The sequence below is a fragment of the Onychomys torridus genome, chromosome 1 (genome assembly GCF_903995425.1).
Source record: "Onychomys torridus chromosome 1, mOncTor1.1, whole genome shotgun sequence".
Taxonomy (NCBI): Eukaryota; Metazoa; Chordata; class Mammalia; order Rodentia; family Cricetidae; genus Onychomys; species Onychomys torridus.
In genome coordinates, this window is record NC_050443.1 from 65,140,162 (window position 1) to 65,249,789 (window position 109,628).

Genomic DNA, 109,628 nt, shown 5'->3' on the forward strand with positions numbered 1-109,628 from the left:
GTCTCTCTTGGTCAGTGAAGCAGTATAGATTCAGAATAGGACAGAATCAGATGGGATAAACCCTAAACAGTTTATGATGTGTATAAAGATGTATGTAGGCTTGAAAGAGAGAGGAAAATGAATATAGACAGTTATATAAAGAAATGGTTTTCAAAATAAAGTTTTTAAAGAGAAAATAATGATAATATAAAAAATAAGCCATGTAAAGATGGAAACCACACATAGAGTCTGGATTATATTGTCATTGGGATTTTTAACTACAGAAAGACATTTCATTGTAATGGCTGCTCAGGTAAACCAATATGTATTTATATTTTTTGACTTTTTTCTTTTTATTAAGAGATTTTCTATTTGTTTTACTTATCAACCACAGATTTCCCTGACCTCCCTCTTCCTATCCTCCAGCCTTCGTCCCCCAACCAACTCCCCATTCCCACCTCCTCCAAAGGCAAGTTCTCCCCTGGGGAGTCAGCAGAGACTGGTACATTCAGTTGAGGCAGGTCCAATCCCCTCTTCCCTGTACCAAGGCTGAGCAAAGTGTCTCAGCATAGGCACTAGGTTCCAAAAAGCCGGCTCATGCACTAAGGACTGCCTGGGGTCCCCCTAAACAGTTCAAGCTTGAGACTCAGAGTAACTGTAGCCTCATTAAAGGAGTTTGGTAATGTTCTTTCTGTTTTTATTGTGTAGAACAATTTAAAGAGTATTAGTATTAACTCTTCTTTGAAAATCTGGTAGAATTCTGTGTTGAAACCATCTGGTCCTGTCCTTTTTTTTTGGTTGGGAGACTTTTATTGACTCTTTCTATTTCCTTAAGGGTTACTGGACTATTTAAATAGTTTATCTGGTCTTGATTAATTTAGGTATATGGTACCTATCCAGAAAATTGCCCATTTCTTTTAGATTTTCCAGTTCTATGGAGTACAGGTTTTTGAAGTATGACCTTATCATTCTCTGGATTTCCTCATTGTCAGTTGTTATGTCTCCCATTTTATTTCTGATATTGCTAATCCTATCTGCCTTTTGGTTAGTTTGGATAAGGGCTTGTCTATCTTGTTGGTTTTTCTCAAAGAATCAACCCTTTGTTTTACTGATTCTTTGTTTTGTTCTCTTTGTTTCTGTCTTACTTATTTTATCTCTCAATTTGATTATTTCCTGGTGTCTATTCCTCCTGGGTGAGTTTGCTTCTTCTTGTTCTAGAGCTTTTATGTGTGATGTTAAGTCGCTAGTGTGAGATTTCTCCAACTTTTTTATGTGGGTGTTAAGTGCTATGAATTTTCCTCTTAGCACTGCTTTCATAGTGTCCCATAAGTTTGGGCATGTAGTATATTCATTTTCATTGAGCTCTAGGAAGTCTTTAATATTTCTTTCTTTATTTTTTCCTTGACCCATTGGTGATTCAGTTGAACATTATTCAGTTTCCATGAGATTGTAGGCTTTATGTAGTTTTGTTGTTGTTGAAATCTAACTTTAGGCTATGGTGGTCAGATAAGATACAGGAGGTTATTTCAATTTTTTTGTATCTATTGAGATTTTCTATGTGACCAAGCATGTGGTCCATTTTGGAGAAGGTTCCATGGAGTGCTGAGAAGAAGGCATATTCTTTTGTGTTGGGAGGAAATAGTCTGTGGATATTTATTAAGTACATTTGAGTCATAAGATCTGTTAGTTCCCTTATTTCTCTGTTAAGTTTCCATCTGGCAGGCCAGTCCATTGGTGAGTGTGGGGTGTTGAAATCTTTCACTACTGGTGTATGGGCTTTGATGTGTGATTTAAACTTTAGTAATTTTTTTTTTTTTACAAATGTAGGTGCCCTTGTATTTGGGGCATAATCATTCAGAATTGAGAATCCATCTTGTTGGATTTTCCCTGTGATAAATATGTAATGTCCTTCCCCATCTCTTTTGATTGATTTTAGTTTGAAGTGCATTTTATTAGATATTAGGAGAGCTACACAAGCTTGCTTCTTAAATTCATTTCATTGGAAAGTCTTTTCCCAGACTTTTATCCTGAGGTAGTGTCTGTCTTTGAAGCTGAGTTGTGTTTCTTGTATGCAGCAGAAGGATGGATCTTGTTTTTGTGTCAATTCTGTTGGCCTGTGTGTTTTTATTAGTGAATTTGGACCATTGATATTCGTGGATATTAATGATCAATGACTGTTAATTCCTGTTACTTTTTGGTGGTAGTGTTGTATGTGTTCCCTTCATTGGTATTGTTGGTATGGAATTATCTATTGCCTGTGTTTTCATGACTGTATCTAACTTCCTTAGGTTGGATTTTTCCTTCTAGTGCTTTATGTAGGGCTGGATTTGTGGAAAGATATTGTTTAAATATGGTTTTATCATGGAATATTTTGTTTATTCTGTCTATGTTGATTGAGAGTTTTGCTGGGTCTAATATTCTGGGTTGGCATCCATGGTCTCTTAGTGTCTGCATAACATCTGTCCAGGACCTTCTGGCTTTTAGGATCTCCATTGAGAAATCAGGTGTTATTCTTATAGGTCTGCCTTTATATGTTACTTGCTCTTTTTCCTTTGCAGCTCTTAATATTTTTCTTTATTCTGTATGTTTAGTGGTTTTATTATTATGTGGTGAGATGACATTTTTTTTGGATCCAGTCTATTTGGTGTTCTGTAACCTTCCTATATCTTTATTGGCATTTCCTTCTTTAGATTAGGAAAGTTTTCTTCTGTGATTATGTTTAATATATTTTCTGTGCCTTTGAGTTGGTATTCTTATTCTTCTATCCCTATTATTCTTAGATTTGATCTTTTCATGGTGTCCCAAATTTTCTGGACATTTTGGGTCCCAACTTTTTTGGCTTTTGTGTTTTCTTTGACTGATGATTCTATTTCCTCTATCGTATCTTCAATGCCAGAGATCCTCTCTTCCTCTCTTGCATTCTGTTGATTATGCTTGCATCTGTAGTTCCTGTTCATTTACTCAGATTTTCCACTTCCAGCATTTGCTCAGTTTCTGTCTTCTTTATTGTCTCCATTCCAGTTTTCAAATCTTGAGCTTTTTCCCTCACTTGTTTAATTGCTTTCTCTTGGCCTTCAAGGTATTTACTGATTTCCTTTACATTTTTTTGTTTGACTTTTCCTTGATTAACTTAAGGGGATTTTTCATTTCCTCTTTAAATATCTCTATCAACTTCTTTAGGTCATTTTTAAGGTTGTTATCTTCTGTTTCTTCTGTGTTGGGATGTTCAGGTCTTGCCATTGTAGGTTCTGATGGAGCCATATTGGTTTTTATGTTGTTGACTGTATTTTTGCACTGGTGTGTACCCATCTCTTTCTCCACTTTATGCTAGTGGTGTCTGTGTTGGGGGGAGCCTCTCTTGGTCTGATTCATACTCTTGGTCCATTAGGAGCTCTTACTCTAATTTGCACTCATGGGCTCTGTCTCAGAGTAGCTCTTAGTCCAATCTGTTACTGGCAGGCTCTGTCTCAGGGAACACTTGGAGTCTCCAAGGGTGAATGGGATTTGGGGGAGGTGGGGCTTGTGGGTTACAGGGTCTGATGGGTACGATCATAATCTGACCTATTTGCAGGAGGCCTGTCTATTGACTTGAGACTGGGACTACAATGTTTGGTGGTGTGGGGGCACAGGGTTGTGCCCTTGGGCCCCACCTAGACAAAGACTCACCTCTTAGTCCAATCAGGTACTGGCAGGCTCTGATATAGGGAACAGTTGCAGTCTCAGATAGTGGGTGGGATTTGGGGTAGGTGGTTCTTGTGGGTGGCAGAGTCTGATGGGGGATGGTGGTACTCTGTCCTGCGTGCAGGAGGTCTGCCTGCCCATTGGCCAGAAACTGGGACTGCAATGGGTGGTGGTGTGGGTGTGCAGTGTTGTGCCCCTGGGCCCAAAGCCTATGGGCTGGGGTGTTTGGATAAGAGGATAAAGATTCACCTCTTGGTCCAATTGGATGCTGGCTGGCTCCCCATAAAGTTATTTTTAATGTTGTTTTAGTCTGGTTTCACCTTCAATGGAATATTCTGGTCTTGCTGTTATGGAATCACTAGTTTTTGGTGGTGTCATATTGCTCTTTATTATGTTGAATGTATTAATGCACTCCTGTCTACTATGTCTTCCACCAATTAGTGCAGGTGGAATCTGTGCTACTTTGGGGGTCCCTCTTCCTCCAATCTATTCAGTCTGTGGCTGCATGTGTGGCTGCTGCTGTGGGGGATGGTTGGTAGGGGGAGAGTACTGCTGCTTTGGTGTGTGATGGGTAGGGGAGGGACATGGGAGGTGCCTTGGGCATTAGGACCTAGAGAGCAGGGCTGTCTAACCAGGAGCTCAGACATTCATTTATTCCTCCAATTGATTCACTTGGGGTCTGTGTCTCAATGTATCTTTGATGCTATGGGGAATGGTTGGCAGGGAAAGGATGCTGCTGCCTGGTCACACTATTTTTCATCTTTGCAACCACATGTAGCTACCAGCTGACATAAGTGCTGTGAGAACAGGATATGTCTGGCTTGATATTTAGTTAAGTCTGCAAAAATACTGAACTCCATGTGTAGAATAAGGATATGTAGGCATTGGAAAAGTGTATTTGGGGAAGCACAAAGGGGGACAATGGGGGTTTTTATAATGATCATGATGTATTCCTTAAATTGTGATGAATTTTTAAAGTCAAAAATAGAAGCCAAAAATGAAGCTGTTCATATAACCCTGGTAAGAAAAACTCCATTTAAGTATAAATAAAGATGGCTTCTGAGCTATTCAGGGCCACTTGAGTACAGTTCCCTTAGTTGCCAGCATCATCATTCCTTGTGCCTCAGGATCTGAACCCAAGCCAAAGCTGGGACCAGGCACAAATAGCTGGCCAGAATAAGGTCAGGTAGGAAAACCAAACTAAGCACACTGAAGAAGGGTGGAGATAGAGGAGTCATCAGTGAGAGATATAAAGGAAGCAAGAGATGAGAATGCCATGCTGACAGAAGGTACAGCCACCTAGCAGAGGATAGATAAGATATATAGGTTAATTTAAATGTAAGAGTTAGCTAGAAATGAGCCTGAGCTATCATCCAAGCACTTGTAATTAATATTAGGTCTCAGGGACAGTTATCTCGGAAATGGTGGGTGGGAAAGAAAAATCCATCTACATATGACACCGAAATATCAGGTACTTGGGAAGAAAAGAAAACATAGACAGTCTCTCTTCATTATATATATATATATATATATATATATATATATATATATATATATATATATATGTAAAGTCCTTAAAAGCAGAGTAAAGTAATATAAAAGAAAAATCATGCAAAGAATGAAAATACATGGGGAGTCAGGATCATGTTTGTTATTGTGTTGTCTTTAGATTTTCTGATTACTAATGAAGGAACAAGTGATGCTAAAACACACTGGATTATGAAAACTACTACATTAAACCAACCTGCATATGTAAAAATATTTTTACTTCAAAGTGGAAATAACAAAATATGTTGCTTTAGGAGAGATATTAAGCTTTTATTTCCATGGGAAATGAAAGCTGTGGAGTCATTCCTGGTTAAAAAAAATCAGGTTTGTCATTGGGGCAGGATGGAATGCTGGAGTGAGGTAACCCAGACTCAGAAGGACAAACACGGTATGTACTCACTCATAGGAGGATACTAGATGTAAAACAAAGATGACTAGACTGCTACACAACTCCAGGGAGGCTACCTAGAAAACGGGACCCTAGGAAAGACACAGGGATCACCCAATGACAGAGCAATGGATGGGATCTACATGAACAACCTGGAAGATAGTGGGAGTAATGAAGGGCAAGGTTCGAGGAAAAGAAAGCTTAGGGAAGCAGGACATTCTAGCTGGATCAAGAACAGAAAGGGAGAACAAGGAATAACAGACCATGATAAATGATGACCACATGAGAACAGAAATAGACAGAGTGCTGAAGAGGTCCCCAGAAATCCACAATGATACATCCTCTGTAGACTGCTGGCAATGGTCGAGAGAAAGCCTGATCTAACCTAGTCTGGTGATCAGATGGCCAAACACTCTAATGGCCGTGCTGGAACTCTCATCCAATAACTGATGGAAGTGGATGCAGAGATCCTCAGCCAGGCCCCAGGTGGAGCTCCAGAAGTCCAATTGTCGAGAAAGAGGAGGGACTGTAAGAGAGTGAATTGTTGAGACTAAGATTGGAAAGGCACAGGGACAAATAGCCAAACGAATGGAAGCACATGAATTATGAACTAAAGGCTGTGGAGCCCCCAGCTGGATCAAGCCCTCTGGATAAGTGAGACAATTGAGTAGCTTGAACTATTTGGGAGGCACCCAGGCTGTGTGACCAGGACCTGTCCTTAGTGCATGAGCTGGCTGTTTGGAGCATTGAGCTTACGCAGGGACACTTTGCTCAGCCTGGAAGGAGGGGATTGGATCTGCCTGTACTGAATCCACCAGGTTTAAATGAATCCCCAGGGGAGTCTTTGCCCTGGAGGAGATGGGAATGGAGGGAGGGGAAGGGGGAAGGAGGAGGTGGGGGTGGGATGGGGGAGGACAGGGGAACCCATGGCTGATGTGTAACATTAAAACAGAAATATAATATAACTCCCCCCAAAAATCAGGTTTGATTGGGGTAACTCCCCCCAAAATTTCTGGCTACAGACATAAAGAAATAAACTTAGAAGAACTGCAAGACATGTAACACATATTTTATCAGCTCAAACGTAAAACAAAAATGTCATTTTAAATTATCTTTTACACATCATGTATCCTGTATTTGTAATATATGTTACCTTTAAAAGTTTGTGTATTTTTAGAACAAGGGGACCAAACAGCAATGATAGCGGATGGTCTAGGTGATCCAGCACCTCAAAATGCCTTTGCAACAGTTACCCCAAAATTCTGTGTTTCAAACAGCTTCAAGGCTGCTGGCTGAGGGGGTTCAACTTCATGGACTACACCAGCCAGTATCATTGTCATTCCAATTTTCAAGGTTCCCACAAAGATATTTTTGCCTCAGAAAACAGGAAGTATTCTAGAGAATGATGCCCACATTCCCAAAATATTTCTTATGGATATTGGTTATCATTTCAGGGTGGTGGTGGTGGTTACAAGTTGTTATTGGTAATGGTCTGAAGAACACTGAACAAACGATATTTGATTCAGGTATCTTGTCTGACAAAAAGGGAGGATATAGAAATGATAGGATAAAAGGATAGATTAGCAAAGCTACTTTAATCTAAAAGACAACTATTAATCTCAAAATACTACACATTGCTATGGATTTTGGTTTATTGATAAAAATTATTTTTCAGTATACTATACTCCTATACTATATGAATGTTTATACTCTTCTTTGGGGTATTATGTTTATGCAACTAATTTAAAAACATAATGTAACTCTAACTAAGCAAGTGAAGGACCTGTATGATAAGAACTTTAAGTCTCTGAAGAAGGAAATTAAAGAAGATATCTGAAAATTGAGAGATCTCCCATGCTCATGGATAGGTAGGATTAACATAGTAAAAATGGCAATCTTACCTAAAGAAATCTACAGATTCAATGCAATCCCCATCAAAATCCCAACATAGTTCTTCTCAGACCTGGGAAGAAAAATACTCTACTACATAAGGAAAAACAAAAAACCCAGGATAGCTAAAAGAATCTTGCACAATAAACAATCTCTGGAGGCATCACAATCCCTGACTTCAAGCCTTACTATATAGTTACTATAAAATCAGTTTTGTACTGTCATAAAATCTGACATGTGGAACAAGGGAATAGTATTGAAGACCCTGACATTAATCCACACACCTATGAACACTTGATTTTTGGCAAAGAAGCCAAATCTGTACAATGGAAAAAAAGAAAGCATCTTCAACAAATGGTGCTGACATAACTGGATGTCAACATGCAGAAGATTGCAAATAGATCCATATCTGTCATCATGCACAATACTTATGTCCAAGTGGATCAAAGACTTCCATATAAATCTAGTTACTCTGAACCTAATAAAGAAGAGAAAGTAGGACGTAGTCTTGAATGCATTGGCACTGGAGATCACTTCCTAAATATAACACCAGTAGCACACACACTGAAAACACCAATTAATAAATGGGACCTCTTGAAACTGAGAAGCTTTTGCAGGGCAAAGGACACAGTCAATAAGACTAAACAACAGTGCACAGAATGGGAAAAGGTCTTCACCAACCCCACATCTGACAGAGGACTGATATACAGAATATATTAAGAACTCAAAAACTAGACATCAAAATACCTAACAGTCCAGTTAAAAAAATGAGCTACAGAGCTAAACAGAGAATTCTCAACAGAGGAGGCTCAAATGGCTGAAAGACATTTAAGAATTGCTCAACATCCCTAATTATGCAGGAAATGCAAATCAAAAAGACTCTGAGACACCATGTCACACCTGTCAGAATGGCTAATATAAAAAAAAAAAACACTGAAGACAGCTTATGTTGGAGAGGATGTGGATCAGGGGAACACTCCTACACTGTTTTTGGTAATGCAAACTTGTACAACCACTTTGGAAACCAATATGGCAGTTTCTCAGATAATTGGGAATCAATCTACTTCAAGACTCCTCTATACCATTCTTGAGCATATACCCACAGAATACTCAATCATACCACAATGACACATGCAAAACTATGTTTATAGCAGCATTATTTTTCATAGTCAGAACCTGGAAACAACCTAGATGCCCTTCAACTGAGGAACGGATTTAAAAAAAAGTGGTACATATACACAATGGAATACTACTCAGCAGAGAAAATCAATATCATGAGGTTTGCAGGCAAATGGGTTGAACTAGAAAAGTATCATCCTGAGTGAGGTTACTCAGACTCAGAAAGACAAACATGGTATGTACTCATTCATAAGTAGATATTAGTAAAGCAAAGGATAACCAAACTGCAACTCACAGCTCAAGGGAGGCTAGGTAGTAAGGAGGACCCTAGGAAGCATGTATGGATCGCCCAGTGATGGAGAAATGAATGAGATCTACATGAGCAAACTGGGAATGGGGCGGGGTAATGATGGGCAAGGGACAGGGGATGAGAGCTTAGGGGAGCGGGAGCTTTGAGCTGGAACAGGAACAGAGTGGGAGAGTAAGGAAAGACATACCATGATAAATACAGACCCCATGGGATTAGGGAGAAACAGAGTGCTAGGGAGGTTCCCAGGAATAATCAAGGCTGAATCTACCACAGACTTGCATTAGTCGAGAGGGTACTTGAGCTGGCACACTCTGGTGATGGGATGGCTGAATACGCTGTCATCACAGAACCCTCATCCATAGACTCATGGAAGCAGAAGCAAAGATCCAAGGCTGGATTCCAGGAGTCTAATCTATGAGAGGAAGGATTCTATGAGCAAGAGATATTGAGACTATGACTGAAAAACTTGCAGAGACAACTAGCCAAACTAGTGGGAAAGCATTAACTGTGTGCCAACAGCTGAGGAACCCCTTGGTACTGGGCTAGCCCCTCTGGATAAGCGAGACAGCCGTTAGCTTGAACTGTGTATGGGACCTGTAGGCAGTGGCATCGGGACCAGTCCCTAGTGCATGAGTCAGATTTTGGAACCTAGTACCTATCATGAGACACTGTGCAGCCTTGGTGCAGTAAGGAGGGGCTTGGACCTGCCTAAACTAATTATACCAGACTTTGCTGAATCCCGATGGGAGACCTTGACTTGGAGGAGTTGAGAATGGGGGGTCAGTTGGGGGAAAAGCCTCAGGGGCAGGAGGAGGGAGGACAAGGGGATTTGTGGTTGGTATGTAAAATGAATAGAAAATTTCTAATGAAAATTTATAAAAAAATAAAATAAAAAATAGAATGTACAGTTAAGAAATACAGATTAATAGTCTTCTATAATAATCAAACTTATAGTCATTTTAGTTATGTTTTCAAGAACATATATATATATATATATATATATATATATATATATATATATATATATATTTGTGTTTTAAGTATACACATCAGCCATGGCTTCCCCTGTCCTCCCCCCTCCCTCCCCCACCTCCACCTTTTCCCCATGTGCTCCCCTCCATTCCCATCTCCTCCAGGGCCAAGGCTCCCCTGGGGATTCATTTAAACCTGGTGGATTCAGTACAGGCAGGTCCAGTCCCCTCCTTCCAGGCTAAGCAAAGTGTCCCTGTGTAAGCCCAATGTTCCAAACAGCCAGTTCATGCACTAAGGACAGGTCCTGGTCACACAGCCTGGATGCCTCCCAAATAGTTCAAGCTACTCAATTGTCTCACTTATCCAGAGGGCTTGATCCAGCTGGGGGCTCCACAGCCTTTAGTTCATAATTCATGTGCTTCCATTCATTTGGCTATTTGTCCCTGTGCCTCTCCAATCTTGGTCTCAACAATTCACGCTCTTACAGTCCCTTCTCTTTCTTGACAATTGGACTCCTGGAGCTCCACCTGGGGCCTGTCTGAGGATCTCTGCATCCACTTCCATCAGTTATTGGATGAGAGTTCCAGCACGACCATTAGGGTGTTTGGCCATCTGATCACCAGACTAGGTCAGATCAGGCTTTCTCTCGACCATTGCCAGCAGTCTACAGAGGATGTATCATTGTGGATTTCTGGGGTCCTCTCCAGCACTCTGTCTATTTCTGTTCTCATGTGGTCATCATTTATCATGGTCTGTTATTCCTTGTTCTCCCTTTCTGTTCTTGATCCAGCATGGAATCTTCTGCTTCCCCAAGCCTTCTTTTCCTCGAACCTTGCCCTTCATTACTCCCACTATCTTCCAGGTTGTTCATGTAGATCTCATCCATTGCTTTGTCATTGGGCGATCCCTGTGTCTTTCCTAGGGTCCCGTTTTCTAGGTAGCCTCCCTGGAGTTGTGTAGCAGTCTAGTCATCTTTGTTTTACATCTAGTATCCTCCTATGAGTGAGTACATACCATGTTTGTCTTTCTCGGTTTGGGTTACCTCACTCAGGATTATTGTTTCTAGATCCATCCATTTGCCTGCAAACCTCATGATGTCATTGTTTTTCTCTGTTGAGTAGTACTCCATTGTGTATAAGTACCATATTTTCTTTATCCATTCTTCAGTTGAAGGACATGTAGGTTGTTTCTAAGTTCTGTCTATTACAAACAATGCTGAAATGAACATAGCTGAGCAAATGCCCTTGTGGTATGATTGAGCATTCCTTGGGTATATGACCAAGAGTGCTACAGCTGGGTCTTGGGGGAGATGGATTCCCAATTATCTAAGGAAGAGCCATATTGATTTCCAAAGTGTCTGTAAAAGCTTGCATTCCCACCAGCAGTTGAGAAGTGTTCCCCTTGCTCCACATCCTCTCCAGCATAAGCTGTCTTCTGTGTTTTTAATCTTAGCCACTCTGACAAGTGTAAGGTGGTATCTCAAAGGCATTTTGATTTGCATTTCCTGGACAATTAGGGAAGTTGAGCAATTCCTTAAATATCTTTCAGCCATTTGAGTTTCCTCTGTGGACCATTCTCTGTTTAGTTCTATAGCCCATTTCTTAATTGGACTGTTGGGCATTTTGATGTCTAATTTCTTGAGTTCTTTATATATTCTGAATATCAGCCCTCTGTCAGATGTGGGATTGGTGAAGACCTTTTCCCATTCTGTAGGCTGTTGCTTTGTCTTGTTGACCGTGTCCTTTGCTCTACAAAAGCTTCTCAGTTTCAACAGGTCCCTATGATTGATTGTTTCTCTCAGTGTCTGTGCTACTGGTGTTATATTTAGAAAGTGATCTGTGGTGCCAATGCATTCAAGAGTACTTCCTACTGTCTCTTCTATCAGGTTCAGAGTAACTGGATTTATGTTGAGGTCTTTGATCCACTTGGACTTAAGTTTTGTGCATGGTGACACATGGATCTTTGTGCAGCCTCCTACACATTGACATCCAGTTATGCCAGAACCATTAGTTGAAGTTGCTTTCTTTTTTTCCACTGTACATTTTTGGCCTCTTTGTCAGAGGTGTGTGGGTTAATGTCAGGTCTTAAATTCAATTCCATTGGTCCAAATGTTGGTTTTTGTGCCAGTAACAAGCTGTTTTTATTATGGTAGCTCTATAGTAGAGCTTGAGGCTGGGAATCGTGATGCCTCCAGAGGTTGTTTTATTGTACAGGATTCTTTTGGCTATCCTGGGTTTTTTGTTTTTTCATATGAAGTTGAGTATTATTATTTCCAGATCTGTGAAGAATTGTGTTGGTAATTTGATGGGGATTGCATTGAATCTGTAGATTGCTTTTGGTAAGATCGCCATTTTTACCATGTTAATCCTGCCTATCCATGAGCATGGGAGGTCTTTCCATTTTCTGACATCTTCCTCAATTTCTTTTTTCAGGGACTTAAAGTTCTTGTCATATAGGTCCTTCACATGCTTAGTTAGAGTAACCCCAAGGTATTTTATATCATTTGTGGGCATTGTAAAGGGTGATGTATCTCTGATTTCCTTCTCAGCCTGTTTGTCTATTGTATATAGGAGGGCTACTGATTTTTTTTGAGTTGATCTTGTATCCTGCTATGTTGCTGAAGGTTTTTATTAGCTCTATCAGTTCCTTTGTTGAATTTTTGGGGTAACTCATGTATACTATCATGTCATCTGCAAATAGGGAAAGCTTGACTTCTTCCTTTCCAATTTGTATCCACTTAATCTCATTATGTTGTCTTATAGCTCTGGTTAGAACTTTAAGTACTATATTGAATAAGTATGGGGAGAGGGGACAGCCATGCCTTGATCCTGATTTTAGTGGTATTGCTTTGAGTTTCTCTCCATTTAATTTGTTGTTGGCTGTTGGCTTGCTGTAGATTGCCTTTATTATGTTTAGATATGTTCCCTGTATTCCTGATTGCTCTAAGACCTTGATCATGAAGGGGTGTTTGATTTTGTCAAATGCCTGTTCTGCATCTAGTGAAATGATCATGTGTTTTTTTTTCTTTGAGTTTGTTTACATGGTGAAATACATTGACGGACTTTCATATATTGAACCACCCTTGAATCCCTGGGATTAAGCCTACTTCATCATGGTGGATAATTGTTTTGATGTGTTCTTGGAGTCTGTTGGCCAGTATTTTATTGTGTATTTTTGCATCAATGTTCATGAGGGAGATCAGTCTGTAGTTCTCTTTCTTTGTTGCATCTTTGTTTGGTTTAGGAATCACGGTAATTGTAGCCTCATAGAAGGAATTTGGTAATATTCCTTCTGATCGTATTGTGTGGAATAATTTAAAGAGTATTGGTATTAAGACTTCTTTGAAGATCTGGTAGAATTCTGCAGTGAAACCATCTTCTCCTGGGCTTTTCTTGGTTGGGAGACTTTTAATGACTGATTCTATTTCCTTAGTGGTTTTTGGACTCTTTATATGGTTTATCTGGTCTTGATTTAACTTAGGTATGTGGTACCTATCCAGAAAATTATCCATTTCTTTTAGATTTTCCAGTTTTGTGAAGTAGATGTTTTTGAACTATTACCTGATGATTCACTGGATTTCCTCATTGTCTGTTGTTATGTCCCCCTTTTCATTTCTGATTTTGTTAATGTGGATGCTCTCTCTATATATATTTTGGTTAGTTTGGATAAGGGTTGTCTATCTTGTTGATCTTCTCAAAGAAGCAACTCTTTGTTTCATTAATCCTTTGTATTGTTCTCTTTATTGCTATTTTACTGATTTCAGCTGTCAATTTGATAATTTTCTGGCATCTGTTCCTCCTGGAAGACTTTGCATCTTCCTGCTCAAGGGCTTTCAGACGTGCTGTTAAGTCACTAGCAAGAGATTTCTTCAGCTTCTTTTTGTGGGCATTCAGTGCTATGAATTTCCTTCTTTGCACTGCTTTCATAGTGTCCCATAAGTTTGGGTATGTGGTGTACACATTTTTATTCATCTCTAGGAAATCTTTAATTTCTTTCTTTATTTCTTCCTTAACCCATTGGTGATTCATTTGAGCACTATTCAGCTTCCATGAGATTGTAGGATTTCTGTAGTTTTTTCTGTTCTTTAAATCTAACTTTAAACCATGGTGGTCTGATAGAACACAGGAGGTTATTCCAATTGTTTTGTATCTGTTGAGATTTGCTTTGTTGCCAAGTATGTGGTCAATTTTAGAGAAGGTTCCATGGGGTGCTGAGAAGAAGGATTATTCTTTTTGTTTGGGTGGAATTTTCAGTAGATATTGATTAAGTTCATTTGAGCCATAACATCAGTGAAGACCATTATGTCTCTGTTAAGTTTCAATTTGGCCGATCTGTCCAGAGGTGAAAGTGGGGTGTTGACGTCTCCCACTATTAATGTGTGGGGTTTTATATGTGATTTAAACTTTAGTAATGTTTCTTTTACATATGTGGGTGCCCTTGTTTTTGGGGCATAAATGTTCAGAATTGAGGCTTCATCTTGGTGGATCTTTCCTGTGATGAGTATGTAATGTCCTTCATCATCTCTTGTGATTGATTTTAGTTTGAAGTCTATTTTGCTGGATATTAAGATGGCTACACCAGCTTGCTTCTTAAGACCATTTGATTGGAAAGTCTTTTCCCAGCCTTTAATTTGTAGGAGGTGTCTGTCTTTGTATTTGAGGTGTGTTTCTTGTATGCAGCAGAAAGATGGGTCCTGTTTGCATATCCATTCTGTTAGTCTGTGTCTTTTTATAGGTGAATTAAGTCCATTGATATTAAGGGATATTAATGACCAGTGATTGTTCATTCCTGTTATTATTTTTAATTTTTGGTGTTAGTGTGTGTGTACTTCTCTTCTTTGGGGTTTACTGCTGTGGTGTTATCTATTTCCTGTGTTTTCATGGGTGTATCCGCCTTCCATAGGTTGGAATTTTGCTTCTAGTGCTTTCTGTAGGGCTGGGTTTGTGAATAAGTATTGTTTAAATCTCGTTTTTCCTGGAAGGTCTTGTTCACTCCATCTATGATTGAGAGTTTTGCTGGGTATATTAGTCTAGGCTGGCATCCATGGTCTCTTAGTGTCTGCATTATATCTGTCCAGGTCCTTTTGGCTTTTCAAAGTCTCCATTGAGAAATAGGGTGTTATTCTGTTGGATCAATGGTTGTGGAGCCTGTATGGGACTGTACTTGGCCCTATGCACAGTGAGACAATTGCATAGCTTGATTTGTTTGAAGGGCCTCCTGGTGGTAGAATCAGAATCCATTTCTGGTGCATGAGGGGGGCTTTTTGGAGCCCACTAGTTATGATGGGGTACTTTGTGTACCCTTGAGGTAGAGGGGAGTGCTTGGAATTGTGTCTACTGAGTGTGTGTTGCCTTCTTGTGGGGGGGTCATAGTGGTTTGTTGGTGGGGATACTTGAGGGGCAGGAGGAGGGAAGAGGGGGAATCTCTGATTGGTGTGTAAAAGGAGAAACAAATGTTCTTCTTAATTACAAAGTGAAAAGGAGGAAAATAAATAAATTGGGCCTACTGAAACTGAGAAGCTTTTGTAGGCAAATGACTTGGTCAATAAGACAAAACAACAGCCTACAGAATGGGAAAAGATCTTCATGAACCCCATATAAGACAGAGGGCTGGTCTCCAAAATATATAAAGAGTTAAAAAAAAAAACTAGATATGAAATACTGAACGATCCAATTAAAAATTGGCTACAGAACTTAATAGAGAATTCCCAACAGGGGAATCTCAAATGGCCTAAAGACATTTAAGGAATTGCTCAACATCCTTAGTCATCAGAGAAATGCCAATCAGAATATCTCTTAGATACCATCTTACACCTGCCTTTATAGCTAAGATCAAAAACACTAAAGACAGCTTATGTTGGAGTATATGTGGATCAGGGGGAACAATCCTACACTGGTGGTGGAAATGCAAACTTGTACAGCCACTTTGGAAATCAGTATGGTGGTTTATCAGAAAATTGGAAATCAATCTACCTCAATATCCAGCTATAACACTTTTGGGCATACCCAAGGAATGCTCAATCTTACCACAAGGACAAATGCTCATCTATGATCATAGCAACATTATTCATAATAGCCAGAACCTGGAAAAAATCTAGATGCCCTTCAACTAAAGAATGATTGAAGAAAATGTGGCACATATACAAAATGGAGTACTATGGAACAGTAAAAAATATTATCATGAAATTTGCTGGAAAATGGATGGAACAAGAAAATATCTTTCCAAGTGATGTAACCCAGACTCAGAAGGACAAACATGGTATGTACTCACTCAAAAGGGGATACCAGATGTAAAGAAAAAGATAACCAGACTACAACCCACAGCTTCAGAGAAGCTAGATAACAAGGAAGATTCTAAGAGGGACACATAGATAGCCCTGTGAAGGAGAAATAGATGAGATGTACATGAACAAACTAGGGGTAAGAAGGGGCAATGGAAGGCAAGGAATGGGGGATGAGAACATAAGGAAATAGGAGGTTTGAGCACAATTAGGGTCAGATTGGGAGAGCAAGGAAAGACATACCAAGATAAATGAAGATATCATGGGAATGCAAAAACAAAAAACAAAAAACAAAAACAAACAAACGAACAAAAAACCAGGGTGGTAGAGAAGTTCCCAGCAATCCACAAGGATGACCCCATCTTAGACCACTAGCAATAGTGGAGATGGTGCCTGAACTGGAATACTCTGATGATTAGTGAATGCCCTAATTGTTATCATAGAGCCTTCATCCAGTTACTGATGGAAGCAGATGCAGAGATCCATGGCCTGGTACTAGGCTGAGGTTCAGGAGTCCAATTGATGAGAGAGAGGATGGATTCTATAAGCAAGGGACATTGATATCATGATGGGAGAACATACAGAGATGACCAGCCACACTAGTGGAAACATATGAACTGTGGACCAATGTAGCTGTAGTTTTCTCCAGTCCTGCTCAGCCCCACAGCTTCTCAGACTCAAGTAATCCCACAGAGACTTATATTACTTATAAACTGTATGGCTGTGGCAGGATTCTTGCTATCTAGTTCTTATATCTTCAATTCATCAATTTCTATTAATCTATAAGTTGCTATGTGGCTTGTGGCTTGTGGCTTACTGGTACTTTACATGTTGCTTCTCATAGCGACTATGGCTGTCAGTGTCTCTTGATTCAGCCTTCCACTTCCCAGCATTCACCTTTCTGCTTATCCTGCCTATACTATGCTATACTTTCTCTCTGGCTACTGGCCAATCAGCAATTTTTTATCAATCCATCAGAGCAACACATTCATAACATACAGAAAGTCATCCCCAGCACTTTCCCTTTTCTTTTGTTCAAAAAGGAAGGTTTTAACTTTCACATAGTAAAATTACATATAACAAAACAGTTATCAAGCAACAATTATATTTATAATATCTAGTCTATTTGTATTTGGCAAAATTAAAGGTGATATCCTATCTATCCTATATTTGACACTAAGGTTTTATATCTAATTTATCTTTTATCATAACTAAAGAAATTATAACTATCTAGTCTTCAACTACATCAAAGACTTCAGAAGGATATAATATTACCTGAGAAATGGGAGAAGGACACAAGCAACTTTCAAGAGTCTTGTGAGAGTAGACAGCCTGGACAGTCATCCAAAGTTCCTCTGCCACATTGGGGCATCTGTCTTCAGCCTACAGGCCTAGAATCCCTCAGTTACATCTCTCTGTGTCCTGTAGAATGTCTGGCAGTTTACCCTGTGAAACAGGAACCTGAAGGACCATTTTGCCAAGCAAAGTTCAGTGGTCACCATCCTATGGGTCCTGTATGTTCAGTCAATCAAGCAGTCCAGGCATGAACTGTTTCTTGCTCAAATGGCTACTTTTGCCAAGAAGAAGATAAACTCCATATAGGGTGTCTTTGATGCCCATCCTCCTCTCTGATGTAAATTGGTACTGCCAGGAGCAGACATGTCTCACTGTCCAGAAAGTCTAATTTTTTAAAACATTTTAAATGCCATATTCTGTAGGTCTTTGAAGTGTTTGAAAATTACCTACCTAATTGAATTATATCTATTTATAACTAGAAAACTTAACATGAGTATATGTTTGATTATTATAAACAACTAATTATTATTTTGTATTTTCAAATTATCCATTACAATCTAAATGAGTTACATAAGCATAATACCTTAAATGAGACTATATATGTATATATTAAAAGAAAATTAAGTTTAAACTTGTATCAATAAAATCCATAGCAATGTAAAACATTACTAAACAAATGGTTGCTCTTTAAAAGTAGGTTCATTAATCTACCCTTTTATCTTATCATATCTATATGGTCCCCTGTTGTGGATATCGCTCTGTGCAAATAAAATTCTGTTTGGCCAGTGGCCAGGCAGGAGTATAGGCAGGACAAGAGAGAAGAGAATTCTGGGAGGTGAAAGGCTGGGTGGGGGGAGACACTGCCAGCCGCTGCCATGAAAAGGAACATGTAAAGACACTGGTAAGCCACAAGCCATGTGACAAAGTATAGACTAACAGAAATGTCTTAATTTAAGATAGAAGAACTAGATAACAAGAAGCCTGCCACGGCCATACAGTTTCTAAACAATATAAGTTTCTGTGTGCTTTCTTGGTTGGGTCTGAGTGACTGTGGGACTGGCGGGTAAGAGATATTTGTCCTGACTATGGGCCAGGGAGGAAAATTCTAACTACAAATGGTGCCCAACATGTTGGCAAGAGTTTCCACCTAAAACCTGAGAAAAAAGATTCTAAAACGCAGCTAAAAACAGCTTCCTAGTTGTCTCTCCCAAGTTAGCGGCAGCCTGCTGGTTTGAAATACTATGGCGGGTTCCTGGCCTATCTGTCTGACCTGCAGTGTGGTGGGATTGAGGAATCTACAAGCGACATTTTACTCTGCTGCGTGGTAGATTTAGCCTTTACTAGTTTAAAAAAAAATTCTGGGCTATGCACTGCTTTGATAGAACTGCTTCTGATAGTTGATGGTACACATGGCTCCAGACCCAGAGCTGGCAGTAAACTGTACCACTGCCATGTTGGGAAGCTGAGGTGGGCGGAGCCAGCAGCCACAGCTATGTTTCAGTCTTATAAAGATGGATATTGCACAGAAAATCTGGTTTGCCTTGTCTTTGGGATTTTTAACTACAGAAAGAGATTTGATTGTAAAAGCTATTGAGTTAAACAAATATGTAAATTTTAAAGGTACCTTGACTTCAAAATTTGAATATAAGGATATGTTGCTTTGGAAGAGAGTCTCTGCTTTTGTTTCCACAGAAAGCCAGAGGCTATGGATTTGTTCCACATTAAGATACATGAGGTTTGATCAGCCAAGACCACCTAAAAGGTCTCCAATGACACCATGGCCCAGATGATCCAACATCCAAAATGCTTTCAAGACAACTGGCTCAGAGGTTCACCCTAATGGACTAGTCCATAATCCTAAAATTTTCTTTGTGTCCCCAAAAGATACAGTGCCCCCCTCCAGCAGAAAGTAGTAAAAGAAACTATGCCCACATTCCCAAAATTATCAAGCTGGCTTTAGAGATGGAATTGGCTCACTCCTTCTCTAAACCCAAACATATTGCTAAAAGAAAAGGTTAAGAGCTTCTTGTGTCCCAAATCAGAAGAGCCCTCTGGTGTGGGACAGAGAAAAACCAATATTTTTCTTTAAAGCAGGTTGATTATAAATGTGATCTCTTTCTAAAGAAAAAAAGGGGATATGATATAGATATGATAGGATGAAAGGGTAGATTAATGAACTTACTTCTAAAGAGCAACAACTCATTTAAAATGTTTTACATTGGTATAGATTTTAGTCTATTGATACAAACTTAAAGTTAATTTTGTTATACTGTGTGTATATTTCTAATTGTGTTTAAGGTATTGTGTTTATATAGCTCATTTAAAATTGTAATGGATAATTAAAATAGATTAATAATTAATCATCTGTGATAATCATACTCGTAGCCATGTTACTTAAGTCTTCTACATATACATAGAGATATTTCAGATAGATAGGTAATCTTCAAATACTTCAAAGACCTACAAAATATGGCATTTAAAATATTTTTAAAATTTAGACTTTCTGGACAGTGAGACATGTCTGCTCCTGGTAGCACCGATTTACTTCAGAGAGGAAGATGGGCATTGAAAACACTTCATATCTTATCTTCACCTTGGCAAAAACAGCCATTTGTGCTAGAAACTGTTCTTGTCTGGACTGCTTGATCAACTGGACATGCAGGACCCATAGAAAGGTGACCACTGAACTTTGCTTAACAAAATGGTCATTCAGGTTCCTGCTTTGCAGAGGAAATGGCCAGACATTCTACAGGACACTGAGAGAAGTGACCAAGAGACTCTAGCCCTGTGGGCTAAAGACAGATGCCCCAACTTTACAAAGGAACATTAGGTGACTGTCCAGGCTGCCAGCTGTCTCTGTCTACTCTTGCAAGACTCCTGAAAAAATGCTTACATCCTTCTCCTGGTTCTCAGATAATATTATATCCTTCTGAGGTCTTTGATGTGGTTGAATACTAGATAGTTATAATTTTCTCAGTTTTGATAAAAGATAAGTTAATTATAAAACCTTGGACTCACAAATATAAGATAGATAGGATACCTTCTTTCATATTGTAACTGTAATTCTTGCTTGATAATTGTTTTGTTATATGTAATTTTACTATGTAAAAGTTAAAACCTTCCTTAAAAAAAAAGAAAAGGGGAAGTGCTGTGGATATCGCTCTGTGTAAATAAAATTCTGTTTGTCCAGTGGCCAGGCAGGAAGTATAGGCAGGACAAGAGAGAAGAGAATTCTGGGAGGTGGAAGGCTGGGTGTGGGGAGACACCGCCACCCGCTGCCATGAAAAGGAACATGTAAAGACACTGGTAAGCCACGAGCCGTGTGACAAAGTATAGACTAACAGAAATGGGTTAATTTAAGATAGAAGAACTAGATAACAAGAAGCCTGCCACGGCCATACAGTTTCTAAACAATATACGTTTCTGTGTGCTTTCTTGGTTGGGTCTGAGCAACTGTGGGACTGGCGGGTAAGAGAGATTTGTCCTGACTATGGGCCAGGCAGGAAAATTCTAACTACAGTCCCCTTTTCTTCTTTAGAAAGAGATTGTATTTATAATAAACCTGCTTTAAATAAAAATATTGGTTTTCCTCTGTCCCACACCAGAAGGCTCTTTTGATATGGGATACAAGAATCTCTCCACTCTTTATTTTAGCAAAATATGGGTTTAGAGAAAGAGTTAGACAATCCAACACCAAAGCCAGCTTGGTATATTTAGGAATTTGGGCATAGGTCCTCATACTACTTCCTGTTGGATGATGGTACTGAATTCTTATGGGGACATAAAGAAAATTTTAGAATGGTGGAGTAGTTCGTGAGGCTGTATTGATTGATCCAGTTGCCTTGTAACTGTTCTAGATGTTGGATAATCTGGGCCATGGTGTCATCCCATTTCAGGGGGTCTTGGCTGCTCAAACCTGATGTATCTTAATCTGGAACAAATCCATAGCCTCTTGATTTCTGTGGAAACAAAAGCAGAGCCTCCTTTCCAAAGCAACATATCCTTACATCCAAAGGTTGAAGTCACGGTACTTTTGAAATATACATATTCATATAACTCAGCAGCCTTTACAATCAAATGTCTCTTTGGAGTTAAAAGTCCCCAAAACAACACAATCCAGATTCACTGTGTAATATCCATCTTTATTTGGCTTATTTTTTATATTACTTTTACTTTCTCTTTAAAGGCTTTTTTAAAAACTACCTATTTTTTATAAGTGCATATTACTTTTTTTCTTTTCCAAATCTAGGTACATTTTTACACACATTTTTGTGGTAATATTGTGTTCCCCAAAATATTGTGCACCCTAATAAACTTATCTGGGGGTCAGAGAACAGAACAGCCACTAGATATAGAGGCCAGAAAATGGTGGCACATACTCCTTTAATCCTATCACTTGGGAGGCAGAGATCCATCAGGATCTCTGTGAGTTCAAAGCCACACTGGAAACAGCCAGGCATGGTGACTCATACCTTTAATCCTAGGAAATATTGGCAGAAAGCAGAAAAGTATATAAGGTGTGATCTGGTTAAGCTTTTAGGCTTTTGAGCAGCAGTTCAGCTGAAGACTCTGAGGCTTCCACTCTGAGGAAGTCAGATCACCTGAGTAACTGGGGAGTTGAGGAAGCTGTGGCTTGTTCTGCTCCTCTGATCTGTCAGCATTAACCCCAATTCCTGGTTTCAGGTTTGTTTTTATTAATAAGACCTTTTAGTATTTGTGCTACACATTGTAAACTGTTTACAGGTTTATCCCATCTGAATCTATTTTATTGTGAATCTATTGCTTTACACTGTAGCATTTCTGCCCACCTCAGTTTCCCAACATGGCAGTGATATATTTACCACCAGCTCTGGATTTGGGAGCCATGTGTACCATCAACTCTCAGAAGCAGTGGGTCTATGCTTCTATCAAAGTAGCATGTAGCCTAGAAGCCTCTTTTTGTTGTAGTAGCAAAGGCTAAATCTACCTCACAGTGTAATGCACAGCTTGCAGATATCTCATTCTTGCCATGCTGTATGTCAAGCCCACATGCTATGCACCCACCATAGAGTAGCTCAAGCCGACACGCTGCCCCTAACTTTAGAGAGACAACTAGGAAGCTGTTTTTAGCTCCATTTTAGAATCTTAATTCTCCGGTTTTATTTAGGTGGAAACACTTGACATTGGGCACCATTTGTAGCTGGAGGTTTTACAGTCTCACTTGGGCCTACAGATACTCAGAGCCACGTAAACATACAGACTTATATTACTTATAACCTGTATGGACCTGTCAGGCTTCTTTTTATTTAGTTCTTATATCTTAACCCATTTCTATTAATCTATAAGTTGCCACGTGGCTTGTGGCTTACCCGTATTTACATCTTGTTTCTCATTGCAAACCCGGCTGGCAGTGTCTCATGGCTCAGCCTTCCACTGCCCAGCATTCTCCTCTGTTCTTATTCTGCCTGTATTATACTTCATGCCTGGCTAATGGGCAATCAGTGTTTTATTTATCAATCAATCAGAGCAACAACAACAATAAAAACTTAAATCACATATAAAACCATGCACACTAATAGTGGTAGACTTCAACAACCCACTTCCACCAACAGACAGGTTTTCCAGATAAAAATGTAACAGATATTATGACTCAAATGGTCTTAACAGACATATATAGAGTATTTCACCCAAACGCAAAAGAATATACCTTCTCAGCACCTCAGGAACCTTCTCTAAAACTGAACACATACTCAGTCATCAAGCAAATCTCAACAGATGCAAAAAATTGGAATAACACCTAGTATCTTATCAAATCACTATGGCTTAAAATTTTCACTCAACAATAACACAAATTGCAGAAAGCCTACAAACTCATGGAAATAGAACAACACTCAACCAAATCACCACTTGGTCAAGGAAAAAATAAAGAAAAAATTAAAGGCTTCTTATAATTCATTGAAAAGGAATGCACAGCTTACTCAAACTTATGGGACACTATGAAAGCAATGCTAAGAGTTCATAGCATTAAGTGCCTATATGAAGAAATTGGAGAAATCTCACACTAGCAACTTAACAGCACACCTAAAGGACTTAGAACAAAAAGAAGCAAACACACCCAGGATTAGATGACAGGAAGTAATCAATGTAAAGGCTGAAATCAAGAAAATGGAAACAAAGAAATCAATACAAAGAATCAATAAAACAGAGAGTTGGTTCTTTGAGAAAATCAACAAGGTAGACAAACCCTAATCCAAACTAAACCAAAGACAGAGAGAGAATATTAACTAAGAAAATCAGAAATGAAAATGGGGACATAACAACAACACTGGGGAAATCCAGAGAATCAATAAGTCATATGATTGGTGGTGACATTTTGTATGCTGCGAGTATGTGTTGCTCTGATTGGTTGCAAAATAAAGCTGTTGGCCAATGGTGAGTTAGAATAAGGTTAGGCAGGACATTCTAATTAGAGAGAGAGAAATGCTGTGAGCAGAGGAGACACTGCAAGCTGCTGACAGGAGAAGCATGAAGTAAAGATACTGTAAGCCACAAGCTACATGGCAAAGTGTAGATTTATAAAAGTGGGTTAATTTAAGATATAAGATCTAGCTAGCAAGAAGCCTGCCATGGCCACAATTTAAAAAAAATATATGCCTCTGTGTATTTACTTGGGTCTGAGTGGCTATGGGACCACAGGGCCATGTGAGGTGGGCAGGACCACAAAACCTTCAGCTTTAGTCATACTTCAAAAACCTGTACTCCACAAAATTGGAAAATCTAAAAGAAATGGACAATTTTCTGGGTAGGTAATACATGCTAAAATTAAATCAAGATCAGATAAATAATTTAAATAGACCTACAATGCCTAAGGAAATAGAAGCAGTAATCAAATTCTCCCAACCAAAAATAGCTCAGGGCCAGATTGTTTCATCACAGAATTCTACTAGAATTTCGAAGAAGAGCTAAGAACAATAGTCCTCAAATTGTTTCACACAATAGAAACACAGGGAATATTACCAAACTCCTTTTGAGGCTACAGTTTCCCTAATACATATACCACACAAAGACACAACAAAGAAAGAGAACTTCAGACCAATCTCCATCATGAACACTGATGCAAACATACTCAATGAAATACTGGCAAACTAAATCCAAAACACCATCAAAAAATCATTCACCAAGTAGGTTTTACCCCAGAAATGCAGGGATGGCTTAATATATAAAAATCTGTCAATGTAATCTACCATATAAAGAAACTAAAGAAAAAAACCCCACATAATCATCTCATTAGATGCTGAAAAGGCCTTTGACAAAATAAAACACACATGCATGATAAAGGTCTTGGAGAATTCAGGGATACAAGGAACATACCCATACATAATAAAGGCAATATACAGCAATCTGACAGCCATCATTGAATTAAAAGGAGAGAAATTCAAAGTGATTCCACGAAAATGAGGAACAAGATAAGCCTGTCCATTTTCTCTATATCTATTTAATATAGTACTCAAAGTTCTAGCTAGAGCAACAAGACAGCAAAAGATCAAGGGATACAAATCAGAAAGGAAGAAGTCAAACTTTTGGTATTTGCAGATGATATAATAGTCTACATAAGTGACCCCAAAAATTCTCCCAGAAAATTCCTACAGCTTATAAACACCTTAGATAATGTGGTAGAATTAACTCAAAAAATTAGTAGCCCTCCTATATACAAATGATAAATGGTTTGAGAAAAACTAAGAGAAACAACATCCTTTATAACAATCACAAACAACATAAAATATCTTGAGGTAACTCTAGGCAAGCAAGTAAAAGATTTGTATTCCCAGAACTTTAAATCTTTGAAGAAAGAAATTGAACACATCAGAAAATGGAAAGATTACCACAGTAAAAAATGAAATCTTACAAAAAACAGATTCAATGCAATACCCATCAAAATGCCAACACAATTCTTCACAGATGTCAAAAGAACAATACTCCTGTCCTTAGTGCATGAGCTGGCTGTTTGGAACCTTGAGCTTATACAGGGACACTTCGCTCAGGCTGGAAGGAGGGGACTGGACCTGCCTGTACTGAATCCACCAGGTTTAAATGAATCCCCAGGGAAGTCTTGGCCCAGGAGGAGATTGGAATGGAGGGGAGGGGCTGGGGGCAAGGTGGGGGTAGGGGCAGGAGTGGGAGGACAGGGGAACCCATGGCTGATGTGTAAAATTAAAACACAAATATAATAAATTTATAAAAAGGAAAAATAAGAACAATGAATCATTTGCCTAAGGGCTATAAATGACCAGTTGTATAGCCAAGATAGGCTTGAATCAGAGACTGAATACAAAAAGCCTTTTTCTCTCATTTTCAGGGTGCATTGCCAGTACAAAGGAGTTTATATTCCAGGCCAGGAAGTATAGTTCTGAAATTTCCCATACAAGGAGCAGAAGGGAGAATTTGAGAGCAAACAGGGCTTATACCAATGCTCCATTTTAGTATCTGTTGAAATAAAGCATTTATGGATGAAATAAAGCATTTACAGAGCAAACAAACAAACAAACCAATATTCAACTCCATATGGAAAAACAAAAACCCAGGATAGCTAAAATAGTCCTGTACAATAAAACTACCTCTGGAGACATCACCATTACTGACCTCAACCTCTACCTTACAGCTATAGTGATGAAAATAGCTTAGTATTGATTAAAAAAAATGACACATACATCAATGGAATCAAATCAAAGACCCCATGTTTTGACAAAGAAGTCAAAATTTTACAAAGGAAAAAAAGAAAGCATCTTCAATAAATGGTACTGGAGTAACTGGATGTCAACATGTAGAGGAACACAAATAGAAATCGATCTATCAAAATGCACAAAACTCAAATCAAAGTGGGTCAAATACCTCAACATAAATCCAATAACACTGAACCTGATAGAAGAGTAAGTGGGAAGTAGTCTTAAACACATTGGCACAGGACACAACTTCCTGAATATGAGACCAGTAGTACAGTCACTGAGGGCAAAGGTTAATAAACAGGACCTTGTGAAACTGACTTGTCCATTAAGACAAAATGGTGTCCTACAGAATGGGACCCTCTGCATGTGGGTGACAGTTTTGTAGCTTTGTTTGTTTTGGGGGACCCTAGCAGTGGGACTATGCTCTATCCCTGGCACATCAGCTGGCTTTTTGGAACCTTTTCTTCCCTATTATAGGATGCCTTGCTCAGCCTTGATGCAGAGGGGAAGAGCTTGGTTCTGCCTCAACTTGGTATGCCATGCATTGCTGACTATTATGGGATACCTTATCATTTTTGAGGAGTGCATGTGTGTGAAGAAAAGAGGTGAGAGAGGGAACTGGAGAACAGCAGGGAGGGGAAACTGGTTTTATATGTAAAATAAACAAACAGATTTACTGAGAAAAAAAGAAAAAACAGAAAAATGAACAGTAGCACCTAGTTTTATAACTAAATCAGTACTATTTTTGCCTCTTCTTTGTCTCTAATCCAAACTCCTATTAATATTCATGTAGACTATTTCCTATGATAGCTATAGAACACTTAAAGACAAACCCTTTTCCTGTCAATGAAAATGTTAAAATAAGCTTATAGAATAATTGAGGACTAAAGGATTGTAAATGAATATGTGGTCGCAGTCTACACTGTAGTTCTTAACATTATATCATGTTTACAAAAATTAATAGAAACACTTTTGTAACTTAATAAGTACTATTTTTGCTTCTTCTGTATCTCTAATCTAAGCTCCTACTAATATAGAAGTAGAATAATCTTAATAGATCATGTAGCCTATCTGAGCTTAAGATCTCATATAGTGTCCCAACATTTTATCACAGAACTTAATGAAAGGCCCATAGTCCTTCAAATATAACAACAGAAAGTGGCTGATCATGAGGTTTCATCCATAGAACTGAGGTCCAGGTAATTTGTTAAAACTTTATTATGCATCTTATTTTCTTCATTTTGCAGACAGAAACTTTATATTTCGACACAATATTTGATGAGTAGAAAGCAGCTTTTAATCTTTTATATTTGCTTGCAGTTGTAAATAACAGAGATAAATTTAATGAATACATTCAGCATTAGCATTTGTGACTCTGAACTTGTGAAAAGAATTTATCTTTGGTCTTAACAAAATAATGTAGCATTTTGGGCCAAAGATGCAAAGAAATAGCCCTGCACTGGAGGCTAAGATGGAGAAGACCTCCACGGCCACCAGAGCCTTGCCTTTGGTGCTTTGGTAGACAGCTAGAAAAGTGACCCAAACACTGCAGAACACCAGCATGCTGAACGTAAGGAACTTCGTTTCATTGAATGTGTCAGGCAGATTCCTGGCCAGGAAAGCTATAGTGAAACTTGCCAGGGCAAGAGAGCCCAAGTATCCCAGGACACAGTAGAAGGAAATCACTGAACCTTTGTTGCAAACAATGACGATGTGGCCATGTTCCATGTGTACATCAGCATCAACAAATGGAGGAGAATTTCCTATCCAGATCCCACAGAGAAGTATTTGAATCATGGTGCACATGGGGATGATGAAGTTAGGTGCCCTTGAAACCAGCAGTGACCTCATTCTTTTATCTGGAACAGTGACTTTGAATGCCAGTACTACAGTAATAGTCTTTGCCAAGACAGCAGAGGTGGCTACAGTGAATACAATTGCAAATGTAGTCTGCTGCATTATACAGGTGATTGTATGTGGATGGCCAATGTAGAGCAAGGGACAGAGAAAGCAAAAGATGAGGGAGATGAGTAGGACATAGCTGAGAGCTCTGTTATTGGCCTTGACAATGGGAGTGTCTTTGTGCTTCAAGAAGACACAGAATACAACAGCTGTGAGAGCAGAGAAGCACAGAGCAAAGCAGATCAGAGATATTCCCAAAGGATCTTCATAAGCCAGAAATGTCACAATTTTATTGAGGCAGTGTGTTCGATCTGTGTTGGCATACTGATCATATGGACACTTCACACATTCATCCATGTCTAGTATAGGAAAGGCATTATTATCAGTTTTAGTTTTTCTCCATTTTTTATGTATAAGATATGCAAAATATTAACGCTTTGGAAAGCTATAGCTAAATTAGCCTTACCTCTTATGGTCTATGGAAATCTAAATATTGTTGATTCATAAGGTTTCATCCCAATTTCCAAAACTTATTTTTTATGAAAGCCCTTGTTCATATTAATCTTACATACTTATGATTTTCCTAGTATTTTCAAAAACAATAATATAAAGTCACATAATATTTATATTTATGGTACAAATAACTTGGATTGGATAATTTATGGAAGCGTACTTTTATTCATGATTTTGTCTAGTATGCAAAACAAGAACTTAGAATGAGCTGCTTCCATGCATCTTATGGTCTATCAGCCATAAATTTGATTCCACATTAATGTCCTCATCTGGCTCCTTGGACATGCAAACTCAACCTACTTTATGTCTTTGAAAAGAACCTACAACAAACAGTGTAAGCAGTAAAATTCTTAAGTCATCCTAAATATTTGTCCCTATACACATAAATAAGTATAGTCCTTACTCCTCATTATGGAAACTTATCTTGGAACAGACAGAAACCATTATGGAAAAACACAACCAATGAAAATTTAGAGTTATGGAGTCCAGTCCAATGGATTCATCTACAACAGTATTCTGTCACTATGGCTCATAGAAAATTACAGGAATGCTGGTTGAAAAGCTTACAAGAAAGACTTTGCAGAGCTTGATATGAGTTTGTGTTTCCTAGAAACATCACAAGCGACATCCACAATGTCTCACCAATATGCCTGCTTAAACATGAGCTGAACAAGGACAAAAACAACAGTCATGGCAAAGATAGTTGGAGAAAGACCATCAGACAACAGCTCTATGTAGAGAACTACAGACAGTTAAGGAATATTGAAAGTGGAATAGTATATCTTCTCCAGAGAAGTGCACACTAACTGATTATCTTTGAATAACAAAATGGTCAGTCCTGAAAACATAAGTGTTAAATCACACTTACTGAACTGGTTGTATATAGAAATACATGCATATACATTAAATATTTTTATGTGGCATCAATTAATAAGAAGATAGACCATGAGTTTTAAGGAAGGGGAGGAGGCATGTGTGGGAGTTTTTGGAGGAAGGATAGAAAAAGGAATATTATATAATTGCATTATAATCTCAAATAAAAGAAGCAAACAAAAGCATTGATAATATCAAAGAAGGCAGAGGCACACAAATAAATTACCACCTAAATTCTCTGCATGTCAAAATCATCACCTTTGACTTATGTTTCAATGTATGAGTTTCGGTAGGGTATATTATTTGCCAGTTTTACTAATTTCTGTAAGATTCAACTGCCAAAGTCTCATGACAGTTTAGTTTTTATTGACAAATGTCATGGTCAAGATAATGTTCCATACATAAAGGACATAATTTTGAAAGACAGTATTGGATGGGGCTGAGGATATCCTTCCAGCCATATGTTTGTAATTTACACTGTAGTACATTCAGTTTTCTTTCAGTTGCACTCAGCCAACAGGTCATACTGAGAAATGATGGTGTCTTCCCAGTGCTGAGTCTCTTTATTGAAAGATGTACATTCTTTTTCAGTTTTTATATTCTCTTTGCTTGTTCTGAACAATGTTATCTTAACTAGTAAATCTATGTATTCAAATACTTCAACTTTTTCTATTTCCAAAATTATTATGTATTATAAAATGTATTTTAAAGCTTTAAAAATACACATAAGGTATTATTCTGATGGATTTGCCTTTATATGTCACTTGGCCTTTTTCCTTTGCTGTTCTTAGTATTCTTTCTTTATTCTGTAGGTTTAGTTGTTTAATTATTCTGTGGCAAGGGCACTTTTTGGGGGGGTCTAGTCTGTTTGGTGTTCTATATGCTTCTTGTATCTTCATAGGTTTTTCCTCCTTTAAGTTGGGAATATTTTCTTCTATGATCTTGTTGAATATATTTTCTCTGCCTTTGAGTTGGTATTCTGCTCCTTCCTATATCCCTATTATTCTCCGGTTTTGTCTTTTCATGGCATCTCAGAGTTCTTGGGCAGTTTGTGTTATGACTTTTTGGCTTTAGTATTTTCTTTGACTGACGAATCCATTTCTTCTATTGTACCCTCTACACCAGAGATACTCTCTTCAATCTTTTGAATTCTGTTGTTTAAGGTTGCATCAGTGTTTCCTGTTTGTTTACTCAGATTTTATATTTCCTGAATTCCCTAAGTTTGTGTCTTCTTCATTGTTTCTGTTTCCCTTTTCAGGTCTTGAACTGTTTCCATCACCTGTTTATTACTTTTTCATGGTTTTCTTTACAGGATTTATTGCTTTCTTCTAATTTGTCTTTTCCTGTATTTCTTCCAATATCTGTCTTTTTCTCAAATTTTTTATTGATTTCTTCCACTTTTTAAAAATATTTTCTGGGTTGGGGATTTAGCTCAGTGGTAGAGCACTTGCCTAGCAAGCGCAAGGCCCTGGGTTCTATCCTTAGCTCAAAAATATTTTCATCCATTTCATTTTTCATTTTTTCTTGAAAGACCTCTAGCATCTTCATGATTCTATTCTTAAAGTCACTTTCTTCTGCTTCTACTACATTCCAATGATGAGGTCTTGCTGCTGGAGGAGGGCTAGGTTCTGGTGATGCTGTATTGATCTTTATGTTGTTGTATGTACTTCTGCCTTGATAAAACCAGTAGCACAGACACAATTAATAAATGGGACCTCTTGAAACTGAGAAACTTTTGTAGGGCAAAGGACACGGTTAATAAGACAAAACCACAGCCTACAGAATGGGAAAAGATCTTCAGCAACCCCACATCTAATAGAGGACTGATATCCAGAATATATAAAGAACTCAAGAAATTAGACATTAAAATACTCAACAGTCCAATTAAAAAATGGGCTATAGAGCTGAACAGAGAATTCTCAACAGAGGAAGCTCAAATGTCTGAAATACATTTAAGGAATTGCTTAAAATCCTTAATCATCAGGGAAATACAAATCAAAATGACTCTGAGATACCTCCTTACACCTGTCCGAATGGCTAAGATCAAAAACACTGAAGACAGCTTATGCTGGAGAGGATGTGGAGCAAGGGGAACATTCCTCCACTGTTGGTGGGAATGCAAACTTGTACAGCCACTTTGGAAATCTATATGGCATTTTCTTACAAAACTGAAATCAACCTCCCTCAAGACCCAGCTATACCACTCTTGGGCATATATCCAAGGAATGCTCTATCATACCACAAGAACATATGCTCATCTATGTTCATAGCAGCCATATTCATAATAGACAGAACCTGGAAGCAATCTAGATGCCCTTCAACTGAAGAATGGATAAAGAAAATGTGGTATATATACACAATAGAGTACTAATTAGCAGAGAAAAACAATGACATCATGAGGTTTGCAGGCAAATGGATAGAACTTAAAAAATCACCCTGAAATAGATAACCCAGGCTCAGAAAGCCAAACATTGTATGTATTCACTCATAAGTGAATATTAGATGTAAAGCAAAAGATAACCACCACAATTCACAACTCCAGGGAGGCTACCAAGAGGACCCTAAATAGGGATTGCCCAATGACAGAGAAATGGATGTGACCTACATGAGCAAACTGGGGTTTGGGAGGTAATGGAGGGCAAGGGTCAGGGTAAAGAGAGCTTAGGGGAGTGGGTGGTACCAGCTGGATCAGGAACAGAGTGGGAGAATGGGGAGGGAGATACCATAATGAATGAATACCTCAGGGGGACAGAAAGAAGCAGAGTGCTAGTGAGGTGCCCAGAAATCCACAAAGATACCTCTACTATAGAGTACTGGCAATGGTCAAGAGTGTGCCTGTGCTGACCTGCTCTGGTGATTGGATGGCCAAACACCCTGGCTGTCATGATAGAAATCTCATCCAGTGTCTGATGGAAGTGGATGTAGAGATCCATGACCAAGACCCAGGTGGAGCTCTGGGACTCCAATTAGCAAGATAGAGGAGGGATTGTATGAGCGAGAGATATTGAGACCATGATTGGAAAAAGCAAAGGGACAAATAGCCAAACTAGTGGAAACATATGAACTGTGAAACAATGGCTAAGGAGCCCCCATGGAAATGGACCAGGCCCTCTGGTTAAGTGAGACAGTTGATTATTTTGAACTGTTCGGGAAGTCTCCAGGGAGTGGAGCTGGGACCTGTGCTTTGTGAGTAGACTGGGTTTTTGGAGCCTGTGGCCTATGCTGGGATACTTTGCTTAGCCTCTGTGTAGGGAGGAGGGTACTAGACTTGCTTTGGCTGAGTCTACCAGCTGGGCTGACTCCCCACAGGACTCCTTGCCCTGGAGGAGGTGGGAATGGGAGGTAAATGGGGGGGGCAGCTGGGGGGGAGGATGGGGGAATCTGTGATTGATATGTGAAATTAAGTCATTATAAAATGAATATATATATATAAAGAAAGAAAGTTAAAAAATACACATAGGATTAAGTGAAATTTAATCTAATTCTCTTTATTATTCTTGTATTCGACTAACACAAAAGTCAATAAGCAAACTTTGAATTGAATTTGAATTGAACTGATATACTTTTATTAATTTCTTTTCATTGCCTTATTCTATTCAAGTGGTTTATCTTTTTTAATTTTACCAGGTTCTGAATTCAAATATGTTTAATATTTAGTGTAATTTAAAAATATATACTACATTTTCACAATTCTTTTGTTCAAATCATATGAAACCATATACATTATGGTCTCATTCTTAAATAAAACTTTATGTTAATTATTTAGTTGTTTTTCATTACTCCAGCCACAATTCATTCCATCCTTCAGTTACCCCATACACTAACAATAACATCACTTTCAGTATTTCTAAGAAACTCAACATAGATACCACCACATATTGAATTAAAAACCTCTCCATTAATATTTGTTATGATCATTAGAATAAAAGATTTAATCCATAGTTTAATATATTGGCCTCCAAAATCATCTGTGACCTAGAACACTACTGTAAATGAAACCTACCAATGATTGTTTTGATCTACCATAGGACATAATACAAAAACACATGTTTCTAAAACATGATACAACACTACTGAGTGTCCACTTCTTGTCAGAGAAATTGGGGGCACTTGGAAAATGTGGATGCTGTGGTGGTTTGAATTTGATTAGTATCTCTAATCTTATAAAGAGTGGCACTTTTGGGAAGTGTGGCTTTGTTGTTAGAGCAGCATGGCCTTGTTGGAGGAAGTGTGCCAATATAGGATGGGCATTGAGGTCTCCTTTGGTCAGGTTCAGTGTGACATCCAGTTCACTTCCTGTTGCCTTTAGATTAAGATGTAGAATTCTCAGCTGCTTCTCTGGTACCATGTCCTTATACAGCACCATGTCTACCTGCATGCCCCCATGTCCCACCATGATGATAATGGTCTAAACCACTGAACTCTAGCCATTCCAATTAATTTTTTTCCCTTCATAGGATTTTCCTTGGTCACAGTGTCACTTCATAGCAATAGAAACCCTATGTCAGACAGAAGTTAGTCTCAGGGACTGAGGTATTGATGTGATAGGCCTGACAATACTTTTGTTTGAAGGAATATCGATTTGGGACTGTAGATTAGAAAAGAAGTAGACTGCTTTAAATGCTGCTTAATAGAAATCATGGAAGACAGTGGTGATGAATGTCATTTGATGAATGTCACAGCCTGGCTCAAAGAAGAAATTAATACAGGACCTAGACATCATTCTTGTGATATTTTGGTGAAGAATGCAGCTGCTTTTTGCCTTTGTCTGAAGAGTCTGCCTGAGGCTAAAATAAAGTGTTTCAATTATTTCTATTGGCAGAGGAAATCTCATAAGAGCCGAATTTTGAGAAAATAGCACAAAAACTTGCACAAAACTGCATGTGTGGTAATTAGTTTTAACTCTCCTGAAGATTTATAATGAAAAGGAGAAGCTGAGTAAGGTAAAATACACAATGTACACTTTGAGGAAAAAAGGAACTCTAAGAATTGGAATGGAGCAAAGTCCTGTGTTAAGAAGCTCAACTGAAGGGCTGGAGAGATGGCTCAGAGGTTAAGAGCACTGGCTGCTCTTCAAGAGGTCCTGAGTTCAATTTCCAGCAACTACATAGTGGCTCCAACCATCTGTAATGAGATCCGGTGCCTTCTTCTGGCCTGTAGATGTACATGCAGGCATAACATTGTATACATCATAAATAAATAAATCTTTTAAAAAAACAAAAAGAAGTTAAACTGATTAAGAAATGGAAGATGGGGGCCTCATGACAAGATATCAGAAAAGGGATTAAATAGAAGCATAGTGACTGGTGTGGTGGTGCATACCTTTAATGCCAGCACTCCATAGTCAAATGTTGATACATCTCTGAGTTTGAGGTCAGCCTTGTCTACAGATTCAGTTTCAGGATAGGCAAGCTCAAACAAAAAGTTAATGAAGATGTATATGAACAAGGGGACTATGATCCAGCCCCAGAAAGTAGCAGAACTGAGAAAAATTTGCCATGTGGTTCTGTTTTTAAGAATAGAATAAAGGTATTGTGGAAACTTCCTTAATGATTAAGGATGGCTGCTGAGGCCAGGCATGTGTCAGGGGTGTCACTAAATGGAGGCCCAGAGGGGACATTGTGTGAACTTATGAAGGTGAAGCCTGGATTGCTTTGCAAACCCCAAGATGTCAGAGATGCCAGAACCTTTTGAGCAGAGCTACTAACAGATACTGCAACCAGCCCAAGAGAAGGAAGTGTGTAGCTCACAACAAAGCTGAAAGAGTTGGGGTTCTGAAGAGTGTTTTGACATCAGATATAGAGATACAGGATTTGGAACTTCCCCAGCTGGTTTTTAGTTTTGTGTTGGTCAAGTATCTCACTATGCTCCCTTCCCTATATTTTAGAATGGTAATGTACATCCTGTGCTATTGTATTTTGGAAGTATGTGATTTATTTTTTATTTTGATTTTTATAGGAGATTATAGTTAAGAGATCACATGAATCTCAGAAGAGACTTTGTACTTTATACTTTTAAACATAGTTGAGACTGTGATAGATTGTGGGGATTTTTGAAGTTGGACTAAATGCATTTTGCATTACATTTTTGTTAGAAGCTTATGGGGGCAAGAAAATGGAATGTGATAGTTTGAATGTAATTGGCCCCCATAATCTCATAGGGAGTAGCATTATTAGGAGGTGTTGCTTGCTGGACTAGATGTGTCCTTGTTGGAAGAAGTATGTCAGTGTGTGAGTGAGCTTTGACGTCTCTTTTATCAGGCCCAATATGATACCCAGTTCATTTTCTGTTGCCTTTGGATCAAATTGTAAAATTATAGTTCTTTCTCTAGCAACATGTCTGCCTGCATTCACTATGTCCCACCATGGTGATATTGGACTAAACTTCTGAACTGCAAGCTACCCCAATTAAATGTTTTCCTTTATGAGAGTTGCCATGGTTATTGTGTCTCTTTATAGCATTAGAAACCATAACTAAGACAGGTACATAGCATTTTATCTTTAATAAAATTGATAAGTAGATACAATTTATTACAATATGCTGAATTCTAAAATATAGATTAGATGAAGAGGAAATTTTTAGTGCCCTAAAGAAATGTTTATGAGAAAATACTAAGTTCACTTGTTCTGGAATGATTAGACCATAGTGTAGTTCATGAACAAGGCAGTATATTATTTCAAATAGCAGTGTTCTTAACTCTTTTAATTTTATAATTTATCTTTTCCTTTCCCCTAATGAGATCTTTGAGAACTACATAAATATGGTAGAAAGTAAACAATCTGTTGATTATTTTGGTAAATTATATTCTTACTTGTCATATTTGAAATTTCATTTTCTGGACAGGGTTTACAATCAAAACAGCAGACAGCATTTTCCTGCTGAGGGGATTTTTTGAATCCTGGACTGCAAGGCCTACTGCATATCGAGGGTGGAGTCTGTGAAAAATGAGATATATTTTTGAAATAAAAAGCTCAGCATATATACAAAAACAGCAGTGAGTCACAGTATGTATCCACTGAAAAATCTCCCTTTACACACATGTATCATATTATAAAGCATAATTTCAGTACCTTCTCATGCTTCTCTTTTCTTCCAGACCCAGTTCCATAGTTTTCTCCCTGGTGCTGCATCAGAACACCAGTTGCAGCCTTCCCTCTTACTACCCACCTCTCCCATAGATGTCATAAACCACTGCTTCTTAACCTCCCTTTCTTCATTCATCCACATATCACAGTACCCAACTCTAGCAGACATGTCCTGCTTAAACAGATTCCACACCTGCCAGAAAGCTAGGTAGACTTATGGCAGGCCTTCTTCTGTCTCTGTGTTCCCCTTGATATAATCCTTCATTCTCCTCACTAGTGCTGCAGCAGAATGCCATCTGCAGCTTTCCCTTACCTCTGCTTATATCTCCTGTGTGTCCAACAAGCTATACCTTCCTAAACTCCCTCCCTCAGTTCATTACTGAATCCCAGCCTTCAACTCTAGTAGGAGTCTCCTGATATTTCAAGTGCCACCCCTCCCAAGTCAACAAGTAGGTTGAAAACAGACTCATAGCCTCTTCCTAATACTCTTGAGATACAGTCTTCTTAGTCTCATTCCCAGCACTATAGTTGGAAACCTGCTGTGTTCTCCATTCTTGTCTGATCCTTCCTCAATGGATCACAAAAAACTTCTCCTCCAAACTCCTTTCCTCAACTCATCCCAATCACCCTGCCTCAAACACCATTTAGCTGAACAGGCCAGGGAACACACAGACAACACACAGACATCATACTTTGAACATCTAGAGAGGAAGCAGAAACCAAGGAAAAAAAATCAGTCAACAAAGACAAATTGAAACAGCAGCACCAAGAATTTTAAGAACCCAAAACCCAGATGCCAGGATGTCAGAATAAAAAAATCAGTCAACAACAGCCAGGACAATGTGTCTTCATTAGAGCCCAGCTATCTTACCTCAACAGGCCTGAATATCTAAACATAGCTGAAAGTACAAGAAACATACCTTAAAAATACCTTGAATTTAATGGAGGTCCTTAAATAGGAAACCAATGAATTCCTTAAAGAAACACGGAAAAGCATAAGCTGACAGTGTAAGGAAATATATAAAACTGTTTAAGACCTAAAAATGGAAATAGAATCAATAAAAATACTCCAAACTGAGGGAATTATCAAAGTAAAATTTTAGGCACTAGATGTGAAGTATAGAGAACAGCTTCACTAGCAGAATACAAGAGGTGGGTAAGAAAATATAAGGCATTGAAGATATCATAGGAGACATGATACATATGTACATGGGTACATATGTGAAAGAAATTGTTAAATCTAAAAAAAATCATGACATTAAAGACACAGGATATTAGGAACAATATGAAGATCAAGCCTAAGAATAATACAGAAAGAGGAAGGAGAAGAAACCCAGCCTTAGGGCCCAGACAATATTTTCTACACATTCATAGAAGAAAATTTTCCTAATGTAAAGAAAGACATGACCATAAAGGTATGAGAAGCATTGAGAACACCAAATAGATTGAACCATAGAAAAGTGCTTTGCCACATAACAATAAAAACTCTAAACATATGGAACAAAGAAAGGATATTAAAACTAGCAAGGAAAATACAAATTAACACATAAAGATAGGCCTTTTGGCATTATAACCAACTTATCAATGGAGTCTCTGAGAGACAGAGACCACATATCCCACCCAGACTACTATACCATCCCCAAAATTACACACATCATCAATGGAGAAAATAATATATTCCATAAAGGAGTCAAATTTAAACAATATCTATCTACAAATCCAGTTGTACAGAAGATGCTTGAAGGAGAAAATCCTAACTAAAGAGGTTAACAATACAAATCAAATCATAGAAAAGAATTTCACACCAGAAAAATTAAAAGAATCTCTCTCTCACCCACTCTCTCCCAAGCACTGGTCTCTTTTCCCACAGCAAAATAACATGAATCAACAATCATTGGTACTTGATATCTCAAAATCAGTGGTATCAATCCCCCCAATAAAAAGACACAGACTAACAGATTGGCTGTCTAATCAGGATAAACATGTCTGATGTTTTCAAGAAATAACCCCTAACATTGAGGATAGACCTAACCTCAGATTGAAGAGTTGGAAGATAATGCAAGGAAAAGTACGTAATACTCAAGGAGGTATAGCCTATTTAATATCTAATGAAATAAGCTTCAAACAAAAACTAATATAAAGAGGTAGGGAGATATACTACATACTCAAAAAAGGAAAAAAAAAAACAAATTTGACATTTCAATTCTTAAGATCTATGCCACAAACACCAGGGCTTAAGGTGTGTAAAAGAATACCACTACAGCTTAAAATATACATTGGTCCTCTCAGATGGATAGTGGGAGACTTCAGCACTCCACTCTCTCCAATGAATAGTTCCCAGACAAAAATTAAACAGTGAAATACTGGAGCTAAGAGACATTATAAATGAAATGGACCTAATTGTTATTTTGAGACCAGTTCACACAAACACAAAAAAATTCTTCTATACTCTGCACCTCATGGAACTTTCTCCAAAGTTGTATACATATTCATACACAAAACAAGTCTTAACAGATAGAAGAAAACTGAAATAACTCCATGTTTTCTATCATACCACCAGGTATCAAATATGAATATCAACAACAACAACAACAACAGAAAAACAGAAAGCCTAGAAACTCATGAAGCCTGAACAACTGTCTACTGAATGAAAAATGATTCAAGATAGGAAAGAAGTTAGAGTTTTCCTAGAATTCAATTAAATTGAATACACAGCAAAACCTATGCTACACTATGAAAGTGCAGCAAAGAGGAAGAGTTCCTAGAAGTAAGTGCCTTCATAAAGAAATTGGAGAAATCTCATACTATCCACTTATCAGCACACCCGAAGGCTCTATAACATAGCGATATAATCACACCTGAGTAGTAGATGGCAAGAGATAATCAAACTGATAGCTGAAATCTATAAAATAGAAACTTAGAGAACAATGCAGAGAGTCAATGAAACAAAGAGCTGGTCTTTGAGAAGGTCAACAAGATAGACAGGGAACGAATAATTAAATTAACCAATAAAAAAGAAATAAAGCCATATCCACAGAGTGAAATTCAGAAAATCATAAGTACATCACTGGAAAATCTGTACTCCACAGGACATACTTTAATAACCTGTACTCCACCAAAATGGAAAACCTAAAAGAAATGGCTAGTCCTCTGAATAGATACAGCTTACTAAAGTTAAATCACGACCATTTTAACAATTAAAAAACCTATAACCCCTAGTAAAATCAACACAGTCATTAAAATTCTTCTAGGCAAAAAAAAAAAAGAAAGAAAGAAAGAAAGAAAGAAAAACCCAAGCCAAACAAACAAACTAAAAACCAAAAACCAAAAACCAACAAACCAAAGGAAAAACTCCAACAACCAAACTACAAAACAAAACAAGCAAACAAAAAACTCATGGCCACATGTTTTCTGCATAGAATTGTATCACACTGTCAAAGGTTAACTCTAATCTTCCCCCCAAAATCCACCAGGGAACTCCTACAGCTGATAAACTTTTTCAGCAAAGTGCCTAGATACAATATTTATTAAAAATATCAACAGCCCATCTATGTAAATTGACAAACAAACAAAGTCAGGGAAATACCACCTTTCACAATACCCTCAAATAATTTAAATCTTGAGTAAGCTCTAAGCAAGCAAGGGAAATATTTATATGACAAAAGCTTCAGTCCTTGGAGAAAGAAATTGAAGAAGAAATAAAGAGATGGAAAGATCTCCCATGTTCATGTATTAGTAGGAATAGTAAAAATGGTAATCCGGACCCCAGCCACTTCCTAAGACTCAGAGACCAACCCCCAGCTCCCATCTGGAACAGAGGTGAGTACCTGGGGTTATAGTCAGAGAGGCAACTGCCCTTGGGTCCCACAGCTGAACACAGGCCATCCCTGGAGGACCTACCCAACTTGGCCCCAGTTTCCAGCCAATCAGCAGGCCCTGCTGAAAGGCTCCCGTTTTCAAAGACTGCAGGCAGACACTGCAGTCTCCACACCCTGCCCCCACAACTATTTACCCAAGACCCCAGCAAATTTCTGAGACTCAGAGACCAAACCCCAGCTCCTGTCTGCCCTGGAACTCCCATCTGGACCAGATATAAGTGCTTGGGTTATAGCCAGAGAGGCAACTGCCCCTGGGTCCCATCACTGGACACAGGCCATCCCAGGAGGACCTACCCAACTTGGCCCCAGTTTCTGGCCAATCGGTAGGCCCTGGGGGAAGGCTCCCCTTTTCCAAGACTGCAGGCAGACCCTGCAGTCTCCACACCCTGCCCCCACACCCATCTGCCGGAGACCCCAGCCAATTCCTCAGAATCAGAGACCATCCCCCATCTTCCATCCAGCCCTGGAACTCCCATCTGGACCAGAGATGAGAGGAACTCCCATCTGGACAAGAGGAGCTACCACCTGGACAAAATAAGGAGACCCCAGGGACTTCCTGAGACTCAGAGTCCAGCCCCCCAGCTCCTATCCGGCCAGCACCCTCATCTGGACCAACACTCTCATCTGGACCAACACTCCCATCTGGCCCAGAGCTTCCATCTGGACAAGAGAGAGGCTCCCTAAATGTGTCAACTCTCTCTGGACCAGTCTGTACACTGATAAGACCAAGAACGAACCCAAGAGGAGATGGGCAGATGTCAAGGCAGAAATACATACAACAAAATAAAGAGCAATACAGCATCACTAGAACCTAGCCCTTCTCCAACAGCTAGACCTGAACATCACGGAATGAAAGAAGAAGAAGTAAACAGCCTTATAAGTAACATCATGAAGAGGCTAGAGCCTTATATAGAAGAAATCAAAAATAAAGTAGAGGAACAGACAAGCAAGAAATGGGAAGAACACTATAAAAAACTAGAGGAAAGGACAATTAAAGGAGAAGAAACAATAAGTCCTTGAAAGAAAATCATGAAAAAGCAAGGGAGACAGTCCAAGACCTGAAGAGGGAAATAGAAAAAAATGAAGAAGACACTAGCAGAAGGAATGCTGGAAATAGGAAATCTGAGTAAACAAACAGGAATTTCAGATGCAAGTATAACCAACAGAATGCAAGAGATGGAAGAGAGGATCTCTGGTGTTGAAGATATGATAGAGGAAATAGATTCATCAGTCAAAGAAAACACTAAACCCAACAAAGTCATGACCCAAAATGTCCAAGAAATTTGGGACACCATGAAAACACCAAACCTACAAATAATAGGGATAGAGGAAGGAGAAGAATACCAACTCAAAGGCACAGAAAATATTTTCAACAAGATCATAGAAGAAAACTTTCCCAACTTAAAGAAGGAAATCCTATGAAGATAGAAGAAGACTATAGAACAACAAACAGACTAGACCCCCCCCCCAAACAAGTCCCCTCGCCACATAATAAGTAAACAACTAAATGTATAGAATAAAAAAAGAATATTAAGGGCAGCAATGGAAAAAGGCCAAATGACTTATAAAGGCAAACCCATCAGAATAACACCCAATTCCTCAATGGAGACTTTGAAAGCCAGAAGGACCTGGACAGATATAATGCAGACACTAACAGACCATGGATGCCAGCCTAGATTAATATACTCAGCAAAACTTTCAATCATCATAGATGGAGTGAACAACACCTTCCAAGACAAAACCAGATTTAAACAATACTTATCTAGAAACCCAGCCCTACAGAAAGTACTAGGAGCAAAATTTCAACCTTAGGATGGCAGATACACCCATGAAAACACAGGAAATAGATAACACCACAGCAGTAAACCCCAAAGAAGAGAGGTACACACACACTACCACCAAAAAGTAAAAATAACACCAGGAATGAACAATCACTGGTCATTAATATCCCTTAATATCAATGGACTTAAAAACCTATAAAAAGACACAGACTAACAGAATGGATATGAAAACATGACCCATCTTTCTGCTGCATACAAGAAACACACCTCAAATTCAAAGACAGACACCTCCTAAGAATAAAAGGCTGGGAAAAGACTTTCCAATCAAATGGTCTTAAGAAGCAAGATGGTATAGCCATCCTATCATCCAGCAAAATAGACTTCAAACTAAAATCAATCAAAAGAGATGATGAAGGACATTACATAGTCATTGCAGGAAAGATCCACCAAGATGAAGTCTCAATTCTGAACATTTATGCCCCAAACACAAGGACATCCACATATGGAAAAGAAACATTACTAAAGCTTAAATCACATATAAAACCCCACTCATTAATAGTGGGAGACTTCAACAACCCACTTTCACCTCTGGACAGATTGGCCAAATTGAAACTTAACAGAGACATAATGGTCTTCACTGATGTTATGACTTAAATGGACTTAATCAATATCTACAGACCATTCCACGCCCCTCCCAAAGAATATACATTCTTCTCAGCACTCCATGGAACCTTCTCTAAAATCGAGCACATACTTGGCCACAAAGCAAGTCTCAACAGATACAAAACAATTGGAATAACCTCCTGTGTTCTATCAGACAACCATGGTTTAAAGTTAGATTTCAACAACAGAAATCCTACAATCTCATGGAAGCTGAATAATGCTCAACTGAATCACCAATGGGTTAAGGAAGAAATAAAGAAAGAAATTAAAGACTTCCTAGAGATCAATGAAAATGAATACACCACCTACCCAAACTTATGGGATACTATGAAAGCAGTGCTAAGAGGGAAGTTAATATCACTGAATGCCCACATAAAAAAGCTGGAGAAATCTCATGTTAGTGACTTGACAACACACTTGAAAGCCCTTGAACAGGAAGAAGTAAAGTCTCCCAGGAGGAACAGACACCAAGAAATTATCAAATTGAGAGCTGAAATCAATAAAATAGAAATAAAGAGAACAATACAAAGGATTAATGAAAGAAAGAGTTGGTTCTTTGAGAAGATCAAGAAGGTAGACAAGCCCTTATCCAAACTAACCAAAAGACAGACAGAGAGCATCCAAATTAACAAAATCAGAAATGAAAAGTGGGACATAAGAGCAGACAATGAGGAAATCCAGAGAATCATCAGGTCATACTTCAAAAACCTCTACTCCATAAAACTGGAAAAAATCTAAAAGAAATGGATATAATTTTCTGGATAGGTACCACATACCTAAGTTAAATCAAGACCAGATAAACCATTTAAATAGTCCAATAACCCCTAAGGAAATAGAACCAGTCATTAAAAATCTCCCAACCCAAAAAAGCCCTGGACCAGATGGTTTCACTGCATAATTCTACCAGATCTTCATAGAAGACTTAATACCAATACTCTTTAAATTGTTCTGCACAATAGAAGCAGAAGGAATATTACCAAATTCCTTCTATGAGGTTACAATTAACCTGATTCCTAAACCAAACAAAGATGCAACAAAGAAAGAGAACTACAGGCCGATCTCCCTCATGAACAATGATGCAAAAATACTCAATAAAATTCTGGCGAACAGACTCCAAGAACACATCAAAACAATTATCCACCATGATCAAGTAGGCTTCATCCCAGGGATGCAAGGGTGGTTCATCATATGAAAGTCCGTCAATATAATACGCGATAAAAACAAACTCAAAGAAAAATCCACATGATCATCTCACTAGATGCAGAAAAGGCATTTGACAAAATCCAACACCCCTTCATGATAAAGGTCTTGGAGCAATCAGGAATACAGGGAACATACCTAAACATAATAAAGGCAATCTACAGCAAGCCAACAGCCAACATCAAATTAAATGGAGAGAAACTCAAAGCAATACCACTAAAATCAGGAACAGGCAAGGCTGTCCCCTCTCCCCATACTTATTCAATATAGTACTTGAAGTTTTAGCCAGATCTATAAGACAACACAAAGAGATTAAGGGGATACAAATTGGAAAGGAAGAAGTCAAGCTTTCCCTATTTGCAGATGGCATCATAGTATACATGAGTGACTCCAAAAATTCAACCAAGGAACTGATACAGCTAATAAAAACCTTCAGCAACATAGCAGGATACAAGATCAACTAAAAAAAATCAGTAGCCCTCCTATATACAATAGACTAACAGGCTAAGAAGGAATTCAGAGATACATCACCATTTACAATAGCCACAAATGATATAAAATACCTTGGGGTTACTCTAACTAAGCATGTGAAGGACCTATATGACAAGAACTTTAAGTCCCTGAAAAAAGAAATTGAAGAAGATGTCAGAAAATGGAAAGATCTACCATGCTCATGGATAGGCAGGATTAACATAGTAAAAATGGCGATCTTACCAAAAGCAATCTACAGATTCAACACAATCCCCATCAAATTACCAACACAATTCTTCACAGATCTGGAAAGAATAATACTCAACTTCATACAGAAAAACAAAAAACCCAGGAGAGCCAAAAGAATCCTGTACAATAAAACATCCTCTCGAGGCATCACAATCCCCAACCTCAAGCTCAACTATAGAGCTACCATAATATAAAAAGCTTGGTACTAGCATAAAAACTGCCATGTGGACCAATGAAATTGAATTGAAGACCCTGACATTAACCCACACACTTCTGAACATACAAATTTTGACAAAGAATTCAAAAATGTACAATGGAAAAAAGAAAGCATCTTCAACAAATGGTGCTGGCATAACTGGATGTCAATGTGTAGAAGGCTGCAAATAGATCCATATCTGTCACCATGCACAAAACTTAAGTTGGGCTTAAACAGGGACACTTCGCTCCCTGGAAGGAGGGGACCTGCCTGTACTGAATCCACCTGTTTTAAATGAGTCCCCAGGGGTGTCTTGGTCCTGGAGGACATGGGAATGTAGGAAAGGGGCTGGGTGCAGGATGGGGGAGGACAGGGGAACCCATGGCTGATGTATAAAATTAAAACACATAATAATAATAATAATAATAATAATAATAATAATAATGAAATAAAAATGGTAATCCACCAAGAGCAATCTATAGATTCAATGCATTTCTAATAAAAATTGCAATATAATTCTTTACAGACCTTGAAAGGACAATTCACAACTTCATATAGACAAATAATAACCTCAAAAGAGCAAAAACAATCCTGAACAGTAAAAGAGCTGCAGTAAGTATCACCATCCCTGGATTCAAGTTATACTACGAAAATACGTTATTAAAACCACATGGTATTGGCATTAGAACAGACATATTGATCAATGGAATTTAATTGAAGACCAGATATAAGTTCAGATACGTATAGACATCTGGTTTTTAACACAGAAGCCAGAAACACACACTGGAAAAAAGACAGCATCTTCAATAAATGATGTTGGTCAAACTAGATGTCTTTATGTAGCAGAATGCAAATACACCCATATTTATCAATCTGCAAAAAATTCTAGTTCAAGTGGATCAAAGACCTAAACCAAAAAACAGATAAAATGAACCTCATAGAAGGGAAAATGGAGAGTAGCCTTGAGTGTGTTGGCATATGAAATGACTTTCTGAACAGAACATCAATATTGCAGGCACTAAGTCTGCCAATTAATAAATGGGACCTCACGAAACTGAAAAGGTTATGTAAGGCAAAGGACATCATCAACTGGACAGAAAAGCAGTCTACAGAATGAAAAAAGACCTTTACTAACTCCACATTTGATAGAGGACTAATATCTAAAATATAGAAGGAATTCAAGAGACTCAAATAATCAAGTAATAAGAAAACAAATATTCCAATTAAAAAATGGGAACAGACCTACACAGGGAATTTTCAAGGAAGAATGTCAAATTGCTGAGAAACATTTGAAGAAATGTTCAACATCCTTAACCATCAGGGAAATACCAAACAAAACTACTTTGAAATTCCATCCTACACCTGTCAGATTGGCTAAGTTTAATAACACAGATGATATATCTTGCTGGTGATGATGTGGAATAAGGGGATCACTGTTCCATTGCCGGGGGGAGTGCTAATTGTATATCCAGCACAGAAATCCAAATGTCAGTAACTCAGAAAAATGACAATAAGTATCTTCAGACTGAGCTATACCAGTTTTGGGGCAAAATCTGAAGGACAAGCCACACTACCACAAGGACACTTCAACTTCATTCATTGAGGATTTGTTCATGATAATCACACTAGAAACAATCTATATGTCCCTCAGCAAAATAATGGATAAATAAATGATGTATACTTAAGTAATGGAATATTACTTAGGTTTTAAAAGAAATAGTGTTATGAAATTTGCAGGCAAATGGATGGAACTACATAAAAAACATTCTGAGTTAGATAACAGAGCCTCAGAAAGATAAATATGGCATGTATTCACTTATCAGGGAATATTAACATTTAAATAAATGATAGCCAAGCTATAATCTATAGACCCAGAGAAGTTAGGTAATGAGGTGGCAAAAGAGGACACAGGGATCTCCCTGGGAGTGGGAAGTAGAATAGATTTTATTTATAGACTGGGGCTGGGTGGGGACAAGAATGGGAGAATCAGGTAGGAAGAGATAGGGTGGAGGGAGAGAGTTAATGAATAGACACCTCGAAATAGAGGGGCTTTGAGGAGTGGTTTGGGGGACTCAGAGCAATGGAAAATTCATGGAATCTATGAAGGTGATCCTAATGAGGACTTCCAGTAATGTAGGATGAAGAGTCCCAAGTGAGTATCTCTTGTAGGGAAGCTAGACTTCCAACTGTAGAACTACATTACATTCAATTGAATTGTTGGCTAAGAGGATCCCATGGAAATCTCCAATGAAGCCTGTTGCTAAGAGAAAATGTTACTCTCTCCAAACTGACAGTGGGGCCTCTTCGTGGAGGAGAACATGCATTACAAGGCACAGAAAATGAAGAAGTCAATCTGCTACCTACATGGAGCCCTCATCACTACATTCTACTCTGATGCAGAAGACAGTTTTCAGACTACAAAAAGGTAAATGTGGGCACCAACCCAGCCACAAAATCTTTGACCTAAAATACGCCCTGCCAACAAAATATGCTAGGGTCATGGTGGCACAGAAATTATGGGGGTGTACAACCAATGTCTCAGTTGACCTATAGTCTACTCCATGAGAAGAAATTCATACCCAACACAGGATAACCATGAATCAGAGACTTGATAGCTAAGAGACCAATACCAGTTCGTCTAAAAACAAAAATCAATAACATAATTCTTAAAGGTGTATATTTTCTGCTATATTCACAGATCAGTGCCTTAACCAGTCATCATCAGAGAAGCCTCCTCCAGCAGGAGATGGAAACAGATTCAGAAACCAACATCTACATATTATGTGGAGAGTCTAGTTTAAGTTCTCCATCAAATACCTTACATTTGAGTTTAAGGAATCCTGTAGAATAGGAGGTGGAAACATTGAGCCAGAGGAGACAGAGGACACCAGGAGAACAAGATCATCTGAATCAAATAAGCAAGGCACATATGAGCTCACAGGCACTGAAGCAGCAAGCACAGAGCTTACATGGGTCTGCAACAGGTATAGATTAAAGTATTAGGTTATTTGTGAGACCCATGACTGTGAGAATAAGTGGGTCTCTGACTCTTGTGCCTACTCATGGATACTTTTCTTTCTGTTGGCCCTCCAATTCCAACTTCAATATGATAGTTTTCTTTCATTTTATCATACTTTTTTGTTATAATTGGTTGTTATCTCTAAGAAGTCTATTATTTTCTACTGAGAATCAGACAGGGAGTGCATCTGGAGGGGAGGAAGAGGAGGGAGAAACTGGAAGGAGTAGAGGAAGGTTAAATTATATTCAGCATATATTGTATGAGAGAAGAATCCATCTTCAGTAGAAGAAAAAAATGTCATTGTTTTTTAAGATAAATATTTTGAATGTATGGGATTTGAATGGAGAGAGAGAGAGAGAGAGAGAGAGAGAGAGAGAGAGAGAGAGAGAGAGAGATAGAGAGAGAGAGAACACCTAGGAGGGTGGGAAGAGATTTGGTAATAAGTGTCATAGTGCTTTATCCCACGTGGAAGCATAAGCAGACTATGTAAGTTTAGGTATTTATGCTACATGTTAAGCATTAGTATTAAGAAAGAATTACCTGTTTAAGACTTGTAGCCCATTATATCATTTCATCAGACATATACAAATGTTGATAATTTAGAGAACATCCGGAAAACTTTCCTATTTTCACCTTAAGTCCAAAATTTGGTGGAAAATCCATGATATAGAAAATGTCATACTCTCCATCCACTTTTACTTCCTGGTTCATGTTCACAAGGTCTCCAGCAGGATTTACAAATTGTATGCTCTTCAGAAAAGAGAATATCTAAAACACATTTGTCATTTTAGTTTCAACTGGGCCTACACATTAGGACAGAAAATACAATGTTTGTGATGATCCTAATTTTCATTAGCCTTTCCTAAAATGTAACTTTATTATAAGTGCTCAGTAATAAAAAAAAAGAAGAAATGTAGGTGTAAATATTCAATATGCTTTAAAAATACAATTTTCTTGCTGGAGTTCATGCCTTAACCCATGCACATCTGAAATATATGCTTGAAGAGTAGTGACACATTATTTACTTCTTCCTACTAACAGAGTTTTTGGATCATAACCTAGGGAATTGAGATCCTTAATTGGTCAAAAAGTGGCAAAACTACTTGATATTATTTTGTGTCTCTTCATTATATTGATCAGCAACTTTTTGAGCACAGAAGGATAAGTCTTTTTCTTCTTACCATTTAATAATTTTGTGAGAAAATATCTTAGTTCAAATATTAAAAACATGTGTATGGTGGAAATATCTGAACAAAATTTCATGACTTAGATTGTAAAATGCTGACTTGGGTGTCAGTGTTGGCTGCATCATCATTTATGACACTAACATGATCTACCTCATATGCAGTGCTAGGGTACAGGCACATATACATTTAGGAAAAAGATTCCTTATTAACATGGTTTTAGATATTATGGTTCCCTTTAAGAACATCATCTGTATAACATACATGCTATTCAGTGTAAGACACACTACCTTCCAGGGGTCAAGGTCCTTCCAAACACTATTGGACCATGTGTCTACTTGTTGCAGAAGCACCTTATGGAGTGAATGGGCCACAGCAAACACAGCATTATATAAGTTGTAAGTTGTATCACTCATGGACATTCCAGATGGTGTCCTAAATAACCATTTCAGTAGGGTTTCTGATGAACAATACTTCAGTTTGTTACAATTAGATGATGGTAAAGAACACTTAAAATAAGTCCACCACAGTTTTGCAAGAGAAATTTCATTACTGTAGTTTGAAGGGTGCACTGTCTGCAGAAATTGTTTAAAACCAGATACCTCAGAATGCTGATGTGAAAAAATGAAAGTCCCATGCGGGGAGTTAAGCAAGAAATCTCCTCTTACTGTGATCATATCAAATTGTGACACACTGACCCAGATTCTCCGAATGTCTAAAGATTGCCATAGGATAAAATTCCACTTTAGATGAGATTCTTTGTCTCCCTCCATTAATAATCACAACCTTTGCTGATGACATTATAATCTGGTTATAATACTGATGTAACATCTTAAAGTATAACATTGAATCTGTTGAGATTATAGTCACAAATGCTAAACAGACAATGTTTCTTTGCATCTCTCCTCTCCATTCAGAAAGAAATTGAATTCCATGGTCATCATCTGAAATGATCATTCCCACCCAGTTCCATTTCAGGTGAACCACTAGGGAAACCATGGCTAGTGCTAGAGATGTGTCCTTGGGAGATATCTGGTAGAGATGAGGACATTCTTCATGGGCATTCAGGAGAGATTGAAAATGACCATAGTAAAGCTGAAAGACATAGAGCATAAGCAGCAATATGAAGATGATGGAATGTATAACACTCAGTCTAAGATCTAAGTGTGCTAAGCAAATGTGGGGAGAATTAGAAAGTATGAATCTTCATCTAATTATTACAATTATATCTAATTTTTTGCTATTATTTAAACAAGTACAGATAAATGAAGTTTTCAGGTAAAACATTTCACAGTTCTCTCATGCCCATTTGTGATAAAGTCATGTTTTCCCACAGAAAAGTTTTGAGTGTTTATGATTTTTTGGATCAGATTAGACACACACCCAGTCTTTGACTTTTAATTGTGCTTGGTACCCAGAAAGTTATCTTGAAGTGAAAAAAGTAATTGATTAAAAGTAATTCACCCAGTCTTACCCCTGGAGTTCTGGAGGTGTACAGAACTGGCATAAGAATGGCAGATTTTCACCACAATGGTCCTGTAAGTACAATTAAGTATCTTCTCTGTTTTGTACAGTAGTAGTTTGGAAAATGTTTGCTGCTTCTTGAGGACAAACCAGTTTTTATATGACTAGTAATTGGATCGCAGTCAATGTTAACAAGCAGCAAAATATTTGGTAAAATATGAGGGTTCCTATTGATTTCTTCCATGGCAAAATAAAGAGAGAATACCAAGTGGATGTTCTTTGGTGTCAACCTGAAAACAGAGGAAACTATTCATGAGAGATTAGGTTTCAAACATGATAATCTAATCACACTCAGTATAGGTTCAGCACTGGATTATTTTTTCTTGACCCATAGCTAGGAGGACACATACATCCTATTATTGTGGCATGTTAGGATATGAGACATGGGGAAGAATATGAGGATTCTCAAATGATTTTTTTATTTTTTACTTTTTTTGAGGTGGTGGCTGTGTATGTCTATCATTGGAATTCTGTCGTTTTGAAGATTCCTATAATCACACACTGTTTTCTATGAACAATGTGAATGTCTGTATGCATTCCATGGAACATAAAAGATGTCTTGGCCAACCATGGATCTGCTCATACATTTATACTGTAATTCTAATACTTAACATATATAGTAAATAAATTTTTATTATCTACCTTCTAGATAGCTATACTTTTTTTATATATAGAGGCAGTACTGGCAAATGTCCTGACATTGTTATGGATATGAAGAATATGTAATCAAATCTTTTCCACCATGCTTGCACACAGTTTTCTACTTTTCATTTTCTATTTGAGGCTATGAACTATTGAATGATGTAAGGCTGGTAATAACTACATTTTTTTTTCTTGAGAGGAATGAGTCACATGGACCCTTAGGTTGTACTGATTCATATCATTCTGTACACTTATGTACGTATCACAGAACTGCCACAGGGTCCTTGTAGGTTCAGATTTGTTTTGATATGTCATAATTCTCTAATATATTCACTTGAGCTTTTGTCTTTTATTTAACATAATTTAACTGGTTATACCTATTTGATATAATTTAATACAATTTGATAATCTTATTTAACCATAACATATCATTTCAGTATTTTGGGTATAAGTGTTTTTTATTTCACTTCATTTTCTATATTTTTTGCCATGCTTTGTGACTATAGTAAACATTCAAATAACTAGATATGACTTGTGTCTGTGAATCTGGTATTGAATTGCTGAACTGTATGTTCCCTCTACTTTTCTGCCTTTCATGCCTGAATAATTTTTTTCTGCCATGTCTTTTTCCTTCATCTCCTACAACTTCATTTTTTCCAGAATGGTCTGAAGTTATTGCATTTTTTCTTGGTCCTTGCCCTTCTGACCTGGACATGTGTATATGTTGTTAAAAGTGAGTTTTTCAATAACCCACTGTTATTATTGTTCTGTAAATGTTTAATATGTCAAATGATATAGGGCATTGTTTATAAATTAGTTGTTTTACTTCTTGAATGAATTTTCAATTTTATATGGAATGAAAGAAAAGACCAGGATAGCTTAAACAACCATAAACAATGTAATAAAAGCTAGGGATAGCACCATTCCTGATCTTATATTGTACTACATAGCTGTTGTAACAGAAACAGCATGATATTGGCACAAAACAGACATTTTGGTCAATAGAATGTAATTGAAGACCCACACATAAGCCCATAGACCTATGGGTTGCTCATTTTTGATAAAGAAGCCAGATATATATACTGGAAAATATAGAAAATAACTTCATAAAATGGTGCCGGCCATACTAGACAGCTGAAAGAAAAGGAACACAAATTTATCTATACCTACCTCCCTTTACAAAATTTAACTCTAAGTAGATATAAGACCTCAACTTTAGAAAAGATGAAATAAGTATGATGAAATAGTAAACAGAGGAACAGTCTTGAACTCATTGGTATAGCAAAAGTGGTTTTGAACACAACACTGGAAATCCAGAAACCCAAAACAACAATAAATTAGGTGAATCTCGTGAAACTGAAAGTTTTTATATGGAAAGAATGCCATTATTCAGACAGAGTGAAAGCAACAATATGGGAAAAGGGTTTTTTTTTTTTGAGGTGGGGTGGCAACTAAACATCCAAGACCACTAACATCTAAACAATATAAAGAAAACAAACCAACAAACAAAAGACAACTGGACATCTGAACACAAATAACCTAATTAAAAATGTGGTACAGGATTGAGACAACCTCCTGGAGTAGAGGCCTTTCTACCTGCAAGAACTCTAGGTAGGTCACCCATGCTTGGACTGCCTCCAATCTCTCAGTGCCTGCCCACTCTAGTGTCAATTGCTCCTCTCCTCCATGTCACCATATCCTGGTCTACAACTCCAACAGAGGCACCTTCTTGACTAGAAGCCATGCTGGCCTCTGGAAGTCCAGGTAGGCCATCTTTCTATGGATCACCCACACTTTCTCAGTACCCAAATACCCTAACCCCTATCCTTCTTCCCTCTGCCTCACCATGTCCCAGCTCCCAATTCAGGATTATGTCCCCTGTTTGACAATAGGCCATGCCAGGCACCAAAACTCCAGGTTAGGTGCCTGCCTGTGGATAATTTTCAAAGTCTTGGTTATATCTACCATTTCCCAACCAGCACCCTTCCTTATTGCCTTGTTTCAACCCCCAACTCAGGCAGAGATACCCTGCTGGCCAGTCACACTGGCAAGAAGACTAGGAAAGAAACAGAAACCAAGGAAATAAAACACCTATTCAACCAAGATGGAATCAGAAATGGGCACTTAGGCCTATGATCACCCCAAAGCCAGATGACTAGATACCAGTGTAAGAATACAACCAACAACATCCAAAGTAATATATCTCTGCCAGATTCCAGCTATTCTACTACAGCAAGCTCGGAATATTCTAACACAGCTGAAGCACAAGAAAATGACCTTAAAAACAACTTTATGAAGATGAAAGAAGTACTTAAACAGAAAATGAATAAGTCCTCCAAACCAAGACAAGAAAAAACAAACAGTTCAAGGAAATGAATAAACAGTTCAAGATCTGAAAATGGAAATGTATGCAATTATGAAAAAACAAACTGTGGGAATCTTGGAAATGGAAAAAGTAGGTAAGCAAACAGAAACTTCAAATAGGCACATCACCTTTTCATTCACCAGAGAAGAAAAAGAGAACATGAGGTATTACAGATATGATTGAAGAAATGTAAAATAAGTCAAAGAAAATGTTAGATATAAAAAATTCATGAAACATACCATCCCCAAAATATGGGTGGGACACTAAAAAGACTAAACCTGAGTTCTGCTTAGGTAGGGGCTTGCCAGCCAGGGCCCTCAAGGCCTTCCTGGTGGGAAGACATATATGGACTCAGATGCATTATGCTCAAGTGGGGGTTAGCCAGCCACAGGCCAGTTGGGGCACTCAAGGCCCTGTTTTGCAGGAAGGAATCCATGAACTCCATGCAGTTCTGGTTAGGTGGGGGCTTGCCAGTTGGGGCCCTCAAGGCCCCAGTTCATAGGAAGTTATCATTGGTCTTCTCTTTACCTAGTGGCACTAGGCAGGTATGTACCATTATGATCAGCAAATATGTGGTGGAGAAATGGGAGAGAAGGAGGCTGAATGGTTCATGTGCTGTGGAAAGAGACAGAAAGGAAGTAATGAAGACACTGAGGAGTATGCTGATGGGGGTCAGCTTGCCACTGTGGAACATGGTAATGTCAGAACAAGCCTACTGCCAAGAGCCATGTCTGTATTCCTGGTCCTATAGCAGCCAAGGTCTGAGATGATGTCCATTGCTCCTGTTGCAAACAAGGGCCATGTGGTTGTCCAGGGTTTGATCAGCTACCTGGGATCATATTGGTTTCCAAGGGCAATGCTGCAGCTAGAGGCTTACATATATGATGGAAATATAATAACTACCCAGTGTTATGGTGATGTCTAGGACAGGGCTTCAGCTTGGAGCCACATTTGGGTCCATGACCCTAATGTAGCCAGGGTCTGTGTTGCTGTTCACGGTTCCACTTGCCATCAACAGCCATGTTGACTTCAGTGGTCAGGACCACCACCTGCAGCCATGTTGGTGTTTAAGAACCATTCTGTGGGATGTTGTTCTGTATGCTGTGTATATGTGTTGTTCTGATTGGTTGCTAAATAAAACAGTGATTGGCCAGTAGTCAGGCAGGGAGTATCAGCAGGGCCACCAGATAAGGAGAATTCTGGGAAGAGGAAGGGTTGATTCAGGAGTCATCAGCCAGACACAAGAGGAAGCAAGATAACAAAGCAGAACTGAGAAAAGGTACCAAGCCATGTAGCTAAACATATAAAAATAATGGGATAATTTAAGTTTAAGAGCTAGTGAGTAATAAGCCTGCGGTAATGGCCAAGCAATTATAATTAATATAAGCTTCTTAGTGATTATTCTATAAGAGTGCATCACAGGAATTGGGGGCCTGGTGGTACCAGAAACACTTTCAGACTACAGGTGCTTCTCAGACATGGTGGCAAGACTTTTGATGTAAAACCTGAGAGAGCTTAAGAAGAGATTATAAATGTAGCTAGGAGCACCTTTCTATTTCTTGTTGCTCATGGTAGGCCAAGGTACAGTGATGTGTCCTATGGCTGTGTGGCCTAGAGCTACAGCATGGCAGATTCCTGCCTAGTTACAACGAAGTTTCTCCAAGCTGTGCAGGGGACTGCATGGCATATTTTGCTTTTTCTAAATAAAAAAATGGTTTCTGGGTTACATGCTGCTTTGATGGAGGCATAAACTCACTGCTTCCAAGAGTTGCTAGTGCACATGGCTCCCAGAACTGATGGTAAATGTACCACTGCCATTTTGGGAAGCTGAAGTGAGTGGAGGCAGCCAAGGCTTCTATTTCAGAACTAGCCACGGCAGTTTAAAGCAATAGATTCACAATAAGGCAGATTCAGATGAAATGAGGCTTTAAATGATTTATAGTGTGTGTAAAAATGGACATAGATGGTCAACCCAGAAAGGCCTGCCCCTAGGTCCCATTCCTGGGCACCAGGCATTCCAGTGAAGACCTTCACAACTTGGCCCCAGTTTCTGGCCAGCTGGTGGCCCCACCAGGAAGGTTCCTGTTTCCAAGACCCCCAGCAGACACTGAAAACTGCATTCCCTGCCCTCACACCCATCCACCTGAAACCCCAGCACTCCCATCTGGACCAGAGGTGAGTGCCTGGGGTCATACCCAGGGAGGCCTGGCCCTAGGTCCCATCCCTGGGCAACAGCCATTCCAAGAAGACCTGCCCAACTTGGCCTCAGGTTCTGGCCATAGGGCAGAAGTCCCCACCCCCACTGAGAAGGTTCCCCTTCTCCAAGACCTCCAGAATACCATGCAATCTCCACGCTCTGCCCCCACACCCATCTGCTGGAGACCACACCACTTCCTGAGACTTAGAGACAAGCCCTCAGCTCCCATCCTACCCCTGAGCTCCCATCTGGACAAGAGGTGAGTGCTTGGGATCATACCCAGAGAGGTCTAGCTCTAGGTACCATCCCTGGGCACCAGACATTCCAGAAATACCTGCCCAACTTGGCCCCAGGTTCTGGCCATCGGGCAGGATGCCCCACAACTGGGAAGGTTCCCCTACTCCAAGACCCCCAGCAGACCCTGCAATCTCCACGCTCTGCCCCCACACACAGCTGCCTGAGTCCACACCACTTCCTGAGACTTAGAGACAAGCCCTCAGCTCCCATCCTACCCCTGAGATCCCATCTGGACCAGAGGTGAGTGCCTGGGATCATACCCAGAGAGGTCTGGCTCTAGGTACCATCCCTGGGAACCAGACATTCCAGAAATACCTGCCCAACTTGGCCCCAGGTTCTGGCCATCGGGCAGGATGCCCCACAACTGGGAAGGTTCACCTTCTCCAAGACCCCCAGCAGACCCTGCAATCTCCACACCCTGCCCCCACACTCATCTGCCTGAAACCCCAGCCATTGCCTGAGACTCAGAGACCAGCAACCAGCTTCCATCTGGCCCAGAGCTTCCATCTGGACCACAGAGAGGCTTCCTGAATCTGTCAGCTCTGATAAGACCAAGAACGAATCCACAACAAGATGGGCAGACATCAAGGCCCATACATACAACAAAATAAAGAGCAATACAGCATCACCGGAACCTAGCCCTCCTCCAACAGCCAGACCTGAACATCACCAAATGGAAGAAGCAGAGAAAACAACCTTATGAATAACAACAAGAAGAGGCTTGAGGCTTATATAGAAAAAAATCAAAACTGAAGTGGATGAACAGACAAACAAAAATGGGAAGAACGCTATAAAAAACTAGAGGAAAGGACAAATAAAGCAGAAGAAAACAACAAATCCCTGAACGGAAATCATGAATAAGCAATGAAACAGATGAGGGGAACAGCCCAAGACCTAGAAAGGGAAATAGAAAAAATGAAAAAGACACAAGCAGAGGGAATGCTGGAAATAAAAAATCTGAGTAAATGAACAGGAACTTCAGATGCAAGTATAACCAACAGATTGCAAGAGATGGAAGAGAGGATCTCTGCTGTTGAAGATACATTAGAAGAAATAGATTCATCAGTTAAAGTAAACACTAAAACCAACAAAGTCATGACCCAAAATGTCCAAGAAATTTGGGACACCATGAAAACACCAAACCTATAAATAATAGGGATCGAGGAAGGAGAATACCAACTCAAAGGCACAGAAAATATATTCAACAAGATCATAGAAGAAAATTTTCCCAACTTAAAGAAGGAAATGCGTATGAAGATACATGAAGACTATAGAAGAACAAACAGACTAGACCCCCCAAAAAAGTCCCCTCACCACATAATAATCAAACAACTAAATATACAGAATAAAGAAAGAATATTAAGAGCAGCAAAGGAAAAAGGCCAAGTGACCTATAAAGGCAAACCCTGGCCCAGATGATCCAACCTGCAGATCAGCTTCAAGGCAACTAGCTCAGACAATGCAACCTCACAGACTACTCCAGTCAGGACTTGACCATAATTCTTAATTTCTCAAGATCCCCATTAGACTGCCTGCAGAAAGTAGTATGAGAAGTTATGCCCAAATTTCCCAAATATTCGTTATAAATATTTATTTTTATTTAAAGGGGATTGATTATAAATGCAATCTCTTTCTAAAGAAGAAAAGGGGATATTATAGATATGATAGGAACCTACTTTTAAATAGCATCAATTTGTTTAAAAATGTTTTACATTGCTATAGTTTTTAGTTTATTTATAGAAATTTAAAGTTTATTTTGTTATACCCTATGTATAAAAGTAGTCTTGTTAAAAGTATTTTGTTTATGCAACTCATTTAAAATTATAATGCATAGCTGAGAAATATAGATTTATATTTATTCATCTATGATAATCAAACTCATAGTCATGTTAGTTAAGTTTTACAGGTATACATAAATATATTTCATTTAGGTAGGTAATCTTCAAACACTTCAATGACCTACAGAATATGACATTTAAAATCTTAGACTTTCCTGGACAATGAAACACATCTGCTCCTGGCAGCACCTATTTATTTCAGAGAAGAGGATGGGCATCAAAGACACTCCATATGTAGTTTATCTTCTTTTTGGTAAAATAGCCATTTGACCAAGAAACTCTTATTGCCTGGACTGCTTGACAAAATGTTGTATCAACTGGACTTGTAGGGCCCATAGGAATGTGACCACTGAAATTTACAAGGAGGGGTGATCCTGAAGGTTCTGCTTTTCAGAGGAGACTGCCAAACAGTCTACAGGGCATGAAGAGAAGCAATAGAAAGACTTTAGATCTGTAGGCTGAAGATGGATGCCCCAACATGGCAGAGGAACTTTTGATTGTGGTGGTATTGTGTTCCCCAAAATATTGTGCAGGTTAATAAACTTATCTGGGGTCAGAGAACAGGAAGGCCACAATATTAAACATGAGATAGGCAGTGGTAGCACACACCTTTAATTCTAGCATTCCAGAGACAGAAATACCTCTAGATCTCTGAGTTCAAGGCCGAATGAGAAACAGCTAGGCATGGTGACACACACCTTTAATCCCAGAAATCCAGCCTTTAATCTCAGGGAGTGATGGCAGAAAGTAGTAAGATACATAAGGTGTGAAGACCAGAAACTAGAAGCATTTGGCTGGTTAAGCTTTTAGGCTTTTGAGCAGCAGTTCAGCTGAGACCCATTTGCATGAAGACTCAGAAGCTTGCAGTCTGAGGAAACAAGACCAGCTGAGGAACTTGGGAGGTGAGGTAGCTGTGGCTTGTTCTGTTTCTCTGATCTTCCAGCATTCACCCCAATAACTGGACTCAGGTTTGATTTTATTAATAAGACTCTTTAAGATTCCTGCTACATTGGATGACTGTCCAGGGAGGCAGCTGTCTACATCATTTCCAGAATTTTGGAAGGTGCTTACAGTGCATTTTCTGTTTACTTAGGTAATATTGAATACTTCTGTGGTCTTTGTTGTAGCTGAAGACTAGATAGTTATAGTTTTTCTTGGTGATGATAAAAGATAAATTACATATGAAACTTTAGACTCACAAATATAGGATTGATAGAATAGTTTCTTTAATTTTGCCAAATACAAATATACTAGATATTATAACTATAATTCGTGCTTGATAATTGTGTTGTTATATGTATGTTATTAAAACCTTCCTTTTTGATTAAACAGAAAAGGGAAAGTCCTGTGGTTTGTGGTTCTGTATGCTGTGAATTTGTGTTGCTCTGATTGGTTGATAAATAAAATGCTGATTGGTCAGTAGCCAGGCAGGAAGTATAGGTGGGGCAAGAAGATGAGGAGAATTCTAGGAATAGGAAGTGCTGAGTCAGAAATCACCAGTCAGATACAGAGGAAGATGACTAGGCAGAACTGAGGCAAGGTACCAAGCAATGTGGCTAAACATAGATAATAATTATGGGTTAATTTAAGTGTAAGAGTTAATGAGTAAATAAAATGTAGCTGGGTGGTGGTGGTGGTGGTGGTATTGGTGGCGGTGGTGGCACACACCTTTAATCTCAGAACTCAGGAGGAATAGCCAGGTGGATCTCTGTGAGTTCAAGGCCAGCCTGGTCTACCATGTGATTTCCAGGAAAGACACAAAGCTACACAGAGAAACCCTGTCTTGAAACACCAAAAAAAAAAAAAAAAAAAAAGAAAAAGAAAAAAAGAAGAGTTAGGGAATAATAAGCCCAAGCTAATGGCCAAGCAGTTATAATTAATGTAAGACTCTGAGTGATTATTCTATAAGTGTAAAACTCAAGAGTGCTGGGGCCTGGTGGGACCAGAGGAATGTTCTTACTACAGGGCCATGCTGCTGTGGAGGCCAATGTGATTTTGGTTTGATCAGGAAAGACCCTCTGAAAATCCTTGCTAAAGCTATAAAGAAATAAATCTAGAAAAACATCAAGAAAGGTGACATGTATTTTACCTGCTCAATCATAAAACAAAATCATTTTTAACTTACTTGTACACACTTCACCTTTCATACTTGTGTTGATGCAGATATGTAGGTCATCTTTCAGTTTGTGTGTTTTCATAGCAAGGAGACCAGACACCAATGAAAATAGATGGCCCAGGTGATTCAGCTCCTCAGAGTGACTCTGTTGCTGTTTCCTAAGAGTTCTGCATCCATTCAAGGCTCTGGGCTGAAATGGTGCAGCCTCACAGACTATTCTAGCCAGGTTTGCAGATAAGCCTTGTGCTTTCCCATTGCACAGATCCTGGACAACAAATGTTATGGCTAGCTCTCCCAGGACTTGATTATCCTAATTTTCTCAGAGTCCACCAAAGATTCCATCACCCCAGACAACAAGAAATAATCTAGAGAACATGATGCTCACATTCCCACGAGGTAGGATGGGTGGTGTTTGATCATTCAGTGGGATATGGATGTTTGTCATCATTTTGGGGGGGAGATTGGTTTCAAGTTGTTGTTGGTAATGGTTAGGAAAAAAGTTAAACAAAGGAGGTTATAATCAAGGATGTCTTTTTGAAAAGAAAGAGAGCGGATATGGAAAGAATAGAATACAAGGTTGGATTATTGAATCTCCTTTAAACTAAAAAGCATAAATTTTTTTGGTTATTTTTGTTAGAACATAATCTCTATATATTTCTACCATTCATGATGTTTTTGTATATTGATATAAATTTAATGTTATTTTTATTATACTGTATATATGTTTCTACTATTATTTAACATACTATACCTATACAGTTGATTTACACATATAATGTAATTTTCTAGTCATTGAAAGTTATTATTACAAACTTCTTAAGATAATTAAGAAATGTAGCTTAGTAATCAAGCCTGTAGTCATGTAAGGTATGCTCTCAAGTTCATACAGATATGTAGTTTAGATATACAGGTGGTATTTAAAGACTTACAGAATATGGCATTTAAGATGTTTAATAACCTAAGGCTTTTCCTGACAGTGAGACATATCTTCTACTGGCCCAAGAAATCTCCTTCAAAATAAATCATGGATTTTATGGCTATAGTGAAAAACCATGACAAAAGGCAGTTGGGGAGGAAAGGGGCTGTTTGCCTTACACTCCATTATCCCTGTTCATGATAGAAGAGAATCAGAGAAGGAACTAAATAGGCAGAAACTGATAGACAGGCTATATACTGTCTTGCTTGCTTCTTATGGCATACTTAGCCTGTTTTCTTATGTTTCCTGCAACTACCAGCCCAGGGATGGTTCTATCCACAATGCCTTGGGCTTTTCCCTTCAATCACTAATTAAGTAAATGCCCCACAGGTGTGACTTTAGACCAGTCCTATGGCAATGTCACCATAATTGTGGATCTTTGCTCTCAGATGGCTTTAGAATGTATCAAGTTGACATAAAACTATCCAGCACACCACTCTTAGACATATACCCTGATGACTTTACATTCTACTATGAAGACACTTTCTCAACCATTCTCATTGTATGGAAATCTAAAACAGCATAAGCTTCTGAAAATACATACATATATGAAGACAATCTAAGGGAAATTGCCAAATAATGAGGAGACCAACACAGTCAGACATCTTTTTATCACCCAATGAGGCTTAATTTGTTTCCAGGATTGGGTTGAATCCTAGGAAATAGTTAACCAAAGGGACACCATGGGAACCCCCAAACAACCCAGGGTGTTGCAAAGTCTCTTTATAAACTGATAATAAGGCCCTATGGCTGAAGATGATATCAATCCAGCTCATTGAAGATGAAGTCAAACTATTGCTTACTGAAAGACTTCATATTGACTGACTACTTGAAGATAATTTATATGCTACCATAAGCGAAAGGTAAACACTAACCGAAGTACAAACCCTTAGATCTATAATGGCGACCTGCCTGAAAGATGTGCTAGTGTAATAGTGGCACAAAGCTCATGGGAGTAATCAAATAATACATGATTTGGTTTAAGGATCATTACAAAAGATTTGATGTTGCCACATAGCAATAAAAATACTAAAAATACAGAACAAAAAAGCATATTAAAAGCTGCAAAGGAAAAAGGTCAAGTAATATATAAATGCAGACACATTAAAATTACACGTGACTTTAGGGTCAGTGGAGACCCTAAAATCTAGAAGGGTTTGTATACATACATATATATATATATATATATATATATATATATATATATATATATATATATATATATGGTACAGACTGTAAGGGACCACTGACTAATATAGTCTGCAATGATATGCAGCAGGTGAAAGCTAATATTCATAATGTTGACCAACCAGAAAACAACAACTATCTGTTGGAGGGAACTTTGGGTGCACAATATTTTGGGGTACACAAAATCACCAGGGAAACTCATGAGCAAAGTTTATGAGAAGTATTACCTATGAATAGTTGACTGCTTCTGTCTGTAATTTTCTTGTGTGATACCATAGTATCCCTCTAAATCTGCCACGGTACTTGTCTCCTAACCTTGGCAGTGTGTTCTTCACTTTCTGGTCACAAATTTGCCCATGCATTGATAGAAGGATGACTTCTCCCCACACTGTATAATTCTGTTGATTACAAGCCCTCATAGTTCAGCTTTTGTTCCACAATATAGTGAGAAACTCAGAAGCCTGTCATTATCTATCATTAGCTTTCTGACAGGACAAATTGGTCAGATGAAGTGTCTCTGTGGAGAGATTGCAAGTTGGACTTTCACAGATCATATTCAAGGATGAGATTACAGAATGTTGGTTTTGTTGAATCAAAGTCTTTTGGGGCACATAAGTGATTTAAATTGCCCTGAACTTCCCCTGCCTGGACCAGTTGATAATGCACAGACAGGCATCAGGCAGAATTCCCTAAGCAATTAACATTTAAATATACTTTTAACCTCAGTTTATGGTACAAGATTTTAGGCTTAGTTTAATAATTGTTTATATTTAAGTCATGGATTTTATGTGGATAGCAGAAAATTAATGAGTTAATTTAAACTAGTCTATAGGGAATCAGCTTTAAGCTTAGTTACTGTGAGAGAAGCTTCATAGTCTGCCAGAGCTTTAGGGAGATGACCTACCCTCTCTCCTTGAACAAAAAAGCTACAAGGTGCCCTCCTTGTGTTATGAGGCTACATATAGGACAGAAAATATACTTTTGGATTTGCGATGTTTTTCCATGCCAGCCAGCCTTTGCAGAAAGTGCTGAGATGAATCAGCACAGTTGGCTTCCCTCTTTCTCTACACAGGTTGCCATGGTTACTCACAGGCAGTTTGTACTTGCACATTGGCTAATTAGAAACTGTGCCCAGTGTTGACTGGGCCCTGGGCCAGCAGAAATTGGTCCTTTTTGCATTTTGATGATCATAAACTGTTATCCTAGAGTATTAGTTACCCTTAAGAAGTGTAGAATAGTACACGATTTCTTTCCTTCTTCCTTAGAATTCTCAATAGTTCAGTTTTTTTTTCTTTTGTAACTCCTGTAAACTTTCCCTTTAAGAGATAATGTTACAAGCAAAACTTTTATTACTACAGCTGCAGCTGACCACTAATCAAAGCTGACAAGTTTATGTTGAGTATCTCTTATCCTATTTACAAAGAAATGCTTTGTGACCCTGAGAAGTAGCCTTATAACCTTTTTTTAATGCTAAAGTTTGCTGTAGTATATGTATCTAAGCTATGGAAAGTTGAACTTGGCAGAAAGTAGAATAAAAGAGCATGACCCAAATAGTTCATGTTTGAATTTCTTACAGATAAGAAATTTTCCTAGGTACTGCTTTTGCAAAGCATTCTCTGAATAACCCTGGGTGCAGAACTGACAATTGGTGTCACAGGCTGCAAAAACTGATCCCAGTCCAAATTATAATAGGCAGAAAAATATTCAATCTCCATTGATGGAGAAAAGAAAATGTTCCGTGATAGAGTCAAATTTAAACAGTATCTATCTGTCTTCAAATACAGAAATACAGAAGGTCATAGAAGGAAAAGCCCATACCAAGGTGCCTATCTCCACACAAAAACACAAGAAATAAGTAATCTCACACCAGCAAAACCAAAAGAAAGGAAACACACACACACACACACACACACACACACACACACACACACACAAACAACAACAACTACCACCACCACAATCCCCCCCCCACCACTGAAATTACTAGAATTAACAATCATTAATTATTGATATCTCTCAATGACAATGGTCTCAATTCGTGATAAAACACACACACACACACACACACACACACACACACACAGATTAACAGAATGGGTGTGAAAAGAGGATTTATCCTTCAGCTGTTCAGCTGCATACAAGAAACATACCTCAACATCAAGGAAACATACCTCAACATCAAGGATATATATTTCCATGGGGTAAAATTTTGGAAAAAGATATTCTCAATGAATGAACCTGAGAAGCAATCAGATATTGTAATTTTTATATCTACCAAAATAGACTTCAAAGGAAAATTAATCAAAAGTGATGGAGAAGACACTACATATTCATCAAAGGAAAAAGCCACCAAAATGACACTTTCATTGTTAACATCTATGCTCTAAACACAAAGATACCCACATTTGTAAAAGAAACACTACTACAGTGCAAATCACATATTGATCCTTACAAAACAATAGTGAGAGACCTTAATACCCCACTCTCATCAATGGAAAAGTCATCCAGACAAAATCTAAACAGAAAAATGCTGAAACTAACTGTAGTCATAAACCAAATAGACCTAATAGATACTTAACAGATCATTTTACTCAAACACAAAAGAATATATCTTCTTCTCAGCACTTCAGGGAACTTTCTCCAAAACTGATCACATATTCAAACATAATAAAAGTCTAAATAGATACAAGAAAATTGACATAACTCCCTGTATCCCTTCAGGCCACCATGGATTAGAGCTGATATCAACAACAACAGAAACAACAAAAAGCTTAAAATCTCATGGATCTGAACAATTGTATACCAAAGGGAAAAACAGTAGAGACAAAAAATAAAGAATGAAATAAAAGACTTTTGAAAATTTAATAAAAATGAATATACAACATACACAACATATGGTATACAATAAAATTGTAAGTAGGAGGCTTAATAAGCACTTAAGCACTCATAGCTTAAGTGCCTAAATAAGAAAATTAGAGAGATCTCATACTAGCAACTTAACAACACACCTGAACTCTAGGAAAGCATAAGAAATCACACCCAAGGGGAGAAGATGGCAAGATAAAAAGAGGGCTGAAATGAATAAAATAGAAACCAAGAGAGCAATACAAAGATTCAATTTAACAGAGTTGATTCTTTGAGAAAATCTACCAGAGAGACAAACTCTTATCCAAACTAACTAAAAGGCAGGGGAAATATTCAAATTAACAAAATCAGAAACAAAAAGGGGGCTAGAAGAAGACACAGTGAAGAAGTCCAGAAAATCATAATGGCATACTGTAAACACATGTAATCCAAAATATTATAAAATCTAAAAGAAATGATAATTTTCTAACCACAGTTAAATCAAGATCAAAAAATAAAAACTTTAAATGACCTATAATGCTGCATGAAAAACAAGCAGTCATTAAATTCTTCTGAAACAAAACAAAACAAAAGAAATCAAAAAACCTCACTAAAAATAAAACAAAACAATAAAAAAACCCAACATACTGGGTTATATAGTTTAAAGCAGAATTCTACTAGGTATTTAAAGAAAAGTTAATGATTAAACTCCTCAACTTATTCCACAAAATAGAAATAGAAATAGAGCGATCATTCCCAAATCCGTTCATAAGGTTGTAGTTACTCTGATTCCCAAACCACCTAAGGACTCAACAAAGAAAGAGAATTATAGACCAATTCTCCTTATAAATGTAATGCAATAATATTCAAAAATGCTTGCAAACTGAATCTGAGAACAAATCATAAAGCCCATCTACCATCATCAAGCAGGCTTCTTCCCAGAGGCACAGATTGGTTCAAAATTAGGAAAATAAGTATATAATCCACAATATAACTTAACTGAAAGGAAAAGAAATAATACATGACAATCTTATTAGATGCCAAAACTAGTAGTTTTCAAAATACAGCACCCTTTCATGATAAAAAACTGGAGAGATTAGGGATACAGGGGACACACTGACATAGGAAGTATAAACATAATAAAGGGAATTTAGAGTAAGCCTGTAGTCAACATAAAATTAAATAGAGAGAATCTTAAAGCATTTCCACTAAAACATGACAAGTTTGTCCACTCTCTCCATATCCATCAACATATTTCTTCAAGTTTTAGCTACAGCAATGAAACAACTGACATAGATCAATGGGATACAAATTCGAAAGTAAGAAGTTAAAACATCCTTATATGCAGATAATAAGATAATATACACAAAAGACCCTCAAAATTCTACCAGGGAACTCCTGAAACTAATAAACACTTTCAGGAAAGCAGGTTGATAAAAGATTAATTTAAAAAACTCAATAGCTTTCCTATATGCAAATAAGTAATGGGGTAAGAAAGAAAACAAGGAAACAACATCCTTTACAGAGGCCTCAAATTATATAAAATATCTTAGAGTAGCTCTAATGAAGCAAGTAAAAAAACTTCATGTATTTCAAGAAAGATATTGCAGAAGATATCAGAAGATGGGAAGATCTCCCATGCTCATGGATTGATAGGATTAACATAGCAAAAATGCCCATCATCCCCAAATCAATCTACAGAGAGTCAATACAGTATCCATCAAAATTTCAATGCAATTCTTTTAAGACTTTGAAAGGAAATCCTGAACTTCATATGGAGAAACAAAAATACCAGGAAAGCTAAAACAATCCTGAACAATAAAAGAACTGGTAGAAGTATGACCATCCTAGATATCTAGCTGTACTACAGAGCTATAGTGATTAAAACCACATGGTATTGGCATAAAAACAAACATGCTGACTGATAGAATGTAACTGAAGACCAGGCATATGTTCAGACACACATGGATGCCTGATTTTTTTTATAGAAAAGCCAGAAACACATACTGAAAAAAGACAGCATCTTCAGCAAAATGGTGCTGGTCAAACTGAATGTCCACATGTAGCCGCATGTGAACACATCCATATTTATCACCCTGCACAAAACATAAGTCCAAGTGGATCAGAGACATCAACAGAAAACCAGACACATTGAACCTAATAGAAGAGAATCTAGGGAACGTCCTTGAGTGCATAGGCACAGGAGATAACCTTATAAACAGAACTCCAATAGCATAGGCCATAATTTCAACAATTAACAAATGGGACCTCATGAAACTGAAAAGCTTAAAAAGGCAAGCAACATTATTAATTGGGCAAAGAGGCAGCCTACACTTTTGATAGAGGTCTAATATTCAAAATAAATAAAGAACTCATGGAACTTGATAATAAAAACACAAATATTATCATTAAAAATGTGGATCAGATCTAAACATAGAATTCTTCTTAGAGGAATTTCAAATGGCTGAGTAACTCTTTATGAAATATTCAACATCCTTAACCATCAAGACAAAGAAAATCAAAACTTCCTTGAGTTTCCATCTTACATCTTTCAGTGTAACCAAGCACAAATACACAGGTAACAGCTCATGCCTCAAAGGATGGGGAGTAAGGAAACACTTTTCCATTGGTGATGGTAGTGCAAACTTTCTCAAACAACTGTGAAAATAAATATGGTGGTTTTTTTCCTCAGAAAACTTGGAACCAGTCTACCTTAAAACCCATTTTCACTACTCTTGGGCATATTTGAAAGGACACTCCATCCTTTCACATGGACACTTGCTCAATTATGTTCACTGTGGCTTATTCACAATATCTATAAACTAGAAACAATGTAGATATTCATTAATCTAAGAATGGATAAGGAAAATATGTTAGGATAAAGAAACATTTATACAATGGAGTATTACTGAGCTGTTAAAAGTTACATCATGAAATCTGCAGGCATTCGATGAAACTAGAAAAAATTATCCTGAGTGAGGGAACCCAGATACAGAAAGACAAATATGACATGGATTCACTTGTAAGTGGGTATTAGTTGATTAAATGATAATCAAGCTATAATGCCCAGATACAGAGAGGCTATTTAAAGAGGACAGGTCTAGAGAGAACCTATGATCTTCCTTGGGAAGGAGAAATAGGATAAATCTTGTGGCTTGAGTGGGGTGTTGTGGTTGATGGGTATGGGAAGGATAAGGTCATGGTGAAGGGATGGAGGGAGAGTATTCCAGGAGTGACAGGTGGAATTGACAAAGCATTTTCATTTGTTTTTGAAATAGTGCAAGTGGAAACTTCTTTGAATATTTAAGACTGATCCTAGTGAGGATGCCCTGTAAGGGAGAATATAGAGTCTTAAATGGCCATGTTTTGTAACCAGGCTAGGCTTCCAGTTGTGGAATTGGGTTGCATTTTCTGGAATTGTTGGTTGAGGAGGTCCTGTATGGATGCACAAACAATCCAGGATAATTACTAGTTAGAAGGTTGCCCTCTGAAAACTGCGAATTCCCATTGCCAAGGACAATGTGCCCACAGCTCATAGAACATGGAGAGGTTGAGCTGGTACATGCATGGAGCCTTTAGTCCTATGTTCTAGTCTCTTTGGTGCAGGAATCTACCCTTAATGTTACAGAAAGAGAATGCAGCCACAAACCCTTCTTCTACCTATCATCTTTCCTGCCATGAAGATGTGCTTGTACTATGATAGCACAGAATTTGTGGGAGGACCAACCAATGTTTGGTTTAACTTGAGGCCCAGTCATGACATGGAGTCCATGTTCTACATTGCCTGGATGGCCAGGAACTAGAGACTGGATAACCTAGATACCTAAAGTAGGATCAAACACTCCTGGGGAAAAAATCTCCTAATGATATTATATTATACTCATAGAGTGGTGCTTTGTCAAGTGGCCATCAGAGAAGCTTCCTCCATCAGCAAATGGGAGTGGGTATATATATCTCCAGATATTATGCTGAGAGAGAGAGAGAGAGAGAGAGAGAGAGAGAGAGAGAGAGAGAGAGAGAGAGAGTCTAATCTCCCACAAATTCCTCTTCTTTGAGCTCAAATAATTCTACAGAAGAGAAAACAGAAAAATTCTAGGAAACAGAGGAGATAGAGGATGCCAAGAGAACAAGGCCTTCTGAATCATCTAACCAGGTTTCACACTGGCTCAGAAAAACTGAAGCAACAAGCATTGTGCCTGCATGGATCTGCACTAGGTCCTCTGTGTATATGTTACATCTATTAGCTTGGTGTATTTATAAGATCCTAACAGTGGGAGCTGGTGTATCTCTGACTCTTTTGACTGCTCTTTTTCTTCTAATGGGTTGTTTTGTGCACTTCAGTATGAGGGATTTTGCCTTGTCTTAATGTATCTTGTTTTGTCTTGTTTGGCTCATCTCTCTTAGAGGTCTTATCTTTTCTGAAGAAGAAACAAAGGCGGAGTGTGAGTTGGAGGAGAGGTTCTGGGATGAGTTGAGAGAGAGAAAACTGTGATTGGTATGTATTATAGGAGAGAATAATCTATTTTCAATAAAATAAAAGACATGAAAATGTGAAATGAATATAACATATAAAATGTATGAAGCAGAAAGAGACATGACCATTTGTAGTCAGGAAATGACCTTCCATCAGGGAAAACTAGACCAAATTAGTAATTTTAGTACTCCACTCTCAAATGTTAGCAGGTACAACAGGAACACCTTTTATTCTACCAAATGAAAAGGGAAATAATTGCTTGCAGGGGCATCACCTCTTCTAACAAATGCACAAATTATGTACGAGAATAAGCAGATGCTTTATAAGAACTTTGAAAAATGACTTGACATTGTTAATACTACAAAAATATATTTCTTCATATGAAACAGAATGTAAAGGGAAGCACAAAATTCTTATAGTAAACGGTATTAGCATTCTCATCCCTGATTTCAACTGCAGTAGTCATAGAACCCAACAATTATGAAATTATGATAGAGTTTTTAAACAAAAACTGTGTATCTTTTCAACAGATGCAACTTAAAGTCAGGGCAGATACATTACAATACACCTGCAGGAATTGGTTGTCCATGCTGATGGATGAAACCCTAGTAGGCCAGAAAACAAAATCATACTGTAGTCTCTGTGAAGTAAATTCAAAGCTGTGTTTGGTACTATGTTTCTGAGAGACATCACATGACTTGATGAGTCGGGAATTGTCATATTAAGGGAATTTTCCTAGGAGCATGGTAGAGAGTGTGGGTCCTTATTTAGCTTCTGCTTGAAAATGTTAATTGAAGAGTAATAAAAAACTAGCTACAAATCATTCCATAAAACATTAGAAATAGGGAGATAACCATCAGTAAAACATAAAATAAATTTGAACTATATCCTAGAGAAGGGAGGGCAAAATAGATTGAGAACACGCAGAGTCATGTTCTATTTCTCAGTACCCCTAGAATATACCCTTGATCTACTAAAATTAATGAATGTAAGATGTACTTACTTCTTGTCTAGATCCCCAGTGAAATGATCATTCTTTACATATCCATGCTTTGTGTAAATAGAAAATAAACAGTCAAGCTCTTCATCTCCTTGCTGACTTTTCTTGTCTTTTATTCTCCAGAAGCACTTGGGGTCAGTCAAACTGCAGAAAATGAGGGAAAGCTTCAGTACCAAAAAGACAAAGATCAAAGAGAGCATCTTTGTCATGTCTCCAAGATAAGAGCCTGAGTAAAGTGCAGCATGAAGAGTCAGACAGAAACCCATGTGTCAATTATGCATGAACACATCTAGGTGTCTCTTTTTATTACTGTAGTTACTAGTAAAGAATGCATGTACTTCTCTCAGTCATGTTTTTCAGCTCACTGTTCACCTCTGGAGGATTCTTAAGCACTCTGTGTCCTGAGGCCCTGCATCTGAGTTCCTTAGTCCAGATGACAAATAAGGGGTAATAATTTTGTTTATGATTATCTTTCCCTCCATATCCCTTATGGTTCCATCTGTTTCAGTGGATATGAAGGCCCCAAACATGATTCCTCTTGGACAAATATGATTAAAAGTCTAGTTCATCAAACCAATTCTATAATTACCATTTGAATTGTTGACTTGGATTATATTAGATATTTCAAATGAGTTTTGAGATGGAAGTATAAGAAATAGTTATACCTAGATAGAGCTTATTACAGACAAATAGGCACTATGAACAATAATGTTCATGATTAGAAATTGTATGAGAACATATTTCCTGTCCTATATTGAAGCAACATGCACTGTATGATTCACACACATTTGAGTACCTACAAGTGCACACAATCCCATGAATCAGCCTGTGTTAGAAGTTCAGTCATCACTCTGAATCCAGAACTTTTCATCACTACCTTAATATCAAGGCTTGAAAGAAAACTGCATATTAGAGTTCTATCATATGACCAAGACCTCAGTTCCTATATGTGTGTATTTTGTGATCAGCTTTTTCTACTTCTATAGCATTGATTTCTTCCATTTTAATGCTTCCATTTGAATAGTATGCCAGCTGAGAGTTAACTATAATTTATGGATAACCTCTGCTAATTCCAATTTCCTTACAGGAAATTTTGTGTCTTTGTAGCATTACAGAATATATGTAGCCAAGAAGGCAGTGCATTGATGGGTTTTAAATAAACTTATTTCTTACAATAATAAGGGGCATTTGAGAAACTTCCACTAATGCAAATCAATTGTGTTTGCTTATAGATGATGTACTCCACAACCCTGAGTCTTATTTCTGCAAATGTTTTAATACATTAATGATAAAATCAGAGTTTCACAATACTGTGAATATGTAGCACTAAAGAAAGGAAATTAAGAACACTTTCCTTTGCTATATGTTACCCCACAATCAACCCAGATTAGACTTCTCTTCTTCTTCGCCTGAGTCTTCTATCATTTCTGTCTGTTTGTTGTGTGAATCTGAATCTGTGCTTGAATGAATGCGGTTTGTAAATCAGTCTGTTTGTCTATCTCTCAGTGCCTGTGTTTCTATATCTCTAACAATAGGCTTTGCTCTGTTATCTTTGACCAGCTCAGAATGCATCACATCGGGGAAGGAATACAAGATTCTTTACAGAAATTGTAGTGTTTTTACAAGATATTAAATCATTGATTTTTGACTGATCCCAGTTATCTCAGGACCAAACAAAACAATGATATAATTCAATACTCATATGTGTCTTTAACCCTTCTAGATATTAATTTTACAAGGTTACTTTTGACCTAGTTTCTGGTTCCTGAATTTCTAACCTTAAATTGAATTTCCTTTGGGTTAGGGGCCTGGAAGTGTACATTGCTTAAAATTAAAGTAGTTTATAAGCTTAGAATGTAAAACTGATTACATGGGAATTCCAAGGCATGTAAGGTATGATGTCCCATTGTTTTTAAAAGGCAAGTTAAAGAAACAAGCTGAATACTCAGGATATCTGTCTTTTTTCTCTCATTTTTTTCTTTTTTATTTATATATTTATTTATTTATTCTATATGTCTTTAACATCATTGATTCCATTCATTTCCCATCCCTTTGCATCTGTCCTTCCCCCTTGTAAGACACCTAAATAAAACAAAGTTTAAGAGAAAAAAAAAAGGAAAAAACCATAAAATCTTAAAAATCTCATGAAAGCTGCAGTATGACACAGTGATTCTGTGAATCCCATTGTTCAAATATTTTTACTAGCAAGTGTTCATTGCAAAGAGTCATTGGCTTGGTTCGAGGCCTCTCGGTTCTACTACCCTATTGATGTTGGGCCCTCATTAGGCCTTCTTCTGGTTGTTCTGTTGTGATGGGTGATGTCTTTCTGTATGGTGTGAATATATGTTGCACTGATTGTTTGATACATAAAGTTGTTTGACCCATTGCAAGGCAGCTTAGAGACAGGCAGTAAATCCAAACAGAGAGAGGAAGAAGACAGGGGGAGATGCCAGTAGCTACTGAAGAGACAACATACAAACAGACCAGTAAGCCAAGACCATGTGGCAAATTACATATTAATAGAAATGGGTTAATTTAAGATATAAGAGCTAGCTAGCAAGAAGTTTTAGTCATAGGCCATCCAGTTCATTACTGTTATAAGCTTCTGTGTGATTATTTTATATGGGGGCTGTGAGGCTGTGGGTGAGTGTTTTGTCCCAACTGGGGAGGCCTGTTGGGACCTGAGCAACTTCTGGCTACACTGTTGCTGTCTTGTGTTGTGGAGATCCTGTATCTTTGGGTCTGCAAGTCTGTTTCCTTCATGTGTTCCAACAGATCATAGATGGGGTGGATAATAGGGCAAGCTAAGGTGTAACCTTGGGTTTGGGTCTGGGCCACTGGATGGTAGTTCTATCAGATATGGAATGGGGACAGGCCTCCCGTGTTTACAATTTCTGGCCTGTCTCACTCACGTTTGCACTAAGGTTGACTTTCCCACTTACAACCACAGAGCCAACTATCCCACCTTCCCCAGATACTAATGGGTGGAGTGGGGAGGAGGAGGAGGAGAGTAACTACCCTCCACCCATGCCATCACAAGAGAGATGGGAGTTGGGGGAACAGATCTCTCATGCTCACAATTTTGGGGATCACTCTCCCATATCTGCATTAAAAGGGTTGTGCTTTCCTGATAAGGTGTAGGGCCTGCTTTCCTGAGTGTTGCATCTTGTGTGTACAAGGGATAGTTCTCTCATCTTTTGAGCACAGGTCCTGCTCTCCCATCTGTCTCAGGCATTGATGGGTAGGCATGGACATCATTTCTCTGCCCATGCCACCACAACATAGATGACAAGTGGGGAGAGCTCTCCCATGCTCACAATTTCAGGGCTGGCTACCCACACCTACAACACTAACAGGGTTGGCTCTATAGTACTTCCCATGCAAGGTTCAGGTCTGCTCTCCTAAGTGTTGCAGCTGGTAAAGGTTAAGGAGAGCTCTCCTACTGTTATGACCACAGGGTCAGCTCTCTCACCTACCATAGGCACTGAGAGGGGGAAATGCCTCATTCCTCCACCCATGTCACTACAAGGTAGATGAGAAATGGGGAGATTTCTCTCCATGCTCACAACTTTGGGGCTGGCTCACCCACCCACCAGCACTAACAAGGTTGGTTCTTCCATTCCTATGACCATAGGCTCAGCTTTCTTACTTGACCCAGACATTGATGGAGGGGGGAGAAGAGGACAACTCTCTGTCACCCATGCCACCACAAGATAGATGGGTTTAGCATGAATTCTATTTTCTCTTAATAATAAAAACCCAGAGTCAGATACTGGGGTAAATGCTGAATGACCAAAGAAGTAAAGGAGCAGTCAAAGTGACCTCTTACTTCCATGACTCCTCAGACTGAAAAGTGGCTGAGCTCCCATCTCTGCTAGCCTTGTATTCCTCTCTCTGACCAGTCATATCTTTTCCTGTCTCCTGTCTATACTGGCCTCTAGAGCACTATGTTTAACCAACAGCTAGCTCCACCCTCTGATCTTCAGGTAAGCATTATTTGTTAGAGCCCAAATGAAATATCGCCACATTTCATCTTTTTGTTTAAAATAAAAAGTTATAACTAATATATGAAAAACTATATACAGTAAGTATAATAACTTTATACTATATATAGGCAATAATTACATCAACAATGTCTAGTATACTAACAATTGACGCACTCAGAAAAACATACTCCATTAATCAATCCTAACTTGGTGAGTTTAAAAGGTTTTACATAGTTTACTTTCTATTCTAACTTGCATTACCAATACTATTGCTTAATGATTCTCAACTCTATATACTTTATGTCTGTTTAGTGAGTTTCTTTTCTGAATCTTGTAACAAGACAAAGTATTAGTATAAAATCTTCAACTCCTTCAGAGACCTGAGAAGGAAATAATATTACCTGATTAAGCAGGAATTGCAAGCCAGCAACTTCTAAAAAATGTGAGAAATGACAGAAACAGTTGGCTTCCTGGACAGTCAAGTCACCCAAGGTTCCTCTGTCATGTTAGGGCATCCATCTTCACCCTACAAGCCTAGCATATCTTACACACTTTTTTTGTGAAGGAGGATAGTCTTAAGGGCTGCCCTACCTTGTCTTGGCAAAGTTTGGCAGTTATTTTCATGTATGTTCTGCTTGTTCAATTTGGACAGCATACTGTCAGCAATTGACACAAGAGCACTTCCTCACCCAGTGGCTAACTTTTGCCACAAAGGAAGTACACTCCATGCAGAGTTTCTTCAGTGCCCATCATCTTCCCTGAAGTAGATTAGTGCTGCTAGGAGCAGACATGTCTCATAGTCATTTAGAACACAGAACCTATATTTTTAAAACCTCTTAAATTCCATATGATCACTGAAGTGTTTGAAGACTAGTTGTCTACCTAAAATATATGTTTGACCTTGAAAACAAATCTAACATGACTACAAGTTTAATTGTAATGGGTGCCTAACTACTTACCTGCATTTCCTTATTACTTTAAATAGTTTGTAATAATAACTTTCAAGGACTAGTAATTTGTATTACATTGTTCAATGAGCTGCACAGGTGTAATACTTTGAACAAAATTAGAAATTTATGTATAGTGTTTTCTAACAAAAATAATCTCAACATTGTATCAATGTACAAAGATCCATATCAATGCAAAATATTTAAACTTAGTAGTTGCTTAAAAGTAGTTTCAATAATCTACCTGTTTATTCTATAATTTCTATATCCCCTTTTTTCTTTTCAGAGTAGATTCAATAATGTACCCTTTTTCCTCATTTTATCTCATTTTCTTTCTCCTTCCTTCCTTCCTTCTTTCCTTTCTTTCATTCTTTCATTCATTTGTTCTTTCTTTCTTTTTCTTTCTTTCTTTTTTTTCTTTCTTTCTTTTTTTTTCAAAATAAGAACCCTGAATTTAATCTGCTTTGTTATGCTTTTTTAAAACCATTACACATAAGAACTTGTAACCAACCACCCTAAAAAAATGAAAAATATCCATAACATATGGAACAACCAAAAACTACCACACCTATTGGGGAAGTGAACATCATGTTCCTAAAATTAATTCCTGTTGTCTGGGGGCAATGGCACCTTTAGGGGATCCTGAAAAGAAAAATTGGGTTGATTATCAAGTCCTGGGAGAGGTAGCTGTATCATTTTGTTTCCAATTTCTGCATAATGGGTGAATACAGGGCTTATCTCAAGTCCTGGCTAGAGTAGTCTGTGAAGTTGAACCAGCTCAGCTACCTACCTTGAAATTTTTCTGAGCAGTGAGTAGTCCACTGCCTATTATTGGTTGGTGTATGTCAGGTTAGTGGTATTATCATAGTCCTGGTGGAATCATTGTTGTAAGGTCCCATTCCCCTTTTGGAGGCTACAAATTTTGCTGTCAGGCATGGTCATGGTTCAATGCAGAAAAGTTAAACATTTCAACTGTCATATGTAGCAGATCTCAAAGAGGTTAATTATCTTTTATACATATCCATAGCACACAAACTTAGTTTCTAGTTACCTGATTGAGTCTCAAACCCAAAATCATGTATAGGAAACTAGATGAAGCCTTTTTATGGAATTAGTTAGTACTCTATATAACCATTAGTGTAACACCTTTAATCCCAGACAAAGGCAAGCAGATCTCAGTGAGTTTGAGGCCAGCCTGGTCTACAAAGTGAGTTCAAGGACAACTAGGACTGTTACACAGAGAAACTCTCTCTCAAAAACAAAAAAAAAAATCATGTCAATAAGTTTAATATATATATATATATATCAGTCTTATAAATTTAAGATAATATTCACATGTTCAGAAAAGTTTTATAGAGTCAAAATAAAAAAGTATTATGAAATTAGTACCAATGGAATAGTCCCTAATTTTGGTTTTTCTTCTGTCCCATATCAGGTGGTTTTTCTGACATGAGATAGACATTTTGGATTTTATTTTAGCAAGAATACTTGTGCTTAGAAAAAAAGAGAGCTGTGTAGGTGGCTTTAATTTTTTGTTGAATCAGTCCTACAAAAAGACCATTTGTGTTATTTGTCTGACAAAAAAGCAGAAACAAACATCTGGGAAGATTTATGAAATTTTGTCTTGTTAGAGATATGTTAATAGGCCAATTTATTATTTTTCTTTTTCCTATCTTTCTTTTTTACTGTATGTACTTGTAATAACTCTTTTTAATTTTTAATTTTATCATTAATTTAATTTTACATATCATTCACTGATTCCCCTGTTCTCCCTCCTTTCCCCTATCCCCAATCCATGCCCCATTCCCATCTCCTCCAGGGAAGGAATCCCCTGGGGATTTAGCTCAGCTTGGTAGATTCAGTCCAGGCAGGTCCAATCCCCTCCTTCCTTCACCTAGGTTGAACAAAGTGTCCCAGCATAGGCCCCAGGCTCCAAAAAGCCAGCTCATGCACTAAGGACACGTCTTGGTCCCACTGCCTGGCGGCCTCCTAAATATTCAAGCTAATCAACTGTCTCACTTGTTCAGTGGGCCTGATCCAGTTTCATGAGGGCTCCTCAGCTATTGGTTCACAGTTCATGTGTTTCCACTAGTTTGGCTAATTTTTTCCAATCATAGTCTCAACATTTTTTGCTCATACAATCCCTCCTCTCTAGTGCTGTTAGGACTCCTGAAGTTCCACCTGGGGCCTGGCCATGGATCTCTGCATCCACTCCCATCAGTCAATGGATGAGAATTCTATCCTGACAGAGTGTTTGGCCATCCAGTCACCAGAGTAGGTCAGTTTGAGCTTTCTCTCAACCATTGCCAGTAGTCTGTTGTGGAGGTATCTTTGTGGATTGGTGGGTACCACTCTAGCATTTTTCTTCTTCCTATTCCCATGGGGTATTCATTTATCATGGTCTCTCTTTCCTTGTTCTCCCTCTCTGGTGTTGGGGATTTAGCTCAGTAGTAGTGTGCCTGTCTAGAAATTTCAAGGCCCTGGGTTTGTTCCTCAGCTCTGAAAAAAAAGAAGAGCAGTCAATGCTCTTACCTGCTGAGTAATTCTTCTTGGAACATTTTTCCAATGGTCTTTAGACTCCTTTGCTGGATGCATTCATTCTCCTTAAAGACAAAAACAAACTCCTGCCCAAACCTTAACTCGGGGACTTTCTTTTCTGGCAAGTAATATCTGATCAAATGGCAAGATTTTTTAAAGTCTTATTAGTTAGTTTAGATTGAACAGTCATACTGTTGATGAACTATCATCTCTTCTGATTAAGAGTTCTCTCTTTTTAGTTCAATAGCCCATTTCTGAATTGGACTGTTGGGCATTTTGGTATCTAATTTCTTGAGTTCTTTATATATTCTGGATATCAGCCCTCTGTCAGATGTGGGGTTGGTGAAGACATTTTCCCATTCTGTAGGCTGTCACTTTGTCTTGTTGACTGTGTCCTTTGCGCTACAAAAGCTTCTTAGTTTCAACAGGTCCCATTGATTGATTGTTTCTCTCAGTGTCTGTGCTACTGGTGTTATATTTAGAAAGTGTTCTCCGTTGCCAATGCATTCAAGACTACTTCCTACTTTTTCTTCTATTAGGTTCAGAGTAACTTTATTTATGTTGATGTCTTTGATCCACTTGGACTTAAGTTTTGTGCACAATGATAGATATGGATCTTTTTGCAGCCTTCTACACATTGACATCCAGTTATGCCAGTACCATTTGTTGAAGATGCTTTTTTTTTTCCATTGTACATTTTTGGCTTCTTTGTAAAAATTATGTTCATATGTGTGCGGATTAATGTCAGGGTCTTTAATTCAATTCCATTTTTCCACATGTCTGTTTTTATGCCAGTACCAAGCTGTTTTAATTACAGTAGCTCTATAGTAGAGATTGAGATCAGGGATCGTGATGCCTCCAGAGGTTGTTTTATTGTACAGGATTCTTTTGGCTCTCCTGGGTTTTTTGTTTTTCCATATGAAGTTGAGTATACTTTCCAGGTCTGTGAAGAATTGTGTTAGTAATGTGATGGGGATTGCGCTGAATCTGTAGATTGCTTTTGCTAAGATAGCCATTTTTACTATGTTAATCCTGCCTATCCATGATCATGGTGATCTTTCCATTTTCTGACATCCTCTTCAATTTCTTTTTTCAGGGACTTAAAGTTCTTGTCATATAGGTCCTTCACTTGGTTAGTTAGAGTAACCCCAAAGTATTTTATATCATTTGTGGCTATTGTAAGGGGTGATGTATCTCTGATTTCCTTCTCAGCCTGTTAGTCTATTGTATATAGGAGGGCTACTGATTTTTTTGAGTTGGTCATGTATCCTGCTATGTTGCTGAAGGTGTTTATAAGCTGTATCATTTCCTTGGTTGAATTTTTGGGGTCACTCATGTATACTATCTTGTCATCTGCAAATAGGGAAAGCTTGACTTCTTCCTTTCCAATTTATATCCCATTAATCTCCTTATGTTGTCTTATTGCTCTGGCTAGAACTTCAAGTACTATATTGAATAAGTATGGGGAGAGGGGACAGCCTTGTCTTGTTCCTGATTTTAGTGATATTGCTTTGAGTTTCTCTCCATTTAATTTGATGATGGCTGTTGGCTTGCTGTAAATTGCCTTTATAATGTTTAGGTATGTTCTCTGTATTACTGATTGCCCCAAGACTTTTATCAGGTAGGGGTGTTGGATTTTGATGGTGTGGCTTTTTTCTTTGCTTTGTTTACATGGTGTATTACATTGATGGACTTTTGTGTGTTGAAACACCCTTTCATCCCTGGAATGAAGTCTGCTTGATCATGGTGGATAATTGTTTTGATGTACTCTTGGAGTCTGTTTGCCAGAATTTTATTGAGTATTTTTGCATCAATGTTCATGAGGGACATCGGTCTGTAGTTATTTTTCTTTGTTGCATCTTTGTTTGGTTTAGGAATCAGGGTAATTGTAGCCTCATAGAAACAGTTTGGTAAAATTCCTTCTGCTCCTATTGTGTGGAAGAATGTAAAGAGTATTGGTATTAAGTCTTCTTTGAGGATCTGGTAGAATTCTCCACTGAAACCATCTGGTCCTGGGCTTTTTTTGGTTGGGAGCCTTTTAATAACTATTTCCTTAGCTTTTTTTTTTTTCAAACCTTTGCTACTAATGTGGTATTTTTGTTAAACTCTGAGGCCTCAAGCATATTTCCTATAAATAGTTGATTAGTTTCATCATTACATTGTGCTAGAGGGCCTGGCAGACCTGTATGGGGTGTGATGTCTATTATATATAAAGGATGCTTTCTATTCCTGATTATATCTTGTAATTACATAAATAATGAAGTTAATTCTGACTCATCAGGAACAAATTCAGCAGTTTTGATGTGTAAAACAACTCTTTCTGCATACTGAGAGTCAATAATTATCTTAATATTTTCTGTAAAATCTATTAATACCATGAGAATCGCATATAATTTTGACTTTTGAACAGAACCATAAAGGCTTTGAGCTACTTAAATTTCCTGATTTATAACCTGCCTTTCCTGATTTGTTAAGCCTCAGCATAAAATGTAGGGAATTCAGAAGTTGGTGTTCCCCATATAATATGAGGAATAATCCTGTGCCAAGACCCAAGGCCCATGAACCCAGCCAGTCCCTAGGATCCACCATTTCCCAGTTTCCAGCCAGTAGGGAAAACTCCTACAAGTTCCACCACCAAAACTCCCATCCTACCCTGCAATCTATAAGACCCACACCCTACCACAACACCCATCAGCCTCGTACCCCCAGTAATTTACTGAGACACAGAATCCACCAGCTCTGATTGGACCATGAGCCCCCTGATAAGGCTCCCTGAGACACAGAACCAGCAAGCTTAAATTGGACCAAGGGCAGCTCACTGATATATAGAATCTGCCAGTTCCAACTAGACCAAGAGCTAAGTTTGGACCCAGATTGGGTCCCTGAGACACAGACACAGCAAGCACATGCTGGACCAATAGTAGGTAACTCAGACACAGGCACCTCTTACACCTATTTTAGGAAGAGATGGGTAGATGCAAGTGAGAAACTCACATACAATAACATAAAGAGCAAGATAGCATCATCAGCACCTAGCCCATCTATAACAGCAAGACCTAAATATCACATTTAGAAGAAGCAGAAAAAGTGACCTTAAGTACACTTCATGAAGATGCTAGAGGCCTTTAAAGAGGAAATGAAAAAAAAATCCTCAAAGAAATTGAGGAAAAGATAAACAAAAAATTGGAAGAAATCAATAAAGAAATTGAGGAAAAGGTAAACAAAAATTGGAAGAAATCAATAAATCATTTAAAGAAAGCCAAGAAAACCATAAAAAAAGCAATTAAAACTGTGAAGGAAACAGTTCAAGACCTGAAAAATGAAATAGAAACAATGAAGAAGACATAAACAGAGGAAATTATGGAAATAGAAAATCTGAGTAAATGAACATGAAAGACAGATGCAAGCATAAACAACAGAATACAAGAGATGGATGAAAGAATCTCTGGTGTAGAGGATACAATAGAGGAAATGGATTCATCAGTCAAAGAAAACACTAAAGCCAAAAAAGTCATAAAGTGAAATGTCCAGGAAATCTTGGACACCATGAAAAGGCCAAATCTAAGAATAATAGGGATGCATGAAGGAGAATAATAGCAACTCAAAGGCAGAGAAAATATATTCAACAAAATCATGCAAGAAAAGTTTCCCAACTTAAAGAAGGAAATAACTATGAAGATACAGGAAGTTTATAGAACACCAAACAAACTAGAGCCTAATTAAAAGACCCCTCACCACATAATAATTAAACCACTAAACATACAGAATAAAGAAAGAATATTAAGAGCAGCAAAGGAAAAAGGCCAAGTGACTGATAAATGCTGACCCATCAGAATAACACCCAACTTCTCAATGGAGACTTTGAAAGATAGAAGGTCCTGGATAGATGTAATAAAGACACAAGGAAATGATGGATACAAGCCTAGACTAATATATGCAGCAAAACTTTCAATCACCGTAGATGGAGTGAACAAGACATTCCAAGACATATTTAAACAATACCTATCCACAAATCCAGTGCTACAAAAAGCAATTGAAGGAAATTCCAACCTGAGGAAATCAGATGCACCCACAAAAACACAGGCAATAGATAGCCCCATAGCAATAAATCTCAAAAGAAGACAAATACACACACATTACCACCAAAAGATAACAGAATTAACAATCATTGGTCATTAATATCACTTAATATCAATGGACATATTTCACCTATAAAAAGACACAGGCTAACAGAATGGATATTAAGTCAGGATCCATCCTTCTTCTGCATACAAGGAACATAACTCATCCTCAAAGACAGATAATACCTCAGAGTAAAAGGCTGGGGAAGGACTTTAGAATCAAGTGGACTTCAGAAGCAAACTGATGTAGCTATACTAATATCTAACAAAATAGACTTCAAATTAAAATTAATCAAAAGAGATCCAGAAGGACATTACATACTCATCACAGGAAAGATGCACCAAGATGAAGTTTCAATTCTGAATATTTATGCCCCAAATACAAATGTACACATATATGTAAAAGGAACATTACAAAAGCTTTAACCACATAAAACCCCACACATTAACAGAGGGAAACTTCAGTACCCCACTCTCACCACTGGATAGATCCGAGAGACTAAAACTTTACAGAGAAATAAAAGACCTAACAGACATTATGATTCAAATGGACTTAATAGATATCTGCAAAACATTCTACCCTAACAAAAGAATATACCTCCTCAGCACCTCATGGACCCTTTTCTAAAACTGACCACATACCCAGTCATAAAACAATACTCAACAGATGCAAAAAATTGGAATTACCTCCTGTATTCTCTTGGACAACAATAGCTTAAAGTTAGATTTCGACAACAACAACAACAACAAACATTACAGAAAATCTACAAACTCATGGAAACTGAATAATGCTCAACTGAACCATCAATGGGTCAAGGAAGAAATAAAGAAAGAAATTATAGACCTTCTAGAATTCAATGAAAATGAATGTACTACATACCCAAACTTATGGAAGGAACACGATGAAAGCAGTACTAAGAAGAAAATTCATAGCACTAAATGCTCACATAAAGAAGTTGGAGAAATCTTGCACTAGTGACTTAACAGCACATCTAAAAGATCTAGAAAAAAGAAGCAAAGTCATCTAGGAGGAATAGATTCCATGAAATAATCAAATTGAAAGCTGAAATCAATAAAATAGAAACAAAGAGAACAATACAAAAAATCCATGGGGGATTGAGGATTTAGCTCAGTGGCAGAGGCCCTGGGTTCAACCCTCAGCTCCAAAAAAAAAAATCCATGAAACAAAGAGTTGGTTCTTTGAGAATAAACAAGCCCTTATGCTAACTAATCAAAAGGCAGTAATTAACAAAATCAGAAATGAAAAGGGAGACATAATAACAGGCAATAGGGAAATTCAGAGAATCATCAGGTCATACTTCAAAAACTAGTACTCCAGAAAACTGGTAAATATAAAAGAAATGCAAGGGTGGTTCAACATATGAAAATCTGTCAATGTAATACACCATATAAACAAACTGGAAGAAAAAAACCACATGATCATTTCAGTAGCTGCTCTGAAATGGTCTTTGACAAAATCCAACATCCCTTCATGATTAAAGTCTTTGAGAGATCAGGAATACAAGGAACATACCTAAATATAATTAAGGCAATTTACAGCAAGCCAACAGCCAACATCAAGTTAGATGGAGAGAAACTCAAAGCGATTCCACTAAAATCGGGAACAAAACAAGGCTGTCCACTCTGTCCATATCTATTCAATATAGCTCTTGAATATCTAGGTAAAGCAATAAGACAACAAGATATCAAGGTGATACAAATTGGGAAGGAAGAAGTAAAACTCTCACTATTTGCAGATGATATGATATTATACATACGTGTCCCCAAAAATTTGACTAGGAACTCCTATAGCTGATAAACACTTTCAGTAATGTGGAAGGATTGAAGATTAACTCAAAAAAGTAGTAGCCTTCCTACATAAAAATGATAGACAGGCTGAGCAAGAAATCAGAGAAACATCACCCTTTACAATAGCCACAAATAATATAAAATACCTCAGGGTTAACTAACAAAGCAAGTGAAAAACCTGTATGGCAAAAACTTTAAGTCTCCGAAGAAAGAAATTTAAGATATTAGAAAATTGTTGAGAAAGAGGAGGGACTGTAAGAGTTTGAATTGTTAAGACCAAGATTGGAAAAGCACAGGGACAAATAGCCAAATGAATGGAAGCACATGAATTATGAACCAAGTGCTGTGGAGCCCCCAGCTGGATCAGGCCCTCTGGATAAGTGAGACAATTGAATAGCTTGAACTGTTTGGGAGGCATCAAGGCTGTGGGACCAGGCCCTGTCCTTAGTGCATGAGCTGGCTGTTTGGAGCATTGGGCTTACACAGGGACACTTTGCTCAGCCTGGAAGGAGGGGACTGGACCTGCCTGTACTGAATCCACCAGGTTTAAATGAATCCCCAGAGGAGTCTTGGCCCTGGAGGAGATGGAAATGGAAGGGAGGTGCTGGGGGGAAGGTGGGGCAAGGTTGGGCAGGGGGAGGACAGGGGAAGCCATGGCTGATGTGTAAAATTAAAACAAATATAATAAATAAGAAAAAAGAAAAAAAACACAAATATAATAATAATAATAATAATAATAATAATAATAATAATAATGAAAAACAGTAAAAAAATATATTAGAAAATGAAAAGATCTCCCATGCACATAAATAGGTAGGATTAAAATAGTAAAAATGGTAATCTAGCTAAAAGACATCTACAGATTCAATGTAATCCAAATAAAATTCCAACACAAGTTTTCACAGACCTGGAAAGAACAATACTCAACTTCATTTGGAAAAACAGAAAACCTTGGATAGCTAAACGAATCCTGTATAATAAAGCCACCTCTGGCAGCATCACCATCCCTGACATCAGGCTCTTGTATAAGAGCTGTAGTAACAAAAAAAGATTGGTACTGGCATAAAAACTGACATGTGGACCAATGGAATCAAATTGAAGTCCCTGACATTAACCTTCACACCTATGAACACCTGATTTTTGACAAAGAAGCCAAAAGTGTACAATGGAAAAAGAAAGAATCTTCAACAAATGGTGCTGCCATAACTGGGTGTCAAATGTAGAAGGTTTCAAATAGATCCACATCTATTGCCATGCACAAAACTCATGTCCATGGGGATCAAAGACCTCAACATAAAACTAGTTACACTGAACCTGATAGAAGAGAAAGTAGGAAGTAGTCCAATTGCGCAGACATTAAGAACAATTATTAAATGGGACCTCCTGACAGCCAAACACCAGGCAGAGCTCCATGTATCTAGTCACAGAGAGAAGAGTAAGAGCAAATGCATCAGGATTGTGTTGTGGAAACCTGCAGAGACAATCAAACCAAACTAGTGGGACCTCATGAAAGTTGGATCAACAGCTTTGTAGCCTGTGTGCAACTGTGCTAGGCCCTCTCCATGGTGAGACAATTGTGTAGCTAGAGTTGCTTGGGGTGCCCCCTGGTGGTAGAATCAGAATCCATCCCTGGTGTATAAGGGGATTTTTGGAGCCCACTACCTATGGTGGGCCACCTCATGCAGCCTTGAGGCAGGGGGGAAGGGCTTGGGTTTGCCTTTACTGGAGGTCTCTCTCTCTCTCTTGGAGGCCATGCATTCTTGTGGGAGAGGGAATGGAAGTGGGTTGGAGAGGAGATTGGGGGCAAAAGGAGGGAAGAGGAGAATCTCTGAATGATGTGTAAAATGAAAAAAATCTTAATAAAATTTAAAAAGGGGGAAATAAATGGAACCTACTGAAACTGAGAAGCTTTTGTAGGGCAATGGACTCAGTAAATAAAACAAAATGACATCCTACAGAATGGGAAAAGGTCTTCACCAACCCCATATCTGACAGAGGGCTGATCTCCAGAATATATAAAGAACTCAAAAAAGTAGACATTAAAATACCAAACAATCCGATTAAAAATGGGCTACAGAGCTAAAGAGAATTCTCAACAGAAGAATCTCAAATGGCTGAAAGACATTTAAGGAATTGATCAGCATCCTTAGTCATCAGGAAAAAGCAAATCAAAACAACTCCATGACACCATCTTAAACCTGTCAGAATGGCTATGATTAAAAACTGAAGACAGCTTATGTTGGAGAGGATGTGGAGCAATGGGGACACTCCTCCACTGTTTGTGAGAATGCAAACTTGTGCAGCCACTCTGGAAATCAGTATGATGGTTTCTCAGAAAACTGGGAATCAATCTACCTGAATACACAGCTCTATCACTCTTGGGCATATACACATATACTACACAGCAGTAAAAAAAGAAATGGTATCATGAAATTTGCAGGCAAATGAATGGAACTTGAAAATATCATCCAGAGTAACCCAAATTCAGGAGGACAAACATTGTATGCACTCACCCATAAGTGGATATCAGATTTAAAGCAAAGGCTAATGAGACTACAACTCACAGCTTCAGAGAAGCTAGCTAACAAGGAGGATCATAACAGGGACATAGATAGCCCAGTGAAGGAGAAATAGATGAGATTTACATGAGCAAACTGGGGGTAAGGAGAGGTAGTGCAGGATAAGGAATAGGGGATGAGAACATAAGGAAATGGGAGGTTCAAGCATGAACATGGTCAGATTGGGAGAGCAAGGAAAGAGACACCATAATAAATGAAGATATCATGGGAATAGGAAGAAACAGGATGCTAGAGAAATTCCCGGGAATCCACAAGGATGACCCAACCTTGAGCTACTAGCAATAGTGGAGATGGTGCTTGAACTGGTCTACTCTGGTAACCAGATTAGTGAATACCCAGTCATCATAGAGCATTACTGATGGAAGCAAATACAGAGATCCATAGCTGGGAACTAGGCTGAACTCCGGGAGTCCAATATATGAGAGAGAGAAGGAATTCTATAAGCAAGGGACATTGAGATCATGATGGGAAAACATACAGAGATGACCAACCACACTAGTGGAAACCCGTGAGTGTGGACCACTAGCTGTGGAGCCCCCATGGGACTGGACTAGGCTTTCTGGATAGGTGAGACAGTTGCTTAGCTTGTGCTCTTTGGGGTACCCCCAGGCAGGGGGTACATAAGCAGGCTTTTTGAAGCCCAGTGCCTAAGGTGTGACACCTTGTGCAGCTTTGGTGCATGGAGGAGTGGCTTGGACCTGTCTCAACTGAATACACCAGGCTCTGCTGATTTCCCATGGGAGACCTTAGCTTGGAGGAAGTTGGAATGGGTTGTGGGTTTGGGGGGGAAGGCTGGGGAGCAGGAAGAGGGAGGAGGGAAGATCTGTGGTTGGTATGTAAACTGAATAGAAAATGTCTTAATAATAATAATAATAATAATAATAATAATAATAATAATAAAGTTTTCGTCCAACAACAACATAAATTGCAGAAAGCCTAAAAACTCATGGAAATTGATCAACACTCAACTGAATCACCACTGGACCAAGGAAGAAATAAAGAAAGAAATTAAAGTTTCCTAGAATTTAATGAAAAAATATGCAAAACATACCCAAACTTATGGGACACTATGAAAGTAATGCTAAGAGGAAAGTTCATAGCATTAAGTGCCTACATGAAGAAATTGGGGAAATCTCACACTAGAAACTTAACAGCACACCTGAAGGCCCTAGAACAAAAAGAAGCAAACTCACCCAGGAGAAGTAGATGACAGGAAATAATCAATGTGAGGGCTGAAATAAATAAAATAGAAACAAAGAGATCAATACCAAGAATCAATGAAACAAAGAGTTGGTTCTTGAAGAAAATCAACAACCAAAAAGCAGAGAAAGAATATCAAAATTAACAAAATTAGAAAGCAAAAGGGGGACATAACAACAGACACTAGAGAAATCCACAGAATCATTAAGTCATATGGTTGATGATGAAGTTCTGTATACTGTGAATATATATTGCTCTGATTGGTTGAGAAATAAAGGTGTTTGGCCAACAGTGAGGCAGGATAAGTTTAGGCGGGGCATTCTTATTAGAGAAAGAGAAAGACAGAGAGCAGAGGTGATGCTGCTAACCACCGCCAGGAGAAGCAAGATGTAAAGATACTGGTAAGCCACAAGCCACATAGCAGAGTATAGATTTATAGAAATGGGTTAATTTAAGATGTAAGAGCTAGCTAGCAAGAAGCCTGCCATGGCCATAGTTTAAAAATAATATAAGCGTCTATGTATTTACTTGAGTCTGAGCAGCTGGGGGACACTGGGGCCATAGGAGCCTGGCAGGACCAGAAAAACTTCAACTACATTCATACTTCAGAAACCTGTACTCCACAAAATTGGAAAAGGTAAAAGAAATGGACAATTTTCTGGGTAGGTAACAGATACTAAAATTAAGTCAAGATGAAGTAAATAATTTAACCCCTAAGGAAATAGAAGCAGTCATCAAATTCTCCCAACCAAAAAAGCTCAGGGCCAGATTGTTTCAGTACAGAATTCTACCAGAATTTAAAAGAGCTAAGACCAATACTCCACAAATTGTTTCACGCAATAGAAACATAGGGAATATTGCCAAACTCTTTTTGAGGCTACAGTTTCCCTGATACATAGACCACACAAAGACACAAGAAAGAAAGAGAATGACAGACTAATCTTTCTCAGGATGTTCCTGATGCAAAAATACTCAATAAAATACTGGCAAACTGAATCAAAAAACACATAAAAATATCATCCAAGCAAATACGCTTTATCCCAGAGATATGAGTGTCTTAATATACAAAAATCTGTCAATGAAATCCACCATATAAAGAAACAAAAAGAAAAAACCCACATAATCATCTCATTAGATCCTGAAAAAGCCTTTGACAAAATACAACACCTGTGCATGATAAAGGTCTTGGAGAAATCAGGGATATAAGGAACATACCTATACATAATAAAAGCAATATACTGCGATCAGACAGCCAATATCAAATTAAATGGAGAGAAATTCAAAGTGATTCCACAAAAATGAGGAACAAGATAGGGCTGTCCTCTCTCTCCATATCTATTCAATATAGTTCTAGCTAGAGCAATAAGACAGCAAAAGGAGATCAGGGGATACAAATTGGAAAGGAAGAAGTCAAACTTTTGGTAATTGCTGATGATATAATAGTCTACATAAGTGACCCCAAAAATTCTCTCAGAGAACTCCTACAGTTTATAAACAACTCAGATAATGTGGTTGGATACAAGATTAACTAACAAAAAAATCAGTAGCCCTCCTATATACAAATGATAAATGGTCTGAGAAAGAAATCAGAGAAACAACATCCTTTATAATAGCCACAAATAACATAAAATATCTTGAGGTAACTCTAAGCAATCAAGTAAAAGACTTGTATGACAAGAACTTTAAATCTTTGAAGAAAAAACTGAAGATATCAGAAGATGGAAAGATCTCCCATGTTCTTGGATAGGTAGGATTACCACAGTAAAAAAATGGAAATCCTATGAAAAACCATCTACAGATTCAACGCAATCCCATAAAAATCCCAACACAATTTTTTACAGACATCAAAAGAAAAATACTCAAGTTCATATGGAAAAACAAAAACCCAGGATAGGTAAAACAGTCCTGTACAATAAAGCCACCTCTGGAGGCATCACCATTCCTCACTTCAAGCTGTACTGTAGAGCTATAATAATAAATATAGCTTTGTACTGACATAAAAAACAGACAAATGCATCAATGGAATCAAATCAAAGACTCCAAGTTTTGACAAAGAAACCAAAATTTTACAATGGAAAAAGAAAGCATCTTCAACAAATGGTGCTGGCATAACTGGATGTCAACCTGTAGAAGAATGCAAATGTATATGTATGTATAACCATGCATAAAACTCAAATCCAAGCTTGTCAAAAACCTAACATAAATACAATGAACCTAAAGAAAAGAGAAAGTGGGATGTAGGCTTGAGCACATTGACACAGGACACTACTTCCTGAATATGAGACCAGTAGTACAGTCACTGAGAGCAACAATTAATAAATAGGACCGTCTGAAACTGAAAATCTGGTGTAAGGCAAAAGACATGTTCAATAAGACAAAATGGCTTCCTACAAAATGGGAAAATATCTTCAGCATCCCCACATCTGACAGAGGGCTGATCTCCAAAATATATAAAGAATTCAAGAAACTAGTCCTCAAAACACCAAATTATTTAATTAAAAATGGGCTACAGATATAAACAGAGAATTCTCAACAGAAGAAACTCAAATGACCCAAAGATATTTAAGGAATTGCTTAACATCCATAGACATTTGGGAAATGCAAATCTTACACCTGTTCAGAATGGCTAATCAAAACACTGATGACAGCTTATTTTGGAAAGGATGTGGAATAAAGAGAGCAATCCTCCATAGCTGGTGGGAGTGCAAACTTGTATAGCCATTTTGGAAATCAGTATGATTGTTTCTCAGAAAATTGAGAATCAATCTACCTCAAGACCCAAAGATAATCAGTCTTGGGCATACACCTAAGGGATGATCAATCATACCACAAAGACACTTGCTCAACCATGTTCATAGCAGCATTATTAATAATAGCCAGAACTGGAAACAACCTAAATGCCCCTCAACCAAAGAATGAATGAAGTAAATGTAATACATTTACTCAATTGAATATTACTCAGTGGTAAAAAACAATGATATCATGAAATTTCAAGGCAAACGAATGAAACTACAAAACAATCATCCTGAGTGAGGTAACTGATACCTAGAAATATAAACAGATTCAGGCGTAAGTGGATAGTAGATGTAAAGCAAAGGAAAACCAGGCTGTAATCCACAGCCTTAGGTTACAAGGAGGACACTAAGAGGGATGCATGGATCACCCAGGGAAGGGGGGAATAAATGAGGCCTCCTGGGCAAACTGTGAGTGGATTGGTAGAAAGGAGGGTGTGGGGAATGGGAACATGAAGGTCAGGATGGTCAAGTTTGGGAGGGCAACACAAGAGATATCTTGATAGAGGCAGCCATTATGGGGTTAGGGAGAAACCTGGTGCCAGGGAAACCCCCATGATTCCACAAGGATGACCCCAGCTATGACACCTGACAATAGTGGAGAGGGTACCTGAACTAGCCTTCTTCTGTAATCAGATTTGTGACTATACTAATTGTCATAGAACCTTCATCCAGTAACTGATGGAAGAAGTTGCAGAAATCTACAGCAGAGCATTGGGCTGAGTTCCAGGAGTCCACTGAAGAGAGGGAGGAGGGATTTTTTATGCAAGTGTGTGTGTGGGGGGGTCAAGATCATGATGGAAAAAACCAGTAGGGACAGATTACCTAAGCTGTGCAAGCTCACAGATTCTAGACAGATAGCTAGGGAGCCTTCATGGGACCAACCTAGGCCCTCTGTATGTGGGTGACATTTGTGTAGTCTGTTATGTTTTTGGGGCTCCCAGCAGTAGGACTAGGCTCTGTCCCTGGCACATGAGCTGGCGTTTTGGAACCCATTTCCTATGGTAGGATGCCTTGCTCAGCCTTGATGCAGAAGGGAGGAGTTCTGTCCTGCTTCAACTTGGTATGCAATACTTTGTTGACTATTATGGGATTCCTTATCATTTCTGAGGAGTAAATGAGAGTGTAGAAAAGAGGTGGGGGAAGGAATTGGAGAAGAGCATGGAGGGGAAATTATTTGGTATATAAAATAAACAAAAAAATTAATAAGAAAAATATGAAAAAAACCCCAGAAAAATGAACAGTGGCACCAAGTTATATAACCTTTTTTAATTAAATTTTTTTTCTTTCATTTTACACACCAATCAAAGAAGCCCCTCTTCCCTCCTCCCACCCATCTAGCCTTCTCTCCCTTCCCATCCCCCCTCCCTCCCACAAGAAGGCAAGGCCTCCCATGTGGAGGCACTTTCAGTAGAGGCAAGTCCAAACCCTCCCCCTTGCCTCAAGGCTGCACAAGGTGTCCCATCATAGGTAGTGGGCTCCACAAAGTCTCCACATGCACCAGAAATGGTTTCTGATCCTACTGCAAGGGGCCTTCCAAGCAGATTAAGCTACACATCTGTCTCACCAGTGCCACCTAGGCTTAACTCAGTATGCCATGCTTTGTTGACTATTAGGGGGAGCCTTATCATTTCTGAGGAGAGGATGAGAGTGTAGAAAAGAGGTCAGGGAGGGAATTGGAGAAGAGCAGTGTGTGTGCGGGGAGAACTCATTGTTATGTAAAATAAAGAAACATTTTAATAAGAAAAAAATGAAAAAAAAGCAGAAAATGGAACAGTAGCACCTAGTTTTATAACTTAACCAGTACTATTTTTGCCTTTTTTGTCTCTAATCCAAACTCAGATTAAAATTCATGTAGACTATTTCCTATGATACTTATGGAACACTTTGAGACAAACCCTTTTCTTGTCCATGAAAATGTTAAAATAAGCTTACAGAATGATCGGGGACTTAAGGGTTGTAAATAATTATGTGGTTCCAGTCTACACTGTAGTTCTTAACCTTATACCATGCTTTGAAAATGAATAGAGATTTGCTTTGTGGCCGAGTATGTGGTTGATTTTAGAGAAGGTTCCATGGGGTGCTGAGAAGAAGGTATATTGTCTTTTGTTAGGATGGAATGTTCTGTAGATATCAATTAAGTTCATTTGAGTCATAACATCAGTAAAGTCCCTTATTTCTCTGTGAAGTTTCAATTTTGTAGATCTATTCATTGGTGAGTGTGGGGTGTTGATGTCTCCCACTATTAAAGTGTGGGGATTTATGTGTGATTTAACCTTTAGTAAAGTTTCTTTTTCATATGTGGGTGCCCTTGTGTTTGGGGCATAAATGTTCAGAATTGAAACAGTGACTGATGGAAGCAGATGCAGAGATCCACAGCCAAGCCCCAGGTAGAGCTTAGGGAGCCTAATTGGTGAGAGAGTGGAGGGATTGTATGAGCGAAAGGTATTGAGGCCTTGATTGGAAAAAGCGCAGTGACAAATAGCCAAACTAGTGGAAAGGCATGAACTGTGAACCAATGGCTGAGGAGCCCCTAATGAATGGAACCAGGCCCTCTGAATAAGTGAGACAGTTGATTAGGTTGAACTATTTGGGAAGCCCCCAGGCAGTGTAGCTGGGACCTGTCTTTAGTGCATGAGCTGGCTTTCTGGAGCCTGGGGCCTAAGCTGGGACACTTTGCTCAGCCTGGTGTAGGGAGGAGGGGACTGGCCCTGCCTAGGCTGAGTCTACCAAACTGGGCTGACTCCCTAGGGAAGACTTTGCCTTGGAGGAGGTGGGAATGGGGGGGTAGATTGGGGGGAGGACTGGGGGATGGGAGGAGGTAGGACAGGGGAATCCATGGCTGATATGTGAAATTAAGTTAATTATAAAATAAAATTATATACATATGAAAATTTAAAAAAGAAAATGAATAGAAACACTTAATTTTGTAATTTAATCAGTACTAATTTTGCTTCTTCTCTTTCTCTAATCTAAGCTCCTATTAATTTGAAGTAGAATGATCTTCCTATTCAGATCACTTAATAGAGCATCTAGCCTTAATATTTCATATAATGTCCCAACATTTTAGCACAGAACTTAATGAAAGTCTCACAGTCCTTCAAATATGACACCGGAATGTGCCCATCAGAAGGTTTGATCCAAAGAACTGAGGTCCAGGTAATTTGTTAAAACTTTATTATGCATCTTATTTTCTTCATTTTGCAGACAGAAACTTTATATTTTGACACAATATTTGATGAGTAGAAAGCAGCTTTTAATCTTTTAGATTTGCTTGCAGTTGTAAATAACAGAGATAAATTTAATGAATATATTCAGCATTAGCATTTGTGACTCTGAACTTGTGAAAAGAATTTATCTTTGGTCTTAACAAAATAATGTAGCATTTTGGGGCAAAGATGCAAAGAAATAGCCCTGCACTGGAGGCTAAGATGGAGAAGACCTCCACGGCCACCAGAGCCTTGCCTTTGGTGTTTTGGTAGACAGCTAGAAAAGTGACCCAAACACTGCAGAACACCAGCATGCTGAACGTAAGGAACTTTGTTTTGTTGAATGTGTCAGGCAGATTCCTGGCCAGGAAAGCTATAGTGAAACTTGCCAGGGCAAGAGAGCCCAAGTATCCCAGGACACAGTAGAAGGAAATCACTGAACCTTTGCTGCAAACAATGACGATGTGGCCATGTTCCATGTGTACATCAGCATCAACAAATGGAGGAGAAGTTCCTATCCAGATCCCACAGAGAAGCACTTGAATCATGGTGCACATGGGGATGATGAAGTTAGGTGCCCCTGAAACCAGCAGTGACCTCATTCTCTTATCTGGAACAGTGACTTTGAATGCCAGTACTACAGTGATAGTCTTTGCCAAGACAGTAGAGGTGGCTACAGTGAATACAATTGCAAATGTAGTCTGCTGCATTATACAGGTGATTGTATGTGGATGGCCAATGTAGAGCAAGGGACAGAGAAAGCAAAAGATGAGGGAGATGAGTAGGACATAGCTGAGAGCTCTGTTATTGGCCTTGACAATGGGAGTGTCTTTGTGCTTCAAGAACACACCGAATACAACAGCTGTGAGAGCAGAGAAGCACAGAGCCAAGCAGACCAGAGATATTCCCAAAGGATCTTCATAAGTCAGAAAGGATATCACTTTTTTGAGGCAATGGGTTTGATATGCATTGGCATACTGATCATATGGACACTTGACACATTCATCCATGTCTACTATAGGGAAGGCATTATTATCAGCTTTAATTTTTCTCTATTTTTATGTACAAAATATTAATGCTTTGGAAATTCATAGATAAATTAGCCTTACCTCTTGTGGCTTATGGAAATCTAAATATGGTTGAGTCATAGGGTTTCATCTGAATTTTCAAAACTTACCATTTTTATGAAAACCCTTGTTCATATTTATCTTACATACTCATGAATTTCCCAGTATTTTCTAAAACAATAATGTACTGCCATATAATATTTATATTTATGCTACAACATACCATGGTTTGTATCATTGATGGAAGCACACTTTTTTATTTATGATTTTGTCTAGTATGCAAAACAAGAAATTAGAATGAGCTGCTTCCATGCATCTTAAGGTCTATCAGCCACAAATTTGAACCCACATTAAAGGCCTCCTATGGCTCCTTGGACATACTATCTCTGCCTACCATATGTTTTTGAAAAGAACCTACAACCAACACCTTACTTAAGCAGTATATTCCCTAAGTCATCTTAAATATTTATCCTTATACACATAAGTATAGTCCTTACTCCTCATCCTGGAAACTTACCTTGGAACAGATAGACCATTATGGAAACAACCAATGAAAATCAAGAGTTATGGAGTCCAGTCCATTGGATTAATCTACAACCCTATTCTGTCACTAAGGCTCATGGAAAATTGCATGAAAGGGAGCTGGAAATCTTACAAGAGCCCCTTCACAGAGTTTGATGTAAGTCTGTTTTTCCTAGGAACATCACAAGCAACATCTACAATGTCTCACCAATATGCTTACTTAAACATGACCTGAACAAGGTCAAAAACAATAGACATGATAAAGATAGTTGGAGATAGACCATCAGAAAACCACTCTATGCAGAGAACTGCAGACAGTTATATAACTGCAGGACTATTGAAAGAGAAGTACATACCAACTGGTTATCTTTGAATAACAAAATGGTCAGCCCTAAAAATGTTAAGCGTTAAATCACACATACTGAACAGGTTGTATAAAAAAATACATGTATAACTAAAATAAAATGTGGCATCAATTAATAAAAAGATAGACCATGAGTTTTAAGAAAGGGAAGAGGAATGTGTGGGAGTTTTTGGAGGAAGGATAGGGAAAGGAATATTATGTAATTACATTATAATCTTAAAAATAAACAAAGCAAAATAAGCATTGATAATATCAAAGAAGACAGAGACAAAATGAACAAATTGCCACCTAAATTATCTGCATGTCAAAATCATCACCTTTGGCTTATGTTTCAAATGTACAAATTTTGGTAGGGTATATTATTTGACAGTTTTATTAATTTCTGTAAGATTAAACTGCCCAAGTCTCATGACAGTTTTGTATTCATTGAGAAACATCATGGTCAAGTTATTATTCCATATATAAAGGACATAATTTTGAAAAACAGTACTGGATGGGGCTGAGGAATCTACCCATATGTTTGTAATTTACACTGCAGTACATTTAGTTTTCTTTCAGTTGCACTGAGCCAACAGGTCATACTGAGAAGTGATGGTGTCTTTCCAGTATTGAGTCTCTTCATTGAAAGTCGTACATTCCTTTTCAGTTTTTACATTCTCTCTGATTGTTCTGAACAATGTTATCTAAACTGGTAAATCTAAGTATTCAAATACCTGAACTTTTTCTATCCAATTCAAAATTATTATGTGTTATAAAATGTTTTATTTTAAAGCTTAAAAAATACACACAGGAACAAGGGGAATTTAATTTAACTCTTTATTATCCTTGTGTTCGACCAACACAAACGTCAATAAACAAACTTTTAATTGAATTGGATATATATTTTATAGAATCATTTGAATAGATATAATTTTATTAATTTCTTTTATTGCCTTATTCTATTCAATTGGTTTATCTTCTTGTACTTTTCATTCAGTTCTAAAATCAAATATGTTTAATATTCAGTGTAATTTTTAAAATATGAACTTCATCATCACAATCTTTCTGTTCACACCATAGGAAACCATATTCATTTTTGTCCTATTTTTATATGAAACTTTAAGTTTATTATTTAGCTTTTCTCATCACTCCAACCACAATTAATTCCATCCTTCAGTTACCCTATATACTAAGAATAACATCATTTTCAGTATTACTATGAAACTCATAATGAGTTATCACCACATAGTGAATTAAAAAACTCCCCATTCATATTTGGTATGATCAATAGAACAAAAGATTTAATTCAGAGTTTAATATGTTGGCCTCGAAACTCATCTGTGACCTAGAATACTACTGAAAATGAAACCTACCAATGATTATATTGATTTACCATAGCACAAAATAAAATTAAAAAATCTCATGTGTTTCTAAAGCATGATACATTACTGAGTATCCACTTCTTGATAGAGACATGGGTGACACTTGGAAAACATGGATTCTGTGGTAGTCTGAATGTGATTAGTCTGTAATCTCATAGAGAGTGGCACTTTTGGGAAGTGTGGCTTTGATTTGGGAGCAGCATGGCCTTGTTGGAGGAAATGTATAACTAGAAGGTGGGCTTGGAACCATCCTTTGATCAGGCTCAGTGTGACTTCCAGTTCACTTCCTGTTGCCTTTAGATCAAGATGTAGAATTCTCAGCTCCTTCTATTGTACCATGTCCTTATACAGCACCATGTCTACCTGCATGCCACTATGTCCAACCATGATGATAATGGACTCAACCTATGACCTGTAAGCCACTCCAATTAAATGATTTCCTTTATAGGATTTTCCTTGGTCATAGTGTCTCTTCCTAGCAATAAAAACTCTAAGGAAGATAGAAGTTGGTCTCAGGGACTGAAGTATTGATGTGATAGGCCTGACTATATTTATATTTGAAGGAATATAGATCTTGGGACTGTAGATTAGAAAAGCGGTAGAATGCTTTAAGTGCTGCTTAATGGACACCGTGGAAGGCAGTGGTGATGAATGTCATTTGATGAATGTTTCAGCCTGGCACAAAGGGTTTCAGAGAAGCAGACTATTAATACAGGGCCTAGAAATAATTCTTGTGATATTTTGGTGAAGAATGCAGCTGCTTTTTGCCCTTGTCTGATGAGTCTTCCTGAGGCTAAAGTGAAGAGTTTTGGATTTATTCTATTGGCAGAGGAAATTTCAAAACATTCCAATAATGAGAATAGAACACAAAAAGCCCCACAAAACTGCCATGTGTGGTTATTAGTGTTAACTCCACTGAAGATGTGTAATGAAAAGGAGCAGTTGAGAAAGGTAAAATAGAGAATATACAATTTGAGGAGAAAAGGAACACCAGGAAGTGGAATGGAGCTAAGTCCTGTGTTAAGGAGTTCAACTGATTAATAACTTGTATAACGGGAGTGGTGACCTCATGATAAGATCCCACCCAGATAAGTTTCTAATTTGTGAAAAGGAATTAAAGAAAAGCATAGAACCTGGTGTGGTGGTGTACATATTTAATCCTAGCACTCCATAGGCAAATGTTGGCACATCTCTGAGTTTGAGGTCAGCCTGGAATACAGATTCAGTTTCAAGATAGCTAAGCATAGGCAGTGAAGGATACCATTGAAAACAGAAAGTTGGTGAAGATGTAATTGAACGAGGTAGCCAAGCTCTAGCCCCAGCAATTTGCAGAATTGGGAAGCTTTGGCCACGTGATTCTGGTTTTAAGGATTGAAGAAAGGGATTATGGAAACTTAATCAATGATTAAGGACTGTTACTGAGGCCTGGCATGTGTCAGGGGTATCCCTGAATGGAGGCCCAGAGAGCCCATTGTGTGAACCTGTGGAGGTGAAGCCTGGATTGCTTTGGAAACCTCAAGATGTCAGAGATGCCTGAAACTTTTGAGAAGAGCTACTAAGAGGTCCTGGAACCAGCACAAGAAAGAAAAGATTGTTGCTCTCAACAAAGCTGAAAGGTGTTTGGGTTCTGAAGAGTATTTTGACATCAGATATGGAGATATAGGTTTGGAACTTCCCCAGCTGGTTTTTGATTTTGTATTGGTCAAGTATCTCACTATGCTCCCTTCCCTATATTTTAGAATGGTAATGTATATCCTGTGCTATTGTATTTTGGAAGTATGTGATTTATTTTGATTTTGATTTTATAGGGAATAATAATTAAGAGATAGCATGATTATCAGAAGAGATTTTGCATTTTGTATTTTAAACATAATTGAGAATGTGATAGATTGTGGGGATTTTTGAAGTTTGACTAAATGCATTTTGCATTATGATATTGTTAGAAGCTTACCAGACCACCAGTTGCAGCCTTCCCTCCTCCTATCCACCTCTCCCATAGATGTCATAGACCATTGCTTCTTAACCTCCCTTTCCTCACTCATCCCCATATCAGAGTACCCAATTCTAGCAGGTATGTCCTACTTAAATGATGGCATACCTGCCAGAAAGCCAGGTAAGCTTATGGCAGGCCTTCTTCTGTCTCTCTGTTCCCCTAGATACATTCGTGCATTCTTCTCACTAATACTGCAACAGAATGCCATCTGCAGCCTTTCCTCACCTCTGCCCACACCTCCTGTGTGTCCAATAAGGTATCCCTTCCTAAACTCCCCCCTAATTCATTACTGAATCCCAGCCTTCAGCTCTAGTAGGGATCTCCTGATAATTCAAGTACCACACCTCCCAAGTCAACAAGTAGGTTGAAAACAGACTCACAACCTCTTCCTAATACTCTTGAGATACAATTCTTTTAGTCTCATTCTCAGCTCTGTTGCTGGAAACCTGCTGTCTTCTTATTTTCCTGTCTGATACTGTCCTCAAAGGATCTCAAAGACCTTCTCCTCCAACCTTCATTTCCTCAACTCATCCCAATTACCCAGCCTCAAACACCAACAGGCATTCCCTGTGAACAAGTGACTGAACAGGCCAGGCAACACACATATAACACATAGACATCACACTCTGAACATCTAGAGAGGAAACAGAAACCAAGGAAAAAAGCATCCAGCCAACAAACACAAATCTAAACATCAGCACCAAGAATTTTAAGCATCCAAAACCCAGATGCCAGGATGCCAGCCTAAAAATCAATCAACAACAGTCAGGACAGTATGTGTTCATTAGAGCCCAGTTATATTACCCCAGCAAGCCCTGAATATCTAAATATAGCTGAAAGCACAAGAAAAATACCTTAAAATAGACTTTTTGTATTTGTTGGTGGTCCCTAAATAAGAAATTAATGAAACCTTTAAAGAAACGCAGGAAAGCACAAGCCAACAATGTAAGGAAATATATAAAACTGTTTAAGACCAGAAAATGGAAATAGGATCAATAAAAATAACCCAAACTGATAAAATTCTGGATTTGAAATATTTTGGAACTAGACATGAAGTATAGAGGAAAGCTTCACTAGCAGAATACAAGAGATGTGTGAGAGAATATAAGCATTGAATAAATGATAGTAGAAATGGGCATATATGGGAAAGAAATAATTAAATCTGAAAAAAATCATAAAATTAAACACCCAGGATTTTGGGAATATTATGAAGATCAAGCCTAAAAATAATAGAGAAAGTGGAAGGAAAAGAAACCAAGCTCAAGAGCCCAGAAAATATTTTCTACACAATCATAGAAGAAAATTGTTTTAATGTAAAGAAGGAGATGACTATAAAGTTATGAGCAGTATATAGAACAGCAAATAAATTGTACTAGAGAAGATAGTGCCTTTGCCATGTAACAACAGAAACACTAAGTATACAGAACAAAGAAAGAATATTTAAATTGACAAGGAAAAGACCAATTAACATATAAAGACAGGCCTATTAGAATTATGCCCAACTTCTCAATGTAGTCTCTGAGAGACAAAACATTCCAAGACAGATACCACAATACCATCCAAAAAACTTTCATCCATCATCAATGGAGAAAATAATGTATTGTATGAAGGAGTCAAATTTCAACAATATCTATCTACTAATCCAGTTGTACAGAAGATGCTAGAAGGAAAAAATAATAACTAAAGAGGTTAAGAACACAAATCAAATCATAGAAAAGAATTTCATGGCAGAAAAATTAAAAGAATGAATTTTTTCTCTGTGTTTCTGTCTCTCTCTGTCTCTGTCTCTCTTTCTCTTTCTCTCTCTCACTGATCTCCTTTCCCCCAGCCAAATCACATGAATCAACTCATTGGTAATTGATATTTCAAAGTCAGTGCTCTCAATTCCCCAACAGAAATACACAGTTTATCACATTGGCTGTCTAAACAGGATCCATGCTTTGTTGCACCCTAGAAATACCCCTAACATTGAGGAAAGATATAACCTTAGGGTGAAGAATTGGGAAAAGATAATCCAAGAAAATGTACCTCTTACACTCAAGCAGATACAGTCATTTTAATATCTAAAGAAATAAGCTTCACACACACAAAAATAATAAAAGGAGATAGAGAGAAATACTGCATAGTCAAAAAAGGAAAAAAAACCAATAAATTGACATTTCAATTCTTAACACCTATGCCACAAACACCAGGACACCCAGATTTGTAAAAGAAACACCACTACAACTTAAAATGTTCATTGGTCCTCTCAGATGAATAGTGGGAGACTTCAACAGTCCACACTCACCAATGGATGGTTCTCAGACAAAAATTAAACAGCAAAATACTGGAGCTAAGAGACATTATAAACATAATGGACCTAATCGTTAATTCGAGACCAGTTAACACAAACACAAAAGAATTATTCTATACTCTGCACCTCATGGAACTTTCTATAAAATTTTCCACATATTCAGACACAAAGCAAGTCTGAACAGATAGAAGAAAATTAAAATAGCTTCATATATTCTATTAGAGGACCAGGCATTAAATCTGAAAATCAACTACAACTACAGAAAAAAAAAGAAAGCCTACAAACTAATGAAAACTGAACAACTATCTACTGAATGAAAAATGAGTCAAGATAGGAATCAGTAAAGAAATTATAGTTTTCATAGAATTCAATGAAATTGAATACACAGCAAACCCTAAGTGACACTATGAAAGTGCTGCAATGAGAAATGGTTCCTAGCAATAAGTTCATTCATAAAGAAATTGGAGAGATCTCCGACCATCCACTTAACAGCACACCTGAAAGCTCTATAACACATTGATTTAATCGCACCTGAGTAGTAGGTGGCAAGAGATAATCAAACTGAAGGCTGAAATCTATAAAATAGAAACAAAGAAAACAATGCAAAGTCAATGAAACAAAGAGCTGGTCTTTGAGAAATTCAACAAGATAGGGAGTGAATAATTAAATTAACCAATAAAAAAGAAATAAGGCCATATCTAGAGAGTGAGGAAATTCAGAAAATCATAAGTGAATAACTGGAAAACCTGTACTCAGAGGACACTCTTTAATAACCAGTACTCCATCAAAATGGAAAATCTGAAAGAAATGGCCAGTTCTCTCAACAGATACAGCTTAATAAAGCTAAATAAGATCAGTTTAACAACTTAAACCTATAACATCTCATGAAATCAAAGCAGTCATTAAAATTCTTCTAGCCAAAAAGGAGAAAAAACTCATGCCAAACAAACAAACAAATCAAAACAAAAAACACAACCAACCAAATGAAAAAAAATTCAGCAATCAAACAAAACAAAACAAACAAAAAACTCATGGCCTCATGTTTTCAGCAAAGAATTTTATGAGATTTTCAAAGAGTTAACTCTAATTTTTTCCAAATTATTCTACAAAATAGGAACAGAAGGAGCATTGCCCAATTCATGAGTCCACAGTTACCCTGATATCAAAACCAAAAAAAGAGTCAATTAAGAAAGAATTACAGGCCAATTTTCCTTATAAAAGTAGATTCAAATATACTCAATAAAATATATGCAAGCCAAATCCAAGAGCATGTACAAAAGATCATCTGCCATCACCAAGTAGCTTTCAAATGCAGAGATGTTTCAACATAGGGAGATCAGTAACTGTAACCCACTATATGAATAAATTGAAAGAAATAAAACCATAGGTTTATCTCATTAGATGCACAAAAGGCCTCTGAAAATATCCAATGTTCCTTCATGATAAAAGACCTGAAGAGATTAGACATATAATGGCCATACTTAAACATAATAAGGTAGCTTACAGTAAGCCTATAGCCAATATTTAAATTAATGGAAAGAAACTGAAAACTCTCCCACTAAAATCAGTAACAAGACAAGGTTGTCCACTCTCCTTATATCTATTAAAATATTACTTGAAGTTTTAGCTATGGCAGTCAGATATTTGAAATAGATCAAGGTGATACAAAGTATCATTATTTGCAGAGGATATGATAGTATGCCTAAATGACATTAAAAAAATACACCAGGGAACTCTTACAGCTGATAAACATTTTCAGCAAAGTGGCTAGACACACTATTAATAAAAAGTATCAACAGGTTATCTATGTACAAATGATGAACAAAAAGAAGTCAGGGAAACAACACATTTCACAATACCATCAAATAATATAAAACATCTTGAGTAAACTGTAAGCAAGCAAGGAAAATATTTCTATGATAAAAAGCTTCAGTCTTTGGGGAAATAAATTGAAAAAGAAATAAGAAGATGGAAAGGTCTCCCTTGTTCATTGATTGGTAGGTTTAACATAGTAAAAATGGTAATTCTCCAAGAGCAATCTACAGATTCAATGCAGTCCCCATAAAAATTCCAATACAATTCTTTACAGACCTTGAAAGGACAATTCACAACCTCATATGGACAAATAATAATCTCAAAAGAGCAAAAACAATCCTGAACAGTAAAAGAGCTGCTGGAAGTATCAGCATCACTGGTTTCAAGTTGTACTACAGAGCTATAATCATTAAAACCACATGGTATTGGCATAAGAACTGACATACTGATCAATGGAATTTAATTGAAGACCAACTATAAGTTCAGTTACATATGGACATCTGATTTTTTGACACAGAAGCCAGAAACACACAATGGAAAACAGACAGCATCTTCATCAAATGGTGCTGGTTAAACTAGCTGTCTGTATGTATCAGAATACAAATATACCCACATTTATCACTCTGCAAAAACCTCAATTCCAAGTGAATCAAAGACCTCAACAAGAAAACCAGATAAAATGAACCTTATAGAAGGGAAAGTGGGGAATTGCCTTGAATGCATTGGCCCATGAGATGACTTTCTGAACAGAGTATTGATAATTCAGGAACTAAGACTGTCAATTAATAAATGGACCTCATGAAACTGAAAAACATATGCAAGGCAAAGGACATCATCAACTGCATAGAGAGGCAGTCTACCAAATGATAAAAGATTTTTACCAACTCCACATTTGACAGAATTAATATCTAAAATATAGAAGGATTCAAGTGACTCAAACAATCAATTATTAGAAGACCAAACATTCCAATTAAAAAAATTGGAACAGACCTACATAGTGAATTCTCAGGGAAGAATCTCAAATAGCTGAAAACACTTGAAGAAATGTTCAACATCCTTAGCCATCAGAGTAATACCAAATAAAACTACTTTGAAATTCTATCTTACACCTGTCAGATTGGCTAAGTTTAATAACACAAATGATATCTCTTGCTGGTGAGGATGTGAAAAAAGGGGATCATTGTTCCACTACTGGGGGGAGTGCTAATTGTATATCCAGCATGGAAATCAAAATGCCTCAGAAATATGACAATAAGTATCTCTATACCCAGGTATACTGTTGGATGTTCTGTACGTCAAATGTGTTGCTCTCATTGGTTAACAAATAAAACACTGTTTGGCCAGTAGCCAGGCAGGAAGTATAGGTGAGACAAGCAGAGAAGAGAATTCTGGGAAGTTGACGGTGGAGAGACACAGCCAGCCACCGCCATGACAAGTGAGATGTAAGGTACTGGTAAGCCATGAGCCACATGGCAACTTATGGACTAATAGAAATGGGTTAATTTAAGATAACTAGATAACAAGAAGTAGAAAACTCAAGCTGCAAATGGCATCCAACGGCTGGAGTTTTCACCTTAGACCTGACAATATTTAATAAGCAATTCCAAACAGAGCTAAAAACAGCTTCCTAGTTGTCTCTCTCAAGTTGGTGGGTTCCCGGTGTGTGCTTTTGACCAGTAGTATGTCGGGAATGAGGCATCTACAAGTGGCACATTACACTGCTGTGTGGTGGATTTAGCTTTTGCTAGTAAAAAACAAACAAACAAACAAAAAACATAAAAACAAAAAAACAAAACAAAACAAAAACAAAAAAGAAAAAAAGTGGTTTCTGGGCTACATGCTGCTTTGATATAACTGCTTCTGATAGTTGATGGTGCACATGGCTCCAGACCCAGAGCTGGTGGTCAACTGTACCATCGCCATGTTGGGAACTAAGGTGGGTGGAGCCACCAGCTACAGCAGCCATTTGGTCTTACAAATGCTGCAGTTTAAAGCAATAGTTACACAATAAAGTAGATTCAGATAAAATAAGACTTTAAATGCTTTACAATGTGTATAAAAGTGTATGTAGGCTTGGAAGAGAGAGAAAAAGAAGTATATACAGTTATATAAAGAAATACATAGTTTTGAAAAATAAAATCTTAAAGAGAATATAAAGGTAAAATAAAAAATAAGCCACATAAAGATGGATATTACATAGAGAATCTGGATTGTGTTGTCTTTGGATTTTAACTGAAGAAGATATTTGATTGTAAAGGCAGTGGAATTAAACCTATATGAATATTTTAAAGAAACCTTCACTTCAAAATTTGGATCTAAGGATATGTTGCTTTGAAAAGGAGGCTTTGCTTTTGTTTCCATGGAAAGCCAGAGGCTTTGGATTTGTTCCAGATTAAGATACATCAGGTTTGACCAACCAAGACCACCTGAAAGGTCTCTGATGACACCATGGCCCAGAGAATCCAACATCCAGAATGGTTTAAAGGCAACTGGCTCAGATGATACACCCTCACAGACTACTCCATAATTCTAAAATTTTCTTTGTGTCCCCATAAGATACAGTGACCCCTTCTAGCAGGAAGTAGTAAGAGAAGCTACACCCAAATTCCCAAATGTACCAAGCTGGCTTTGGAGATGGAATTGGCTCACTCCTTCTCTAAACCCAGGAAATGGCTAAAAGAAAAGGTTAAGAGATTCTTGTGTCCCAAATCAGAAGAGCCCTCTGGTGTGGGACAGAGGAAAAACCAATATTTTTATTTAAAATAGGTTGATTATAAATGCAATCTCTTAAACCTGGTGGATTCAGTACAGCAGGTTCAGTCCCCTCCTTCCAGGCTGACCAAAGTGTCCCTGTGTAAGCCCAAGGTTCCAAACAGCCAGTTCATGCACTAAGGACAGGTCTCAGTCCCACAGCCTGGGTACCTCCCAGGGGAGTCTTGGCCATGGAGGAGATGGGAATGGAGGGGAGGGGCTGGGGGGAAGGTGAGGGCGGGGATGGGACGGGGGAGGACAGGGTAACCCATGGATGATGTGTAAAATTAAAACACAAATATAATAAATAACAAAAAATAGGACTCAAAAAATAAATGTAATCTCTTTCTAAAGAAGAAAAGGGGGTAGTATAAATATGGTAGGATAAAAGGGAAGAGTGTTGAACCTACTTTTAAAGAGCAACAACTTGTTTAAAATGTTCTACATTGCTATGTATTTTAGTTTATTGATAAAAATTTAAAGTTAATTTTGTTATACTGTATATATATATATATTTCTACTCTTGTTTGAGGTATTATGTTTATGTAACTCATTTAGATTATAATGGATATTTAAGAAATACAGATCAATAATTAGTCTTCTATGATAGTCAAACTTGTAGCATGTTATTAAGTTTTCTTGGTATACATAGATATATTTCAGATAGAAAGGTAATCTTCAAACACTTCAAAGACCTACAGAATATGGCATTTAAAATGTTTTAAAAATTTAGACTTTCTGGACAGTGAGACATGTCTGCTCCTGGCAGCACTGACTTACTTCAGATAGGAGGATGGGCATTGAAGACCCTCCATATGGCGTTTATCTTCTTTGCAAAAATAGTCATTTGGACAAGAAAGTGTTCTTGCCTGGACTGCTTGAAAAATTGTATCAACTGGACAAGCAGAACACATAGGAAGGTGACCACTGGACTTTGCTTGGCAAAATGGTCCTTTAGGTTCCTGCTTTGCAGAGGAAACTGCCAGACATTCTACAGCACACAAAGAAAATTGACTGAGAGACTATAGGCCTGTGGGCTAAAGGCAGATGCCTCAACTTTACAAATGAACATTAGATGACTGTGCAGGCTGCCAGCTGTCTCTGTCTACCCTGCAAGACTCCTGAAAGATGCTTTCATCCTTCTCCCATTTCTCAGGTAATATTATATCCTTCTGAGGTCTTTGATGTAGTTAAAGACTAGAGATAGTTATAATTTTCCTTAGTTATGATAAGAGATATGTTAGATATGAAACCTTAGACTCATAAATATAAGATAGATAGGATATCTTCTTTAATTTTGCCAAATACTAGTTAATATAGACTAGACATTATAAGTGTAATTCTTGCTTGAAAATCGTTTTGTTATCTGTAATTTTACTATGTGAAAGTTAAAACCTTCCTTTTTCAAAAAAAGAAAAGGGGAAGTGCTGTGGAATGTTCTATATGTCAAATGTGTTGCTCTGAAAAACACTGATTGGCCCATAGCCAGGCAGGAAGTAAAGGTGGGACGAGCAGAGAAGAGAATTCTGGGAAGTGGAAGGCTGAGGCAGAGAGAAACTGCCAGCTGCCACCATGACAAGCGAGATGTAAGGTACCGGTAAGCCATGAGCTACATGGCAACTTATAGACTAATAGAAATGGGTTAATTCAAGATATAAGAACTAGATAACAATGTGGAAAACTCAAGTGACACAGCTATACCATTATTGCTCATGGATACAAAGGACACTCCATACTACCACAAGGACACTTGATTAACATCATTCATTGAAGATTTGTTAATGAAAATCAGATACTAGAAACAACCTCTATGTCCCTCAGCAAAATAATAGAAAAAGAAATGATGTATACTTACAGAATGGAATATTACTTAGGTTTTAAAAGAAATGATGTTATGAAATTTTCAGGCTAATGGATGGAACTACAAAAAAAAAACCATTCTGAGTGAGGTAACACAGATCCAAAATGATAATTATGGCATGTATTCACTTATCAGCAAATATTAGTCTTTAAATATATGGTAACCAGGCTCTATAGACCCAGAGAAGTTAGGTAAAGAGGTGGCAAGGGAGGGCAAAGGGATATACATGGAAGAGAGAAGTAGAATAGATTTTAATTGTAGATCATGCCTGGATGGCTACAAGAGTGGGGGAATCATGTAGGAGGAGATAGGGTGGAGTGAGAGAGTTAATGAATAGACATTTGGAATTAGGAGGACATTTGAGGAGTGGTGTGGAGACCTAGAGCAATGGAAACTTCCCTGAATCTGTGAAGGTAATCCTAATGAGGACTCCTAGTAATGGAGAATAAAGAGTAACAAATGACCACCTTGTGTAGTGAAGCTAGACTTCCAATTGTAGAACTAGGTTGCATTCAATGGAATTGTTGGCTAAGGGAATCCCATGGAAGTCTCCAAACAATAAAGGCTGTTGCTAAGACAAAACATTTGCTCTCTGTAAACTGACAGTAGGGCCTCCTTGTGGAGGAGAACATGTATTACAATGCATTACAATACATTGAAAATGGAGAAGTCAAGTTGCTACCTACAAGGAGCCTTCATCCCTACATTCTACTCTGTTTGTTGCAGAAGGCAGTTTTCAGGCTACCAAAAGATAAATGTGGTCACCAACCCAGCCACAGAACCTTTGACCTAAAATACATCCTGCCAACAAAATATGCTAGGTTTATGGTGGCACGGAACTCATGGGAGTATACAACTAATTCCGAGTTGACCTATAGTCCACTCCATGAGAAAAAATTCATATGAGCCACAACTTGGCTAACCATGAAGCAGAAACTCGATAGCTCAGAGACCAATACCAGTTGGTCTAAAAACAAAAGTCCATAACATGATTCTTTTTTTATATATTTTATTTTATAATTAACTTAATTTCACATAGCAGCCACAAATATTCTGCTATATTCACAGATCAGTGCCTTAACCAGTCATCATCAGAGAATCTTCCTCCAGCAGGAGATGGGAACAGATTCAGAAACCCACAGCCATGTATTATGTGGAGAGTCTAAGTTTGAGGTCTCCATCATATACCTCCCATTTGAGTTCAAGGAATCCTGTAGAAGAGGAGGTGGAAAAATTGTGAGAGCCAGAGGAGACAGAAGACACCAGAAGAACAAGGTCTTCTGAATCAATTAAGCAAGGCACATATGAGCTCACAGGGATTGAAGCACCAAGCACAGAGCATGTCTGCAAACAGTCTAGATTAAAGTATTAGGTTAGAATTTTGTGAGATCCCTGACTATGAGAATAAGTGGTTCTCTGACTCTTGTGCCTACTCATGGGATTCTTTTCTTTCTGTTGGCTTGCCATGTCCAACATCAATATGATAGTTTTTCCTTCATTTTATTATACTTTATTTTGTTATAATTGGTTGTTATCTCTAAGAAGTCTATTATTTTCTACTGAGAAACAGAAAGAGACTGCATCTGGACCGGATGAAGAGGAGGGAAGGAGGGAGAAAAAGGGAGGAGTAGAGGAAGGGTAAGCTATAATCAGCATATGTTATATGAGAGAAGAACCCATCTTTAATAGAAGAAAAATGGAACACAATTTCATTGTTTTTAAGATAAATATTATGAATGTATAGAATTTATATATTGTCAATTGAGAGAGAGAAAGAAAG

The 109,628-nt window shown here is 37.9% G+C and overlaps 1 pseudogene; it reads right to left on the reverse strand.

Moving 5' to 3' along the window:
• Positions 1-27,506: 27,506 nt before the first annotated feature.
• On the reverse strand, positions 27,507-70,849 carry LOC118572438 (annotated as a pseudogene).
• Positions 70,850-109,628: the final 38,779 nt, after the last annotated feature.